General features: G+C 39.3%; 4 protein-coding genes and 1 long non-coding RNA gene across 7 annotated transcripts; 3 read left to right on the top strand and 2 right to left on the bottom strand.

Annotated features, from left to right (window-relative positions):
- The first annotated feature begins 6,223 nt into the window (after positions 1 to 6,223).
- LOC117389000 (trace amine-associated receptor 8b-like) lies at positions 6,224 to 7,272 on the top strand. The gene is made up of 2 exons (XM_033986551.1): positions 6,224 to 6,387; positions 6,459 to 7,272. Exons 1-2 carry the CDS (start codon positions 6,224 to 6,226, stop codon positions 7,270 to 7,272), a joined length of 978 nt encoding a protein of 325 aa, XP_033842442.1.
- An 18,217-nt stretch (positions 7,273 to 25,489) lies between these two features.
- Positions 25,490 to 78,791, top strand: LOC117389237 (glutaminase kidney isoform, mitochondrial-like). 3 transcript variants are annotated; one of them, XM_033986882.2, is made up of 18 exons: positions 25,499 to 25,908; positions 38,295 to 38,391; positions 39,264 to 39,385; positions 41,749 to 41,878; positions 45,388 to 45,467; positions 46,724 to 46,887; positions 49,755 to 49,813; positions 56,043 to 56,075; positions 56,758 to 56,816; positions 58,760 to 58,826; positions 59,321 to 59,371; positions 59,686 to 59,862; positions 61,026 to 61,157; positions 61,906 to 61,998; positions 73,028 to 73,089; positions 73,546 to 73,622; positions 74,245 to 74,308; positions 75,611 to 78,791. In XM_033986882.2, the coding sequence occupies exons 1-18, from the start codon at positions 25,604 to 25,606 to the stop codon at positions 75,756 to 75,758; spliced, it is 1,920 nt and encodes a 639-aa protein (XP_033842773.1). In that variant the 5' UTR covers positions 25,499 to 25,603; the 3' UTR covers positions 75,759 to 78,791. The 3 variants fall into 3 exon arrangements, with proteins under 3 accessions (XP_033842774.1, XP_033842773.1, XP_033842775.1); XM_033986883.2 differs by lacking the exons at positions 73,028 to 73,089; positions 73,546 to 73,622; positions 74,245 to 74,308; positions 75,611 to 78,791 and adding an exon at positions 64,024 to 70,220 and having other exon boundaries at positions 25,490 to 25,908; XM_033986884.2 differs by lacking the exons at positions 73,028 to 73,089; positions 73,546 to 73,622; positions 74,245 to 74,308; positions 75,611 to 78,791 and adding an exon at positions 64,027 to 70,220 and having other exon boundaries at positions 25,509 to 25,908.
- Positions 78,792 to 88,059: 9,268 nt separating this feature from the next.
- On the top strand, positions 88,060 to 91,249 carry LOC129457281 (scavenger receptor cysteine-rich type 1 protein M130-like). The gene is made up of 5 exons (XM_055230410.1): positions 88,060 to 88,077; positions 88,182 to 88,314; positions 90,652 to 90,930; positions 91,025 to 91,152; positions 91,217 to 91,249. Exons 1-5 carry the CDS (start codon positions 88,060 to 88,062, stop codon positions 91,247 to 91,249), a joined length of 591 nt encoding a protein of 196 aa, XP_055086385.1.
- A 13,142-nt stretch (positions 91,250 to 104,391) lies between these two features.
- Positions 104,392 to 140,879, bottom strand: LOC117388999 (signal transducer and activator of transcription 1-alpha/beta-like). The gene is made up of 21 exons (XM_055230409.1): positions 140,570 to 140,879; positions 138,400 to 138,544; positions 137,946 to 138,041; positions 124,714 to 124,791; positions 123,501 to 123,652; positions 122,848 to 122,988; positions 120,948 to 121,040; positions 119,583 to 119,642; positions 117,580 to 117,609; positions 116,874 to 116,961; positions 113,626 to 113,667; positions 113,464 to 113,547; positions 112,437 to 112,535; positions 110,820 to 110,955; positions 110,647 to 110,687; positions 110,118 to 110,197; positions 107,998 to 108,137; positions 107,307 to 107,480; positions 107,007 to 107,061; positions 105,713 to 105,797; positions 104,392 to 104,538 (listed from the first exon to the last, which is right to left on the bottom strand). Exons 1-21 carry the CDS (start codon positions 140,695 to 140,697, stop codon positions 104,392 to 104,394), a joined length of 2,094 nt encoding a protein of 697 aa, XP_055086384.1. The 5' UTR covers positions 140,698 to 140,879.
- Positions 123,974 to 124,778, bottom strand: LOC129457285 (uncharacterized). Its single transcript, XR_008649172.1, has 3 exons — positions 124,714 to 124,778; positions 124,475 to 124,541; positions 123,974 to 124,005 (listed from the first exon to the last, which is right to left on the bottom strand). It is a non-coding gene; the product is annotated as an uncharacterized LOC129457285 (long non-coding RNA).
- Positions 140,880 to 144,179: the final 3,300 nt, after the last annotated feature.

The raw sequence follows: 144,179 nt of genomic DNA, 5'->3' as shown, positions 1-144,179 counted from the left end.
AGAGATGCTCAGTTGGGTTCAGTCACAGAGTCGTCCTGAAGCCACTCCTTCGTTATCTTAGCTGGTTAGGGTCATTGTCCTGTTGGAGGGTGAAGGTCCTGAGCACTATGGAGGAGGTTTTCATCCAGGATACCCCTGTATTTGGTCGCATTCATCTTTCCTTCAAAAACAACCAGTCGTCCTGTCCCTGCAGCTGAAAAACACTCCCACAGCCTGATGCTGCCACCACCAGGTAAACTCCATGTTCTTTCATGTGTCTTACACCGAGGAGAGGCTTCCCTCCGGCCGCTCTGCCATAAAGCCCCGACTGGTGGAGGGCTGCAGTGATGGTTGACTTTCTAGAACTTTCTCCCATCTCCCGACTGCATCTCTGGAGCTCAGCCACAGTGATCTTTGGGTTCTTCTTTACTTCTCTCGCCAAGGCTCTTCTCCCCTGATTGCTCAGTTTGGACGTCCAGCTCTACGGAGGCTTCTGCTCGTCCCAAACATCTTCCATTTAAGGTTTATGGAGGCCACTGTGCTCTTAGGAGCCTTAAGTGCAGCAGAAATGTTTTGTAACCTCGTCACAGTTGTGTCTCTGAGCTCTTCTTCTGTTCCTTTGACCTCATGATTTTCATTTGCTCTGACACTGTGAGCTGTGAGGTCTTATCTAGACGGGTGTGTGGCCTTCAGAATCAAGTCCGATCAGTTTAATCAAACACAGCTGGACTCCAAAAGGTGTAGAACCATCTCAAGGATGATCAGAAGAACCCAACCCCCACCCGAGTTAAATATATGAGGGTCACAGCAGAGGGTCTGAATACTTATGGCCCTGGGATATTTCACTTTTTCTTTTTGAATAAATCTGCAAAAATCTCAAGTTTGTGTTTCTCTGTCAATATGGGGTGGAATATAACAAAGAGTGAAAAATTTAAAGGGGTCTGAATACTTTCTGTAAACACTGTAGATCAGCATGTACGGAGCTTACACACTTCTATTTAAAATCCATTGATACTTTTTAGGGTTCTGGGTCTATCTCTACTGAGGAGCTCTTGCAGGAGGTTTTCCCTGACGCTCTGCACCCTACCTTACCTCCTGCTTCTCTGTCACCTATTGACCAAATATTCCCAACCCCGACCAGTCTCGATTAGGGACGGGACGTATACGATAATATCATTAATTGTGATAAAAAGGGTCTGCTATTGATCTTCGTGGTATTTTTTAATAATTATGATCATCACACACGATTATAATCACCTTTACGACACCAGACTGCCTCATGTTTCCAGTTTCAATACAATGTTTTGATGTTAGTTCTGGTGTTTGTCCACATGGGGGCGCTCTGTCACAGCAGTGAAACTTCTAGTTTCTGTGTCTGTTCTGATTTGTGGATGGTTCTTGACCTCCGATCTGCAGAGTCTGAAGGAAAAAGATACGGCTCAGAGGACAATCACAAGTAACGTACACGCACATTTACAACACAACTATCCTACGTTTGACAAACTTGATCCAAAAATATCCAAGTAACACACCACGAGAAATAAACTAGTGAATGTAGTTTGTGTTAGTTTGGATTTGTATGGATCTGTGTTTGTGTCTTTGCTATCACTAGGTTAGCATTAGCAGAACAGCATTTTGCACAGCTGAGTGCACAGATTATTCACAGGTTTTACAACAATCATGAATGAATCTGAACCTATAACCTCCAAGGACCTGGTGTCACATGTGAGGACGTTAAACTGCCTCAGTTTAATATTTATTGTGATAATATTGTTGATCGTGATGATCTTGGTTGCAACCTGTTATTATTAATTTGTTTATGTTCTATTCTACAACTCTACAGCAAGGTGCATATTCTTCTGCATCACCCACACAAACAATCTACACATCAAATGAAAGCTGTCGCGCTCGTCTTTCTGAATATGCAAACCATTTTCACCTGTAATCACCACAGAGCTGACAGGAAAGACGTTTTTACAAAAAAGCCAAAAATTTGGATTTGGACTTCACTTAACGTGAGGGCTCTGGTTCTGTCAAACATCAACATATTCACACAAAGTTGGTCTCATTTGTTCCGTAAAGGTCCAGAGAATATAATCCAGTCAAGAAATTATGTCCACAAAGGAAGTTAGATCCTCCATGTCCAATTTGCTGCAAGAAAGTACTCCAAATATGAAATCTGCTCCGTCACTTCTTTGTCTTTCTTTTGTCGATTTCAGCCATAATAAACTTCTGACAGCGCCAACTTTGTTCCCCGGTGCTAAACACACGTGTCAGCTTGTGATTGACACCAGTGTTGGCCAATAAGGTGGGGGTTGTGGGTTACTGAGGCCCCAGACAGTGAATCAGTGCTACAGATGACTGAAAGTTTACGCCCCACTCTTCCCCTTGTAGAATCAACCAATTACATCACACACATTTAGTGATGTTTTCCCCTTACAGCCAATGAGCAGCGGAACACAACGATGTATCACATGCCATGGTTTTCCGTAAACAGATAGAGTTTGACAAGTGCTAAACAAACGCCGTGTCCCAATTCATCAAATGCACTGTTTGAAGTACCGTTCAAAGTACCCAGACGAAAATGTGTACTCCTCAGTGTACTCTCTTGCCGAAATAGAATAGCCCTTGTCGCGCCAGAAGTGACGCAAGCGCCCTTCGACGAACACTTTAAACGGTGCATTTAACCCTTTAAGGACTGAGCACACTATGGACCAGTATAACTCGCCTAGACTTTTATTCTTTTTTTAGCCATAAAAATCATGTTAAAAGAAGTATCAGTATTTACTGCATTTTTCCACACAACTTCTTCTATTTTACACATCCATCTGTATTTTTTCTTTTATGCATCGAATAAATGACTGGGAAAATCCCCGCAGCCCCCGCGCTCTCATTCATCACCAGGGACAACAGAGGCAGATTACTGTAATGACGGTAAAATATTTAAATAGCTCCATGTCTCCGCTTTGAGAGCACGGTTGCTGAGTTACGCTGTTGGAAAGTCCACAACCCGCTCTATCAGCGACGATAGGATCCAACTCTATAGGTTTAAGACACTTTGATGAAGTGGGACACGGCCGAAGCCGAGTGGATGCAGAAATCTGTACATAATGGCAAATTCTACGCACTGTTGTTTTGCGTTTTAAACATGACGAAACAGACAAACCAAAGGGAGGACGTGATCGAGGACACTGTGGATGTTTGTACAAGTTAAACTAGAGGCATCTCTGACCTGGAGCGGTTCATGGCAAAGAGTCAAGATCCCACAGTGGACTCAGGAGTAAAGGACCTTATTTTTGATGGATTGGATGCTGTTCTCAGTCAGTAAGCTTGTTTTTTTCTGCTATTGACTTAATTGTAGGTAAAACATATTGTGTCTAATTGTTAGTATCGATGCAGACACAAACCTTGCTCGCTCCTGCTGCTTCCTTCTTTACTTTTTTTTCAATCATTTTACCACTTCCAGTGCTGGAACATTTGTTTAGTTATGATTTTCTTTTAAGTAAACCAAGACTTTTAAACCATTTTTACATTTTTAAACTAAATTTCTCACGAGCCAGCGATATGTCCTGGAGAAGAAACCAATGGAATTATTTCTGTGAACGCTGTCGGAACTATAAACAACAAATGAATGAGCTACAAGCTGGATATTTGTTTTAGAATGTGAAAAAGGACTTCACCGAATGCTCCCTGTGACTTCCAGCAGCCCACAGTTCCTTTCAGAGAAGAGGGTGAAAAAACTGCTCCTTTCTACTTAAACCTGAGGGGCTGTGTAGGTCTGGGACAGGTCTGATCCAGAGCAAAAGACAAAGTTCAAATCTGTCAACTGGACAAATCATTGTAGGAGTGAACTTAAACTTGATACAGTGTCTTTTCCAAAACTTTGTAAAGACAAGAATGCCAAGCCAACGCAACAAGTGATAAGAGACAATGTTAATACAGTTACATCACCCAAAACACAGCTGACAAACACAATTTTACCACTGTCACAGACTCATGTGGATGTTAATAAACAAACAGAAAATGGATTTTTGGCACAAAACAAGAGCAATGAAGTTTAACTGTGTCTCAAATAAAATGTCCCTGAGCTGTGGGGTGCCCCAGGGGTCAATCCTGGGACCCCTGTTGTTCAGTCTCTACATGCTGCTGTTAGGACAGTTAATACACAACAATAATGTGTCCAACACAACTCTGCAGACGAGTCAGATCTATGTCTCACTGCAGCAGGTGAATATGGACCAGTGGATTCACTGCATCAACAGATCAGTGTGTGGAGGAAAAACAACTTTCATCCATCCATCCATCCATTTTCTTCCTCTTATCTGGGGCCGGGTCGCGGGGGCAGCAGTCCAAGCAGGGACTCCCAGACTTCCCTCACCCCAGACACGTCCTCCAGCTCCTCCGGTGGGACCCCAAGGCGTTCCCAGGCCAGAGAGACATAGTCCCTCCAGCGTGTCCTGGGTCTTCCCTGGGGCCTCCTCCCGGTGGGACATGCCCAGAACACCTCCCTAGGGAGGCGTCCAGGAGGCATCCTGAGCAGATGCCCGAGCCACCTCAGCTGGTTCCTCTCAACGTGTAGGAGCAGCGGCTCTACTCCGAGCTCCTCCCGTGTGACCGAGCTCCTCACCCTATCCCTAAGGGTGCGCCCGGCCACTCTGCGGAGGAAGCCCATTTCAGCCGCTTGTATCCGCGATCTTGTCCTTTCGGTCATTACCCAGAGCTCATGACCATAGGTGAGGGTAGGAACGTAGATTGACCGGTAAATCGATTTAGACCGATACAGCGACCGCATCACTGCAGATGCTGCACCGATCCGCCTGTCAATCTCACGCTCCATCCTTCATTCACTTGTGAACAAAGTGAAAACAACTTTCTCCAGATAAACTCAGACAAAACTCAAGTCATCATCTTTGGCCGCATAAACATAGAGAAAGTGTCAGCATCACCTCCAGTCTCTCTCTCTAAAACCTTCAAATCAGGACAGAAATCTAGAGATAATAATGGACTCAGACTTGAACTTTAACAGACACATCAAATCAATAACATCTGCAGATTTTTACCATCGAAAAACATGTAAAAAATCAAAGTTAAACTGTCAAAACCAGACTGAGAGAGACTTATCCTGCATTTGTGTCCAGTAGATTAGACGACTGTAACGTCCTGATCACTGGACTCTCCAAACGAGCCACAGAACAGAACATCCAGAACATCCAGAACATCCAGAACATCCAGAACATCCAGAACACTGCTGCTCGGGTCGAACCAGGAAGTACTTCACACATGTGTCCTGTGGCTCCTGTGGCTCCTGTGGCTCCTGTGGCTCCTGTGGCTCAGAGACTTTAAAGCAGCTCAGTGTGAACAACATCTCCCACATGAGCCACATGAACCATCTCACATGAGGAGGACTTCAGGGACTGGCCTCCTGATGTAGACCTGGTTTAGTCCTGGTTTAGTCCCCGGTTTAGTTCAGTTTAAACCTTCTCTCTTCCTGTAGATGTGACTCAGGCCTCAACTTTGACGATGTTTAAATCCAGACTCAGTTCTGTTTATCTGTGCATCTGACTGAAAGGTTTTTATTCTGCCTCTATTATTCTGTTTTAATTTAAATTTTATGATGATTACTTGTGATTATTTATGTTTTGATTTGTGTGATTTTAATATCCTTCTTATTCTGAAAAGCACTTGGAATTACCTTGTGTACAAATTGTGTGATACAAATAAACGTGCGTTGCTTCTGTGCACATAGTGCACATTCGGACCATGTGCTCTGACACATTTGTGTTCAGCTGTGTGAATTAGACTTGATTTGTCTATTGTTTAAAAGGTGTTTTATTCTGCAGTTTGTGTTATTATAGGTAAAAATCTAAGATGTGCCACATTAGCGTCTCATCTGTGCACGGGTGAGGCTCCTGTGGAGAGTTATGGACTTTGTTTATTATATCTGGCAGAATATAGTTCAGACAGAGATAACTGTTCAGCCCAATAGGCACAGAAGCTACAAGTGTCATTGCTATGACAGAGCGCCCCCTTGTGGACAAACACCAGAACTAACATCTAAACATTGTATTGAAACTGCAAACATGAGACAGTCTGGTGCAAACTTCAGAGAGGCCCAGTGGACACACACAGGAAATAGTGATGTAAAAGGGAGGGTTTGTTAAGGATGAACCCAAAGACTACATAAATATGACACATCCGTGAATTAGAGAGCAGACGTCTTATGAATCAACCTGCATCTGCAACTATGGAAACAACAGAACTGTGCTTTCCAGAACTTCACAACATCTCCTGCAGAAAGCCCCAGCCTGCTCCATCAGACGCTCTACTGTCCTACAACCTGCTCTCTCTAATATCTCTGCTCACAGTGATAATGAATCTGCTGGTCATCATCTCCATCGCACACTTCAGGCAAAGCATTGCTTATTATTTGAAAATTGTCACTTAAGTTGGTCTGTAATTTGAAAATGTTCTCTTTTCAGGCAGCTTCACAGTCCTACCAACCTGCTGATCCTCTCTCTGGCTGTGTCAGATTTCGTTGTTGGTCTTTTACCGATTCCAGTTCAAATCCTACTCACAGAAACCTGTTGGCTCATGGGAAGTTTACTCTGTGCTTTGTATAATTTAACAATCTTTACCATAACAGCATCTGCAATTGGCTCTATTGTGCTCATTTCAATAGATCGCTATTTAGCCATTTGTGATCCATTACATTATAATACCAAAGTGACAGTAAACCGGGTTAGGTTCTGTGTTTGTGCCTGTTGGCTCTGTGCTCTCATCTACTGTAGTCTAATTTTAAAGGACTTTCTCAATGATCCTGATGCGCACAGTTCATGTTATGGAGAGTGTGTGGTGGTTCTAAACCATGTTACTGGAAATGTTGATTTTGTGTTTACCTTTGTCAGTCCTATCACTGTCATTGTGGTTCTGTATGTGAGGATTTTTATGGTGGTCGTCTCTCAAGCTCGTTCAGTGCAGTCTAAAGTAGTGACTTTGCAGCAAACTGTGACTATGTCAGCTAGAAAATCCGAGCTTAAAGCAGCTAGGACACTTGGAATAGTTATTTTAGTTTTCATAGTGTGCCTATGTCCCTATTACATCCCATCCTTCACTGGGGAGGATATTGTAGACAGCAGCCTTGCTACACGTCTTGCTGTTTGGGTATGGTTCTTTAACTCCTGTGTAAACCCCTTTGTCTATGCATTATTTTATCCCTGGTTTAGAAAATGTATAAAACTAATTGTAACACTGAAAATAGTGCAGTCCCATTCTTCTCATGCAAATGTTCTTTGAGGGCACATTAAATTGAGTATTTATTTTGTGTAAAGTGTGTTGAATGTGCACATTTGAGAAATCACAATCCAGTATTTTGTATTCATGTCTTTTAATAAAACATTTCAAAAACTAATAGAGGGAGATTCTCTGGAGAATGAGAATGTTACCGGGGCAGATTTTTATGCTCTATTTTTATCAGCTCTGTCCCTGTTTTAGGATCTGTGTGAGGATTTTTATGGGGTGTGTCAGGGTCATTCTGTGCAGTCTAAACATGTGTGATTTTGCAGCACACTTCAATAAAAATAAAAGCAGCCTTTAAATGTTATTGCGCTGTTTCTATTTAATCTTGGTTCATGTAGTTCTTCACACAGAGGAAAGATTCACATTATCTGTTGTTTTGTGGATACTGTGTGATAACTCCTGTCTAAATCCCTTGTCTTTGTTTTTCCTGTCCCATCTTTAGGAATTATATGATAATCATTGATACGATCAAAATACTGTACTCCATTCTATAAATTCTACAACTGAATTTGATGTAATTTTTGAACTTTGCATTTGTTTGAACATAAACAAATGTTACTTGTCCTGTTTTTCATGTTATTTCAATTTATTGCTTCAACATAACATTCATGGTCGATGTTCTAATATTTTTATGTCATTATCAGAAAATACCCCAAAATCATAGCAAAATAAATTAAAACTAAAATAAATCGATTAATTAATTCATTAAAAATAAATAAATAACAAATCTACAAAATAGGTTTATGATAATTACACACATTCAGTACAGCCCCAGATGTAAGACAGAAGAATCACAGTCTAATCAGAACCGCAATGACACGGAGCCTCAAATTATATTTAACCCCTTAGAATTCTGCGTCATTTTGGTGAAATTGCCTTTGTTCTGACGTCTCCAAATTAAAATGATCACCATTATTGAACCCTTAGAATTAAATACACACGTTTGTGTCTTTGTAAAGGAAATACCCTATAGTTTTACCCACAGGCATCAGAATCACTGTAAGTTTGTCTGCTAAACATGTATACACTTGAACACACTGGAACACACATAAAAATAATCTTTCTCATCCTCAGCCAAATTTTTTGTTGAAATGAAGGTGTAGAAAGCTGCAGTAGGAGCTGGGGACAAAAATACACTATCTGCACACCCAGCTGCTCTATTACTGTACATTTATATATCATATCAAAACATATTTGTATATAAAATACAGTCAAAACAAGTGGTATGGGTCAAAATAAATATATATTTACAAACCACACACTGCAAACAGTGAACAAACACACACACTTCAAAATGTACACAAACACACACTGGAAACTGAAAACTCTGTTCATGATTATGGCTGGTCTTCTGTGTCATTATATCAGTCTCTTTGTTGCTGGAAGCTCAGGGGGATATTGGAGGTTAAACTTTTCAATAGAATTTTGGCGTGTCACTTCTTGCACTTCATCCTTCCTTGTGTGTCTTGTCACTGCTCGGGATGATGTGCACAAGACGATAACACTTCTCCCTGATTCCTTTTTCCTGTTGTTCTGACTCCTGCAGCTCCAACACAAGAGTTTCTCTAAAGGCCTTTTGGTGCATAAGGATTTTACCCTTTGAGCTACAGTGTCCTTTATAGAGAATAAAGGTTTTCACGATGGCAATGTCCACAAAATGGTAAAAAAAATGTCTTGTACCATTTCTTTGTGTTGTGTAAAACCTGGTAATAGCCGATGAGCACATCTGGTAGGTCAACGCCACCATGTGCCTAAAGAAAAACACAAACACATTAGTAACAAAAAAGTACAAAATTAAGAGGGGGTGAAGTAATATTATATCATATACATGTCCATAATCATCACACAAAAACAGTAAACGAGGTGTGTGTTCAGTGTAAACCCAGGACTCTTACCACTTTGTAAGGACTTGATGGCAATTCCCAATTCCTCAAGAGTTATTGGAGCTTCAAGCCTATTATGCGATTCCTCACTGAGTTGGGTTTTATTTAAATGGGAAAAAATGAATAAACAAATAAAAATCCTTAAAACTGTCAGACATTTTTTGCCATTGTGTGTAAAACTTTACAACAAAACAAAACGTAACATTGTACATTTACAATATTTTGGGGATAAATCTTCTTTCTGAGTTAGTTCAATATTATCGTTTATCGTCTATATTTACCTCGGCGATATATCGCACTTCTATCGTGACAGGCCTATACTTGTGACAACGACAATAAATCCTTGAATTGTTCTTGTTATTTTGAGTTGACTTTACTTATCTGAAGTGAAGTGTGAGTTTGTAGAAGCATTTTTGAGTGTATGATGTAAACTTCACCTGAGGATAAGTGCTCTCTGAAGGATCACTGTCGTCAATGGAAGATGTTTTGTTGTTAGCGGATGACTAATCTCAGCGGGACAAGTTCATCAAGAGGTGTGAAGAAAACAATAGCTTCAGTGTAAACAGGTGTGTTCACTCATGTTTAGCAAACTTCTTTAAATGATTTGAACACTTTCATCCTGGCACTTCACATCTTGCAGCTTCATTTAATGTCTACACTATTTGACTTTTCAGACTATAGTTTCTCACAGTCCTTGTCAAGTCAAAAGTCAATGACAAGCAAGTACAAGTTTAGTCCCGAGTCAGTGGACCACAAGTCCCAATATCCAAATGTGTTTTTTATCGTGATATTTTGCAGAGGCTAACAAAAGTGTGGATATGCTACATGTTTCTTATTAAATGTTTTGATAAGACCTTAGTGTGAAAACTGTCATAATCCAAAGACGTTATTTAGTCTGAACTGAAATGGAGCAAAGTATCATGGTCTATGTAGTTCCCTCTGTTTTTATCAGTGACTGCAACAGAACAAAGCATTTAAACAAAGGAGCTTGTAATCAAATTCTGGATATCACTGCAAGACGATTGACTGTCACAGTATTTCACTTACTGTCACATCTCAAGCAACACAGAGAAGTGAGAGAGAATAGTGACTCAAGTCTGACTCAAGTCAAGGCCACAACTTGCAAATCCCCACCTTCGGTTTCCTTATACCTTGACACAGTACGCTCCCCAGTCACTTGAATTTTCAGAGCAGCAGAAGCATAAACCGAGGTGGAGGAGTCTGCAACACGACCGCCTCCTTTCACACTCCAGTTTACTCCTTCATCCTAAAACTAAAACATTTAACTTATTTGAAAGCCTCTTAGTGTCAGTCACTTGTCCAAATTGGAGAAACCAAAAAGCAGTTTTATTCATAATAATCTACCGACCCCCTGAGTTTTTGATTAACTTCATATCAAGTCTAGAGTTAGCATGGGAAAGGATTGTAATAGTTGGAGATTTTAACATACACGTTGAAAATAGCAGTGACTGTCTTGGCAGTGCCTTTACTGCACCACTAGATCACATCATTTTACCCACAATGTGAATAAACGCAGTCACAATCACACCCTGGAGTTTGTTCTAACATATGAGAGACATCAATGACCTAAATGTCCTCCCTCAAAACCCCACAATTACCTTTCAGTTTATCCTTTAAAATGATCCTGCTCCACAGAATAAACAATAATGAAAAGAACAATATCTGAAAAATCTATTTTAAAATCTAATCTATTTAAAAAATAAAATAACATAAAACAATAGAGCCAATATTTAGGGACATGATCAGTTTGTTTGTGTTTGACAGATCTGTGCACTCCATGAAAACCGCTCTTGATACTGTAGCTCCCTTAAAGCAGAAGGTCGTTAGGCCCAGACCTCCAGCCCCATGGCACTGTCACTCATGCAAAAGGCCACAAAATTAGGCCATGGCTCCACTCCCACACTGAGCAAACTCTAAAGGCGTGGAAAACCTGCCTGTTGACTTACAGTGGGTACGGAAAGTATTCACACCCCCTTAAATTTTTCACTCTGTTATATGGCAGCCATTTGCTAAAATCATTTCAGTTCATTCATTTTCCTCAGTAATGTACACAGAGCACCCCATATTGACAGAGAAACACTTCAAAAAGCATTCAGACACTCATTATTTAGTAGAAGCATCGTTTGAGCTAATACAGCCATGAGTCTTTTTGGGAATGGTGTAACAAGTTCTTCACATCCGGATTTGGGGATGTTCTGCCATTCCTCCTTGCAGATCCTCTCCAGTTCTGAGAGGTTGGATGCTGAACATTGGTGGACAGCCATTTTCAGGCCTCTCCAGAGATGCTCAGTTGGGTTCAGTCACAGAGTCGTCCTGAAGCCACTCCTTCGTTATCTTAGCTGGTTAGGGTCATTGTCCTGTTGGAGGGTGAAGGTCCTGAGCACTATGGAGGAGGTTTTCATCCAGGATACCCCTGTATTTGGTCGCATTCATCTTTCCTTCAAAAGCAACCAGTCGTCCTGTCCCTGCAGCTGAAAAACACTCCCACAGCCTGATGCTGCCACCACCAGGTAAACTCCATGTTCTTTCATGTGTCTTACACCGAGGAGAGGCTTCCCTCCGGCCGCTCTGGCATAAAGCCCCGACTGGTGGAGGGCTGCAGTGATGGTTGACTTTCTAGAACTTTCTCCCATCTCCCGACTGCATCTCTGGAGCTCAGCCACAGTGATCTTTGGGTTCTTCTTTACTTCTCTCGCCAAGGCTCTTCTCCCCTGATTGCTCAGTTTGGACGTCCAGCTCTACGGAGGCTTCTGCTCGTCCCAAACATCTTCCATTTAAGGTTTATGGAGGCCACTGTGCTCTTAGGAGCCTTAAGTGCAGCAGAAATGTTTTGTAACCTCGTCACAGTTGTGTCTCTGAGCTCTTCTTCTGTTCCTTTGACCTCATGATTCTCATTTGCTCTGACACTGTGAGCTGTGAGGTCTTATCTAGACGGGTGTGTGGCCTTCAGAATCAAGTCCGATCAGTTTAATCAAACACAGCTGGACTCCAAAAGGTGTAGAACCATCTCAAGGATGATCAGAAGAACCCAACCCCCACCCGAGTTAAATATATGAGGGTCACAGCAGAGGGTCTGAATACTTATGGCCCTGGGATATTTCACTTTTTCTTTTTGAATAAATCTGCAAAAATCTCAAGTTTGTGTTTCTCTGTCAATATGGGGTGGAATATAACAAAGAGTGAAAAATTTAAAGGGGTCTGAATACTTTCTGTAAACACTGTAGATCAGCATGTACGGAGCTTACACACTTCTATTTAAAATCCATTGATACTTTTTAGGGTTCTGGGTCTATCTCTACTGAGGAGCTCTTGCAGGAGGTTTTCCCTGACGCTCTGCACCCTACCTTACCTCCTGCTTCTCTGTCACCTATTGACCAAATATTCCCAACCCCGACCAGTCTCGATTAGGGACGGGACGTATACGATAATATCATTAATTGTGATAAAAAGGGTCTGCTATTGATCTTCGTGGTATTTTTTAATAATTATGATCATCACACACGATTATAATCACCTTTACGACACCAGACTGCCTCATGTTTCCAGTTTCAATACAATGTTTTGATGTTAGTTCTGGTGTTTGTCCACATGGGGGCGCTCTGTCACAGCAGTGAAACTTCTAGTTTCTGTGTCTGTTCTGATTTGTGGATGGTTCTTGACCTCCGATCTGCAGAGTCTGAAGGAAAAAGATACGGCTCAGAGGACAATCACAAGTAACGTACACGCACATTTACAACACAACTATCCTACGTTTGACAAACTTGATCCAAAAATATCCAAGTAACACACCACGAGAAATAAACTAGTGAATGTAGTTTGTGTTAGTTTGGATTTGTATGGATCTGTGTTTGTGTCTTTGCTATCACTAGGTTAGCATTAGCAGAACAGCATTTTGCACAGCTGAGTGCACAGATTATTCACAGGTTTTACAACAATCATGAATGAATCTGAACCTATAACCTCCAAGGACCTGGTGTCACATGTGAGGACGTTAAACTGCCTCAGTTTAATATTTATTGTGATAATATTGTTGATCGTGATGATCTTGGTTGCAACCTGTTATTATTAATTTGTTTATGTTCTATTCTACAACTCTACAGCAAGGTGCATATTCTTCTGCATCACCCACACAAACAATCTACACATCAAATGAAAGCTGTCGCGCTCGTCTTTCTGAATATGCAAACCATTTTCACCTGTAATCACCACAGAGCTGACAGGAAAGACGTTTTTACAAAAAAGCCAAAAATTTGGATTTGGACTTCACTTAACGTGAGGGCTCTGGTTCTGTCAAACATCAACATATTCACACAAAGTTGGTCTCATTTGTTCCGTAAAGGTCCAGAGAATATAATCCAGTCAAGAAATTATGTTCACAAAATAAGATCCTCCATGTCCAATTTGCTGCAAGAAAGTACTCCAAATATGAAATCTGCTCCGTCACTTCTTTGTATTTCTTTTGTCAATTTCAGGCATAATAAACTTCTGACAGCACCAACTTTGTTCCCCAGTGCTAAACACACGTGTCAGCTTGTGATTGACACCAGTGTTGGCCAATAAGGTGGGGGTTGTGGGTTACTGAGGCCCCAGACAGTGAATCAGTGCTACAGATGACTGAAAGTTTACGCCCCACTCTTCCCCTTGTAGAATCAACCAATTACATCACACACATTTAGTGATGTTTTCCCCTTACAGCCAATGAGCAGCGGAACACAACGATGTATCACATGCCATGGTTTTCCGTAAACAGATAGAGTTTGACAAGTGCTAAACAAACGCCGTGTCCCAATTCATCAAATGCACTGTTTGAAGTACCGTTCAAAGTACCCAGACGAAAATGTGTACTCCTCAGTGTACTCTCTTGCCGAAATAGAATAGCCCTTGTCGCGCCAGAAGTGACGCAAGCGCCCTTCGACGAACACTTTAAACGGTGCATTTAACCCTTTAAGGACTGAGCACACTATGGACCAGTATAACTAGCCTAGACTTTTATTCTTTTTTTAGACATAAAAATCATGTTAAAAGAAGTATCAGAATTTACTGCATTTTTCCACACAACTTCTTCTATTTTACACATCCATCTGTATTTTTTCTTTTATGCATCAAATAAATGAGTGTGAAAATCCCCACAGCCCCGCGCTCTCATTCATCACCAGGGACAACAGAGGCAGATTACTGTAATGACGGTAAAATATTTAAATAGCTCCATGTCTCCGCTTTGAGAGCACGGTTGCTGAGTTACGCTGTTGGAAAGTCCACAACCCGCTCTATCAGCGACGATAGGATCCAACTCTATAGGTTTAAGGCACTTTGATGAAGTGGGACACGGCCGAAGCCGAGTGGATGCAGAAATCTGTACATAATGGCAAATTCTACGCACTGTTGTTTTGCGTTTTAAACATGACGAAACAGACAAACCAAAGGGAGGACGTGATCGAGGACACTGTGGATGTTTGTACAAGTTAAACTAGAGGCATCTCTGACCTGGAGCGGTTCATGGCAAAGAGTCAAGATCCCACAGTGGACTCAGGAGTAAAGGACCTTATTTTTGATGGATTGGATGCTGTTCTCAGTCAGTAAGCTTGTTTTTTTCTGCTATTGACTTAATTGTAGGTAAAACATATTGTGTCTAATTGTTAGTATCGATGCAGACACAAACCTTGCTCGCTCCTGCTGCTTCCTTCTTTACTTTTTTTTCAATCATTTTACCACTTCCAGTGCTGGAACATTTGTTTAGTTATGATTTTCTTTTAAGTAAACCAAGACTTTTAAACCATTTTTACATTTTTAAACTAAATTTCTCACGAGCAAGCGATATGTCCTGGAGAAGAAACCAATGGAATTATTTCTGTGAACGCTGTCGGAACTATAAACAACAAATGAATGAGCTACAAGCTGGATATTTGTTTTAGAATGTGAAAAAGGACTTCACCGAATGCTCCCTGTGACTTCCAGCAGCCCACAGTTCCTTTCAGAGAAGAGGGTGAAAAAACTGCTCCTTTCTACTTAAACCTGAGGGGCTGTGTAGGTCTGGGACAGGTCTGATCCAGAGCAAAAGACAAAGTTCAAATCTGTCAACTGGACAAATCATTGTAGGAGTGAACTTAAACTTGATACAGTGTCTTTTCCAAAACTTTGTAAAGACAAGAATGCCAAGCCAACGCAACAAGTGATAAGAGACAATGTTAATACAGTTACATCACCCAAAACACAGCTTACAAACAGAATTTTACCACTGTCACAGACTCATGTGGATGTTAATAAACAAACAGAAAATGGATTTTTGGCACAAAACAAGAGCAATGAAGTTTAACTGTGTCTCAAATAAAATGTCCCTGAGCTGTGGGGTGCCCCAGGGGTCAATCCTGGGACCCCTGTTGTTCAGTCTCTACATGCTGCTGTTAGGACAGTTAATACACAACAATAATGTGTCACACACAACTCTGCAGATGAGTCAGATCTATGTCTCACTGCAGCAGGTGAATATGGACCAGTGGATTCACTGCATCAACAGATCAGTGTGTGGAGGAAAAACAACTTTCATCCATCCATCCATCCATTTTCTTCCTCTTATCTGGGGCCGGGTCGCGGGGGCAGCAGTCCAAGCAGGGACTCCCAGACTTCCCTCACCCCAGACACGTCCTCCAGCTCCTCCGGTGGGACCCCAAGGTGTTCCCAGGCCAGAGAGACATAGTCCCTCCAGCGTGTCCTGGGTCTTCCCTGGGGCCTCCTCCCGGTGGGACATGCCCAGAACACCTCCCTAGGGAGGCGTCCAGGAGGCATCCTGAGCAGATGCCCGAGCCACCTCAGCTGGTTCCTCTCAACGTGTAGGAGCAGCGGCTCTACTCCGAGCTCCTCCCGTGTGACCGAGCTCCTCACCCTATCCCTAAGGGTGCGCCCGGCCACTCTGCGGAGGAAGCCCATTTCAGCCGCTTGTATCCGCGATCTTGTCCTTTCGGTCATTACCCAGAGCTCATGACCATAGGTGAGGGTAGGAACGTAGATTGACCGGGAAATCGATTTAGACCGATACAGCGACCGCATCACTGCAGATGCTGCACCGATCCGCCTGTCAATCTCACGCTCCATCCTTCATTCACTTGTGAACAAAGTGAAAACAACTTTCTCCAGATAAACTCAGACAAAACTCAAGTCATCATCTTTGGCCGCATAAACATAGAGAAAGTGTCAGCATCACCTCCAGTCTCTCTCTCTAAAACCTTCAAATCAGGACAGAAATCTAGAGATAATAATGGACTCAGACTTGAACTTTAACAGACACATCAAATCAATAACATCTGCAGATTTTTACCATCGAAAAACATGTAAAAAATCAAAGTTAAACTGTCAAAACCAGACTCAGAGACTTATCCTGCATTTGTGTCCAGTAGATTAGACGACTGTAACGTCCTGATCACTGGACTCTCCAAACGAGCCACAGAACAGAACATCCAGAACATCCAGAACATCCAGAACATCCAGAACACTGCTGCTCGGGTCGAACCAGGAAGTACTTCACACATGTGTCCTGTGGCTCCTGTGGCTCCTGTGGCTCCTGTGGCTCCTGTGGCTCCTGTGGCTCAGAGACTTTAAAGCAGCTCAGTGTGAACAAGTCTCTCCATGGACCAGCACCAAAGAACATCTCCCACATGAGCCACATGAACCATCTCACATGAGGAGGACTTCAGGGACCGGCCTCCTGATGTAGACCTGGTTTAGTCCTGGTTTAGTCCCCGGTTTAGTTCAGTTTAAACCTTCTCTCTTCCTGTAGATGTGACTCAGGCCTCAACTTTGACGATGTTTAAATCCAGACTCAGTTCTGTTTATCTGTGCATCTGACTGAAAGGTTTTTATTCTGCCTCTATTATTCTGTTTTAATTTAAATTTTATGATGATTACTTGTGATTATTTATGTTTTGATTTGTGTGATTTTAATATCCTTCTTATTCTGAAAAGCACTTGGAATTACCTTGTGTACAAATTGTGTGATACAAATAAACGTGCGTTGCTTCTGTGCACATAGTGCACATTCGGACCATGTGCTCTGACACATTTGTGTTCAGCTGTATGAAGTAGACTTAATTTGTCTATTGTTTAAAAGGTGTTTTATTCTGCAGTTTGTGTTATTATAGGTAAAAATCTAAGATGTGCCACTTTAGCGTCTCATCTGTGCACGGGAGAGGCTCCTGTGGAGAGTTATGGACTTTGTTTATTATATCTGGCAGAATATAGTTCAGACAGAGATAACTGTTCAGCCCAATAGGCACAGAAGCTACAAGTGTCATTGCTATGACAGAGCGCCCCCTTGTGGACAAACACCAGAACTAACATCTAAACACTATTGAAACTGCAAACATGAGACAGTCTGGTGCTGTAACGTGAATATAATCGTGTGAGATGATCAGGATTATTTTAAAAAAAAAATGCAACAAATGATTAATTGACCTTTTTTTTATCACGATTTGTGAAATTATAACCTAACCTATAAGTTATTAGGTTAGGTATCAATAGTAGTAGTAGTAGTCTTTATAAAAGAGAAATTGGTTGTGCACAATGCTGTACTAAAGCCAGAACAGGCACAGTTTGCAGCTTTGGCTGTGTTTAAAGATAAATATTGATTGAAATTAAAGGATTTTTACATTAATGATATCATTTGCTTTTTATTTGGCTTTTTCAGATCCACATTTTTGCCTAATGTAAATAAAGATTTTCAGTCGTGTTTTATATTGTAGTGTTCTGGTGTAAGGAAACATGCCAGTTTTCTTCTGGTTATTTATTTTCTGAACACAAGAGCAACTGTCGGCCGTAACCCACGTGACAACCAGAACAAAACAACAGCAGACTCAACTCACTAGAGCCAAAACAGATCAGTAACTAATAGACAAATACAACTTTCACATCAACTTGTCACCATTGTGTCTCAAACAAACTGATTCTGACAACACACAAACAGCCCACAAGAACAACACAAGGTCAACTCTGAGCTAGACACAAAATATCAGCACATTACAATATTGACAATTGATATAATTAGTTTCAAACTGTTCACTCCAAAAATATTTTTATCATGCAGTAGGATATGTGCGATACTTCTTACAGCCACTAGAGGGCAGAAGAGGAATAATTTATCCTATTGTAGATTAGAAATGGAAACTTCCCTTCATCGATTACAGATGGAGTTTCTTTCACTCAGCCCTTTGTTTCATAAAGTGATGAATTTAAATCCTGTGGCTGTTCAGTCTGTGGAAACGACTGAAAATCTCACTGCTCTGTTGAACATTGACACAGAAACTTTTAATTCAACACCTTATGTTTGTTGTTTTGCTTCCGAAAAATACAAATACATTTCAAGAACATGTAAAACAGAATACTTTGGTGCCACAGATGCATTTTACTAATGTGGAGATAAACATTTATAATCACACCTGCTCCTGTTTTTAATGCACTTATATAGTTATTTGTTTTGTTTGTTTTAGTTTGTATTGCTCTCACTGGGCTCTCCCTGTATAAATAAAGATAAATACATATTCTGATAACTATACATCTATATTACATGTGATATTGTGCACAAATCTCCCCCAACTTTGGTGTCTTTTTTGGATAAATGTGTCACTTTAAAGGTTTAATAACTTTCCTAGTGAACAGTCTGTCACAGGTTTGTTTCTATAGAGATGAAATAGTTTGTCTTGGAACATTCCTCAGGATAAAACTTATACGTATCCATAGTGACAAAGAAGTGACGACACCAGGCCAAGTCACAGTCCAGATCTGTGAAGTGGTGCTCATTTACTGTAAGAATAGTAAATTATCACATTTTTATATAGAGCTTTTCCTCCTTCAGAGCACGTTACATAAAAAAAATAAAATAAAAAACACTCACCCATTCACACCCACGTTCTTTTGTGTAGTGGGGTTGTCTGCTTTCCCTTGCTGACTTTGAAAGCACCCCGTGGGCTCCACCCTTGACCCCGCCCTTCTAGTTAGGAACTATTTAAGCCACCTGTTCCCAAAAGGCTCCCTCTGCTGCTGCTGGGCCTTGACTTGGGTTGATTGTCGTAGGTAGTGATGGTAAAACCGAAACCTCATGAAACACTGAACCACTGTGAGACAACTGCACTGAAAATGACACACTGCTTCAATCATTTGACACAGAAGAGCGACACCTGCTGGATTTGTCTGTACTGCATTTGTGTGGATGTGACTTAAAGTGTTTGTGAACCTCACCCCTTCCTCTGATCCCCACTCCCCTTTTCTGTGACTTTTATCTGGATGAATTTTATCACTTCCATCTTATTTTTATTCTCTTATAAATTATTCTCCTGTTTATTATGAAATTGTTTTACATTATTTTGTGTCACCTTGTGTTTAAATTAAGTTGCTTTTTCCATTTTGGCGCATTGGTGTATTTTTTTTTTTAAATGTACCAATAAAATGGCGACTTTCTAATTAAAAATGTACTTTTCAAACTGGTGTCTTTGTGTCTTATATGTTTGTATTAGTTTTACTCAAGAGTTTGCAGCTGCAGAGGCTTTTTAAACTGGAAACATTGGAGAATAAAATGATGTGATTAAGCAGCTGGGATAGTGATTGTGACACTGTAGATTTCTGAAATTGGAACATTTTTGTAAAAGGTGTCGGGGATGTGAGCGGGGAAAGGTGAAATAAGGTATTTATAAAGTTTTATAGATTTTCTCTTGAGCACAAATCAAACACTTGACTTTATTGGGGCTCATCCTGTGCATGTGGCTGTGCTCTCTTTGGTGTCATTAGCTGTCCCTCTGTATCTGTTCTGTCTCACTCACACTCTCTATGAACCGCTCAAACTCACTTCCCTAAAACTATGACTGTGTATTATATAGGCCCAGGTGTGTGTTGATGTGTGTGTGGTGGTGTGTATCTTGTGTTATATAATATGTCTGTGTATAAATGTATCTGTTCTAGGTGTAATCTGTTCTTACCTGTTGTTTTTTACCTGCTTTAATATAAACTTTCCCTTATTGAATAACTAGTACAGTGTTAGAAATGTGTCGACAAAACCTCCTCCTCTCAAAACCCACAGGAGGATTCAGACTCTTTTAAAGCTCTGACACAATTATAAGCCCCATCAAAATTCCCACAAAGCAGCTTGAAACCGGAGCTCGACACGTATCTGACACTTCTGACGTAACGAGGCCTCGGTTTGACTGGTCATGTGATTTTTGTCGTGGTGAAGCGCGTCTGGAAACGATGCTCAGTGACACTTCTGCTTCAGAGGGTCAGGACAGTGTCGGGCTGAGAGGCTTAGATTGTAAGTTAATGTAATTTATTTTCATTAGTCCTGCTCTGTTGGTCTGGGGGAGTCCATCTGGGGCTGGTTTGACCCCTCCTGGGCTTTAAAGGGTGGTACGTTGCCTTTTGAACAGACTGTTGTTTTTCAGGCTAAACCTGCTGCTGTTTTGCACATATTGTTTTGGACACTGTTGTGCTTCTGGTTTTGTTTTACATTGATTTTGTTTTGTAGTTATCAGTAGGTTTGACCCAACTGGAGTCTAATTGTTTTGTTTCAGACGCTGGGTGCCCTCTGGTGGTGGGGCTGGACACACGGGTGAGGTGTGTGAGGTAGTGCACTGGGATGACGAGTTTAGTTTCATACACTCTTCATTCTGCTGTGTCCTGAGGTGAGTCTGTGGTATCTGGGCACAGTCTGCTCACCTCAGGGGGCTTAGCTTATTTTGGTTTTGCTCATTTTAAACTGCTTTAGTTTTACTCCTCGGTCTATTTTACGTAGAAATTCAACTGTTGGCTTGTTTTTTGCCATAAAATAAAAATGTTCTACCTTTTTAACTTGATGATTTTCCTAAATTTAGTTTAACTTTTTGTTTTAGCCATATTAGAATTTGAATTAGAATTTTTAAAACATTTTGAATAAAATCATTTGAATCGTTCTTCACGTCTCATTTTTTAATTCAAGATCCGACCTGTGTCACACTGTCAATGTGATGGTGACCCTTGGGCCTTAAACCCCTCCCCCAAAAACATGCCCCCGGGCGACTGTGCCACGAGGGATTTAGCAGCAATAATCTTTAAACTCTAAACTGAAGGGTAGATTTCATGAGATTGAGAAACATTTACAGTGAAAATTAAAAATGCAAATAAGGAAACGATTATTAGCTCCTAAACATAATGTTTTTAGTGTGAGGTGTGTCTGCCACCTGCTCGGCTCAGGGAGGTCTTTTCTTTTATTCCTTTGCTCTACGTTGTGGGGTTCATCTTATCCTCCATAGAAACAAGCCAGTACTACACCAGGTCAAGTTACAGGTCAGATCTTTGGAGGGGCAGGTCCGCTCACATCAGTGCGTGTTTTAAAAGGTATAATTAAACTTAAATACAAGATAGATAATGCCATAGTGTGGAACATTCCATTTTGTAAGTGTAGACAGATTCAAACACATGACAGATCTGTGTCACTGCAGCAGGTGAATATGGACCAGTGTGTGGAGGAAAAACAACTTCCTCCAGATAAACTCAGACAAGACTCAAGTCATCATCTTTGTCCACAGAAACATAGAGAAAGTGTCAGTCACCTCCAGTTTCTCTCTCTCCAAAACCTTCAAATCAGGAGAGAAATCTAGAGGTAATAATGGACTCAGACTTGAACTTTAACAGACACATCAAAACAATAACATCTGCAGCTTTTTAAGATCTAAACCAGGAAGTACTTCACACATGTGTCCTGTGGCTCCTGTGGCTCCTGTGGCTCAGGTCTGTGGCTCCTGTGGCTCCTGTGGCTCCTGTGGCTCAGGTCTGTGGCTCCTGTGGCTCAGAGACTTTAAAGCAGCTCTGTGTGAACAAGTCTCTCCATGGACCAGCACCAAAGAACATCTCCCACATGTTAGAGCCACATGAACCATCTCACAGGAGGAGGACTTCAGGGACCGGCCTCCTGATGTAGACCTGGTTTAGTCCTGGTTTAGTCCTGGTTCAGTCCCTGGTTTAGTTCAGTTTAAACCTTCTCTCTTCCTGTAGATGTGACTCAGGCCTCGACTTTGACTCTGTTTAAATCCAGACTCAGTTCTGTTTCTCTGCTGTGACTCAAAGGGGTTTATTCTGCACTTTTCTCTTTTAATGTTAATTTCATGATAAAACCCTTTTGTTCAGACTGACATGTTCTTTATAATCCACACCTGCCCTGTCCTTTTTCAATGTTTTTTATCTGAATGCTTTTAACTGTATGTTCATAAATGTTGATTTTAACTGTCTGTATATGTATATATTGTATTGTAAGGTGACCTTGAGTGACCAGAAAGGTGCCCTATAAATAAAATGTATTATTATTATTAATTATTTGTGATAATTCATGTTTTGATTTGATATGATTTTAATGTCTTTTTTATTCTGTAAAGCACTTGGAATTACCTTGTGCTGTATAAATAAATTTGCCTTGCCAAAATTTATTACAGGGCACCGTGGAAAACAACACATATTTATAAGTAACTGTGCTTAGATAAATCAGAATCAGAATCCTTTTCCTTTTATTGCCATCGTTTGTGAACACAGTTCACAAACTAGGAACTTACTTTGGTGATAAAGTGCAACATAAAACACTGAATAAATACAAATAAGGGCATGCACGAAGTTAAAAAAGATATGCTTAAAAAAAACAAACAAAACTTAAAGGTAGAAAATATATACAACAGCAGCATCAGTGTAAACACGACTTATTAAAGTGACCGGTGTTATAAAGTGTCCAGTTTAGTGCAGATATTATAAAGTGTCATGAGACAAACAGCAGAGGGGAACAAACTGTTCTTATGGCGAGAGGTTCTGGTCCCAATGGACCGTAGCCTCCTGCCAGAGGGAAGTGGCTCAAATAGTCCATGTCCAGGGTGTGTCAGCTGCTATAGTTTATTTTATTTATTTATTTAACCTTTATTTTACCAGGCAAAACATTAAGAACAAATTCTTATACGGCCTGCTCCCCCCGAGTCCTGGAGACAGGTCCTGTAGAGATGGAAGGAGCAGCCAATCACCTTCTCAGCAGAGGCACAATGTGCTGCAGTCTCTGTCCCTGGCCCCAGTGAACCACACAGTGATGGAGGAGGTGAGGATGGACTCAATGATGGAAGTGTAAAACTGCACCATCATCTGGACCGGCAGCTTGCGTTTCCTCAGCTGCCGCAGGTGGAACATCCTGTGCTGGGCTAAAACAAAAGCAACAGAAATTAATAAACTAAGGAGGGAAAAAAACACGTGTACCTGGCCACCTGATTCTCCCTGAAAGACGGACGTGCTCTGCTTATATACACCTTCAAACCAGAAGCTCCTCCCTCAGGTAAACACCATGTACTTCACAGGTGCTGTAGGTACAACTTTAGCAGGACCTCAGACTACACTGTGGACGTGTGAGGGCCTAAACCCCTTTAACTCAAAAAGTGTTTAAATTAAAACTATAAATACTTAAACGTTTAAGTACAGCCGAGCAGTGGGACTACGAGGGACAGATGCACGAGAATTTATGAAGTTTAGAGAGAGAGGCTACACGAAACATGGACTTTAGTTTGGACAGTTTTGTGAATGGACAGGAGCAGTGGGTATTGACCACCTGTCACCAAAGACGAGGGCGCACGTAAACACGCCACGAAGTTCAATGTATCGTGAAAGTGAAGCAGTGCCGAGCTGCACTCAGACGGCAGCACTAAAAGAAGTGATTTAGGAATTTGGATTTGAATTTTTATGTATGAAGAGTAACAGATTAGGACTTTACCTGGGCATGGAGGACAGAGCTGCACGGGGACGGGGAGCAGCGAGAAAGTGACATAATCCACCAGCCCACACCTCGGGAAACCAGGTAAGCACCTGCAGCACAGGCCCCACCAGCCGTCACACCACACACTGACACAAACACACAAAGACACTGAAACAAACAAAAACATCTCAACCCAGTTCTCCCCTCCACAGGCCCACGACCACACCCAAGGCCACGCCCCCTCTGTGTCTGGACCATGTGGAGACTCAGGTAAGAGCAGATGGATGTATTAAACTAAAATATCTTTAAAGTAACAGGTGTGTGGTGATTAAATTAAAGGTAAACTAACTGAAAAAACTAAACAAAGCCGGGATAGAAAATTAGAAAATTACTGAAAATAACCAAATTTGTGCATTAAAAAAAAGATTGTGATATTAAAAGGGACAAATTTGCACTTTATCACAGGAGGTAACAGTATTAGAACATGATTTAAAGCTCACAAGTCAATTTTGTGTAATATAGGACCTTTAAGTCTTATCTTCTGTAAAAAAATAAATACAAATAAACACATTAGATCTGCCTCAGTCCAAACGTCGAAGATCGTTTTTCAAATAAAACTCTGTCAGTGCATAACCTCTATTAAAAGTGTTTTTATTGCTCAAAAACACGTTGAAAAACAGGCAGGCCTCTTCTCCACAGATCTAACCTGTAACTCGGCACCACCTGCTTGTCTCTATCTGGAAAAGGCTTTACTGCTCTAGTGTGGAACATTCCAGCAGGTGACAGGGCCTTTCCTGGAAAAGTTCACCTTGGGATAAAATTCTACAGAATGAACCCACTCCTTTTATGGAACAAAACATAAACAATGCAATAAACTTCTATTACAACCTCCCATATAAAAGACAGAATACACACCTGTACTGTTTGGAAAGAGCATTTTATTACCGGAAATGTATGCAATACTTTGACACTGTGGTGTTATCAGAATACAAAGAAGCAGCACCTTCTTCATACTAAAACGACAACAACTAGAACGTGTCATATTTTTGCTCAGACAGAGAAATCTTATTATTATTATTATTATTATTATTATTATTATTATTATTATTATTATTATTATTATTATCATTATTATCACTGATTTATTTTCTTATTAATTCTTAATTTATTTTTTCATCTGATTTGGTGCTATAAAATAAAAATAAATAGATTGTCCCCCAGGTAAATGAAATTTGAGACTCCTGCTTTAAAACATGCTATTTTCCTTATAATCTGGGTATTTATCGCTTGTTTACAATTACAATTACAATTACTAAATCCAACATAAATTTATGAGTAATCATTTACAAACCTCTAATTATCTGATGCAATGATTTCAGTCACATTCCAAACAGTGCGTTGTTTCGTCTGACTTCCGGGTAAACGGAAAATTTCTGTTACGTTTCCACTTTTGATTGACGTACATTCCAGCCAATAGCTACTCCGAGGCGGGCATAAATTATCTACAAACCCGGAAGTGCCTTTGCGTCAGCCAATGGGAGCGGGGCGGGGCGTGGCCATGGGCTGGTATTTATTTTTGGACACCGGTGCGTGTGAGTCATCGCCCCTGAGAGAGTCTCCCAGTCTTTCCTCTCCTTTTTCACTCGCTTTTGGACACACGGAAACCACATTTTCCCTCTGATTTTTCGACAGGATTGAGATGTTACATTATAGGTTTTCGGGAGTACTAAAGGAGTTGTCAAACGCCAGCTTGAAGCGACCCCTACCTGCTCAGAAGTCGTGGTTATCTGCGCGGTCCTGCTGCTTCGGCGTGGGTCCCTCCTCCTCCGCGGATGCCAGCGCCGTGAAGAGCCCCTATGCCGCTTCTTCTGCCGCTGTCCACCGCCAGCCTTTGCGCACAGCCTCTCCCGGTGCCGCATCCCCTTTCCGCACGTACTGCACAAAAACAGAGGGCGCGGTAGTTGTGGACGAGCAGCCAAAGAAAGATGGCAACGAAACAGACAAGTAAGTGACATAAAACCGCAGAAAACGACCTGGGGTGGATGTGTTTGCCACGTGTTTGCCCCACACACGAATCAACATGCAAATAACAAGCGTTTTAGTTGGATTACAGCAAATTGTAACAAAAAAACCCTGAATATTCTGACGTGAAATTGCTCAACGGTTAGCTGCGTACGTCACGACAGCGTAATACGTCACCAGACCACGTGCGCGCTTTCCTACGCACACACGTTTCAGTTTATGTTTTGTAAAAAAATCACAGCAGCAGTAGTTTCCTCTCAGGGCTGAACGTGAGGATTTATTTAATCAGCAGAAAGTTAGAAAATCAACAATGAAACTGAAACAAGCAGATGGAGAAGTGTCCCATAGCGCCCCCTGTCCTCAGACCCTCCTCCTACCTGGGCTAAACCTGGACTAAACCTGGACTAAACCTGGACTAATCCGGGACTAAACCTGGGCTAAACCCACAGCGCCCCCTGTCCTCAGACCCTCCTCCTACCTGGACTAAACCTGGACTAAACCTGGACTAAACCTGGACTAAACCTGGACTAATCCGGGACTAAACCTGGGCTAAACCCACAGCGCCCCCTGTCCTCAGACCCTCCTCCTACCTGGACTAAACCTGGACTAAACCTGGACTAAACCTGGACTAAACCTGGACTAAACCTGGACTAAACCTGGACTAAACCTGGACTAAACCGGGACTAAACCTGGACTAAACCGGGACTAAACCTGGGCTAAACCCACAGCGCCCCCTGTCCTCAGACCCTCCTCCTACCTGGACTAAACCTGGACTAAACCTGGACTAAACCTGGACTAAACCTGGGCTAAACCTGGGCTAAACCTGGGCTAAACCCACAGCACTCCCTGTCCTCAGACCCTCCTCCTACAGGAAAAACCAAACCTGGACCAAACCTGGACCAAACCTGGACCAAACCTGGACCAAACCTGGACCAAACCTGGACCAAACCTGGACCAAACCTAGAGCGACCCCTGTCCTTAGACCCTCCTCCTGCAGGAAAAACTCAAACACGCAGTGGGAAAAAGAGAAACCTCAAGGAGAGTCACAGTGAAGGAGAGATCCGCTAAACCTGGGCTAAACCTGGGCTAAACCTGGGCTAAACCTGGGCTAAACCTGGGCTAAACCTGGGCTAAACCTGGGCTAAACCTGGGCTAAACCCAGAGCGACCCCTGTCCTTAGACCCTCCTCCTGCAGGAAAATCTAAAAAAAATAAATAAAAATCAACCAGCGTGTGTGGGGTTTGATTTACACATTTTTGACCTTGAGCAGATGAGATTTGTTCAGTTGTTCATTTGTTCAGTTGTTCCAGGCTGTAACCTCCCACTTCCCTCTTTGGGCCACAGCACTGGTTTGTTACACCTGCAAAATAAAATCTCATGAAATCTTGGTAACTAAACACAATTTCTCTCTATTCCATAATGGACACAGTTTATTTCTGCATCGTTCTCTTGCAGTTTGGTTCAGATAACATCATGCTGCCCATTTGCTTTGAGATAATAATGGAATTTGGATAACGTCCTGCAGTGTATTTACAACATCTATATTATAAGTGCACATTTCATTTTTATTTATTTTTGAGCACATGCATCAACTTCATACACTTTTATTTAAGCTCGAAACGGAGTGAGAAGAAGAAACGTATAAAATCCCACCCCCGTCTTCCATTAGAACATAAATTAAATGTTATGTTTAAGGTCAGGTTTCACTTAAATTATTGTGCCGTTGTCTATTTTTACTACATTTGAATTATTGTGTAGAAATCTGGGGTAATACTTATAAATCTAATATAAAATCTGTTTTTCTACTCCAAAAGAAGGTCATTAGAATAGTTCACCACGCAGACTCACAACAAATCCTGTTTTTGTCAAGTTAAAATTGTGTGATGTTGTTGATTTGAGCCGTGATGATCTTTAAAGCAGATAATCAAACTCAGTCTTGTTTACAGATGTTATTCAGAGAGTCTATATCATCTTAGAAAAACAGGTTTATTAAAAGAAATGAAGACTAGAACCAGTAAAAATGGTCTTTGTGTTTGAGGGGTCAGTGTGTGGAACAACCCTGATGATGAATTAAAAAGCTCCTACACAATAGAAACATTTAAAAAGAGGTTTAAAATGTGACTTTTTGAAAAATACAGGACTCCAGAATGATCCATATGATCTGTGGTGGTTTGTAGTTTTTTTTCTTTTGTTACATATTGAGTCATTTGTTGTGGATCTGATGCTGCTTTTCTTGGAGTCCCTGTGCGTTTTTACTTATAACGCCTAACCCTATGTAATCATTTTAACTTGAGCCTAAACCCTTTCTGTGATGGAGATGGTGTACAACCTTTATACAAGTTGAACAATGTTTGATTACACGTTAACTGAAACCCATGATTATGAATTAAAAAAACAAACGCATGAATATTCTCTTCATAAAGATTTATATACATTTTTATTCAGCATTATTTAACATATTTACAAATCATTTTAAATAAGTAGGCTCCACCTGAACTCTCCAAACTGCAGTATTGGGATGGGACCATGTCAAATAAAAGCCCCACGCTGATCATTATGTGGAAACAATTTGATGGTGGTTCAGTTCAAATTTGATTCATTGCACAGTTCAGTTTGAAAAGCAGCACACGGCGATCTTAAAAGCCTGAAAACGTTATATTACACGACGTCTTTTGACCTTTCGTGTCCAGTCCTGGTGAAAAAATAAGTTTACTTTTTGTTTTGCCCCAGTTTTGGTTGGTCTGCAGGACAGCAGTGTCATTGAACCACTGAATAACTTAACCCAACGACTTCAGTGCAGTCAACAGGTAAAATGTCCACGTCCCTCCGCCCTAGAGCTGCTCAGGTGTTTAAGACATGGGCATAAATGTGAAATACGATGGTGGGCAACATTTCAATTCTGTTTTATTTGTATAGCATATTTAAATATAACTTAACAAAAAATGCAGATAACATAATACATAGGCAGAGAACAAAAACAAAAAAGAATTAAATACCAAGTAGAAGAGATGCTCCTTCTGTCTCTCCAAACTGCCTGAAATGATCCATGTACAGCTGTAATTTTACTAAAACTCTCGTTCTACTAAAGACGTGTGTGAATTAAAAGTGTTCAAAATGATGAGGATCTGACTTTATGCTATTCATTAATTTCATCTTTATTCTGGAGTTGTTGCCCATTTTTAAACAGACAAGTAACAATAAACGTATAAAACATCATTTTCATAAGTGAAGAGACACATTTAACTGCAGTTTTAAGAGAGATTGCACACTCTCCCTGCAGCTGTGGTCAGTCTCTATAATGAAACTGGTCAGTTAAAACATCATTGACCAGTTAATCCACTAAACAAAGTCAGACTACAGCCCTGATGATAATTATAATAAATAATAATAATTTTAGGGTCTCGAGCAGTAAGAAAGCTCCACATGGACCAAATACATAGTCATGGCTGTGTTCCACTTGAGAAGTTCTTGGTCACGTTGTGCCGATGGATTAGTCGACTAAAAAGGGGGCGTGGCAAAAGCTCTTGGAGGTTTTCAGTATCTGAGCTGACCATGTATCTGACAAGAACGCAGCTGCACAGGTGAATGCAAAACATCAATTTAAACAGAAAAGTACTTGGAAAGTTCTGCTGCTGTGCAAATAAATCCTAATAAAATAATCAGTCAACACATTTTGATCAACTGAGACACCACTGACCAATTATTGATTAAATGACTAAAGAAATACAGCCCAGTAGCAGTAATAGTAGATAGATTTATTTAACAAAACAAACTATGGTCCTGTTGCTGCTGCTAGGTCATGACAAATATGTGCAGATGTTTTCCAAACCAGTTTCACAGGTCGTGTCCTCCGTGCTCCAGGCTGTGGTCTCCTACAGATTTGCATCCTGCACGTCTGTTTCTCGTGACTCGTCTCGTTTTGCTGCTGGTTGTGGCACGTCTACAGTTTTACATTCTAAAAAGGTGGACATTTGGCATAAGACTGATCCGTGCTGTGTCCATTTTGAAATCCATTATTTTATGTTTGGCCTTTTCCTGTAAACGTTTGTCTGTAATGAAGATGTATGTCAGAAAATTGCATGTTCATTTCTAGTTATATTACTCAGGTCAAACTTTTTTTTTTTTTTACAATGTATGATCATGCATTGTGTTGTGCGTCCTGATTGGCTGTTGTTTAGTTAATGTTGTGTTATGGACCTGTTCATGTGTAAACTCTGAACTGAGTCCTACACTGAAATGTATTTGCAACTTAAAAAATGTAAATGAGTTCAGTTAAAGAATGTTCATGAGTCTGCACAAAAATGCAAACTGGGGGTGGAGTTAACCAATCACAGTGAAGTTTGATCTTTGGGTGGCTTTAGTTGCCTCTTAAGGTGCATGTTTCAGTCCTAGTTTTAATCTCTCCCTCGTGTCGTCTGCTTCTGTTCTGATTCTTGTGTTGGTTCAGTGTTGATCATTATTAAAATGTATACAGACTGGGAAGAAATGTTTGGAACCGGATCTCATTTTTTAAAAAGAACCAGTCGTTCATTCTAGGAAACTGTCAGTTCTAGTGAACCAGTCGGCTCTTTTGAACAAACTAATACAAGAATCCCATTTCAGATCATGTCTGAGCAGATCTCAACTACAGGGCTTTGATTCTTCAAAAACTGTAGCCTTTGTGATTTGTGTCCATTCAAATTGTAATTTTGATTTGATCATGATTAATCTCGCAGCTCTTCTGGCTACATGCCATCGTGACCTCTAGTTTTCAGCGTATTCCCAACCCTTAAGTGTTTATATCCAGCTGTAGTATTTGCACTGATATTTCTGGCCGTGATGGGTCTTGATTCTTTTGGCGCTGTGCCGTTGGAGCCTGTCTAAGAAGTTGGATCATTTACAAAAGGGGCGTGTGAGGCGGATTAAGGATAAAAATAAACATGTGGCTGTTGCCGTCGAGGAAACCTTAGACTGCATGTGAGCGAGGGGTGTGTGTTACAAAGACTGTATAAAGTGTGACGTCGCCCACAGCGTTGGGCTCCTCCATGGTAGAGCAGTTATAGCGGCCCAGGTCCACATTTGGAATTCCAACCTCGAGTATCATAGCAACCAAAGAGCCAATCAGGAGCGAGGCTGTTGAAGGCAACGCCTCTTCCCGGACGCGCCACTGGTTTATCAGTGTTTATATGCAGTCAGTATTAACGCAGTTGAACCTACTGGAGACGAGTGCGTTAACCAGTTTTCAGTGGACAACTGAACTGGACACGAGCTGGAAGAAATCTGTAGTCCAGCTTTCACATATCGAAAGTTTTACCTTTTACATGAAAATCCAATTGTCCTTTGAATAAGTCGCCTTTTACCAGCAGATTCAGATTTATCCATTTATCGTACAGTATATGAACGATATATTTTGGGCCTCAATACTTTTCTTTGCAGTGGTGGGAGGATTTTTATCATTTTGATGTAATAAGGTCAGATTTGGGCTGTAGAGGGTAACTTTTATTGTTAATTATTTGTCATTATTATCATTTATTTGTTGCAGCTTATACTTTTTAGTGACATGTTATATCCTGCTTTGTATTAGAGGCATAAAATATTTTCATTATCGTTTATCACAATATTTCTCTGTACAGTATATCCTGATTCAAAAATTGCTAATTGATTTGTGCCTTGCCAAGTCCATAACCCTATCGATCCATCAATATTTGAGCCCTTGAAGTGTCCCAGTAAACCGCAAAGACAATTATAGTTCTAACCTCCACAAACATGTGAAATGCTCGGGGCTCTTCAGGACAGAGGGTCATGTTTCAGTCTTCTCTTGAACATTACTGCTCCTCCACATGTTAAATGTGTGTTTTGAGCCGTGCATCGTCACATGTTTAATGTTTTATATGAATATGCAGTCAGAATTGTGTTTTTATTGAAAGATAAATGACACCTTACTTTTCCCAGTTTTTTTTTTTTTATTAGGGATGGGACGATAAACAATTAGTTTATCATGACATTTTATATAATCGTGGGAATCGCCAACAAAGATTATGGCCGTTGAATCACCAGAATGTGCAGAAAAAGCTGCTGGTTCTTATCCATAATGTTCTCCACTAGGTCAGTGTACAGTTGTGTAACAGTTGTTTAAACATGTAACTTATTCATAACATTCAAATGATGATGATTAATATCCATAAGTCAGTAAATTTAGTAATTATTGTGATATAATTATTGAAATTTTAGTGTCAGGATTATAATGGCCAAAATATCGTCCCATGTCTAGAGATGGGACGATATTAAAATTTAGACTCACGGTTCTTGTGACCAGTAAAAGTACACTGATGGCTTAATAATTGTTTAGCTTTATTAGCTGCTAGCCCACTTAGCTGCAGAAATCCACTTCAGTCTGGAGCTTTGTAAATCCCGTAAAGGCTCAGACTTTCTTCTACATTTGATACTACAATCCCAGTGCACAACAATAATTCAGTCTCTGAAACTCCTGTACATTTTGTTCATTACATGACTCCTTTAGTTTCTATGGGAATTCTCCTCCGTGACCACTGGCAGTATGGCGTTTGGCGGTGCATGCTGGGATTGCGTGATGATGCTTATCCTTAATATTGAATATATCCTAGCATAAGTCGCCCTGCTGTTTGCTCTGTATCCTGGTGACTCTAAATGCTTTGTGCTTGTTGTGTTCACTTCACTGAGCCCCAATCTACAGGTAAATGGACCAGGAGGCTGAGTACATATAACAGTAGAGTTTTCGGTGGAGGCAATGCTGTCCGCTCCAGTAAAGCCCAGTCCATTTAACTCATCAGTCGTTGAACAAAAATAATGTGAAGGCTCAGTCCAGTGACTGTATGGGACATGCTAATTAGCCATCTGCTCTGTCAAGATGCAGAATGGTTTGTTCCAGGCAGCTAAGGTTCAGGAGAATTGTGTCACTATCCAGAAGTATTGTGTAATTCTTAAGTAATTAAAACTAAATGGGAAAACGTGTGAATGAAACCAAACCAAACACAACTTCACAACTTGTTTCTGACGAGGAAACATTATTACATCAATCTTTTCTAGGGATCTCTTAGTTTAGTCCTGACTAAATTGTGTTTAGAAAAAAACACCATGATTTAACCATTATTCACGATTCTTGACCCCATGACCAAACCACTGTGCAATCCTTCATTCTTTTATTCCGTTATCTAACCTGTTGCAGTATTCTTTATGAAATCAAACTTTCTGAGAGTTGAGGTGACGTAAATGCCCAGAGAAAAAGCACTTTGCATTGAAATTGGGAAAGTAATGACATCAAACTTATCAAATTACTTATTTTTGCTTCTTAGGATTGTCAAGATTATTCTTTTGTAGCTCATTTGATTTATATTACAGCCTGAATAATCACAATTATTGATTTAACTGAAGAATCTTGACATCCCGGGTCTTTTCCCCCAGTCTCAGTTGCAGCGTGTGTTGACTTGACCCAGTTAGCTCCTGAAGGACAGTTTAAGTGGCAGATGCCGGGCCAAGAAAAAGGCCTCACTATTAACCCACGCCTGAAGGACGGCACTTTGGACAGGCCGGCTTTGTTTGCACACGTTGGGAACCGCTTGCTTTGCCTGTATTTGTCAAGTGTTTTCTTCAGGGAAGGGACCTGATGTACCAGAAGGAAAAAGCCAAAGAAGAGAGGTGGGAGAAAGAGAGGAAAAGGAGGGAGAGAAAGAAGACAGAGAGAAGGGGAAGAGGTGCAGCCTGGATTTAGAAACACTGATGTGGCCAGAGTGCTGCTGTACAGATATGAGAGAGTGAGATATACACACACACAGGAGAGGGAGAGACACACACACACATGAGAGGGAGAGACACACACACACATGAGAGGGAGAGACACACACACACATGAGAGGGAGAGACACACACACACATGAGAGGGAGAGGGTGAGACACACACACACATGAGAGGGAGAGGGTGAGACACACACACACATGAGAGGGAGAGGGTGAGACACACACACACATGAGAGGGAGAGGGTGAGACACACACACAGGAGAGGGAGAGACCCACACACACACACACACGAGAGGGAGAGGGAGAGTGAGAGACCCACACACACACACACACGAGAGGGAGAGGGAGAGTGAGAGACCCACACACACACACACACGAGAGGGAGAGGGAGAGTGAGAGACCCACACACACACACACACGAGAGGGAGAGGGAGAGTGAGAGACCCACACACACACACGAGAGGGAGAGACCCCCACACACGCACACGAGAGGGAGAGACCCACGCGAGGGTGAGACACACGCACACGAGAGGGAGAGGGAGAGACCCCCACACACACACGAGAGGGAGAGACCCACGCGAGGGTGAGACACACACACACGCACACGAGAGGGAGAGGGAGAGACCCCCACACACACACACGAGAGGGAGAGGGAGAGACCCACACACACGAGAGGGTGAGACACGCACACACGCACACGAGAGGAAGAGGGAGAGACCCCCACACACACGCACACGAGAGGGAGAGGGAGAGACCCACACACACGAGAGGGTGAGACACGCACACGCGAGGGTGAGACACGCACACACGCACACGCGAGGGTGAGACACAGGCGAGGGTGAGACACACGCACACGCGAGGGTGAGACACACACACGAGAGGGAGAGGGAGAGACCCACACACACGAGAGGGTGAGACACGCACACGCGAGGGTGAGACACGCACACGCGAGGGTGAGACACACGCACACGCGAGGGTGAGACACACACACGAGAGGGAGAGGGTGAGACCCACACACACAGACACCCCAGAGGGAGAGGGAGAAGGTGAGACACACACACACACACACACACGAGAGGGAGAGGGTGAGACTCACTCACACACGAGAGGGAGAGGGTGAGATGAGTTGCTCCAATGAGTTGCTTTGGATGTCCAAGGGAAAGTGAGAGACGCGAGGGAGAGTGGGAGAGTGAGACGCATGCGAGGGAGAGTGAGGGAGTCGAGACAGTGGGAGTGAGAGAAGTGAGAGTCTCGCGGGGGAGGGGAGAGTGAGAGACGTGGTGAAGTCCTCAAAATTTGTAAAGCAGGTCAAAATTTTTATATAGGACTGAATAAGGAAAAAATATGAACCAACAAACTGATCCAAGAATCACATTTCAGGACACGCAATTAGCAAATCACAAAAATCGTAATTTTCTGTATAAATTGATTGCAGTTACAGCTTTATTTTGATATACATTTTATTATTTACCACGTACAATAAGATTAAAAGTACATTTCTATGATAAAATGCCTTGGGTCACACACATAACTGTCATACCGCTCATGTGAACTCTGTGCTCTGTTATTTTAATTAATCCAAATATCTATAGAGGGTGGGACAAGTGCAAGAGCCGGAGAATCCCAGGAATTCTGCCACCAACATCCTTCCAAAATCTAGCTTCGGTCTGTCCATGTTGCACTACCATAAAATCAAAGCTGTTTAAAGGCCCATATGTCATTTTCTGATCTGTTGGAATGTTTCCTCATCAAAATGTACCTGGATTTTTGTTTCATGTTTAACACAAAGACCTTCAGAGTTCTTCTCTCAAACTGAAAACACTCGTGTCACACTCATGTCATCATGTGGTGATACAGGAAGTGCTCCACTGTGTTTTTAAACTCCACACACCTTCACTAGAATCATTTGGATCATTTCAGTCCTGGATTGTGTAGTTGCTGTTGTCTCGTGTCTTTTATGCTTGAATCCTAATTTAGTGCCAGACAGTATACCAATAAAGTCTTGGTTAATCCTGGTATTCATTCTGCTTCCTATTGTATGGTGCAGTTTTGAAGACGGTTGGACATTCTAAAGGTAAAATACGTTGGGTTAGTTGCCATAGCAATTGACAATCCAAAACAACTTTCATCACTCTTAAGTCCACTCAGATCATGTGTGTTTGTATTATGTATTCATCTCATGAGGCAGCTTGAATCAAGTTAATATAAGTGACATGTCTCCTGCCTCTGTCTGCGCACGTGACCCCCGGGTCTGTCTGCGCCTGCGAGCCTTCCTTTTGTGTGTTTTCTCTCACCAGAGCGAAGAGTCGTCACTGTATATTTAGCCACAGGTGAAAGCACAGGTGAGCGTGTGCGTGTGTATTCACAGGGGTCTGTCCCATGACGCGTGTTGTCATAGAAATAAGTTTGGTGATCAGTTGATGTTTTTTAACCTTGTATCCTAATTTATAACTTCTGCAGTCACAAATACGCCAGATCAAAACAATTATACAGTTGCCAGGTGTCCATTACAGCTGTGCCATGTCCTGGTTTAGTCCTGGTTTAGTCCTGGTTCAGTCCTGGTTTCATTCTTGTACAGGATTAGATCTGGTATGTGGCTATTCCCAGTTCCTTTGGCTGTATTACATGACCACAGTTACCCTGAAACAGATGATTATACACGTGCCAAACTTTCAGTACAGTTGTGTATAGTCTGTGGTGATTTAGTCCTGGCTAAGACCTGGTTTAGTTCTGATTTAGTTCTAGTTTCCTCTTTCTAATCAACCAAGAGGACTGCTGTTGGTGAGGTAGATCTAGTACCTGTTTCCTTTGGCTGTATAAAATTACCACAATCCCACTGAATCAAACCATTATACAAGTGCCAGGCATTAATTACAGTTGTGTTATGTTGTGGTATAGTCCTGGTTTAGTCCTGCTTCAGTCCTGGTTTCATTCTTGTACAGGATTAGATCTGGTATGCAGCTATTCCCGGTTCCTTTGGCTGTATTACATTACCACAGTTACCCTGAATCGAACCATTGTACAGGTGCCAAACATTCAGTTCAGTTGTGATATGTCGTGCTATAGTCCTGGCTGAAACCTGGTTTAGTTCTGCTTTAGTCCTGGTTACATTCTTGTATAGTTTCCCTGGTGAATTGGATCTGGTATGCGGTTATTCCTGGCTCCTTTTGGCTGTATCAAGTTAGACAATTACACTCAAAAGCATTATACAGGTGCCAGGTATTAATTGCAGTTGTAAAATCCAATCCGTTTAATCCCCGAGTTCCACACACAGACCGCGGCACATGACCTCTGCTTTATTCTCAAACTAAATATTTCCTCTGTGTGTTACTATATCCCTCGCTAATACGATAAGACCTCACCACTGTGTCCAGATAATCTTTATTTACACTGGCACAGCAGGTGGCAAACACTTCACTATGCGGGGGTCATAGGTCGGCCCTGTACTCCAGTCTAGTCTTTGGTGCTTAAAGACACACTCTGTAACCTGGAGATGTTGTTCATTTACCTGGAGTGTTCTACAAAATTTCATTAAACTTACTAGAATGTTTCGGCAATAAAAAAACGAATGAAATGAAACGTACTGTGTTTTCTGATCAGGATGCAAAACCAGCTTTTCTACATTGCTTTGTTTATGTTTCTCAGCATGGCATTACACTTATATCATACATTTATTAGTTTTATTACGGAGAAAGACTTTGTGCAGATCTGTGAAAAGGCAAAGTTGGAGAAGTTTGTGGAACATTCGTGAGAAAACGGCTTTAGGTGATGGACCCTGCACCTTTAACCTTCTAGAGAAATTATTGCAACCAACACCTTTGCAGTTACTTAACATTTTCACACACATCAGCAACGACATGGCCTAAAAATCGCAGTGTGACTCTGAAGTGCTGTACGTTTGCAATTTGTTTTCTCCCCGACAAAACCCACAATGTCGATGAAACGTTCTGCACCGACAAAGACGCCTACGAAGGTTTGAACTTTGAGAGAGTTTAAACGAGAGAGAAATGTGAGAAAATGTTAACGCCTGTGTGAGAAAAGTGTATAAAGTGTGTGGTGAGGGGTTTTACAGACAAAAACATAGAATAATTGTAAAAATAAAGCTGATACTTTGCGGATTTCGTCTGTTGTGGGTTATTTTTAGAACATGACCCTTGAGATAAACCAGGGACCAGTGTATATAAGTAAAATAAATATAGATGATAAACAATGGCACTGAAACCAAACCATGAGACAGAAATGTTCAGTTCTGTCCAGCTGTTAGATATAAATGACATAATGAGCCATAGAACTTCATAATTCAACTCTCAAAAGTGCTAATCTCGTCGTAGTACAGACAAAATAACAAAAATTACAATTATAACAAAATTCCTCCATAAATATTAATGCCTAAAAAATGATTGTTCCACCTGTCGTGCATTTAGTGGATAATTTCTACACCATGGCAGGCCTAGTGCTCTCTCAAGTGGCATCGCCTGAACTTTGAACACAAACCGACTATCCAAACATAAGTGCCAAATCTAATCGCTCGTGAGAGAAGTTGCACTTATTTTTCCAAAGCTGTTCAGCCCCACTTCATTCTGTGAAATAATCGATGTGTTGTTTTGTTTCTCAGGAGAAGAAACCCGGGCATTCTCCCCAGTCTGGAGGACCTGCTCTTCTACACAGTCGCTGAAGGTCAAGAGACGATTCCTGCACACAAGTTCCTAACAGTAAGACATAAACTTAAGAGACAGCCACCTGTAATTTTGTGGCCGCCTGCACACTCACTTTAAAATGATCACTAAACCTGGAACTAAGCTTGCACTTGAGGAGGACTAAACCAGGACTAGGACTGGACCAAACCAAGTCTACGTCAGGACGACACCAGGATCAAACCAGGACAAAACCCGGGCCCTCGTGACTTGGCTGATCTGTTTGTGTCTGGCCTGACCTGCTACTTGCTGGTGCATCAGTGTTTATTAGGAATGTCTTCAAAAGTGTTTTAGGTTAAATTTGTGCATCTCTATGGTAACAGTTGAAACACGTCTGTCAGTCCTCACCAGATGTGCAGCTGTTTGTTTCTTCTATGATTATATAATCTTTTTCTAATTTTTATTTGTGGGTTTCACCTTCTAGTTATACAACACATTTTGAGGACTTTTCCCCATTCAAAATATATGTTTAGTTTTAAATTGCTAATTGCTGTGGCAACAGTTTCACATAATGTTTCCTGCTAGGGGAGTCAAAAAAATCCCATAAATAGGAGACACCTTTTTCTGTCTAGTTTTAGATCTTTATTTATTTCAGATCTAGTATAAGACCACATGCTCATACATATGAAACTATTATAAAAATAACATTGTAACGTGTTCATGGGTTTCAGCTCCATGTTATGTGCTGAATTTTGAGGACTTTCCATTTAAAAGATATAATTTATTTTAAATTGTGAATCTGGTAATGGTTCTAATGTTTTATTCTGGATCCATGGGTCCAGAATTTTCCTTAGCAGTTTGAACAGTTATTATTGTGACAGCACTGTTTGCTACTATATTTTCTTTAAGATGATATATTTGAGTTAATGTTGTGTTTTATTTGACTTTAGGCCCTTAAAACCACAGGCCTGCGCACAGGTGACCCGCGGCTGAAGGAATGTATGGAGATGCTCAAAGAAACACTAAAGGAAACTGCAGACGGAGTTACACTGGACAGACAACAGTTCAAAAAGTACGTCTTATGAACAATATGAGCTACGCTGTATGTTATAGTTACACTGTAACTTTTCAACTTGGAGCATCCACCACCTTCTCGTCTGTGTGGAATTGTTCTTACTTTCCTTGGAATGTTCCACAATATGCATTAAACATCTATCTTGCATGTGTATGTACAGTGGTCCCTGGTTTATCGCGGGGGTCACTTTCTAAAAATAACCCGCAACAGGCAAAATCTGCAAAGTATCAGCTTTATTTTTACAATTATTCTGTTTTTGTCTGTAAAACCCCTCACCACACACTTTATACACTTTTCTCACACAGGCATTAACATTTTCTCACATTTCTCTTATTTAATTCATTAATAGTGACTCGGGTGTATTTCACAGTTCCTCTGACCGCGCCCCTTCTTCCTGGCGTCGATCCAACATTTATGTAAATATGGTGTACAGTCCCTTAGCCAATCAGGACGCACAACACAATGGTCTACAGTCCAACAGCCAATCAGGACGCACAACACAATGGTCTACAGTCCAACAGCCAATCAGGACGCACAACACAATGGTCTACAGTCCAACAGCCAATCAGGACGCACGACACAATGGTCTACAGTCCAACAGCCAATCAGGACGCACGACACAATGGTCTACAGTCCCTTAGCCAATCAGGACGCACGACACAATGGTCTACAGTCCAACAGCCAATCAGGACGCACGACACAATGCACGTTCATACAATGTAAAAAAGAAGCACAAAATTACACTAAAAACATCCACAAAACGGTGAAACCACGAAAGGTAAACTGTGATATAGCGAGGGACAACTGTAAAGTGTTTTTTTTATCATCCATGAACCAGGGAGAGAGGCTGGTGTGCTGTTAGCATGCTAGTTGTTTTTTGTAGCTTTACCATGTCGACTGTTAAGTTTATAATAGTTATAGTTTTTCACATTTTTGAGGCTGTTAAAATCAGATGCATTTTGTATTTTTTGTAAATGAATTGCAGTTGGTGTGTTTTGCCCGACGTCCTTTCTCTTATTTGTTTGTGTTTATTATGTGGAGCAGTGATGCAAAACACATTTCCTCTTGTAGGACAATAAAGATAACATTGAACTTTGAACTTTTTCCAATAACTCCTTTTGAGTTATTGTAATTAGCAATAATGTAGGTCACTTTCATTTTTGTTACTAGAGTTTAATTATGTCGTGTGAAAAGCAGTAATATTAATGCAAAGAGGAAGTATTCTTTTTAGCACAAATATTGGAACTGAAAACTTGCACATTTGCTGAAACTAAACATTTTTTATTATTGGGAAATGCTTTGTTTACTAACAAAGTTTGTATGGCTGTATAGAACGCTATTCTTATACTAAAGGCTGTATGGATCATTTAAAGATATATTATGCAACTTGGCCTAGTATCATCCACAGTGTGGCATTAAACCTATCTCCATGGAGACACATTATGCCACTAGGCCAAGTTACAGGTCAGATCTGAGTAGAGGCTGGCTTAGTCACAATAAGAATACAGTTGTCCCTCACTATATCGCAGTTCACCTTTCACGGTCACGTTGTTTATTTCACATGTATGAACGTGCATTGTGTCGTGCGTCCTGATTGGCTGTTGGACTGTAGACCATTGTGTCGTGCGTCCTGATTGGCTGTTGGACTGTAGACCATTGTGTCGTGCGTCCTGATTGGCTGTTGGACTGTAGACCATTGTGTCGTGCGTCCTGATTGGCTGTTGGACTGTAGACCATTGTGTCGTGCGTCCTGATTGGCTGTTGGACTGTAGACCATTGTCCATCAGTCTCCTCCGTGCCGTGTCTCCTGTCCAGTACAGAATGTGTTCAGACAAATTTACATAAACGTTGGATCTCAGTGTGACTCTGAAGTGCTGTACGTTTGCAATTTGTTTTCTCCCCGACAAAACCCACAATGTCGATGAAACGTTCTGCACCGACAAAGACGCCTACGAAGGTTTGAACTTTGAGAGAGTTTAAACGAGAGAGAAATGTGAGAAAATGTTAACGCCTGTGTGAGAAAAGTGTATAAAGTGTGTGGTGAGGGGTTTTACAGACAAAAACAGAGAGAATAATGTAAAAAATAAAGATGATACTTCACGGATTTCATCTATCGTGGGTTATTTTTAGAACGTGACCCCCGCGAGAATCAGACAGGACATAGCGGGCCTTTTTTTTTATTCTTTTATTTATTTTTTTATTTTTTTTTGGACCCTAAGAGCTGCTTTTACAGAATGTCTTTACTGGGGAAAAACTTGATTGCGTTATTACTTTTTAAAATTTGTTTGTCGAAGTGTAGCTTTAGAAATAAATCTGTGGAATTAAAACTAAACACGGACTTTTCCTTGTTAAATTTCCAGATGCGTCCAGAGCAACATAGTTCTTCTGACTCAGGCTTTCAGGAAGAAGTTTGTGATCCCGGATTTCCAGTCTTTCACGACTCACATCGACGAGCTGTACGAGAGCGCGGGAAAGCTCACCGGAGGACAGGTGAGTGCGGTGGGTTAAGGGTAATACAGGAATTAGAAATATGGTAAATACCTTGAGTACATGGACACTTGAGTAGTCAGTTAAAGAGGAGGTTTTATGTTATAACGTTCATCAACACATCTCTGAAGAGGTTTTAGATGTCAGCCATGCAGGTTTGAATAATCTAACTGTAAGGAGGGTTCAAGTGGGGCTTTAGAAAGATCTCTAGAAGTACGAGGCTCCGCCCACAACCCTACATCACCCATGCTCCACCCGACAATCCTCCATAAATATACAAAACATGATACAAAACTGTGCACTATGACGTGACAAACCTGATGTGATGTGCAGGAGTTTCATTAGTGGGATGCAGCTGATTGTGTTGTGACAGTGCTCTGAAGGGGGAGGGGCTTAGCACGGAGAGCAAAGGGAATATATTAAACATGTTAATATGTTGTTTTGGGCGAATATAGTATTTTAAAACAAGAAATGGAAACATGGTGGTCTAAATATGTTATGTGTTACAGTTAATACCCCACAGAGGTAAATACCTCCTCTTTAATACCCCACAGAGGTAAATACCTCCTCTTTAATACCCCACAGAAGTAAATACCTCCTCTTTAATACCCCACAGAAGTAAATACCTCCTCTTTAATACCCCACAGAAGTAAATACCTCCTCTTTAATACCCCACAGAAGTAAATACCTCCTCTTTAATACCCCACAGAAGTAAATACCTCCTCTTTAATACCCCACAGAAGTAAATACCTCCTCTTTAATACCCCACAGAAGTAAATACCTCCTCTTTAATACCCCACAGAAGTAAATACCTCCTCTTTAATACCCCACAGATGCAAATACCTCCTCTTTAATACCCCACAGAGGTAAATACCTCCTCTTTAATACCCCACAGAAGTAAATACCTCCTCTTTAATACCCCACAGAAGTAAATACCTCCTCTTTAATACCCCACAGAAGTAAATACCTCCTCTTTGTTATTTTTTTTTTGGTCGTATCAGATTTTAACTGTAGAGGTTTGAAAAAGATTAAAGATTTCCCCAATGGTGCAAAGAAAAAAATGAAGTTTACATCAAAATCTGCAGATCCATCTGTGATTTATGAATATGTTGATGTTGGGGCGACGGTGGCTCAGTTGGTAGAGCGCCCTGAATGTGGAAAAGCCCTATTTAAAAATACATGTCAAAATATAGAGACTTTTAGAAGCAGCACTGTTTGAAAGGTTTTTTGTTTCAAGGCACACAGTTGTGACACATTTTTCTTGTAAAAACACTGAACTCTGACCTGGAGGATCCTAGTTCATGGCAGATTTCAGTTCTGTCCAGCTGTTACGTGTGTTTGTGTTTATAAAGCTACATTTGACAGCTACAGGACTGAGTGGCTGTTTGGTCACACCTCAGTTCGATTCTGTATAGATTTGCCCCATCACTCACGTTCGTTCTGTCGAGGTCGCTCACATGACGACAGCAGAGGTTACGGCTGCGCTCTTTGTTTCCTTCACACATAAGAGTCAAATTCTCTACGCAGCAGAGAATCAGGAGATGTGGGTCACGTTGTTTAACTGTGAACTTTGTCTCCATAAAATTAAACATTTTGGTACACTTTTGGCATTTAAATAATCATTTTTGACCACATTTTCATAAACAATAGACATTATTTATAAATACTCTAACTAGAAGCCTTCAGTCTCCATATTTTGACCTTTTTATTTGGTTAAAATGTTTTCTGGAAATCTAAATGCACAACAGAAATAATTGTTTGACTGGTTCACTCCTAAAATATACTTGCAGTAGGTGAGATGACCGAGGAAACGTCTAAGTTGCTTTTTTATGCCAGTTCCACATGGATAGGCCCAGTATTTACAAAAATGATTAAATGTTAACCTGGATCGTTAAGGCCCTTGTAAGACATGGGCCATTCTGTTTAGCTCTGGGTATGACAGCAAGGTTTTTATTCTACACTCTTCTCTTTTAAAGTCAGTTTTATGATGATTTATTTGCATTTTGATTTTTAATGTCTTTTTTTATCCTGTACTAAAAACTTTGAATTTCTTTGTGTGTTATGCCTTCTGTCCTGCCCTCCTCTAGGTATGTTTTAGAACAAGTAATAGTAAAAGTTTTTAGTTTAGCATAGAGACTGTTTTACTGAGATTTGTGGTTGCTTAGCTGCTAGCACACCACATTTGGTCCAGTTTGGTCTGGTGGAGGTTTTCCTCATCTTTGCAGTTTGCACGTTCACAAGAACAAAGAAAAGTGTGTGAGAAACTGGCACCATTTCCTGACAGAAATGCCACAATCCTCAATTATGCTGAACTGCACAATTTAACAAAACCCCTGAAAGCAAAACATGCAGATATGTAATATGTGAATAAAAAATCTACTTCCATTCAGTTTATTTATAAATCAGTAGAAAGCCCATTGCATTGTTGTAAAAAATCTGCAGCATTTCAGAGCTAGCTGGCTAGCATGGCGATCTCAGAGCGGGGTTGCCATGGATACAGGAGAAATGTATCAAATCACACAATGGCCAGTATCCCTCAACTTCCATCCTTTTGAACTGCACTTCTAAGATGGTGAAAATCCCCAAATATGAAGTAGGAGCAGCCAACCGCGGCCATGGCAACCACCAAATCACATGGTCGTCAACTTATTTATTCATTCATCCATTCATTTGTTTTGTTTTGGATGCAGTGGCTTTATACACTTCACCAAACAGAAGTACAAACTCCTCTCTCCAATGCAAAACTATTGTCTGGCTGTGCACATAAACACTTTTTTAAGACAATTGATCAGTGGGCAGAGCATCCGTGGAAAGACATACATTATGCATCACTAAAGTCTTAAAATAACTTAAGGCAATGGTAACTCAAAGGCGCAGTGTCCATGTGACCTCAAAGGAGAGACAGGAAGTGGAAAAGTCAGCCATGTAATTGTTGTGGATTTGAAATTTGAGCTCATTTAAACGTCACTGCTGTAAACGAATACTTTGTTTTGTCCACTGTCTTTTCCAGCTCTGGAGAAGTGGAATGTGGAGAGAAGTGGAATGTGCAGAGGAAATGGTATAAAATAATGGACTAAAATAGAGTTGTTGCTACAATTAGGTTTGTCAAAAGTATGGAAAACCAGATGTTTCAAAACTAGGTAGGTAACAGGTATCGATACTAAAAGTCACATTCAAGAAAGTTTTCGTTCTGAACACGGTCTGAGATGTGGTTAACTGGAGATCCAATCAGAGAAACGTGTTATGTTTAGCAGGCGAGTGTTGAAACATGAACCAAACTAAATGTCATCGGCGTGTGAGCTGATACTGTGGAGTAGTGCCACGCCCTCTCACGGGCCGCCTGCTGGTTCTTACACAACGCACAAAGCAGTAGGGTTCTGTTCAGTGTCCAAGTACATTGTGAACAACACCAGAAGCATTTATGTTTGAACTGTAAGAGTTTTCTATAAAAACACACGGTATTTAGAAGATTATCTAAAATAATCACACCTTCAAATCTATGTCTCTTTCAGGTGGCAGACTACATTCCTCAGCTGGCCAAGTTCAGCCCCGACCTGTGGGGCGTGTCCCTGTGCACCGTGGATGGACAGAGGTAAGAGAGGAGGACGCACAGGGAGACAGAGAGGGAATGTTGTAACTGTCAGATTGTATTGTCCCTGTCAAATAAATATATAAATAAAAATAAAAATAAATAGGACAGGAAGAGGGAGTGAGACTGGGAGAGATACAGACGGAGAGGGACACAGATAGACGGGGACAGAGGGAGAGGTCTTGCACTGAGCTGATTAAAGTGTCAGATATGTGGAGAATGTTACTTTACAACACTAAAGCTTTACAGGAGCACGCTGAATTATTATTTACTTTGGAAATGTGAAATTTATGAAAAATAACCTTCATTTATTGTGTGGTTCAGGAAAATACTACACTTTTAGTTTAGTTTTTTAAATGTCTTTTACATGACAGCAGCAGGTGTGTATTGTAATCCTACTGAGCTCTTCATGTAGAAAAGTACAAAGTAAACGTCACATGACCTGATAAAGTTGTCGACAGCCCAGCCCTCCTTTTAAAAAGTACAGTAGTTATTACAGTGACCAATGTAAACCTGTGCAGGCACAACCTGTTCAGAGGTGGATATCTTTATTATTAGTCACTTTGTGCAATAGGAAATCATAAAGATAACACAAGTATTGTAGTACACACTGTACTGTTGACAACTTAGAACAGGTGTGAGTTGGTTTATAGACATGATTCAAGTTTTTTAGATTTGTGGAAAGTTCATAGTTGCACTTTGAATCCATAGCTGATCAATATGGATGTTTTAAGTGATACATTTTGATAACAGAAATCATGATTATTAATGTAAGTATTTCTATTTTAATTACAAAATTTAAATATATATATACTGAAACATAGACAGCAGGACTGGACCAGGACCAGGTCTAATCTGGACCAAACAAGGACTTCACTATCTATTGTCTGTTTTGAACTCTGTGTGTCTAAGAGGCAGAGATAAGGCTTATCCACACAGACAGCAGTCACAACAGTGTCTCAAATAACACAATAACAGCGCTAAACCGGGGCTAAACCGGGGCTAAACCGGGGCTAAACCGGGGCTAAACCGGGGCTAAACCGGGGCTAAACCGGGGCTAAACCGGGGCTAAACCGGGGCTCGGCTGTTGCTTTGAACCATTTTGACTGTCTGGGTTAAGATGGTTTTCTTATCTCTACCTCATACACATAGTGGAAGGACTAAACCTGGACTAAACTAAAACTATGCTAAGACTTTAAAATGAGAGTAAAAGGGCACTAAACCTGGACTAAACCAGGACTTATCTGTTCCTCTTTCAGACACACAGTTGGAGACACCAAGGTCCCGTTCTGTCTTCAGTCTTGTGTCAAACCCCTCAAATACGCTGTTGCCGTTCATGACCACGGCACTGAGTATGTGCACAGCTTCATCGGGAAAGAGCCCAGCGGACTGAGATTCAACAAACTCTTTCTCAATGAAGAAGGTGGGTTTTAGAGTGAACACGAGCACAACACAAGCATGAAAACTACAGAGGCTTTAGAATCTACACATTTCACGGTTGGATATTAGTTATTACAGTTTTAAAAACATGTTTTATCATTTATAATACCAACAAATGCATATGAATGATTTGTTAAGATTTTGATCCATTGTTGTTCCCAGATGCAATGTTAAAATCAAATATAGCTTTGTAATGTTGATCTACTCTTGAGCCTCACATGAGCCTCACATTTGGGTTTGCTTGCATCATTGATGAAATCCAGCAGGTTTAAACCTAAAAGAACTCTCTCTGGTGTGAATGGTCACGACCTAAACCCCAGCACCTGCAGCCCATCATGGATCAGAGCTAGTGCAGCCTCTGCAGCTCAGGGAACACATTCTGTACTGTACAGGAGACACGGCACAGAGGAGACTGATGGACAATGGTCTACAGTCCAACAGCCAATCAGGACGCACGACACAATGGTCTACAGTCCAACAGCCAATCAGGACGCACGACACAATGGTCTACAGTCCAACAGCCAATCAGGACGCACGACACAGCCCCAAAACGTCCTCACTGATTGCTTAGTATAATGTTTTTGGTGTGGAAACATTGTGAAGCTCTGAGTTTGAAGTTCCTGGTCCTGACTCAAAGCCTGTGTCAAACTGAATGACTCAGAGGATTTGAGTCATGTTGTGTTGTCCTTGAAAACCCCACTTTTTTTTTTTTTTTTCAGTCTGGGACGTTTACACCCACCCTCCTTCCCACTGGAGTTGTCTAAACCATTGTAAACTATTGACTAAGTACATATGACACAACGTGTAGTGATGTGAGGGCTGCGCTCACATGTTCTGGTCAGGATGGAGGTCACATGCCAAACGACTGAGTCATTATTCAAATCCCACACTGTCGTTTCCTTTGCTGGTACAATAGAGGGTTGTTTGAAGTCCATGATAAGAATGTTAATTATATCTTTCACTGATTTAATGACAGCTTCTTTTTTTCATTTTTTAATAAGCTGCAAGTTTAGACAGTCTAGACGGTTGTTAATGTTCTATATTATTCAGTTATTCAAAATATGACGTAGACAAAATAAACAGATTTATAAATAGTATAAGTAATTGATGGGCTGTCTACCTTGTAACATTCACATTTTTATTTGCTGTCACTTTCTTAACACCATACTTTACACAGTTTGTCTGAAATGCAGTAGTTGTAGTATGTCCTGGTTTAGGCCTGGTTTGAACTTGGTCATGTCCTCATTTTGTGCAGCTCCTGTGTGTTGTGCTTCATCTGCTGTGGTCAGTGTTGTGGAATTTCTAATAGTAAAAAAACCTTAAAGATATAAAATCAACAGAGAAGTTGTCTTGAATCAAAAAGTCTGACGATTGTGCACAATTAGTTCAATAAACCAGAGCGTTGTTGTCCCGCCCTCTGCTGATAAATGTAAAAGTGACTGGAGGCCTCTGGACACACGAACAAGAGATGCACCCAAACATCATAAGACGATATTATGAAGATCCATAACAATACAAATAAAGATTTATGCTAAAGAAACACATAACATCATATCATATATCATCATATCTATCAAGGCTTTTGGACCTTGGTTAGCCATGTTTTAGGACATAACCAGGTCCAACCCAGAACTGTTTTAGCCCTGGTTATGCCCTGGTTATGTCCTGTTTTAGTCCTGGTTATGTCCTGTTTTAGTCCTGTTTTAGTCCAGGTTATGTCCTGGTTATGTCCTGGTTATATCCTGTTTTAGTCCTGGTTATGTCCTGTTTTAGCCCTGGTTATATCCTGTTTTAGTCCTGGTTATGTCCTGTTTTAGTCCTGGTTATGTCCTGTTTTAGCCCTGGTTATATCCTGTTTTAGTCCTGGTTATGTCCTGTTTTAGTCCTGGTTATGTCCTGTTTTAGTCCTGGTTATGTCCTGTTTTAGTCCTGGTTATGTCCTGTTTTAGTCCTGGTTATGTCCTGTTTTAGCCCTGGTTATGTCCTGTTTTAGTCCTGGTTATGTCCTGTTTTAGCCCTGGTTATGTCCTGTTTTAGCCCTGGTTATGTCCTGTTTTAGTCCTGGTTATGTCCTGTTTTAGTCCTGTTTTAGCCCTGGTTATGTCCTGTTTTAGTCCTGGTTATGTCCTGTTTTAGTCCTGGTTATGTCCTGTTTTAGCCCTGGTTATGTCCTGTTTTAGTCCTGGTTATGTCCTGTTTTAGCCCTGGTTATGTCCTGTTTTAGCCCTGGTTATGTCCTGTTTTAGTCCTGGTTATGTCCTGTTTTAGTCCTGTTTTAGCCCTGGTTATGTCCTGGTTATGTCCTGGTTATGTCCTGTTTTAGCCCTGGTTATGTCCTGTTTTAGCCCTGGTTATGTCCTGTTTTAGCCCTGGTTATGTCCTGTTTTAGCCCTGGTTATGTCCTGTTTTAGCCCTGGTTATGACCTGTTTTAGTCCTGGTTATGTCCTGGTGCTGTTCCTTGTTGACTATTAGCTGCTGCTTCTTTTGTTTTTTTACTGTCACTTGAGCTATTTTAAGTCTGGTGTTAATGTTTGAACTGTAGTAGTGGCGACTGTAGAAGTCGTAGTCGTATCAGTAGTAGTGGCCATAAACTGTTGTGATTTTGGGCGTTACAAAAATAAAATAAAATGAATTAAATAGTCATCTTGGTAGTGTTTAGTTATACAGCACTTTTTAAAAACAAACAAATGAAACACCAACAGATTAAAGTACAGCAGAGTGCTTATACTAATCAAAATATACTACCAGTTTTATCGGTATTGTGTTTACTTTAGTTTTATCTATTTATTCATCTAATATTTCAACATGTGATCTGACCTTTAATGGATAAACTCTTGTGTTTGTTTTAGATAAGCCTCACAACCCAATGGTGAATGCTGGAGCGATTGTTTGCACCTCTCTGATAAAGGTAAATACTCTGTTTTCACTCATGTGTTTGCAATGTGAAAATTCATGATATTATCTAAAGGTAAAAGTGTTGCAAAGTCGAGCATTCTTAACATAAACTAAGTGCCATGTTCTCAGAAATTGTGTATTAATAAGTAAATTGTGCAGTTTTTACACAATTTAACGTCTACGCCAATCACTCAACCATAACGTGTGAATAAGCCGTTATCTCCATTGGTGTAGTCTTTGGTTAGACCTGGTTTAGGCCTGTGTTGGATCTGGTTTAGTCCTGGTTTACACCTGGTTTAGTTCTGGTTTAGTCCATTTGCTGTTTGTGGTTGACTGTTATACGCAGGTGGTCATAATTTTATGGCTGATCTTTACATGTTATAATTTAAAATGTAGAACGCCCTCATTGTTGTCGCAGTGTTTGAAATTATTCTTGGTTATTGTTGACACAAGTTTGGTATCTTATTTTTTTAAGACTTGGTGGTGGTTACTACGGCTTTATAATCCTATGTGGAACACGCACACACACGCGCTCTCTCTCTCTCACACACACAGCTGATGTCTTATGGGGACATTATAAAGTTATAATCTGTGACATAAGCTGCACATTTTAAATCACAATATTCATCTAAAATGACTTAATAAAAGAAACAAGTCCGCTGACGTCGGTGTTGAAAGCTGCGGCGCTCCCAGTGGGAGCTGACGCCGCCTTAAACAGCATCACAGCAAAGAGATGTGTAGCTGTTGGCGCCCCCTATGGACAGCTGCTACACAAGCAAGCAGCAGATTATTTTCTATTGTATCAAAATGACTATGCGATGCTGTAGGGATGGGGCGATATTAAAATTTAGACTCACAATTATTGTGACCAAAATAATCACGATCAACGATACTACACAATAATTATTAAACCGAGGCAGTTTAACGTCCTCATATGTGACACCAGGTCCTTGGAGATTAAATCCAAACTAACACAAACTACATCCAATAGTTTATTTCTCATGGTCCGTTACTTGGATATTTTTGGCTGAAGTTTGTCAAACGATGCAGGATAGTTGTGTCGTAAATGTGCGCCTAAGTCGCTCATGTGAGTTGCTGATGTAAGCTACTTGCATTTGTCCTCGGAGCCGTATCTTTTCTCCTTCAGACTCTGCAGGTCGGTGGCTCATCTTGTTTTTCAAATCCATGATACATCCACACATCAGACTCCACCTTCTTGAGTAGAGGATATAAATGTGTGGAGTCACTGTGATCCAGATCCACGAGCCACGACTGTGACTAACGGTGAAGGACCGTCCACAAATCAGAACAGATAACAAGTGTCACTGCCATGATAGAGCGCCCCCTTGTGGACAAACACCAGAATTTACATCTAAACATGAGGCCGTCTGGTGCCGTAAAGGCGATTATAATTGTGGCCTTTTTTTAAATATATGTGATGATCGATTAATTATGGACCTTTTTTATCGCGATTAACAATATTATCGTATATCGTCCCATCCCTACAATACTGCAGAATCCTATGTGTATCATCGATTAAGAAAATAAAATTGAAGAATGAAGTAAATGTAGAGCAGTGGGCGTGTGCCAGTGAAAATGGGTATGGGTAATATGAAGGCTGCTCACAGATGCACAAATCACTCCAAAAACAACTTTGAGTAAATGAGAAGAGGAAACAATTAAAACATGGTTAAAAGATCCAAAAAGTCAGTTTTGCAGAATAGGTCTGCTTTAACTTGTATAACCTGGCACTGTGGATTTTACTGGGGCGGAAAATCAAAATTAAAAGTTGACCAAGGGGTTGTTGCTAAATGTTGAGTTTTTAAGTACAGTGCACTTTTATTTTGGATGAATTGGACGATATCAAACGCTGGATCGATTTGGGGTGTTGTATTTACTCTGGAGCAATGGGCTTTAAAGTGATTTTACTTCATGTTTACCCACTGTCTTTGTCAATGTATCTCAATTTGCATGTCACAATATACAAAGTTAATTACATACAACATCCAGTTATTGTTAGTACTTTTCTTCAAAGTAATAAAATACAAAATATTACCAGCTGTTCTCTTACATTAGCCTGTCTGACTTTTGTTTGTATATTGTAAGTGAACATAGAAGTTATTTTGCTGTTTGATGTTGCTTGCCTACACGTCTTGTGGTCGAACTCAGTCCTATAAGAATGCCCTTAAAGCATGGTTTCATATTGTGGAGTATTGATAGGCTCTGATTGTGCCCTTTGAACTTTGACCCCTGCACTCACTGAAGGTCATTGATGTTCTATCAATGCTGGAAGTGTTCATTTTTGGATCATGTGTTTTTGAGTCCAGAGGAGAGTTGTGTTTACAAAGGAATGGCTCTGATTTCAAAATGACCCTCGTGGTTTTGGAGAGGGGGCTTGGCGTTCCTGCTGCTTCATTTTGAAATTTTGGATCTTGGAAAAGTGGCTGTGAACCTCCACTTTTGGGTTCATAGGTCACAGATCTGTGGACTGCATGTCGTCATTCAAGAAAAGCATTCCCTTGTTTAAACTTGTACAGCATTTTCACTCACACCCAGACCAGTCCTGCATACTTACATAAGGAGTAACTCTCCCATTCATCATCATTATGACTGTGGCCTACAGTAAACTGTCCCCAGCTCATACGTCTATTCAAAATACTGGTTAATCTTTAATAAACACACAGACTCGTGTGTCAGATTAATGAATAATCAGGTTACAAAGGCATTTAATGTAGGTCTGGTTAAAGAATGACCACGATTTAGCTCAGATGCTCATGCTTATTGTCTTGTCCTTTAATTACATTTCGTGGCCCTCAAACAGTAAAACTGTCACATTCATTCCACAGTATTTTTACTACAGTATCTTAAATTTACACTGTAGTTCATATTTAGTGATGCACTCTGAGAAACTCCCAGCTTCAGTCCAGAGTGTATGGAGGAAAATCCACCCAGACACAGGGAGAAGATGCAAACTCCACTTTTTATTTCAAGGAAACGGCCTGTAATTAAAAATATGCATGAGAAAAAAAAATATTTGAAATTACTAGACACTAGATATTGTGTTGTTCCTGTATAGATCCAAACCATTCTACAACTAGGAAAGGTCAAATGTCAAACCCTGCCCTGTTTATGTGGCTTCTTTAAACATTGATACCAATAGGCTTCGTGCACAGTAGCACGCTCGCTAGCTCACTGTCTCAAAGCTAACAGTCACTTTTATTAAAATTGTAAAGCATAAACAACCTTTGAAAATTCAAATTAATTAAAATAAAGACTACCCAGGTATTTTTATAAGGCAAATACTTCAGTTTGTGGCGGTGTTTTAATATTTATTAAGCCTCAAAGTCTGCATTAGCGTTAGCTTTGAGACACAAACATCTCTTTCTAAACACAGAAGTGTCCGGTGAAATATTTTATTTGTGTAGTTTTTAACATGTTCTCGGTGATATCCACTCAGTTTCCTGTCCACTGGTTGATGTTTAATTACTGTATTTTCTGGACTATAAGTGTCACTTTGTTCAGTTTGTTGTTGGTGTGACTTCTCCTCAGATGTGACTTTTATGTGAAATGATTCAAATCTATAAAGTCACATGTTGGTTCTTGTCACAGTGACAGTCGTGCGAGGGGCTCTAGACTTGGACCAGTATCTACTCCTCCTGAACCACTCAACATTTAAAATATCAACATTACACTCATTTAAAAGACAAAGACAAACACTGAACAAAAATGAGCCTAAAACAAAATCGTATTCTGCTGAGTCTGAGTCACACAGAAGAGGAAGAGACGCCGAGGATGAAGAGTTCAGTGGATTTATTGATTTGGAGTGAGATCCAGAGTAAACTTGTTGTTTTTTCTGCTTTATTTATGTGATTAACTGTTAATATCTTACGTTAACAAACCAGACACGTGTTCAGTTCTGTCTGTGCTTCATGGAGCTGAATAAATATAAATGTGTTACGTTAGCGTGATGTACTGATATTCAGATAAAATGTCTGCTCTTGGTGTCAGATTTTGTAAAATACATTTCCCCCAAAAATGTGACTTATATACGTTTTAGTTTTTTTCTTAATTATTATGTACTTTTTGGCTGGTGCGACTTATAGTCCAGAAAATATGTATTAATTTTAGTGTGACTCAGCAAAACCCACATAGAGATGAAATTGGACAGGAAGTAGTGATGCTGAGAGTGAGGTCGCTGAGTGCTGTTGTGCACAGAACCTATTTCAGTATCAATTAGACATCTGGGTATACATTTGACAGTCTATTTTACTACTGTACGCAAGGAAGTTTCATGTTTTGTGGTCATAATTGTAGATAGTTTAAAGACATTCCCTCCATCTCCACTGTCTGTTCACATCCATCTATTCACCTGCTATTTGTGTCTTATACCTGTTCAGTCTTTGGTCCAGTTGCGTTGTTCAAACACGTCAAGCTATGGGGACATTTTTCGTTTGAGCCACTCTACGCCCCAAACTGTTGTTACATGGTGCTTGAAGGCTACATGTTTTTGTATGTTGCATTTTTTTCCAGACTTAGGAACAGTGGAAATTATGACTGCTGCAACAGGTCAAATGACGTTGGTAATTTTTTCTTCCTTTTCCATATCTATCTCCTCGCACTCTTTTCCCCCCCAAACCTGCCTCCCCCAAACCCCTCTCCTCTTCTCTCGTCTCTGCTCCAGTCCACACCACACACCGTAGACAGCCATTTAGTCTCCTTTTAACCTTTCCATCACTACATAAATGCTCAGATGCGTCTAGGATAGTCCATTAATAAGTACTACATGTTACTTGGTAGGTGTATCCCATAGACTGTATAAAGACGCGAGCGTGACGTCACCGCAGCGTTCGAGTTTCATATTTGGAGTATCATAGCAACCAAAGAGCCAATCCGGAGCGAGGCTGTTGAAGGTAACGCCCCTTTCCCGCTCGCACCGCTGGTTTGACACGGAGCGGGCGCTTAGAGACAGCTTTGATTGACAGTGTTGCTAACGCTAGTGGGGGGGGGATCTAGGGGAAAGAAGGCGCCTGATTTAATGTTCATATCTTTTATTTTCAGACAAAATGGCAGAATAAAAACTCCAGGATCATGTAGAGGGTTAATATGAACATTTAAGACTAAAATGACGAGTCTGACAGCAGCAGAGACAGAGAGAGGACACAGTTTTACAATAGAACGTGAATTGGAGCCAGAGTCGATACTCGCTCACACTCACGTCCTGTTTAAACGCGGTGCTAGCAGGTGGGCTATATTGATATACAGTCTATGGAGTACACACAGTTAGCCTGAGGACAAACCGGTGCACTCTGTAACTTTTCTGGTGGGGGGTTCACCACCTGCTTGTCTCCATGGAGATGTTATTGCTTTGCCTGGAATATTCCACAGTATTACTTGTCTATCTCCATGGTGACTTATCTCAAAGAGCACAAGCATGCCCCACCAACAGGCCAAGTTACAGGTCAGATCTGTGAAGAGGCAAGCCTGCTCATATTTAGAATGTTTTTCAGGGTGTTTTATTGCAAAAAAACAACGCCTTTTAGTAATTCAATAAATGCATGACAGATGAGCTTAATACCATACTGTGGAATATTCCAGACAAAGCAATATCTCTGTTGGGACAAGCAGGTGTTGAATCCTTCCCCAGAAAAAAAATTACTCAGTGCAGCTTTAATATCCATAAGTAGTAATAATTGTGTTAGAATTTCATGCATCACTACTGTCACCAAATCAAAGTAGATTTAATATAAAACATTGACATTCCAAGCAAATATTTAACTTTTCTCTGTTTTCTCTTTGCACCTAAAGCACACAGGTCGCACACAGGTCGCACACAGGTCGCACACAGGTCGCACACGGGTCGCACACGGGTCGCACACGGGTCGCACACGGGTCGCACACGGGTCGCACACGGGTCGCACACAGCGTCAGTATAGACACAACACAAATCCTCCTTTATACCAAACATGTACACAGATTTGTATGTTCAAAACACAAAGTTCATGACACTAATTTGTCGCTACATCGTCTAACTCCCTAAACCTTCCTCTGAACCTTTTGAAAGTCAATTATTCAGTCACTTGTGTCCTCAAAAATCACTTGATTATCAAACTCTATACAATTCACATTTTCTTTTTCTGTAGACTTATTTTGGCAGCGATAGCATTTTCATTTGTGAGTCTTTTGTACTTTTACATGTTGCTTTTGAAAATCTAACCGTGAGTTTTTGTTTCTTTGTTTCTTAGCAGGGAGCCGGCACAGCAGAGAAATTCGACTATGTAAGTAATATTTATTTATTTGCTTAGTGTGTTTTTAGTACCCTTTGGTAAAATAGTTTCCTTCTAAATTTTGAACATTGAATTGAGTAATCCCAGGTTATTCTTAAAAGTAGAGCTGTTTAGATCTTAACCCTGTGCCAGATATTTACCATCTAAAATACATGAAAAAACAGAGCAATTGTTCATTTTTAATGGTTTGCAGTGGTTCAAAATCGTTCCTCACTTTCCTTATGCAGTCTGAGCATCCTAATTATTCACCATGAGTTTATAAGCACGTTACACAACTCTGAGACCACAGAGTTTTGGCTTTGAAATCAACAATGAGGAGCATGTGGAGAATAAAATGTTTTTTGTTTATGCAGGAGAGCTATTTTGAACTCAAGATCTGCTTATACACTATATTTGTACCGGGGGAAAGACAAATTTTGCTCAAATACGTGGGGAAAAATGGGTACAGGGCCTTAATGTGTGGACTATATGAACCATTTCACACTCTGAGGACTTGATTTTAATGTCTTTTTTTTAATTCTGTAAAGCACTTTGAATTACTTTGTGTACAAATAAATCTGCCTTGCCTTTTACCTGCAAAATAGTGCACAGTATTTACACTAACGTACACGGATAGTGATCGACACGTTCTGTTGTCTATAATCCCCATTAATTTTCCCACTTTTTCTTCCAGGTCATGAACTTCCTTAAGCAGATGGCTGGGAACGAATATGTCGGCTTCAGCAATGCTACGTAAGTTTGAAAGGCTAAAGAGTTTTAAAAGTACCTCTGAAACTCTAAGGAGGTGGTACAGTTCTTCCATAAGACTCACCCAAACCCAAAGATAAACATATTTGAACAGTTATTTATTCACTGTAGGTAAATTAAAATGATTATGCCAAGCCCTGATTGGACATTTTCGCCCAGCCTTACTAAATGTCACCGTTTACAGTCGTCCGTCTTGTGCTTTCTGTGGATCTGTTCACACACGGACACTGAAGTCAAACCTTCTGTAAATAGAGTTGGGCCTGTGCAGTTTGGATTCACATAAACAAAACGTTTGATTTGTCCTGATGGAAGATAGGACTGGGACTTGACACGTTTTCTTCTTCCCACTCTTTTTCGAGCTTGTATTATAAGATGCTTTAGGTCACATTTTCACCGAGGGCCACATCAGCAAAATGGCTGCTCTCAAAGGGCCAGGTGTAAAATAAATGTAAATACTTTAACTTGTTAATTAACTGTTTCTGTGTTTATTGCTTATTCAAGTTACAAATATTGCATATGCATTTGCCTAGATGTAAAAATTGTCTGTAACTGCATATCTCCTGATGAAATGACATTTTAAGACCATCATACTTTTTAATTTACCCTGTCGAGGGCCACACTGAGGGGGAGGGGCCTTGAGTTTGACACGTGCTTTAGGTGTACCTGTCCTCGAAATAAAATGATGAATGAAAATAGTTATTATAAAGTAGTTTAATATTCAGGACAGTATTTTTTAACTAGAGCTGTAGTCAACTGAAAACATGTCTGCCCGACTTGTTGACTAAAAAAGGGGGCGTGGCAAAAGCTCTCAAAACTAAAACGTCGCTCTGTTCACACAAAACAACTATTTATATAGAACAACATGGTAGGAAACAATGTATTAAACTTGTGAGTATTGAATAAATCTGCATTTCTTTAAATATAAATACCAGAGTAGAGTAAATCTGTCAGGTTGTGCACCTTGAGCATACTGTACATAGTATGACAGGACCAGGCTATTTTGAGTAAAGCTGTTTGTAACTTTAGGACCAGGGTTGTTTGACTGGAGACCTTTGCTTCATTTCACATTGATTTGTTTAGTAAATTGCATTAATTTTATATTTGGTCCTAATATGTATCAATGTGAAGAGATTTGAATTTGGTTAAATAGAAATGATTATTTTTCCACAATGTTTAATATATATTTATATAAAACTGCAAACGTGCACAGGACCGTCCATTGGGAAAACAAAGAGCATTTTAGGAACGGCTTAAGACCTGTTTTATGCTTTGTCCCATATTAGTCCTGGTATGTTGTAAATGCCTGTTTAGACCTAGTTTAGCCTTTATGTCTCAGTTCATTCCAAAAACACTGGTCCCTGGTTTATCGCGGGGGTTACATTCTAAAAATAACCTGCAATAGGCAAAATCCACAAAGTATCAAAGTATCAGCTTTATTTTTTGCTTTCTCTGTTTCTGTGGGCCAAAGAATGATGTCTGAGTTTAAAACAAATATTAGTCATTCAAATGCTTTAAGTCACCTGCATGATTCCACGGAAATGCAAAGTTAAAACCTTCAGAGCATCCGTCTAAATCTGTTTTATGCCTTACTGTGGAATATTATAATCAAGGGAACAACATTTCCATTGAAACAAGCAGGTGGAGCCTGTCGTTCAGGTCAAATAAGAATCCGTTTTGTGAAAAATGTTTTTTTTGTCAGTGCAATGAAACACGCTTTGATTTTAAGTTACATATTGCAGCTTTAAAGATGTTGATAAAGGCAGACCTACTACATAAAGTCAACTGAATAGTCTGACTGCAGGGGGCGGGGTCAGGAGGCGGGGTCAGGAGGCGGGGTCAGGAGGCGGGGTCAGGAGACGGGCAGGGGGCGGGGGCAGGAGACGGGAGTTTCCTGTCTCGTCTCATCATTGCTGTGTTTGTGTTGACAGATTCCAGTCGGAGCGTGAGTCAGGGGACAGGAACTTTGCCATCGGCTACTATCTGAAAGAGAAGAAGGTTTGTGGCCTCAGATGAGTCACCCAGCTACTTTTTTGTGTTAATGTGTAGACGAGTGTCAAGATTACACAACTTTTATTATTTTGTGAGTTTTATAAACACATATTGACCCATCACCAAAAAATAAAAAGGTGAAGGAATTGTGCATAAGACAAACTTAACTTCAAATATTAAATAATACTCAAATCAAATAAAATAGAGGATTTGAATAACTAAATATGGAACCTATTCATAATAAAATAAATGGCTATAGTGTTGTACTTTGTTATAAGTGAAAACAACAATGTTCTAGAAGAAATGCACATTTCTGCACATTCCCTTGATGTAATGTCGATTATCTTTGTTGGCGATTCTCACGATTATATAAAATGTCCCACAAAGGATTATTGTCGACCCCTTTTCTTCAACGATAAATGATATTGTTGTTTATTGTCCCACCCCTGATTACTCCTGACTTTGCCCTTGTGTTTTGTTCTTACTGTTTCTCATGGCAGTGTTTCCCCGACGGCACGGACATGACTTCAGTGCTGGACTTCTACTTTCAAGTGAGTCCATGAATGTTTTATGTGTTTTAACGGTGTCCAGCTTTAGACGTGGCCTCCATTTTGAACATTTATAATCCCCGAGTAATCCCTCAATGCACTTTGGTGTTTAATTAAAGGGTTTAGTCGTTTTCTGCAGGTACAAATGCCCTTTACACATGGTCAAGTCTTATTTTAGGTTGTTTTAAAGCTACATTTTTAACAGTGACGTGTAAGAATTCAACAGGGACAGCTCGGCCAATCTAACTACAGATGGTAGCTTTAAGGTAAAATATAAGTAACCGTAAAAATGTTTGAACCCTGTCTTCTCTCTGTAGCTGTGCTCTATTGAGGTGACGTGTGAGAGTGCCAGTGTCATGGCGGCGACTCTGGCAAACGGCGGGATCTGTCCCATCACCGGAGAGCGCGTGCTGAGCCCAGAGGCCGTGAGGAACACTCTGAGCCTCATGCACTCCTGCGGAATGTATGACTTCTCCGGACAGTTCGCCTTCCACGTGAGTCCTTCAGTCTGAAGTTAAAGACGTTTCCAAATTTAGGGCTGAAACGAATCATTGAGTAAACAAAGTCATTACTTTACTGCCTCAATGATTCATTTAATATTCATAATTGAATATAACTGTGAATCTGAAGCGCCTGCAGCTCACAGAAAAATCGCGGCGCCGTTGTGCATTTGGTGCTGTGCAGAAACAACAACAAACAGTGGAGAGAGCTGTGTATTTTAGATTCGCGAGTGAGTCTACACAGACTGGACCTCTGTGCTCATGTGCAGTTAAGAATCAAACGTGTTATTACAAGCAGACACTCTATTAATGTGACACAAAACTGAAAAAGGATAAAATCACCTCTTTGATGGCGTGAAAGTGCCACTCGGGAGCAAGTGAAACATAAAATGCAACCTACAACTCTCAAAATTTGCACGCAACTTTCCAAAAAAGCCCAGTGTTGCTTGGCCGCAGTGTTAAACTGGCCGTGCCCAGAGACTAAAGGGCAGAGAGCTGGAGGGGTGTGGTCTTTGAAGAGCCCTGTGATTGGTCTAACGGCATAAACACCGCCCTCGTAAGCTGAACCAGGTGTGAGAGTGTGACGTCCACTGGAGGCAGCACACTTTTGCTGACCTCTGTGGTATGTGTCCTACTTTTTTAGCAGACATAAACATTGAAGAATACGTTGTATACATAACCAGTAGATGATTTGTGTTCACTGCGGCAGCGCTGTGGAGACGATGTAAACAGGACAGAGCAAACCTTTAGCTTTAGCATTTCCAGACACAGCTTTTTACATTCTAAATAGATTCAATGCAAAATGAATTACAGGACAAGATCACTGTATCAGCATTATATCACCAAGGCTCTTTAAAAATTATAATTTACAAAATGGAAAAACAATTGTGTAGAATATTTTCAGTAGACGGACACCTGAGCCACTGTCGCCCACTACAGTGATATAATGAAGTGAAATAATAATAGTGTTGTCTAAAGGTTTGAGTTTGACCCATTGTGTAATTGGTTGTAAAGTAAGAAATACCTTTGTACACAAACCACAGCTTTATCTCTCACCTTAACTGAAGAGTTTATTATTGATAGTGCACTGTTTGTTTCCTTTTTCAACTTTGCCTCTGCAGATGGTCAGATTGTGTAAATGTTTTCCTGTGCCGTAGGTGGGACTGCCGGCCAAATCCGGGGTGGCGGGGGGCATCCTCCTGGTGGTGCCCAACGTCATGGGCATCATGTGCTGGTCTCCGCCTCTGGACAAACTGGGCAACTCGGTCAGAGGGATCCAGTTCTGTACGGTACGTTATTCAAAAATACACACAACCTGCAGCTTTTGTACAACTGCACTTTGAAAACACTTTTGTCCTCTCCCAGAAAAGCTGCAATGTCTGCGTGCCTTTACTGAGATAAAAGTAGATGGTAGAAAGGAGCGGCATTTTCACCATACTAACATTTCAGTTTCAATACTAATGAATAGACTTGAAACTCTATTTTAAACCCAGATGATAAGTTTAAAAGCTCTTTTTTTTTTAAACACTATTGTCATGTTTAAATCTAAATAGTATTTGATTCTGCCATGTGGTCACTACTTCTGATTTTAAAAAAACCCAAACAAAAAACATTATCGATACTTGCTCAAATGAGTATATAGTTTGATAATAGTTTTAATTATCTGATTAACCTATTTTTGAATTAGCTGAAGAGTGATGTGTTTTTATTTTTAATGCATGTTACGGCCTGGTCGAGTGTGTGTTATGTCTGCACAAACTTCTCTTCTAAACCTGCACTTTATATGTTTTTATTGTGTGTATGTGTGTTAGAAATGTTGGTTTTATGTTCAGTTAAAATAATGCACATTTCATGTAAACTGAATTCCATTTGTTCTGCTGTACACATTTTGTGTGTGCATTTGTTTGTCTGTTTTACACAAAATGGAATGATGAAGTTTGAATGTTGTGTGTGATGCTTTGGTAGTGACATATTTAAATAAACTCTTAAATAGTATCAGACTTATGTTTGAAAAACACTTGTTTATTATTTATCCAGGATCTGGTCGACCTGTTTAACTTCCACAATTATGACAACCTGAGGCACTTTGCAAAGAAGTACGACCCACGCCGCGAAGGAGGGGACCAGCGGGTAAGGACCTACGCCTTAGAACATCTGTGTGTCTCATCTGTCCATCTCATCTGTCTCATCTGTCCGTTTCAAAAGTCCATCTCATCTGTTTCATCTCATATGTCTGTCTCATCTGTCTGTTTCAAATGTTCGTCTCATCCGTCTCATCTCGTCTGTCTTGTCTGTCTCATCCGTCTCATCTGTCTCATCTCGTCTGTCTTGTCTGTCTCATCCGTCTCATCCGTCTCATCTGTCCATAAGTTCCATTGCATTAACATCTCACTATAAAGGTGCTTGGACTAACAATCCGCTTGATGCTCCTTTGGCCATTTAGCGAAAGCAACTAATACTTTTGACTAATATTTCTTTATCCATAGGTTTCAGAAAGATGGAAAATTAGGGCTGTTTCCATAGCAACTAGCAATTCAAACCTGCCTTTTCAGTGGTCAAATGTCCTCAAAATGGCAGCAACATCAAGAAACTGAAACCTATGAGAATATTCTTCTTGTACTTAGAATTTGAGAAGAAAGTTTCCATCTCTGGAAGAAAATGGCTTTTTAACATGTCTAAAGTAGGACTAATCCAGGACCAGGTCTAAAACTAGGTCTAAATCCAGACAAAACAGTGTTAAGTGTTGTGCAAAATGTCGTCCCCAGATCAGAGAAGCCGCTCTCCCTGACCAGAAGCAGGTCAAGGGGAAAAGCGTGTCTCCATTTTGGATTCTATGGAGCTTTTCAAATAGTATCTTTGAAACCAAAATGCATCTTTGTTAATAGTAAGTTTCCATATAGTCGTGGACATAGTGTTAATACAGTGTGTCTATTGTGGTGTGAGTTTTATTGTTACTGAAAATACAAACCTGAGAACACAGACGGGCCATTTATCTGCTCTTTTAAGTATGCTTTAAACTAACACGCTTTTCACACTTTTAACAACTTCACGTGCAGTTTGAGCTCCTCCTGCGCTGACAGAGACCGCTCCGTTGGCATGTTGCATGTTTTGCTCTGGATGTTTTGTGATGGCAGTGAAATATTTCGTAGTACAATCGGTACTCGGTGAAAAACAGTTTCCTAATATGTTGTAGCTGTTGTTCAGTTAACACTAATATTACTAACATTATATGATAAAGCTTAGTCCAGTGGTTCTCAGAAAAATGTGCTTAATAATAACACAGTATTACATCATCACGTGGTAAGAAGTCCTCAAAATGGCGTCTCTAAACAGAAAGCTGAAATCTGAACAGACGACTAAGAGACTGAAAGTTTGTCTTCAGTCTTGGAGTTTATTACGTAATAAGTACGTTTCATCCAAACCCTGTAGAATAATCAGCCATTTGTTTTTGAAAGAGCAATCCAGCGCTGACACCAGTTTGAGTGTTTTGTATTTCATAATAAAATAATAGTTTAATAGTAACAGAATAATAATAATTAAATATTAAGAAAAGAGTACGTAGAGTATGTACCAGGCAAAAGTTTACACACTCCTCTCACTGAGTGTTTACTTTCTACATTTTACATTTAAACACAAGAGTCAAACATGATGCAAATTATGTAACAAAGAATAGAAAGTTAAATAACTCTACTGAATAGTTTTTGGTTTTTTTCAAACTCCTGAAAGTGCCACTCTTTGCTCTTTGCTGCACACACTCGGCCTTCTCTCATTGAGCTTCATGAAGTAACGTGAAAACCTGGTGTCTGAAGCAGTAAAGCAAAATCTAAAATAAGTGTAGATTTATTTTGAGTAAGTGTTTTTGTTCACTCCATACGTGTCATTCATAGTTTTGATGCCTTCAGTGAGAATCTGTAATGTAAATATTCATAGAGATAAAGAAGAAACACAGACGACCTCATCATCTTAAGGTGCTTATCTTCCTCCCGAAACCAAAATGTGAACCAAACCCTAATCCACAAAAAAACCTGCACCCGCACCATAGTTTGAGAACCACTGGCCTCTTCTTTACCGACTTTAGCTGTACTTGTAGCATCAGCCTCCCCCTGTCCCTCTCCAAACCTATACTAATTTGTCATTGGTGTTTAATTAAATCAGCAGCAAACACGTCGGCCCATGGATTACGAGAGTCTGCAGCAGGAGCTCGCGCTTAAAGCCCCACTGTGGAAAAAAGTGTGTCCCACGGAAACCAACCAGGACAGCTCCACCACTGTAGTGTATAGGATGGACAATACAGCCAGCGAGGTCAACTAAACACCAGCCTTTATTTATTATGTACAAGAGTATTTATTGTGGCATACGGGGTACTGTGTGGGCCATGGGACGTTACACTGCAAACATCAAATATTGGTATTACTTCAAATTACTTTGATTCAACGAAATGGAAGATGATTTAACAAATTACTCTTAAATCAGAAAAGAATTTAGTTTTGACTTGGTAAAATGAATTACTTTTTGGGCCTATATGACTTATTTGATTTGTTGTTGTTGTTTTTGTATTTGAAGTTAATTTGTCTGCTAGTGAAGTCAAGAGATGAGAGAAAAACTAATATTTGATAAATATATTTTAAAATAAGTATTCAAATTTGAGAAAAATGTAATAAGTCGAGCCTAAAAAGTAAAATAATCAAAAAACAAAAACAACTCAAATTATGATTCTGAGTTCAAGTAATTTAATCCAATATCACATATTTGATTGTATTTTCTTAATGTATAGCGCTTTTGTAAAACTTTTCAAAGAAAACACAGTCCCTGATGATAAAAATACTTACTACTACTACTACTACTGCTACTGCTACTTCTCACTATACCAACTGACACTGAGGCTCCAATTTGAATGACATGGAGAGCGATTGAGTGATTGCTCTTCGGAGAAAAAAAAAGGAGTTTACTCGTGCTCCACATGTTTTTCTCGATCATAAATGCTGGAATTGTCTGAAACTTTAACCAGAACGTTCCTCAGAGGATACATTTAAGATTGTTAGTTCGAATGACATTTTCTGCACAAGATTCAAGCGCCTTTCTACAAACGAGACATGATTGATACTTTGCAGCGACGTCACGCTGGGGGTGTACTGCATGCATGTCTGTGGTGGAATGTTCAGCAGTTACCATGGTGACACGATGCTCGATGCATTCACAAACACAGCCAGAATGTTGTTAGGTCTTAAGTATGAAAACTTAAGAAATGAAATGCAAAATCGACTGAAGCGCCTGTGCTGATCAGGGGCGTGAGTTACACAGCAGTGCCTCCAGTTAGCGTCACAGGGAGTCTTGATGACATCAGCTGCGAAGTATCAATGGCCTGATTCGTATGTACTGCTTTAAACTTACTGCAGCCCTGGTTTATGTAGAGATTTTGGACTTGCACCTTGGATATTTGATTCACTCGTGGCCTTGGTTCAGGAGCTGGACTGTGTTTTTTTGTTGAGGTTGTAGATGATTTTGTTGTTGAAAAATGCCAAAGATGAATTCACAGGCCTAGTGTAAGCCAGGCACAGGTGACGCTGCAAAAAAGTGTTTTCAAATTACTATTGACCTTATTGGGGAAGTGGGCGCCGCCGTCGTGGTTCAGGTTGTATTGTTTTACGTGGAGCGGCTCGTCTTATACAGAGACGTTTTAAAGCCCAGAGAATCGCTGCACTGTCCATTTGAACTGAACATTTTACACAAATCAACCTACTTTATTTTATATCTCGGCAGCGAAACAGCGAAAATTCTCCAACTTCTCTCAGATTTCCCTTTGAAATGAATATGACTCCTGCTTCGGAAGAGCCGCCACCAAAGAATCGTGGTTTGGTGGCATTTAAAGGCAAAGTGGTGGAATAAGGTCAATAAACTATATCAAACTATATGAACCTCACAGAACGACGCACCAAAGAAAACCTCAGGTCGAATGTGATTGGCTGTGAGGTCAGTAGCTCACAGCTGATTGGACAGTTTTTATTTGTGATGGTTGTAGATGATGTCATAGAGGCAGGTCTTTGTTTTTTATTGATTATAGATCGTCACAGTGTGTCTGATAAGGGCTCTGTGTGTGGAGGTTGGACATGTTTGATTTAACTGTTAAGGTTTTGAAAGGAAAGAGTTTTTCTTGTTGTACCAAAGGGAGGTGTAGAAATAGGTTTTTAAATTGTAGGTGGAGCAGCATGAAATGTTTTATATCTTATGGGAAAAGTGTGTGTTTGTGCCAAAGTGCTCCGTGTCGTTATATGTGAAATTGAGCTGAGGTTCAGTCTCTGTCCAAACTTATTTGGCCATGTTTGGGTTAAAGCTGACATTATTCTCTATAAGAAAGTGAGTTTTGGCATTTGACCCAGAGACAGAGGGCACCCTTCACCTGGGTCGTGGTGTGATTGTACAGGAGTACCTAGTTGGAGGATCATCTATCACCTTGTTTTAGAGCATAGAGGAAATGTTACTGCATTTACTTTAGAGTTGTGTTGTTCATTGCTCATACTAATGTTAAAGACTTCTGCATAAGGCCTAATCTGAGACCTAGATATCATCTTAACCGATACCTGATCCACCTGTTCTCTTGGTATCGGCACTGATATCCAATGCTAGGATCGGTATCGGCGCATATTTGTGGACAGCGTCTTGGCCGGTGGTGGTGAACTTGTGTCTGCTTGATTGTTTTTTAGGTCTTTACGTGAAAAAGTAGGTCACAAAAAGTTTTAAATCAACTAGATTTGTCAATTAGCACGTAGCATTTTGACAAGTCTCAAATAGGTCAATAGTATCAAAATCAGTAGTCAATGGATATTTAAAGGTGCAGTACGTAACTTTTATTCAGTTGCATGTATTGCTAAATACGGTGAATAACACACATGCTGGGGGCGTTTGATCCTCCAGGGACGTTTCCTCGTGTGACGTGATGTTTAACTGTAAGGATCAACTGGCAAGTGTCAGATCAAAAGTAGTTATAATGACTTATGAATTAAAGATTTGATTGTCAAACTGGCCAAATATAATTATATATGTACTAAAAATGATAACAACTATAAATAATACTGAGGTGAAAATTGATTTATAGTCATTTTTTCATCCTTTATTTCGACTCACATCAGAGTCTTTGAGAGTCCCATTCAGACCGACTTAGCCGTATATATGTATATTTCTGTAGTTTTATCTTGTATTATATCTTTGTAAAGGTATAAGGTTTGTCTTTTAAAGGTGATGGATTTAATTGCTCAAGGCAGATCAGGTTAAACTCCAATATTCCAGCAGTGTTTCTTCTTCCATTGTTCAGTGTTTATGTTTGCGCTGTAAAATTGTGAATGCAGTAAATAATGTACAAAAGCTTCTATTATGAGTATTTCTCATTATAAATAAAGTTTTTTTTAATGGAGAGCCCACTTCAGCTCTAGAGTTATGGGATAGTCCCACAGTGAAAGTCTGAGATGTTAAACCACGATTAGCTGTTTGTTTTTAAGATTCTAAACTTTGTCATAAGAAAACATAATTTTGCTGGATTATCAAATACTACAGTATATAGTAAATATACTGTATATATACAGTATATAGGACTGACTTAAAGGATCTGTACTCTTTTCTGATCCATGTTCTAATGTTTCCTCATCACAAACATTTACATGTTTAACACAAACCTGCATCAACACAATCAAACTATGGTTTGTTAAATTTACAATCTGGACAGATCAGCTGTACATTAATGTGATTAATGATTAAATCAATGAAAATATGGATTTTTTACACCACGATTCAAATCATGTAACATTCTTTTACTGTATATATTTGCATAACAAGAGAAGGTTCTATTCTGTCGACTGGACAAAGCGTTTTAGGATGAACACGTTTGTCTGCTCGTCCAAGTCTCTTCAGTTTTGGTCAGATTACTGCTGGACACTGCCTTATCTCCGTCTGAAGGGGGCGCTAACTACACTGAAACTAACACACCTGTTTGTTTACAGTTTGTTAGCACTTTTCACTTTTATCCCCACAGCAGTAGCAGTGGAGGCTCCTGCAGGAGACTAAGCTTAAAGAGAGAACTGAACTGTCACCTGATCAAATGTGTTTGTGTTTAAATGCCACATATTTTCAGTTTAGAGGAAACTTCTACAGGCAAATCCACGGCCGTGCCATGGGCTCACCCGTCTCTATTAAGGCTAATTTATACATGGAACAGTTTGAACAGGAGGCCTTGGTGTCGAAATGTGGATGACAACTGGACCAAAGTCTAAAGTCAAGATCTGGAGCCTTTTACTGCACATATTAATGCTGTGGATCCAAACATCAAGTTCACACGAGAAGAAGACACGGAGAACAAACTGGCCTTTTTAGATTGTGCAGTAACAGGAGAGGACCAGTGTCTCCAGGTAGAAGTTTACAAGGAACACATGCACACTGACCAAAACCTGCTGTTTGACTCACACCATCCACAAACTGAGTTACACTGCAACACAGAGGGAAAAGTGGAGCCCACAAACACAGAGGGAAAAGTGAAGGAGGAGATTGAGATTCCTGTCTTTTTCAAACCCGCAAACACTGACAAAAACTGATTCAACCAAAGGACAAAAACCCAAGCCACAAAAAACAATACTGTAGTGAGAACAGCTCAGGACACAGTCTGCTGTTCATCTACATAAGAGAATAAACAGAGAGAGAACAGCTCAGGACACAGTCTGCTGTTCATCTACATAAGAGAATAAACAGAGAGAACAGCTCAGGACACAGTCTGCTGTTCATCTACATAAGAGAATAAACAGAGAGAGAGCAGCTCAGGACACAGTCTGCTGTTCATCTACATAAGAGAATAAACAGAGAGAGAGCAGCTCAGGACACAGTCTGCTGTTCATCTACATAAGAGAATAAACAGAGAGAGAACAGCTCAGGACACAGTCTGCTGTTCATCTACATAAGAGAATAAACAGAGAGAGAACAGCTCAGGACACAGTCTGATGTTCTTCTCCATCTCAAACACACTGACCACAACTTTGAAGAGAGTGAGGGTCAGATCTAAGCCACAGAAAAGAAATGGACTGAGAGTTAAAGAGGCCATTTTTCTTAGGGTAGACCGTCCATCTTTGAACAGGAATGGGAGGCTTAGATGTCATTTATTTCCTATTAGCCAGTATGCTATTAGCCAGTATGCTATTAGCCAGTATGCTATTAGCCAGTATGCTAATAGGTGTGAGAGGACCCATAAGGGGCCTGAATAATTATGCAAAATATGACTCGGGCACAGTTCACACTCGGTGTAGTTTAACAGACAGAGCCAACAAACTGTATCCAGATACGTTAGCTTCAGTGTCGTTAGCGCCCCCTTCAGACAGATATAAGGCAGTGTCCAGCAGCAATCTGACCAGAACTGAAGAAGAGATTTGGACGAGCAGAGAAACGTCTTCACTCAAAATCTATTCTGTCAATGGTCAAAAGTTTTAATCTTTTGCGATGGATCAGACCTGGACGACTGACGGACACACATCTGTAAACATGTACACGCTCCATGTTTTTGGTTCACCTTCTTGCATGCATTTGTATAATTTTACAATGTCTATTCTTGTTAATTGTTTTGTTTTTATGTTTTTTCCCCCATATCATTTTATTTGTAACTTAATTGTGGGTTTAGATTGATTGTAAAGGTGCCACTTTACAATAAGGACTTTAATACACATTATATATTAAATTAAAATTAAAATCATACCAACAATTTGAAAAAAAGTCAAATAAAAACAAGCAAATTTAATACCAGATGCTAAAGAATCTCTAAGTTCATTTACTTAAAGAGCCGTATTGCAAAGTGGTGCCCAACTGATCCAAATCACTTTTATTAATGATCTTGGAAACGCCATGAACTTTTTTGTACATCTTGAAAACATTATACTAGGGTGTCAAAAGCACAGAAAATTAGGAATGAATCTGTACTAAAACTAATACTGAGACTCGATATTCATTTGAGCAAATATCGATACTGCAAAACAAAAAGAGCTTTCCTGAATGAAAACGAATGATTTTACTCATAAAAATTAGATTACATTTCTAAAAAAGGAGCGTTTTTCTATTCATCGTGGCATCATAATCAGTATCAAGTACTGAGTGGATTCCCTGGTTTGGAAATTTTTTAGTATTGTAGTACTCTATAGTACCAGTATTCAGAGTAAAAAAGCCATGTGTTTCCAACCTCATTAATCCTGTTTCCATTTTGATTGTACATTCACCGTTGTGTATAAAGTCTCATCTGCTCAAAGATTTCATATTCAGATGTGAAGGCTGGTTTATTTTTGCCTTGTCACGTGTAAAGAGTAAATAAAGTTGCATTATCCATTATATGTTTGATCTACACGTGTTATTGTCGTATGTCGGACGTGGACGACTGAATCTGTGTGACGTTACTAAAACATTTACTGTAGGGCAGGGTAGCAGACGGGAGTAAAGCCCTACTCTGAAATATGGAGAGACTGTCCATCTGTACAACAATCTGGACTCTGAAACTTGAAGCTTCAGGAATTATAACCCATTCCCACAGGAGAAGTCTGATTTATTTTTATTCTTACAGCAGAACCCAATGAGAGCACCTGGACTCTCTTTCTCTTGGGTGCCCTGTCAAAAAATGTGACATAAGCAAAAAACAAAACAAATAAATCTACAGGTTCATATAAACATTACAGAAGCCCAGATCAGATCCCAACCAAACCCTGCGTCTACGACCTCTGCAAAAAATGAGAAACCTCTTACATTTGGACAAAAACACTGAGTTGTTATTCAAAGTAAAAAGCCCCTCCTCAAACCTGACTCTTATTTACCCCAGAGAACAACCTCCTCTTGCTCGATTCTGTGAAAATGTTGTTCCTTTGGCAATAATGTTCCGCAGTATGGCAGAAAACCTGTTTATCGCCCTGGAGAATGTTCTGAAGTATGGATTTAAAGAGACAGAATTATGCCACTTTATCTGTTTATAACGTTTCCTCAACAAAAATATACGGAAGAGTTGTGTTTTGTTTCATTCTCACACGTTTAACGCACAAACCTCTGCACATTTAGGCTGAGTTCTTCTCTCAAACAGAAAACGCTCGACTGAACTAAAGGTAAAAGGAGCTGTTGACTTGAAAACTACCACTCGATGACATCACAAAGTGGAACAGAGCGTTTTGAGGTTTGAGTAACACTTTATTATGACTCTACATCTCCAAACGTGTGTGAATGAAACAAAACACAACTCCAGGTCGACGTAACAACATTATAACATGACTTAAAGCTCACAAGAGTCCATTCTGTGTAAGATCAGACCTTTTAACTTCCTGTTTCCATGGTGATGTGCCACGGTTAAGAAGTTACACACTGTAATTTGAAAAGCACAAGCCACTCGTCACGTCGGTTTCCCCGTTTATGCGACAGACGACTGATTTACAGCAGCGTTATCTGAAGCCGGAGGCAGATTCCAGTGAAGCTGCATTTTCTATTGATCAAAGTGACAGGCCCTGAAGACGAGTTCTCAGAAGTTTGCACGAGATGTTTACAGAAAAACACTGACCTGCAGATATGTGCTGCAAAGTATAGGTTTTCTTAGAAGCACTGTTCTGAAAATGAAGGCGTTTTCAAGGAGCGGGTGATAGAATTTACACGTCAGTTCACAAATAAAGTGAGTTTTTGTGCGTCTAATCATGACAGTTTGGCAGCGTAGTACTTGTAGCAAATATAATCATAGTATTTAAAGAAAAAATGGCAAAAATGTTGAAATTGACACCCCCTCAGTCCAAAACACTGCGTCAGTTTACACGAGACGCACTTTTCCGAAGGTTTTTTCCATTAATTTAAGAAAAAAAAGAGCATTGTCATCCGTTTTTCTTAGTAAAATGATTTATATTGTGTAAATTATATGAGATTTGATGATATTTACAGTGTGGTTGCTCGGTAACAATTATAAAATTAGGCCTACCATTATGTCAGAGATGCCGTCCACGTCCAACCAGGGAGTACAATCATGCACTTCTGAGGGTAAACTAGGCATGATTGTGTAGTTTTAAAATGCAGTTTTCAGTTAGTTTTGGTGAAATCTGTAGTGTGCCTGTCTTTTGCACTTGTTGTAGTTGTAGAATAGATTTAAATAACTGTAGTTTAGGGTCATATATTTTTTCAGGCCCAATATTTCTCCATGTACTTTTTCTCTGCTCTAGTTTTGTTAAAATTAGTTGTAGTACCATTCCTTTATGATGGTTTTTAAGTTGTCAACGGTCCAATAATTCGCTCACATGACACATTATAGATACTGTCCTGGTTTAAGCTTATTGAATAAATGAATTTCAGTTTTATCGTTTATTTTGTTCCACCTTGTGATGTCATCGTGTGGTGATCAGTGTGTTTTTAAACTCCACCTTCACCTGAATCATTTGGATCATTTCAGTCCTGGAGTTGTCGCTTATCTCGACCGAACTGAAGGTAAAAGGAGCTGGAGCATGAACGTTATAACACGGCTTGAAGCTTAAAGTTTTGTGTAATATCGGACACGTATAACACATTTTGAACTTCGATATATCGCTGCAGTAAATATAAACAATAATACTGAACTCATTTATGCCACAAAAAACCCAAGAGCAGATTTAAACCACAAAAACTATTATAAATCTACAATATTGTTAAAAAAAAACATGATCAGCAGTAAATAAACAGATGAATGAAAAACTTTAGTACTTTATTATATATTTACTTTTAAAGTGATGAATTCAAAAACATTGTTCCAGCTTTCATTTATTGAACGATTATCGATTATCGTGACACACCTGGGCGCACCACGTCTGACTGTGAACGGGGTCGCGAGTCCACAGATCTGACCTGTAACACGGCCAGATAAGTTTAATGCAACTCTACGCAAAGCGATCACATCTCCATGGAAACGAGCCACAAAAGTTACATAGCATCCCTTTAATGTGCACCCCAAGCTCCTCTGTACCTCCGGCTGTACGCACACCACAGTTTGAGAAGCAGGGGGCTAAATGGTGACCGTCGGGTGAGTAAACGTGCTGCTTGTGGTGCTCTGCTGTGTACGACTGTTCATAATGTGTTTTCTGTCGTGTCATCGTTCCATCTTCCATCGCCGTATTACTTTACTGTGTTTTATAGTTTGTGTTTTGTTTGTCTTTAGGTGAAGTCGGTGATAAACCTGCTGTTTGCAGCTTATACAGGAGATGTCTCTGCTCTCCGGAGGTAAAATGCATAACCACCACTGGGTTCTTTAATACAGTATTTATACAATAGTATTTTTCTGTCCGTCTGGTGCTGACATCTAGTGGATGAAGTGGAGGTAGCACCTTCTGTTGACTCCAGTGCTTTGTCAGCAGGACTGCATTATATGTATTATTTTTAATGGAAAAAAAAAAAGTTTTACAAAGGCAAAAAGACTTTAGGTTCTATGAGCAAATTAAACAAAAATAAAAATGTACCCTGTTCAAACGTACAATGTAATATTTATGAATGTTTCTTTTAATGGTTTAATAATGATACAGAACATGTGTTTGTACTGAATTTGACCCATTTAAATCAGACTTCAGGCGTGCACATGTCTAATACATCCAAAAACTGTCATTCAAAAGACTCATTCAAATGACGTGTTTCGTGTCTTAATCTTGTCTTGTGTCTCTGGTGGGACCTGGGCGTGTGCAGGTTCGCCTTGTCTTCGATGGACATGGAGCAGAGAGACTATGACTCCAGGACGGCTCTGCACGTGGCAGCAGCAGAAGGTGAAAACACTAAAAACACTCAGTGTTTGTCTAGTTGTATGTTTTTAGATGAGCTCTGATACTGCATCATATGTACATCACATACACTGGCCAAAAAAAAGGTCACACTCTAATATTTGGTTGTTCCTTTAGCTTTAATTACGTCACATTCTCTGTGACTTTGTTTCGATTTGGCTTCTACGACGTCACAGATTTATTTCCATCCAGTGTTGCATTAATTTTTCACCTGTTGCATTGATGATGGTCGAGTCTGACGCTGCACAAAGCTTCTCCAGCACAAAGATTCTCACTGGGGTTAAGGTCTGGACTCTGTGGTGGACGATCCATGTGTGAAAATGACGTCTCTGCTCCTGATCCACTCTGTCACAATTTGAGCCTGATGAATCCTGGTCATTGTCATCTTGGAATATGCCCGTGACATCAGGGAAGAACAAATCCACTGATGGAATAACCTGGTCATTCAGTTTATTCAGGCGTCTCATTCTTTGAGCACAGACTGTTGCTGAACCTAGACCTGACTCGTACCTACAGGCTCGGGCCTATTTGTTAAATCCAGGTGGTGACTTTTTTTTTGGCCGGGCGGTGTATATGGTATAAATGATAATTACTGCTCCCCCTGCAGGACATGTGGAGGTGGTGGGTTTCCTACTTGATGCTTGTAAAGTGAACCCTGTCCCCAGAGACAGGTAAGTCTGAGGCTGAAATCCTGCTGTTTGGATGGTTCAATATTTAAATTGAGTTTTATATTTATCTGGTCTATATTTATATATAATAAATTTTAACATTTCTTATAACTCAACATGAAGAGTTGAATTTAAAGGAAGGGTATGTAGTTTTAAAAAGGTACAAGTTTATCCTCCAGATAGACACATAAAAGTGGATCTCATTCTCAGTTTCTGGACAGGCCTCATGTTCAGAACCTCCAGATTCAGTCCCTGAGCTGCAGAGGCTGCACTAGCACTGATCCATGATGGGCTGCAGGTGCTGGGGTTTAGGTCGTGAGGATTCACACCAGAGAGAGTTCTTTTAGGTTTAAACCAACTGAATTTCAGCGCTGAAACTGACAACACAAATGAGAGACTCATGTGAGCCTCATTCTGCTTCTGATTCCCTCTTGGGACGTGTGGTGGAATTTCTAATAATAAAAACCTTAAATAAAATATAAAATCAACAGAGAAGTTGTCTCGAATCAAAAAGTCCGATTTATTGAGTCATTTGTGCACAATGGTCAAAGAGCCGTTGTCCCTGAGTCGCCCTCAGCTCAAATGAACATACACAGAGTATTTATACATCACAATAATCAGACCAGTTTAATCTAAGTGACTCCAGGACACACGGCCTCGTAGACAAACAGACCAGAGATACACCTGTGTGTAACAACAGATCACCAACATGAGGTCCAAGAGATACACAACATCAACACACATAAGGATTTAGGGCACACAATGACATAACAACCAAAACACACAATGAAAATGTCCAATGTGTGTGTAATTAAGACTTAATCAGCAGTAGATTTATTAAAAGTCAAATCCATGTTTGATTTGAACATGTCTACGTTGTATCTGGACACACATAGATCACGTTTATGAAATTTAAAGGTCCTTTATGACACAAAATGGATTCTTTGGCCATGTTAAAATGTTCCCTCCTCAAAAACAGACCTGGAGTCGTGTTTTCACTCACACATGTTTGAGAAACACTTTATTATTAGTCTGTTTACATCTCCAAAGCTCAAAATGCAACGTTCCACCTCGTGATGACAGAAGAACTCAGCCTAAATCTGCAGAGTTTGTGACTTAAACATGTGAGAATGAAACAAAACACAACTCCAGGTCTGTGTGTGACGAGGAAACGACATTAGAACAGATGAGAAAACAGCGTAACATGGGCCCTTTAAAATCAAAATGTTACTCTCCCTTTAAGTTAAACACAAAAGAATCTCTTTGTAAAACCATTTGTTCATGAGCGTTTTACTTTTGACTCAGATGGGGAAACACTCCGCTGGATGAAGCGATTCACTTCGGCCACAAAGCAGTGATCGAATTACTGCAGCAGTTTCAGGATAAGCACAGTACGCCCCCCTGTGGTCGTGACCCGCATCGTGAAGAGAAGAGCCTGGACAGCCTCTACTAGAGCAATGCACACGTCCTTTATATTTATATCAAGCAACAGTAGTTTTATTCACACCCAGCAGCAGCGATGGGACTGAGGTTTGATCAAACGTCTGTGATTTCACCGCACAAAATGAACGTCTACAATTTGAGTTGAAAGTGCATTTAAGAAGTTTAGATTATTTTTATTTTAAGCTTTTATTGTGTAGATTTATGTAAGATATTACTGCATAGTTTCTGTATTTTTATGTATTTATTTCGTAGTATAGTTCACACTGGTCCCTGGTTTATCTCGAGGGTCACGATCTAAAAATAACCAGCAAAAATTGTGAAGTGTCAGCTTTATTTTTTACATTATTCTCTCTGTTTTTGTCTGTAAAACCCCTCACCACACACTTTATACACTTTTCTCACACAGGCGTTAACATTTTCTCACATTTCTCTCTCGTTTAAACTCTCTCAAAGTTCAAACCTTCGTCGGCGTCTTTGTCAGTGCAGAACGTTTCATCGACATTGTGGGTTTTGTCGGGTTTTGCCAATCAGGACACAGCTTCATCTGACCGAAGTGCTCCACATAAAAGTAAAAAACAAATATAGATATAATACGATATATAGAAAAAGAACAATAAAACACCAACATATCCTGGACGAGCTCGTGTTAAATACCAGGGAGGAGAGGTGGGTTTTCAGTCTAGTCTTAAACTGTGTTAAAGACTGAGAGGATCTGACAGGCAGAGGGCGCTCTTCCATAGTCTGGGCGCTGAACAGAAAAGGCTCTGGGTGGAGTATAGCGCCGCAGTAACAAAACCCAAAATGTAATAGTCTAGGTCTAACGAGGAGTTAAATCTGAACTTGTTTTTCTTTTTTAAATGATGATTTCTCGTTCGAATACAAGTCGTTTTAACTCTGTAGACGTTGATTTTTTGCTGTGCAGTTGCGGTGGCTGCTTGGGTCCCTGTTCCAGTCATACAGTGTGATGTTGATGTTTGATTGTAAAAACATATTCTAATATATTTAGTGTTATCAGGTTTTGGATGGCAGCCGTTCACAAAGTGCAACAGTGGCTCAAACCAAGTCGAATACGGTCAATAAGTTGCTTTCATACCGTTTGAAAACATTCACGGGTCCAGAAGGATGAACAGTTGGGGCCGCTGCTACTGACTGATTAATGCTGGAGTGTCTGGTCGGGAGGGACGGACTGCCGTGATCGCTCATTCAAAGTTATCTCTCTTTGAGTATTTTAGCGATCTTTCCCAGGCCCAAACCCTCTTTATTGTTAACTGTAAGATTCTGTACGAGGCTCCGCCCACAAGCCTACGTCACCCATTCTCCCACGTGACATTTCTCCATAAATGTACAAAAACATGACCAAACAACACACTACAACTCGACAAACCCGGTGCGATGTGCAGTCGTTTCAGTTCCATTCTTTGGTTCATCAGATTTTAGAAATAATTTGCTGTGAATCTTCTCAAATATTTTCGTAAAGTCCGACAATCTTTGCACTTGTGCGTAGTAAGGGCTATACCACGCCAACCGCGCAGAACGACTTCAGTCAACCAGGGTCACAACAGCAAATTAACAAGCTGTGATTTGCCTTTCAATTTGGCATTTAAGGGTTTAAGCCAGATGCCCTTCCTGACAACACTTCTTTTATTCATTTATTGAGACTTGGAGCGAGCACAGAGTATACTGGCTCATGATTTCTGAATGAATCTCAAGCCGTACAAGTATTAGAGGTTGAGATGACGACTTTGACTCTTAAGTCCACTTTGCACATTATGATGAAACCACAAACTAAAACAGGACATTTATTGCACTAAAAAAAGTAGTTTGGGCCACTTTTGCTTGTTGTGAACACAGCCTAAAATGTGCACGATGTGACTATTCTGCTCGAGGGTCCGCCACCTGCTCGTTTCCCTGGAGATGTTCTGCCTTTGCCTGAAATGTCCCACAGTATGGCATTAAACTTGTCTACCTCCATAAAGAGAAATAAACAAGTGATGCTACCCGGCCTAGTGAGATCACATCAAAGTAAAAAATGTTGAGCATCTATAATTAAATAAACGGGGAAAAAGCTTTTGGACTTGTATAAACATGAAATCCTGTATTAAAAGTCCATTTTGACGAGCAGGTGCCCCAAACAGACACGTTCTGTAGTGCATATTTAGTAGTGGACCACATTTCACTAAATATACTCATCGTTCACTCACTATTGTATTTCAAAGTAGTGAGTTTTGTTTGTACTTAAGCTGATTGTGTCACTGCTCTGAGACTTGATGCTGCAGTTCAAATAAATGTGTCTATAAGGCCTTATTAATATTAATATAAACTGGCCTATTATATTTTCCTATCTGTTTGTCCCTGTCTGTCGCAGGCTCCTCAGCAGGATTCAAAGGACTGTGTAATCTCAATGTATTTTTCTGTGGCTCACGCAATAGACACGGTATTTATTTCAAAATATTTAAATGTGAGGTTGTGTTGTTTTGAGTGTTGATGATTTTAACCACAATTTTGGAACTGGTTTGACTTGGGACCCGGATTTTGCTGTTAAATAAATCAGCTATACACGATTGTTACCACTTTACACATTCACTCCAAACCATAGACTGTATTTATAAATAAAATAACCCACGAGCCGTCGGATTATGCAAGATTATGTGATATAAGTATCAAACTTTAGTTATAAGAGTACCACTCCAGTCAGTCAAGGTTTGCACTAAAATGGCTGCTCCGGTTTCCTCGTCCACTACAACAAGGTACAATAGGCTCTAACAGAAATGAACCATGAACTATTTCTGAATGTCTAACTTCCTTTAAAACCTTTGTGGGTCCCAGGTCACCGGTTAAGAATCCTGATGGAGAACAATGTTGTTGATGTTCGTAGATTATGATATTGATGTAATATTGCGAGCAGGCGGGTCATCTGCTCTCAGCCAGCAACATCCATCTCCTCAAAAAGCTCTACGAGTGTGTGAAAACTTGTAATGTTTTAAATATGTAAGTTTTTGTTTTTACAGTGTAGAAAACGCTATACCAAAATGACATTATAGCCTACAAAATGAATGTACAGTAACATGATTCTAGTTTAAAGTGCTGTGTTATCAGATGTCTCTATTTCAAATATATTGTAAAATAAAATAAAAAATTAAGATCAATATTTTGGCTTTTCTATATGTTTTCCTTAACCTAAAGTATTTTAAAGAAGACCTTTTTGTGCTTGTTAAAATCACAATATTCACCTGGCAGGCCTAAGTGAACTGTGAGGGTCTGTTAGGAACGTCTGGTGGATCCTTCTGTCAGGGAAATCTCTGGTAAGACTCTCTCTTCTCTCACGCGCCCTCTGTCTTCTCACAGAAGTAGTGGAGGGTGTTCCAACTAAAGTTTAGTGTTTAAGTTTCCCCTCTTTGTTTTTTTTGTTGTTAATATTTATGAGCGAGGCAGCCCTCTTCAAACAAGACAACTCACCACAACGTCAAGTAGATCAGCTCTGAACCTCCCCGGGCGAAGGGGCCCTCCCCCGGGCGAAGGGGCCCTCCCCCGGGCGAAGGGGCCCTGCCCGGGTGACCAGCCGCTGGATCACGGTCGCAGAAAAAGAACCGGACAAAAAGCTTAGTTTGTGGAGCCAAAGTTGTGTGATTTCTAATGGTAAAAACTTACAAAGATATAAAATCAACAGAGAAGTTTCTTGAATCTTGTTTATTGAATCATTTGTGCACAATCGTCAAAGAGTTGTTGTCTCATCGTGTCGTCCTCAGCTGACGAGTGAACACACACACAGTGGATTTATACCATCAAAACAATCAGACCAGTTTAGTCTAGTCAGAGTGGAGACTGTGAGACGCACAACACACACACAACATCACAACAGATGGTATTATGAAGGTCAGGTCACAGAGATCTAGAACAAAACAAAGATTTTAGGGTAAAAAAGCCATGACACCTATTTGATATTTTGTCCCAAATTCTTAAAGATTTAAGTAGCTCCAATAGTTTCTCTGTGGAGTGAAGTCTGCAGCTGTCCAACCATCAAACCCTCAGGTCAGTGTGGTGCACGATGCTTTTAGCACAAACATTAACTTTGCTAAACTGGAAACAAAAAAAACACCTCCATCTCATTTGATCTTAATGAAAGACGTCATGAAACATCTACAGTTACAAAAAATAAAGTACTAACTCAAGGGAAATTTGAAAATATTTTAAATGTGTAAAGAGCTGAACAGATATTATTGGACAAATCCTCTTGTTGTTGTCTTGTTTTTATTTCATTTTATTTTTTATAACCTGTGCTATATTTTATAATCTATATCTATGCTTGATTTGTGTAAAAAGGCAGTAAAGAGAGTGTGAAATATGAGAGCGTGATCCTGGCTGATAGTGAGTTTCCTTCACTCTGATAAAATGGGCCTTTGTGGTTCAATGCTCGGAACATCAGCTCTGAGCTGCACACGCTTCAAAACATGTCAGATCTCAAACTGATCTCAACTGTGGACCATGTGCTCTAAAATGTTAAATGGCCCCTGTTTTCATATTTATGACCAACTGAAGAAGACGACATCACCGCTGCACATAATGCTCCTCATGAACGAGCGGACTAACCTTAACCCTAACGAGCAGACTTCAGAGCACACGGAGCACACGGCCCTCGTGCTACAGTCACACCACAAAAATATTATATTGTTAAACCATTGGCCAATGGGCCGGATTTGGCCCGCGGGCCGCCTATTGATGACCCCTGTCATATCAGCTCTGTCTGAATAGACACAGGCCAACTGTGTTAGCAAACCTACAGTCCTATTGTACAGTACAGGAGTACTCTGACTCCTGTGATAGTCCTGGACTGGGCCTGGACTGGGCCTGGACTGGGCCTGGTCTGGTCCTGGTCTGGGCCTGGACTGGGCCTGGACTGGGCCTGGACTGGGCCTGGACTGGGCCTGGACTGGGCTTGGACTGGGCCTGGACTGGGCCTGGACTGGGCCTGGACTGGGCCTGGACTGGTCCTGGTCTGGTCCTGGTCTGGTCCTGGTCTGGTCCTGGTCTGGGCCTGGTCTGGTCTTGGTCTGGTCCTGGTCTAGTCCTGGTCTGGTCCTGGTCTAGTCCTGGTCTTGTCCTGGTCTAGTCCTGGTGTAGTCCTGGTCTGGTCCTGGTCTAGTCCTGGTCTAGTCCTGGTCTGGTCCTGGTCTGGTCCTGGTCTGGTCCTGGTCTAGTCCTGGTCTGGTCCTGGTCTGGTCCTGGTCGGGTCCTGGTCTAGTCCTGGTCTGGTCCTGGTCTGGTCTGGTCCTGGTCTGGTCCTGGTCTAGTCCTGGTCTGGTCCTGGTCTGGTCCTGGTCTGGTCCTGGTCTGGTCCTGGTCTGGTCCTGCTCTGGTTATTTTATGATTTGTTATAATGTTGTTCTTTTCTCAAACTGAAAACTCTCTGTTCCACTTTGTAATGTCATTATGTGGTAAAACAGGAAGTGCTCCACTGTGTTTTTAAACTCTAAAATGCTCACTAAAATGCATACTCTTTGAAGTACTCTTTGAAGTACTCTTTGAAGTACTCTTTGAAGTACTCTTTGAAGTACTCTTTGAAGTACCTGGCCACAAACGTGTACTCCTCAGTGTAGCTGCCATCTTGCTGAAATGGGACAGGCCGACACCACGGACCGCACTTCCTCCGCTGTCTGTGCGTGTTATATTTAATTATTTATTATTCAATAAAAGAAGAGTCAAGGTTATTTCTGTTTTGATTGAATGAAGTAAGGAATTAATGTTTCCCTTTGAATATCAATAGGCAAACATAAGGTTCAAGGTGAATTTTTCCCAATTGTAGCCACTTCATAACTTTAACAAAACAAACCTTGTTAAAACGTAATAACAGAGACAAAGGAAACAATATAATTTTTACATTCATAGTCTATAAACCAGAAAACACTGATTAGTTATAATCAGTGGGATATTGCAGTTTAACGATTCTGTATTTGGGCCAGGTTTAATTTGCTCTGTGGCTAAACCACTTTAATACCAGTAGAGGGCGCTGTTTACCTTCTAGGCCATGTGCCAGTTCATATAATATTATTATTATTATTAATCATCAAACACACTGTACAGATCTTTATTCAGATTAAACAGTTTCATGTCGCACTGTTGTACATGACGTAAACCAGTACGAACATTTAGACCTGTATTGCACAGTGGACTCCATTTTCTTCTCTTTTTTGCGTAGTCGCGGTGCATGATGGGATATAGCAGTGCGTGAAGTCGAAACGCGGGAAACACAGGAAACACAGGGCACATCACGTAACTGCCCTTCGACGCACACTGTGAACGGTGCATCTAAGGGCATTTTGGCAAAGAAACACGGCCCACACACCTTCAGCTGATTCATTTGGATCATTTCAGACCTGGATTTTCTAGTCGACTGAACTAAAGGTAAAAGGAACTGTTAACTTGAGAAGTACCACTTGATGACATCACAAGGTGGAACAGAGCATTTTGAGCTTTGGAGATGTCGACAGTCTAATAAAGTGTTAATCAAATATCTGTGATTGAAAAAAAAAAAAACAACACAACTCCAGGTCTGTTTTTGATCAGGAAACAACATCCTAACACGACTTACAGCTCACATGAATCCATTTTGTGTAATATAGGACCTTTAATCAACAAATGGTCCAAACGCAGAGACCGTGGGGGACATCTGGACACAGACACACTGGACATCGCTCCTCACTGGTTTAGTTTAGTCACAGTTTTAAAAAGTGAACATTCAAGCACATATTTGAATTATAAAACACATCAGATTATGGCGATGTTATTTAAGTTTTACCAAGAAAAGCCACAAACGATGAACAGATAAGAATGTGTTTAAAACAGGAAACTCTGAAAGACACGTCTCAGTCCTGGTTTAGACCTGGTTTAGTCCTGGTTTAGACCTGGTTCAGTCCTGGTTCGGTCCTGGTTCAGTCCTGGTTCAGTCCTGGTTCAGTCCTGGTTCAGTCCTGGTTCAGTCCTGGTTATGGCTCTGGGAGCACTGGTCTTGCTCTGGTTCGTCTACACTTTGGGTAAGTGAGACTTGTTTGTCTTTAATTGATTTATTTTATAAAATATAAAAAAGTCATGAACAGAGTCATAAAGTGAAACAAACGAGATATGAATGAAACATACAAAACATGAAACTTAATATAAAACAGGGGTCCCCAACCTTTTTTGCACGACGGACCGGAATAATGTAGTTTGTATCTTCACAGACCGTCTACATGTGGCAGATAAATATGGAAAAAATAAGTTGTGCATAAAAAATACAACTGACCGCTGCATCAGTGTGAGCTCTGTGCTTGTTTCTTCTTTCCTTCTTGTTCACGTTTGTTTCTTTCATAAAACTCTAAATCTTATCTTTTAATCCAGGTGCTTATTCTCCATGTGCCAAAGCAGTTTTAAAGGTTTCATTGCCTCGTTCACTTTTCCTCCTCATGTTCCACAGAGCGGACTCTGTGTGAGACTCACCTGTGGAGACAAACACATATTTAAGTAGGACTCCAGGTGTTGTCTGTTAAATTTATCTTTCTTTTTCTTGGAGGTCGTAGTCTCCTCTTCTGGCTCTTTGTCCTTTTCTCCTTTGTTAAAAAGCTCCACATAGACTTTTGTGTTTGTCTCATTTTCACTCTCTTGTGGCTCTACTTTTGTGCGTCGTGTCTGATGTGTTACACCTGATACTTCATCACGGAGACAAGAGCAGATCCAGCAAAGATATAATAAACCTGCCTCCATAAATGAACTCCTTTCACTGCTTTGTTCCATATTCTTGGTTCTGAATCTGTTTGAACACTTGTGTTCCTTTTAGGCTGTAGTAACTTGTTCTTATATCAAAGAGTCTTTGAATGTTACAGGTGATACATGGCACTTTGCTTTATACATGACTTTAGGAAACTTAAATCAACAATATCATGACCTTAGTGTAACTTTGACAAATACTGGGTTAGACGAGTCTCTATAAAGAGTGTGATGTTTTCATGTGATACTTTTACTTGAGTATTTCTTTGCTCTGGTCTCTGTACTTTTACTTAAGTAACTAGATGGAGTACTTGTTCCACCTCTGTTTATTTGTCAAAGTGTCTTTTGGCTCCACACTGGAGCTACGTCAGTCTGAGGGGAACTGGCTCGTGTGTGTCTGAAACTCTGTCTCAGCACTTGTCAAAATAAATGTACATTTATTGAATAAAAAGTGTTTCTAAACTCAAACACAGATCAGACGGGGCCATAGTGAGCTTCATGTTTCCATCACACTCATGAAACCAGCCTGTGGCTTTAATGAGCCCAACAGCCGCCATTTTGTGTGAAGCTCTGTGTCATGTGACCAACAGCCGCCATTTTGTGTGAAGCTCTGTGTCATGTGATCAACAGCCGCCATTTTGTGTGAAGCTCTGTGTCATGTGACCAACAGCCGCCATTTTGTGTGAAGCTCTGTGTCATGTGATCAACAGCCGCCATTTTGTGTGAAGCTCTGTGTCATGTGACCAACAGCCGCCATTTTGTGTGAAGCTCTGTGTCATGTGATCAACAGCCGCCATTTTGTGACATGACTTTTGTGTGTGCAGGGCTCCTGGCAGAAGACAACAGCTCAGGTAAAGACACACACACACACCAGGATAACCACTCTGCCACAGTAACACAGGGAGAACATGCACACTCCACTCAGATCAGGAGTCTAACCCACAACCTCCTGGTGAGAGGGAGGACACAGGATAACCACTCTGCCACAGTGTCTGTGTAATCCCTCAGTCGTCCAGGTGGGATCCAGGGGAAAAGAAAAAATCAACTCTGTCACTGGACAAAAGTTTTGGCTCCAAGACACTTCTTCAGGTGTGGTCAGATTGTTTCTTCAGGTGTGGTCAGATTGTTTCTTCAGGTGTGGTCAGATTGTTTCTTCAGGTGTGGTCAGATTGTTTCTTCAGTTGTGGTCAGATTGTTTCTTCAGGTGTGGTCAGATTGTTTCTTCAGTTGTGGTCAGATTGTGTCTTCAGGTTTGGTCAGATTGTTTCTTCAGGTGTGGTCAGATTGTTTCTTCAGTTGTGGTCAGATTGTTTCTTCAGGCGTGGTCAGATTGTGTCTTCAGTTGTGGTCAGATTGTTTCTTCAGGTGTGGTCAGATTGTTTCTTCAGTTGTGGTCAGATTGTTTCTTCAGGTGTGGTCAGATTGTTTCTTCAGGTGTGGTCAGATTGTTTCTTCAGTTGTGGTCAGATTGTTTCTTCAGGTGTGGTCAGATTGTTTCTTCAGTTGTGGTCAGATTGTTTCTTCAGTTGTGGTCAGATTGTGTCTTCAGGTTTGGTCAGATTGTTTCTTCAGGTGTGGTCAGATTGTTTCTTCAGTTGTGGTCAGATTGTTTCTTCAGGCGTGGTCAGATTGTGTCTTCAGTTGTGGTCAGATTGTTTCTTCAGGTGTGGTCAGATTGTTTCTTCAGGTGTGGTCAGATTGTTTCTTCAGTTGAGGTCAGATTGTTTCTTCAGGTGTGGTCAGATTGTGTCTTCAGTTGTGGTCAGATTGTTTCTTCAGGTGTGGTCAGATTGTTTCTTCAGTTGTGGTCAGATTGTTTCTTCAGTTGTGGTCAGATTCTTTCTTCAGGTGTGGTCAGATTGTTTCTTCAGTTGTGGTCAGATTGTTTCTACAGGTGTGGTCATATTTTTTCTTCAGTTGTGGTCAGATTGTTTCTTCAGGTGTGGTCAGATTGTTTCTTCAGGTGTGGTCAGATTGTTTCTTAAGTAAAGGTCAGATTGTTTCTTCAGTTGTGGTCAGATTGTTTCTTCAGGTGTGGTCAGATTGTTTCTTAAGTAAAGGTCAGATTGTTTCTTCAGTTGTGGTCATATTTTTTCTTCAGTTGTGGTCAGATTGTTTCTTCAGTTGGGGTCAGATTGTTTCTTCAGTTGTGGTCAGATTGTTTCTTCAGGTGTGGTCATATTTTTTCTTCAGTTGTGGTCAGATTGTTTCTTCAGTTGGGGTCAGATTGTTTCTTCAGTTGTGGTCAGATTGTTTCTTCAGGTGTGGTCATATTTTTTCTTCAGTTGTGGTCAGATTGTTTCTTCAGGTGTGGTCAGATTGTTTCTTCAGGTGTGGTCAGATTGTTTCTTAAGTAAAGGTCAGATTGTTTCTTCAGTTGTGGTCAGATTGTTTCTTCAGGTGTGGTCAGATTGTTTCTTAAGTAAAGGTCAGATTGTTTCTTCAGGTGTGGTCATATTTTTTCTTCAGTTGTGGTCAGATTGTTTCTTCAGTTGGGGTCAGATTGTTTCTTCAGGTGTGGTCAGATTGTTTCTTTAGGTGTGGTCAGATTGTTTCTTCAGGTGTGGTCAGATTGTTTCTTCAGTTGTGGTCAGATTGTTTCTTCAGGTGTGGTCAGATTGTTTCTTCAGTTGTGGTCAGATTGTTTCTTCAGGTGTGGTCAGATTGTGTCTTCAGTTGTGGTCAGATTGTTTCTTCAGTTGTGGTCAGATTGTTTCTTCAGGTGTGGTCAGATTGTTTCTTCAGTTGTGGTCAGATTGTTTCTTCAGGTTTGATCAGATTGTTTCTTCAGTTGTGGTCAGATTGTGTCTTCAGGTGTGGTCAGATTGTTTCTTCAGGTGTGGTCAGATTGTTTCTTAAGTAAAGGTCAGATTGTTTCTTCAGTTGTGGTCAGATTGTTTCTTCAGGTGTGGTCAGATTGTTTCTTTAGGTGTGGTCAGATTGTTTCTTTAGGTGTGGTCAGATTGTTTTTTTAGGTGTGGTCAGATTGTTTCTTCAGTTGTGGTCAGATTGTTTCTTCAGGTGTGGTCAGATTGTTTCTTCAGTTGTGGTCAGTTGCTTGTGGACACTGCCTTATATGTGTCTGGAGGGAGGAGCTAACTACTGTTTTGGTGTAGTTAGCTCCTCCCCCAGAGCTGTCCAAAGTATTTTCCATGATGAGACAAAAAGAATATGTATTAATGAGTCGAGGGTCAAACCTGATGACAGTTTGTACTATAGACTGTATATATAAATGGAAACAGCTAACATGCTAGCCGCCGCGTTCATAACAGGAAGTGATCATGGGCGCACTGCTGCCACTCTACATGATCCTGGGGTTTTTATTTCACTATTGTGTCTGTAAATCTAAATATGAACATTAATAACAGACAAATCAGGTCCTTCTGTAACAACCGGTTTGATTGAAAATGTTGTTAAGCGCCTGCTCCCTGCTACTCAGTGCTGAGGCCGAGAAGGAGCGTTACCTTCAACAGCCTCGCTCTGGATTGGCTCTGTGGTTGCTATGATGCTCAAGGTCAGAATTTCAAATGTGGAACTCTGCTCCAAATTGGCCCCTACAACTGCTCGAGCCTCGATGAGCTTCATTTGACTGGAGCTATCGATGGTTCATGAACAAGTGTCTTTTTACGGTCGGAACCGGCTCTGATTTTGTAAAAGAACTAAATCTTTTTATTTCTAATTTGTAAGCATTTTTTTACTGAGGCTGAACTGACACAAGAAGCAGAACAGAAGCAGAGCGACACGAGTGAGAGACTGATTTGGCATCATAATAACAGCAACGGACTTTTTATTATTATTAATATTGTAGTGAAATGTTTTATTTAGATTATATTTCAAAAGTGTAAAATAAACTCTCTCCCACTCTCAGTTTGAACCATTTTAAACACATCTGAGCCTTTGGTCTCTTTTCTCTGTGATTAGTTTGTAGATAAAGTGACTTTTCACTTTGACTGTCATATAAATAAATAGTAGAAGAGCCAGTATTTTGAACGGCTCTTTGAAGTGAACAGATCTAAAAGATTCGGATCCCATAAAAGAGCCGAAAGTTCCATCACTGACTGGAGCCAAACGATGTGGGTGACGTCACAGTCACTTAGTCTGTTTCTTTATACAGTCTCTGGTTTCTCTGCAAACAAATATATGATTACATTTAAAAATGAGGAAATAGACAGGACTGGCCTCTTTCCATCTCCTGACAGTCTTTTCACTGCAAAACTGAATCAAAACAGATTATTATTAAAATCTCAGAGCCCCCTTGGGCCTAATTAGAGCTCATGGAGGGCCAAGTTTGGCTCGTGGGCCCCACTTTTCCACCTCTGCTCTAAAACTTTTGTCCAATCGACAGAAGTGAAAATTTATTTTACCCTGCCCCAGTAACAAAACGAAGAAATACTCAGGTAAAGGGGCGGGGCCTCACTGCTCAGGTAAAGGGGCGGGGCCTCACTGCTCAGGTGAAGGGGCGGGACTCACTCTGTCTGTTGTCTGTTCAGATCTCAGGCTGGTGGGAGGAGCCAGTCGATGTGCTGGGACTGTGGAGGTGAGACACAGAGGAGAGTGGAGACGGATGAGGCCCTATGAACTCTATAGATCCAGTAGACACATTGGATTCTGGCTCCTGGAGCACACAGCTGCTGTGTGCAGAGACCTGGACTGTGGCTCTGCTGTTTATGGAGAAAGGAGAGATGGTTTTCCACAGAGTCCAGTGTGGTGGGTCTCATCTGACTGTGTGAAGAAGAATAAGTCTGCAGTGAGAGAATGTGTCGATGGTTCATCCTCTTCCTCTTCCTCTCCCTCTTCCTCTTCCTGGGGTCTGGAGGTGAATTGTTCAGGTAAAAATCTGATCTCACATTTTTATGTTCCTCAGATGTTTTTTTTCTCGTCTTATTCTTATTTATTTCTTTGTAAAGGGACAGCACATATTAATGAACATTTAAAAATGTAAATATGTAAAGATTAAAGCCAAAGTGGAACATTTCCATCTTCAGTCCCTCGACAGGTTGATGTAAAATAGTCGACAAGAAAAGAACAGCAACAATCACACAAAAGCAAATGCAACACACAACACACACTATACACACAACACACACACTATACACACAACACACACACTATACACACAACACACTATACACACAACACACTATACACACAACACACACACTATACACACAACACACACACTATACACACAACACACTCTTATACACACAACACACTATACACACAACACACTATACACACAACACACACACTATACACACAACACACTATACACACAACACACACACTATACACACAACACACACACTATACACACAACACACACTTATTTATTTATTTTATTTATTTCATTTATTTTATTTATTTATTTATAGCGGACAATGCATGTTGCCAGAATTAGCCAAAAGGCTAGTTTTCATCTGTTGTCCGTCGCCATGATGTACAGACGGCTCCTTATAAAAACATGGTTAAAAAGTAGAAAAGCATTAAGTCTGAAGAAGTGAATCATAGCGAAGAAAAATAATTAAAACACACAGGTTATTAAGAACAGCACGCAATTAATAACAGTAAAAGATTATGTTAAAAAAGCACAAGAAAATAAACAAAGGGCCAATAAAAAGATTTGTTGAAGCAGAATTACAGAGACGCACATGCAAAGGACAAACACTAGATGGCAGCAGCAGGAGTTTGGTGTTGGGTCTGATTTGTTCACGTTTACATTGAGACTTAAAGGAGCTGTGTGTGGAGCTCTCCCTGATAGTTGTACAGATGCTGTTCCACCTTTAGAAGCTCTGACACAACAGACTGAGTGTCTTTCTGAATGTGATCAGTCTCCTCTTCAGGCTCCTCTGGTTTGATCTTAGTCTCACAAAGTCATTGAGCTGCGGAGGGCGAGTCCATGTAAGATTTTATAAACAAAGCATGAATCTTTGAATCTAATCAGATTCTCCCAACTTAAAATATTATATTTAGATAAGATGCTGCAGTGATGGATGTGGCGTGTTTTTTTGTCTAGAGCTTTGTGTGTCTGTTTCTACAGTGATTGTAGTGTCTGAGTGTGGTGTGGTTTTTGTGTGTCTGTTTCTACAGTGATTGTAGTTTTTGTCTGAGTGTGGTGTGGTTTTTGTGTGTCTGTTTCTACAGTGATTGTAGTGTCTGAGTGTGGTGTGGTTTTTGTGTGTCTGTTTCTACAGTGATTGTAGTTTTTGTCTGAGTGTGGTGTGGTTTTTGTGTGTCTGTTTCTACAGTGATTGTAGTTTTTGTCTGAGTGTGGTTGTCCTGGGACAAGCTCGTCAGGCTTAATTCGGGTGTGAGAGAATCATGGAGTGCATGTAAATATTGGCTGCTCGGGTGGACATAGAATTTCGGATGAATCTGAAATGTGATAAATTGAATTTGACCCTTTTGATGGTTACTACACTATACACACAATACACACAATACACACAATACACACACACACACACACGATACACACAACACACAGTATGCACAGCACACACTACACACAATACACACAACACACACACACACAATACACACAACACACACTATTCACACAACGCACAATATACACAACACACAATACACACAACACACTCACTATACACACAACACACACACTACGCACAACACACACAACACACTCACTATACACACACAACACACATACACAATACACACAACACTACACACTCACTATACACACAATACATTCACTATGCACACAAAACACACACTACACACACACACACACACACTAAAACACACAACAAACACACTATACACACACAACACATGTGTGTCTCCAATTGGCTCAGAGCACACACACACAAACACACAGATGCACACAAACACACAAAAACTAAACCAGAACGAAACCAGGTCTAAAAAAAGGACTAAACCAGGACTAAAGACGAGGACATCTATCATATGTGTCTTTCATGAACGCTGAATCTGTCCTATTGGCTCAGAGTGGTGATGTCACAGCCCTGTGTGTGTCCTATTGGCTCAGAGCGGTGATGTCACACATGTGTGTGTCCTATTGGCTCAGAGCAGTGATGTCACAGCCCTGTGTGTGTCCTATTGGCTCAGAGCGGTGATGTCACAGCCCTGTGTGTGTCCTATTGGCTCAGAGTGATGATGTCACACATGTGTGTCCACAGACTCGGTGCGTCTGGTCTCGGGGCCCAGTCTGTGCTCAGGATCAGTGCAGATCTGGGACCAGTCCTGGACCTGGGTCTGTGAAGGGGCCTTGGACCAGCAGGGGGCAGAGGTGCTGTGCAGGGAGCTGGGCTGTGGGGCTCCTTCTCTCCTCCAGGGGGCGCTCTCTCCTCTGAAGCAGACGTTCCACTGTGAGGGCCATGAGTCTGCTCTGATGGACTGTCCCCGCTCCGGCTCAGAGACCTGCTCCTCTGGAGCCGCTGTCAACCTCACCTGCTCAGGTAAAGGGGCGGGGCCTCACTGCTCAGGTAAAGGGGCGGGGCTTCACTGTTCAGGTAAAGGGGCGGGGCTTCACTCTGTCTCTTGTCTGTTCAGAGCCGCTCAGGCTGGTGGGAGGGGCCAGTCGCTGTGCTGGGACTGTGGAGATGAAACACAGAGGAGAGTGGAGATGGATGGTGCACTATGGACTCCCTGGACTCTGGTTCCTGGGGGACATATCTGCTGTGTGCAGAGACCTGGACTGTGGCTCTGCTGTTTATGGAGAAGACAGATATAATATTCCAAAAGGTCCAGGGTGGAGAGTCTCACCTGTCTGTGTGAAGAAGGATAAGTCTGCAGTGAGAGAATGTGTCGATGCTTCATCCTCTCCCTCTTCCTTTTCCTTGGGTCTGGAGGTGAATTGTTCAGGTAAAGTCTGATCTCACATTTTTATGTTCCTCAGATGTTTTTTTCTCGTCTTATTCTTATTTATTTCTTTGTAAAGGGACAGCACATATTAATGAACATTTAAAAATGTAAATATGTAAAGATTAAAGCCAAAGTGGAACATTTCCATCTTCAGTCCCTCGACAGGTTGATGTAAAATAGTCGACAAGAAAAGAACAGCAACAATCACACAAAAGCAAATGCAACACACAACACACACACTATACACACAACACACTCTTATACACACAACACACACAACACACACACTATACACACAACACACACACTATACACACAACACACTATACACACAACACACTCATTGTACACACAACACACACACTATACACACAACACACTCACTATACACACACCACACACACTATACACACAACACACACACTATACACACAACACACACACTATACACACAACACACTATACACACAACACACACACTATACACACAACACACACACTATACACACAACACACTATACACACAACACACTCACTATACACACAACACACACACTATACACACAACACACTCACTATACACACACACACCCCATACACACTATACACACAACACACACACTATACACACAACACACACACTATACACACAACACACTCACTATACACACACCACACACACTATACACACAACACACACTCACTATACACACAACACACACAACACACTCATTATTCACACAACACACACACACTACATGCACAACACACACACTATACACACAACACACACTCACTATACACACAACACACACAACACACTCATTATTCACACAACACACACACACTACATGCACAACACACACTATACACACAACACACACACTATACACACAACACATGTGTGTCTCCAATTGGCTCAGAGCACACACAAACACACAACACTCAGACGCACACAAACACACAAAAACTAAACCAGAACGAAACCAGGACTAAAGAGGACGACATCTCTCAGATGTGTCTTTCATGAATGTTGAATGTGTCCTATTGGCTCAGATCGGTGATGTCACACATGTGTGTGTCCTATTGGCTCAGAGCGGTGATGTCACACATGTGTGTGTCCTATTGGCTCAGAGCGGTGATGTCACAGCCCTGTGTGCGTCCTATTGGCTCAGAGCGGTGATGTCACAGCCCTGTGTGTGTCCTATTGGCTCAGATCGGTGATGTCACACATGTGTGTGTCCTATTGGCTCAGAGCGGTGATGTCACAGCCCTGTGTGTGTCCTATTGGCTCAGAGCAGTGATGTCACAGCCCTGTGTGTGTTCTATTGGCTCAGAGTGATGATGTCACACATGTGTGTGTCCTATTGGCTCAGAGCGGTGATGTCACACATGTGTGTCCACAGACTCGGTGCGTCTGGTCTCGGGGCCCAGTCTGTGCTCAGGATCAGTGCAGATCTGGGACCAGTCCTGGACCTGGGTCTGTGAAGGGGCCTTGGACCAGCAGGGGGCAGAGGTGCTGTGCAGGGAGCTGGGCTGTGGGGCTCCTTCTCTCCTCCAGGGGGCGCTCTCTCCTCTGAAGCAGACGTTCCACTGTGAGGGCCATGAGTCTGCTCTGATGGACTGTCCCCGCTCCGGCTCAGAGACCTGCTCCTCTGGAGCCGCTGTCAACCTCACCTGCTCAGGTAAAGGGGCGGGGCCTCACTGCACAGGTAAAGGGGTGGGGCCTCACTGCTTAGGTAAAGGGGTGGGGCCTCACTGCTCAGGTAAAGGGGCGGGGCCTCACTGCTCAAGTAAAGGGGCGGGGCTTCGCTGCACAGGTAACGGGGCGGGGCTCACTCTGTCTCTTGTCTGTTCAGAGCCGCTCAGGCTGGTGGGAGGAGCCAGTCGCTGTGCTGGGACTGTGGAGCTGAGACACAGAGGAGAGTGGAGACGGGTGGAGCCCCATGAATTCTCTGGACCCTGGTTCCTGGACCACACAGCTGCTGTGTGCAGAGACCTGGACTGTGGCTCTGCTGTTTATGGAGAAAAGAGAGATGATTTTCCAAAAGGTCCAGTTTGGAGTGTCTCGCCTGACTGTGTGAAGAGGTTTGCAGTGAGAGAATGTGTCTATGATTCATCCTCCTCTTCCTCAGGTGTGGAGGTGGTTTGTTCAGGTAAAAGATGTTTTTCTTTTTTTGTCAGGCGTAAAATCTGTATCACACACACTCCTCTGTATCACACACACTTCTCTGTATCACACACACTCCTCTCAGACTGAACTGTCCAATCATCTCTCTCCACAGACTGAACTGTCCAATCATCTCTCTCCACAGACTGAACTGTCCAATCATCTCTCTCCACAGACTGAACTGTCCAATCATCTCTCTCCACAGACTTACTGAATCGTCCGGTCATCTCTCTGTCTGTGTCTGACGGGGTTTCCGAGCCCCGGCCACAGGGGGTCCGGGTGCTGCTGGGGTCAAAGTTCAGTGTCAAATGCTCTGTGGAGCCACAGTACCCGGGAGGCTCCTTCCAGCTCCTCTCTCCCACTGCGCCCCTCGGTCAGAACCACACCCTGCCCGCTGTCAATCACTCCGCACACTTCCTGTTCTCTGACACTGGCCCCGCCCACAAAGGAAACTACACCTGTGTTTACCACCTGCATGTGTTCAACCACAGCTTCTCCTCTCAGAGCCCCAGCCTCCAGCTCTCTCTGGGAGGTACGTCCAGCAACAGCCTCATGTGAGGGTCAGGGGTCACACAGGGTCATGTGAGGGTCACACAGGGTCATGTGAGGGTCACACAGGGTCATGTGAGGGTCACACAGGGTCATGTGAGGGTCAGGGGTCACACAGGGTCATGTGAGGGTCACACAGGGTCATGTGAGGGTCACACAGGGTCATGTGAGGGTCAGGGGTCACAAAGGGTCATGTGAGGGTCACACAGGGTCACGTGAGGGTCACACAGAATCATGCGAGGGTCACACAGGATCATGTGTGGGTCAGGAGTCACACAGGGTCGTGTGAGGGTCACACAGGGTCATGTGAGGGTCAGGAGTCACACAGGGTCGTGTGAGGGTCACACAGGGTCACGTGAGGGTTACACAGAATCATGCGAGGGTCACACAGGATCATGTGTGGGTCAGGAGTCACACAGGGTCGTGTGAGGGTCACACAGGGTCATGTGAGGGTCACACAGGGTGGTCTTGGTCTTGGTCCTGCTCTTGGTCTGGACTGATCTTGGTCTTTTGTGTTGCAGCTCCAGACTCAGACCTGATCATCAGAGTCCTGCTCATTCTACTGTTGAAGCTCCTCTACATTTTTCCAATGTTCTACTACTACTGCAAGGTACTGGACCTTTAGACCTGGTTTAGACCTGGTTTAGACCTGGTTTAGTCCTGGTTTAGACCTGGTTTAGACCTGGTTTAGACCTGGTTTAGACCTGGTTTAGTCCTGTTTAGACCTGGTTTAGTTCTGGTTTAGTCCTGGTTTAGACCTGGTTTAGTCCTGGTTTACGGTCTGTTTTAAGACCTTGGTTTAATTTCTGGTTTAGTCTTTGTTTTGTGACCTGTGGATTTGCTGTTTCCTGTTGTCACAGGTGCGGGCCAGAGGGGGCGCTAGAGAGACGACCTTGTAGGACCTGGACTTAGACCGGTTCAGATCCATGTGAGACCAGGACTTAGACCGGTTCAGATCCAAGCGAGACCAGGACTTAGACCAGTTCAGATGTGAGCTCCTGGATGCTCAGGACATTTGTGTAAATACAGAGTGACTTTAAAGTGTCCGACAGGTTTGGACGATTCTCTCATTTCATCTGGAGGATAAAACATGTTTAAATATAAATTATACTTTTACACAAAACAAGAAGCAGTTTGTCTAGAAAACATGAAAAAAAAATGAAAATGAGAGAAGTAGAGTTTTATTTAGAGAGTCCCACACTGATGACATCACACTGATGGCATCACACTGATGACATCACACTGATGACATCACACTGATGACATCACACTGATGATGTCACACTGAGAATCCTGTGCAAAGGTCTGGCACAATTTACACATGATTTTAACACTTTTCACACAATTCCAAAAAAAAAAAAAAAGGTTTTTAAAATATTTGTATTTGTCAAATATTAATCTCTGTGACATTAGAGGAGTATTGGACCAGTGTACCACATGGTTGCTGGGTAACAGTTATTCTCAAGTGTGATGTCATCATTTACAATTAGGAAATTAAACTTTAAATCTAAAGTCTTAACCTGTCGTAAGCATTTTAATCATGTGACTGCTTCTGTTATGTTTAGTTACACTCTAGGGTTAGTTACACTCTAGGGTTAGTTACACTCTAGGGTTAGTTACACTTTAGGGTTAGTTACACTCTAGGGTTAGTTACACTCAGGGTTACTTACACTCTAGGGTTAGTTACACTCTGTTACTTACACTTTTTATAACCAATCGTTAGTATTTGTACTTTGTCGTGTATAGTGTAGTTTAGCTGATGTTTAATAAACTGTTTTAATTTAGATTTTCAAAATAAATGTAAGAAATTAGCTGTAAAACACACAAATAAATCATTAAAATTTTGCATTTGAACTTCTGTGTGTGTGTCATACTTTGCTTCAGCAGCAGGGGGCATAAATGTATTATAAATGCTAGACAGATTATCGCCATGGGAAGCAGGATAGCATTAGCCAACAGTGTTTCAGTTTAGTCACAAGCTAGCTAGCATTAGCCAACAGTTTTCAGTTAGTCACTCTCATAGGGTGACCAGACATCTCTATTTACCTGGGACAGTCCCAGTTTATGCTCTTTTCACAGTTTTATTATTATCAAACGTTCCAACCCGGCTGTGTCCCCGTTTGTGATTTTGAAAATCTGGTCACTTTACACTCTCATCTTTTTTTGGAAATTAAACTCCTAAACAGGATCATGAACGCAAGGCAAGTTTATTTGTATAGAACAATTCATACACAAAGTAATTCAAAGTATTTTACAGAATAAGGATATTAAAATCACACAAATCAAAACATAAATAATCACAAATAATCATAATAAAATTAACATTAAAACAGAAGAGTGCAGAATAAAATCCTTTCAGTCAGATGCACAGAGCCTGGATTTAAACATTGTCAAAGTAGAGGCCTGTCTCACATCTTCACGAAGACCAGGTTTTAGCTGCATAAAACTTAAACGCTGATTCCCCATGTTTAGTCCTAACTCTGGGCACCAGCAGGAGGCCGGTCCCTGAAGTCCTCAGAGTGTGAGATGGTTCATGGCACTAACATGTTGGAGATGTACTTTGGTGCTGGTCCATGGAGAGATTTATACACAAGCAGAGCTGCTTTAAAGTCTATTCTTTGAGCTACAGGAAGCCAGGTTCTCGTCAGGACCCGAGCTGCAGTGTTCTGGATGTACTGTTCTGTCTTAAGACTTGTTTGGTAAGGCCAGTGAGCAGGTCATTACAGTCGTCTAATCTACTGGACACAAATGCAGGATAAGTCTCTCTAAGTCTGGCTTTGACAGTTTACCTTTGATTTGCAATGATGTTTTTTAGGTGGTAAAAACCTGCAGATGTTACTGATTTGATGTGGCTGTTAAAGTTCAAGTCTGAATCCACTGGTCCATATTCACCTGCTGCAGTGAGACATAGATCTGACTCGTCTGCACAGTTGTGTTGGACACATTATTGTTGTGTATTAACTTTCCTAACAGCAGCATGTAGAGACTGAACAACAGGGGTCCCAGGATTGACCCCTGGGGCACCCCACAGCTCAGGGACATTTTATCTGAGACACATTTTCCAATTTCATCAAAGTACTTCCTCTTTTCTAGATAGGACTTGAACCAGTTTAGTGCAGTACCACAGATGCCCTCCCAGTCCTCTAGTCTCTGTAAGAGAATCCCATGATCCACAGTGTCAAAGGAAACACTGAGACTTTGCATCAGTGTTCAGGCGGATGTCATTTGTCACATTGATAAGAGCAGTCTCAGTCTGTGGTGGGTCTAAAACCTGAAAACTTGTTCATTTGGAGAAAGTTAACACGCAACAACTTTTTCAAGGACTTGGACTAAAAATGGCAGACTTGAGATTGGTCAGTAATTGTTCAATATCGTGGCATCAAGACTGCTCTTCTTTAGGAGAGACTTGATAACCGCAGTTTTCAAAGCTCTTGGGAATGTTCCAGATTGAAGTGACATATTAACTATGCAAGTGAGTGGTTACAGCAAACTGTTGAGCACAGACTTTAGAAATTTTGTGAGTAACACATGGAGGCAGCATGTAGATGAACTCAGACTGGTGACAATTTCTGGGACAGTTTTGTCAGTTACAGGTGCAAAGTGAGTCAGCTCTAAGTGTCTAGGTGGCTGGTTGTTATTTGCGTTGTGGAATTTATGGCATTTTTAATGCCCTGAACCTTGTCATTGAAGAATATTGCAAACTCATTGCACTTAGATGTGGAAATTTGCTCTAACGGCAGTGGAGCTGGAGGGTTTGTTAATCTGTTTACCGTTGCAAACAGGACATGAGAGTTGTTACTACAACTTCCAATAATATCAGAAAAAAAACTTTGCCTTGTTCTACATAAACTGTGGTTGTACATTTGAATCTTTTCTCTGTAAATCTCATAATGAACCTGGAGCTTTAACTTGCTCCATTCCCGCTCGGCCCTCCTCCCTTTTCTGTGCCCTGACCGAGTCATCATTCCTCCATGGAGCTTTCTGCTTATCTTTAATCATTTTAACCTTCATCGGGGCAATGGTGTCCAGAACATTTAAAACACTCGAAGTCACAGAGTTCAACAAATCATCAACATTAGAACATGAGGCATTTTCAAAGTGAATCATTTCCATGAACAGTGCACCTGTTTTACAATTTGTGTCTCCTTTGAACAACTGCAGGAGCAGCCGCTGGTCTGGGAATAACAGACAGGTCAAAGAAGACACAGAAATGTTCAGACAGAGCAACATCCACCACATTGACATTTGAAATATTTACTCCTTTTGTGATGAGCAGGTCCAGAGTGTGTCCTCTGTTGTGGCTCGCTGACATGCTGAGTCAGACCAAAGGTTTCAAGGACAGAACTGAGCTCTTTAGCATTTAACACATTATCCACATGTACATTAAAATCACCTGTAATGACTAAACCATCACAGTCTGTGCACACGACTGAAAGCATCTCAGTCATATACAAACCTCCCCAGCACTGCCTGAGTTTTATTGATGATTTTACTAAGTAGAGTATGGAGGGGGATTGTTTTAGCTCCATTTTGAATGAAACATACTCAAAAGATGAAAACACCCCAAATGACAATCTGTGAGTAACTAAATTATCTCTAAAAAATGCGCACACACCTCCACCCTTTTTGTTTACTCGTGTTTCAGATTCAAATTTGAAGTTGGGTGGAGTTGATTCCACTAGAATTGCATTACCTGTGTTTTTGTCAAGCCATGTTTCCGTTAAAAACAAAGTCAAGACTAAAAGAAGAAATAAAATCATTAATTAAAAAGGACTTGTTACATAAAGATCTGACATTGAGCACAGCAAGTTTCAGATTAGTTTCAGTAGGACTGGATGTTATCGTCTTACAGGGAATGTGAACTAAATGTCTCTGATTGGACAGTCTAACTGTCCTTCTGTTAATCAGTCTACGTGGTGTAACTGTAGATATAGCTCCATCACAGGGCCTCAGCATGATATTATCTTTATCATGGCTGTGTGCCCTGAGACAGCAGAGGCCCCGTGTGTCCTGAGACAGCAGAGGCCCCGTGTGTCCTGAGACAGCAGAGGCCCTGTGTGTCCTCGCTCTTGTTGATAACAGCTCTGGGGGAAGGCAGGGAAGGGCGAGGAGGGGGGAGTTTGGGTGAGGGACCAGGTGAGGGCCGAGGAGGCGGAGCAGGGGGGAGTTTGGGTGAGGGACCAGGTGAGGGCCGAGGAGGCAGAGCAGGGGGGAGTTTGGGTGAGGGACCAGGTGAGGGCCGAGGAGGCAGAGCAGGGGGGAGTTTGGGTGAAAGACGATGGGGGATAGTAGCAAAGGGGACCCAGGGCTGGTCTGTGGGCAGGGGAGGTGATGTGGGTGCTGCTGCGACTGAAACCTCTGCTGGGGCTGTCACAGACAGGTTCAAGGCCTGTGATGTGGGCCCTGAGGGAAGTGACGCTGGAGATGCATCCTTCACTTTTGAAGGTGGTGGTGATGCTGATTTGTTCTCTTGGGGAGGTGGTGGTGCTGCTGAATCTCTAGCAGGAGAGACCTCGGGAAAAGAAGGCGCCTGATTTGTCTGTTATTAATGTTCATATCTTGATTTACAGACACAATGGGGAAATAATAAATAAATAATACTAGGATAATGTAGAGCAGGTTAATACAAACATGTAAGACCAAAGTAACGAGTCTGACAGCAGCAGTTACAGAGAGGACACAGTTTTTACACAGAAAGTGAATTGAAGTCGATGGAGCTGGAAGCGCCCATGATCACTTCCTCTTGGAATGTGGCAGCTAGCAGGTTAGCTATTTCCATTTACATATACAGTCTAAGCTAGCAGGTTAGCTCTGTCCATTTACATATACAGTCTATTGTAGCAGCTGCTGTGGAATTTCTACAAGCAAAAGAACGAATGAATAAAATCAACTGAAGTCGTCTTGAATCAAAGAGTCTGATTTATTAAAGCCAAAGAGCCACCTGTCTGTGAGCTGTGTCAGTGTCAGGACATACAGCATATTTATACCACACAGATCACATTAACAACAAAACCAATTTAGAGCCGATAAAGGAGCAACAAGGTCTAAACACTTCTCGGGACATAGATGAACACACAGTACTGGATCAGAGGTCAAATGGATAAAATATAATTGAACTAAGAGTTAAGAAACTGGGACAAAGAGGTCTGCAAACCAGTAGGCAAGGCAAGTTTATTTGTATAGCCCAGTTCATACTCAAAGTAATTCAAAGTATTTTACAAAGTAAGAATGACATTAAAATCACAAAACAACACATCAAAACATAATCAAAAATAAATCTAACATTAAAAGATAAGAGGGAAAATAAAACCAGTCGCATTCACAGATAAACAGAACCTGAGCCTGGATTTAAACATTGTCAAAGTCGAGGCCTGTCTCACATCTTCAGGAAGAATGTTCCAGGTTTTAACTGCACAAAACTCCAACACTGATTCAACAGGTTTAGTCCTGGTTTAGTTATGACTCTTGGACCAGCAGGAGGCCAGGACTAAACTGAGACTGTTGTTTTTGTTGTCTCAGGGAGCTGATTGGACGAGAATGGAGAATGACTGTTGCCTTATTACATCTGTAAGACTCTGATTTACTCTGCTCTTTCAGTCTTTAAGTAAAACATCAAAAACCAAGTTGTTTCCCACTCAATAAAATGTTGACTCACTTAAGGAAACACTTTGGATGTAAGGACTTTTCTGTGTGTGCCATTGGTAAATAACCATTAATTTGCCCCATTGTCACATACATCCTATAATCAATGATTCAGAGGGGTATACACACTATAAAAGACCTATTTATACTTTTCACACATTTCAACAAGAGCAGAGTTCATATAAATTTGGATGTTCAAGGATTTTTTTTTTCTTTCAAATATTAGGTTAGAAGTTTTTAAAGAGGCCATTGTCTTACTTTCCAAATCAGCCTCCTGACTCTGCATCAGATACACTATTTCTGTCTGATTTTTATTTTTATTTTTTTAAAGCTTTGATTATTCATAATATTGTGTGAGCTATGGACTGTACCACCACACTACATCTCTTACAAGATGTGTGTCTGAAGGACTTGGGCATAACCATTACGGATATTTACTGGACAAAAGTTCAAGAGAATGAGCACTGCTCCTCTGTATTTGACTCAATCTTCTTCAGTTTAAAGTGTTGTATAAGAAGGGGCCCCAGAGGGTGTGTTACATTTACAGGGGAGTCACACTCCTCAGCCTTTTTGATAAGGTCAGTTCCAGGGACTGGAGAGGAGAATCCGACCGATAGTCAAACCTCAGATCCAGGAGGAGCAGTGTGGTTTTCGTCCCAGTCGTGGTACACTGGACCATACTCTCCGTCCTCGAGGGTTCATGGGAGTTTGCCCAACCAGTCCACATGTATTTTGTGGATCTGGAGAAGGCATTCGACCGTGTCCCTCGTGGTGTCCTTTAGGGGGTGCTCTGGGAGTATGGGGTCCGGGGCCCTTTGCTAAGGGCTGTCCGGTCCCTGTATGACCGGAGCAGGAGCTGTGTTCATTGTCGGCAGTAAGTCAGACCTGTTCCCGGTGCATGTTGGACTCAGGGCTGCCCTTTGTCACCGGTTCTGTTCATTATATTTATGGACAGAATTTCTAGGCGCAGCCAGGGGCCGGAGGGGGCCTGGTTCAGGAACCACAGGATTTCATCTCTGCTGTTTGCAGATGATGTTGTCCTGATGCTTCATCGAGCCAGGACCTGCAGCACTGGGGCGGTTTGAAGCCAAGTGTGAAGTGGTTGGGATGAGAATCAGCTCCTCCAAATCCGAGGCCATGGTTCTCGACCGGAAAAAGGTGGTTTGCTCTCTCCGGGTGGGTGGTGAGTCTCTGCCCCAAGTGGAGGATTTCAAGTATCTCGGGGTCTTGTTCACGAGTGAGGAAAGGATGGAGCAGGAGATTGACAGTTGGATCGGTGCAGCGTCTGCAGTGATGTGGTCACTGTATCAGTCTGTTGTGGTAAATCCAGAGCTTTGCCTTTCAACAAAGCTTCCTTCTTTACCGGTCAATCTATGTTTCTGCCCTCACCTATGGTCATGAGCTCTGGGTAATGACCGAAAGGGCAGGATTGCAGATACAAGCAGCCCAAATGGGTTTCCTCCATAGGGTGATTGGGCACACCCTTAGGGATAGGGTGAGGAGCTCAGTTGCACAGGAGGAGCTCGGAGTAGAGACGCTGCTCCTCCACATTGAGGAGCCAGCTGAGGTGACTCAGGCATCTGCTCAGGATGCCTCCTGGACGCCTCCCTAGGGAGGTGTTCGGGGCATGTCCCACCGGGAGGCCCTGGGGAAGACCCAGGACACGCTGGAGGGACTATGTCTCTCAGCTGGAGAAGCTGGAGGATGTGTCTGGGGTGAGGGAAGTCTCGGAGTCCCTACTTAGACTGCTGCCCCTGCGACTCGGCCCCGGATAAGAGGAAGACAATGGATGTACTTTTCAGAGTACTTGTCTTGCAGCATACTTCTGTTTTTACTTGAGTAATATTTTATTGAAGTAACAGTACTCTCAAGTGACAAAAGCTTTACGTCGAGAATATGAACTGATTTGAACATTTGTGTTTCTTGCAGCTTCTTCAAATATGATTTAGTTTATGAATATGAATTTATCCTTAGAAAATACCAAGTTTTGTTCATTATTTTATTTATTTTTTGTTATTCCAATTACATTTATTTTAAATTATAAATCAGATGTAATGTCCATGACAGTTACTCTTTCAGTTAGTCTTGAGTAGTACTTTCCCCAAATACTTTATTTCAGTACAATTTTTGGCTCATCTACCCATCTTTGACAATAGGTAAAATCCTCCAGTTAAGGTAGTCCTGACCAAGCCTCGCTCATGATCTGGAAATGGGTCCTGGGCGCTGTACTGTGGTCACTCACTGGTCCTGACAGGTTACCCAGAGACATTGAGAGATGGGTCAAATGCAGAGACAAATTTGTCCCTCCAGGTATATCCAGGTTAACATGGTTTGAACAAGTACAGAGGAGGAATAGTGAATATGTGGGTAGAGGACCATGGGCTTTGGACAGTTTTTATACATCACAACATTGTGAATTAGGTTTTAAACACATAATGTATTCTTGATTTTTATTTTTGATTCACACCACGCTACGTTTAAGCCACGTCAATTCATCAAGTACAGGTAACATGGACAATCCTACATCAGAAATATAAAAACAAACACACAAAACAGGAAGAAGCAAAGGCGATATTACTACTCTATAGACTTTTCAGTGTTTAAAAAAACAAAACAAAATAAAATGTATGCAGAAGGTTTATGGCAATCACAATAACGTGGCAATTATTGATACTTTGCAGTGACGTCACACTGGGAGTGTTCTTCATGTAGGCCATGTCTATGGCAGAATGTTCAGCAGTTACTATGGTGACATAACGCACACATAAGCTAACATTGCCAAAAAAGTTTTAAGACGGTCTCAAAGCTCAAGAAAAAATACTAAATGAGTTTAAACAACATGAGCCTGTGATCAATAAATGTTTGATTTTTAACAAAAGGTAAGAGTTACTGACTGAAAACTGTTGGCTAATGTTAGCTAGCTTGTGACTGATTTTATGTGAGAGGTAGATCTACTTGTTTAGCAGCACAGAATCAGCTGTTGTAGTTCCATCTAAGTTAATACTTTATGGTTAGATTGTGTTAAAACAAAGATCAGATTAAAGTCTAACTTCAGACAGAGCAGTGCCACAGTTAGCATCACACCTCCAGGGAATGTTGATGACATCAGCTGCAAAGTATCAATGGCACCTTTGAATCAGATCCAGTCACCGTTATCCTATTATGGTGTGTTCCAGGCAACTGGGAACTGGGAGACTTCCCACGTCTGACTTTTCAAAATGCCATGAATTGGTCATTTCCCCCGGGGAGAGATCGAAGACGCCCACTTTAATAATAATAATAATAATAATAATAATAATAATAATAATAATACATTTGATTTGAAAGCACCGTTTGGGACACTCAAGGACACTGTACAAGACAAAGTTAAAAACACATATTTACAGATAAAACAGCGATACAAAACTGGATGAAGGTGAGAGTGACTGATTATGTGGTGTAGGATTGTGTGAACAGGTGGGTTTTGAGTCTGGATTTGAAAAGTGGAAGAGAGTCAATGTTGCGGAGGTCAGGAGGGAGAGAGTTCCAGAGCTGATGAGACGAGCAGAGGGGACAGAGAGCTGGAGAGAGGAAGAGGAGGGAGTGGGAATGGAGATGTGGAGGAGGTCAGAGATGTGAGGTGGGGCCAGGTTATGGAGAGCTTTGAAGGTGGTGAGGAGGACGAGGAGGAGGATTTTGAAGTGGATTCTCTGTTTTATGTGAAGCCAGTGTAGTTCTTGGAGGATGGGGGTGATGTGGTGGAGAGATGGGGTCCTAGTGATGATGTGGAGTTTTGGAGAAGCTGCAGTTTCTGGAGGGATTTGTTGGAGAGACCACAGAGGAGGGAGTTACAGTCGTCAGTCTGGGAGGTGACAAGACTGTGAACAAGTATGGAGGTGTGAGGAGTGAGAGAGGGACGGAGATGAGAGATATTGTGGAGGTGAAAGTTGCAGAGCGGGTGATGTTATTGATGTGGGAGTGGACAGAAAGTGTGCTGTCGAGGATGACACCCAGACTTTTGACCTGAGGGGAAGGAAGGACAGTGGAATCATGGATGGAGATGGAGAAGCTGTTGGATTTGGAGATAGTAGAGGGGGCGCCTACTAGGAGGACTTCGGTTTTAGAAATGTTTAGATACGAGTTCAACTGTGACGTATTACAGCAAAGTTAATCATCACAAACAGTGGATTTGAGTGGATAACCACCACATAAACGATGTAACTGATACATGTTAATACAGTCCACAGTCTGTGGCAGGAATCAACATGTCATTGTAAAAGTGCACATTTGAGAGATCAGTGAAATCTTCAAATAACTTGGACTGCGGCATCTACACAGGAGAAATCAAAAACACTTCTATAAGTATCTTCATATATATAAAAAAAACCCTAATATCTGAAGTATTTACAATTTAAACACTATAATAAAACCATGACCACATAATGGTCATTTGAAAATATCCTGTTTAAATGATATTAGTAAAAATTATAAGTTAAAACTGTGATTTTCAAACCATGAGAAGGATATTTAATGTAATTATGTAAACACCAACATGCAGTCAACCTGCTCTTTCCAAATGTACCTAAAACATATCAGACTCTTTCTTCTAGGTTTGTCATCGATAAAATACAGACACACAGTAGCCCGATTTTAAAGCTTTGTAGCAAACAAAAAAAAAAATAAATAAATAAATAATAAATAAAATAAACAAATAAAACAAATAAAATAAAAGCACGTCTTTCATTTTGTCTGTCTCTATTGCACTGAAAAACATAAAACATGCTGTTTTATGCTTACTGTACGTGAGCTTGCATCTCCACAAACCTGACACTAATTTAGCCTGGAGGAGGCTCCACCTGATGGTTTCCATGGAAATGTTGTTCATTTGGCTACAATTATCCACAGTGTAGCATAAAACAGATCTATCACCGTGGAGAATGTTTACAACATTGGACTTTGTACTGATGTGTGCCACCTCTAGAAAGTTCCATACTGTAGCTTTACTCTGAGGGTTTAGTTGTGAGTGTTTGACCCACCTGAGGAGAAGGTGGGACGTCTGTGAAGTCTGGACTCAGGTCCATCTCTATGTCGATGGGGGAAGACGATGAAGGGGTGGGGCAGCTGCAGCAACATGGAATATATCAATAATTGCAATACTTATACTGCATCGATATTCATATTATTCTGTTTAAAATACATTGACTACATACACTCAAAGATGGATGAACTATTTGTACAGCAATTATTTGTATTAATAGTATCAGAAACCAGAAACATTTTTTGTTACAGACATAGAGCAGAGCAATAACCCTTAAAGCAGACCTATTCTGCAAAATGGACTTTTGAGAACGTTTAATCATGTTATACGTACAAATGCACAACTCTTTTGTTTCTAAATATTTGTCTTTTATTTTTTCAGAGCATTTAGAACGACCCTTACGACATTAATCTGAGCAAATCCAGCACCGAGGAACGAGGCTCATTGTCCAGTGGGACTTTGAGTCACATGGGTCAAATTGTTACTGTCAACATTTTAATTCCAGAGACGCCCCGAGCGTAAACGCATTAAAGGAATAAGTGTTTTTCAAAGACAGGGGGCAGTATCTCCACAGACCTGACTAGTCCTGATTTCTTCCCGCGGGGCGATCTTAAAGAAAAGGTGTTTTTGAATAAACCTCAGACAATATGTGTCATAAAACGTGATATCGTGGATCAAATAAGAGACATAAGCCCAGAAATGATTTAAATGTGACGTAAAGTGAGTTGGATCAGGCTGTTCAGGGCAAAAATGAAAATGACCGACACTTAAAAAACATTATTTTTAAAAAAGTGAACAATTCTAACCCTATATATCGCCAAAAATCTGGGAAGGTTCAGTTTATCTACTGCTGAAATTTGGTGAGTTTCACTTAAGAATTATAGGAGCGACTGAAGATTTAAAAGTGTCAGTGACTTTTGGGCCTCTCTGTAGTTGTTCTCAACATTTACTCCCCCAAGTTGTTTTTGGAGTGATTCATGTTTGAGCAATCTTCAATCACTTATTTTCAAGACGTCATTTTGCCGATCAATCCCAGTTTTCACCTCCACACGCCCACTGCTCTCCATTTACTACTGAATCAGCGATTAAGAATGAATATATGAATATATATCTCAATGTACTCATTGTTTTAGATGAATATTGTGATTTTAAATGAGTTACATAATGATCCACAGGTGTCATAGATTATACTATCGAGCAAACACAAGCACAACAGGTCTTCTTTAAATAATCATGAATTGGCTTAAAGCCAATGTAAACTAATGTATATTTGTTCAGAAAACAGTACTTACTCTACTTCACAAACACGAATCCTTTTTAAATAAGGTATCACTGGTTTCTTACTTTCTGTAAAATAAAACACATAAGGAAGCGTAAGGATCTGAGCAGGTTTGGTGAGTTAGACCATCTCCAAAAATGGTTCCAGTCAGTATTTTTACAAGAGCAGAAAACACCTGACAAAACCAGGACAAGGAAATCAAGACTAAACTAGGACTTTTTAGGACATTCCAGGCAAAGCAATAACATCTCTATGGAGACAAGTAGGTAGCAGAGTGCCCCTTTAAAGTAACAAACACATAAACAGTCAGTACCGCTTGGACTCGAGTAGTAGCGTTTGAAAGCGTCGTCCTTGGGTTGGTCCGGGTACAGGTAGATCAGGGGGTTGTTGGAGTTCCTCTTGGTTCTGTACGTTTTTATGATGTCGGGCAGAGACTCCTTGGCCAGCTCGTCTATGGTGAACGGGTCAATGGCGTGGATAGTGACCCCTACAGGACAAAATGATATGAGGAAATTTGACTTTCACATATCAATCATTCACTTAGTGGTAATCGCTCGTAATTGGTTATTTTAGCTATTAGTTAGTGTTTATAAAACACTTTTTCTTTCTTTCTTTCCATGCATTTGAGAAAAATATGTCTTGCTCCAGTAGAGATATAGTATAAGGTCAAAATATGTCCACTGTGAACTGTCTGGATCTAATCAGAAAGCACGTTAGTCCGATAATCAGTGAGTGTGTGTTAGCATGCCAATTGTTAGCTTTACTGTCAGAGTTGTGAAAAATGCTGATAAACTCCCCACAGTGAATAATTAGGATGCTCTGGATGTATACTGTCAGTGAGGAGTCATTTTGAACCACTGCAAACTGTTTAAAATGAACTAGATCTGTTTTACCCCAAGAGTTTGAAATCAGGTACAGCACCTATAATATGTGACCCCGACTCTTTTCATCAGTGGGGACGACTAATCTGATTATTTGGACTATGTGTTAAGTGTGTAAAGTACCATTTTTAGTGTGTTCACTCCAGCTGAAGGTGATAGCGCCCTCTCTGTTGCTCTCGCTGAAGCGCAGCAGGAAGTTCCCACTCAGTTTTTTCTTTAAAAGTTCTCGAGCGTTATCCTTGCTCACAAATCCCATGATGCACCTGGAAACGGACATAAACACGATTAAACTGAAGAGCCTGGTGAGATTCAATAAAATAAGAAGGGGTGACGTGGGTTTGTGTGCGATTGTCATGTGTGTGTATGTGCTTTATGAGTGTGTGTAGTTGAATGATTGTTGTGAGTCTGTCGTCTTATGTAAGAGCGTATATATTTCTACACTGTTTTATATGTATTTACTGTATTGTCATTTTTACTCTTGTTTTTGGGTGGACAGTATCTGCTCAAAGGACGACGGATGAAAAATAGACTTTGGCTAATTCTGGCATATTTACAGAAGTGTCGATTAATGTGCACTGTCCTTGAAATAAATAAATAAATAAATAAATAAAAAGGGTGTTTAAAAAATAACATTTACATTTCCATAAAACCAAATAAACCCATAAATCAAATTCACTTTATACATTTATTACACCCTAAACCCTAAAAACAAACACCAAATATACTTAAAACCCATAAACCTTTAAAACGCCCCACATGCCCCTTGGTCCTGCCCAGGAACCTTTTTAAGGAGCTCGTTTCCCCGGGGACGTCTTTGACACAGGACACAGGAGGTAAGTTAAACATTCTTAAAACACTATTCACTAGTGACGGGCAGATGAGCCTCGTGAAGCGGCACATTCCTCAAACTGTATGGACACTGTGCCGTACAGTGTCGCTGTGTCGCTCTATACTGACACCTGTTGGATCTTAAACATCACTGCAGGGAACTGCAATGATGTACACCTAGTATACAAGTACACAAGTATGACCAGTTCACACTTGTGTACTTGTATACTGACTGAAGTTATTCCATTTCCTCTGGTATTATTTTATATCTTATGTGAAAATTAAAGTGTGAATGTAATTTACACATTTAAATGTCATTGACTCGGAGTTTTTTGTATTCAAAAAAAGTTGTTCCAATGTTTTGGCATTGAGCTTTTGAAAATCCACGATCACAGGGCAAAGGTGAAGCTCACGGGACACAGGTGAAGCTCACGGGACACAGGTGAAGCTCACGGGACACAGGTGAAGCTCACGGGACACAGGTGATCCTGAGGTCTGGACAGTGATTATGGTTTAGGGGACACATCATTGTGTTTTATTTAAAAACAAGACTCCATTCTCTCCTGACACTCTCCTAAATCTCCAGACCGTCTCCAGACCGTCTCCAGACCGTCCCCAGACCGTCCCCAGACCGTCCCCAGACCGTCCCCAGACCGTCCCCAGACCGTCCCCAGACCGTCCCCAGACCGTCTCCAGACTCTCCATCAAACACCCACATTTTGAGTGGAGCCTGAGAGGTTTATATCACTGTCAAAACTCGTGGCAAAACCACTTCCTGAATCAGTCACGTGGTACAGTCGGGCAGCGAGGCTTTGGACGTCATTATTTTCAGCTCCTCCCCTTAATGAAGCAAACCTCCATACTTGTATCGTGGAAACGCCCCCTCCCCCACTCGGCACACGCTTCGAAGCCTCGATACAGAACATCACATCACTACTATTCACTAAAAACACTAAATGACACAACACTCAAACACTTTAAACATTCCTAAATAAGCGTCACACTAATGCTGCACATCCAATTTAATTATTAGCAGTTAAATTTGTCTTCTTTTCCCTCCAGGACACGCAGCTTCAATTAAAAATGCCCCTGTGCCTCCAGATCTAAAACTGGGTAAAAGCAGACAAGTTAAATAAACATTTGAAAATCCTTTTGTGCAATTGTCTTTTTTAAAGTGCAGATAATGTTCAAAGTGCTGTGTGCTTTTAAAGAACACGTGCAGTTTAAAGTGAATATAGTGAAAGGTGCTGTTACTTTGGGAACAAATGGACTGTTTGTTACAGTGACATCTAAAACCTCCACAGGACTTTTTTTTAAATGGGGAAACAATTTTATAACACGGTAGAAGGCAAAAAGAAAATCAGTTTTGCATAAAACCTGATCTATAAATAAACACGATTCGATGAAGCTCTTACCCATCTCGCCAAAGATTCTTCAGGCGCTTCTCGATTAAATCCAGAATCCCACTGATCCAAATCCAAGGGCCTTCTTTCTGCTGTAAAAACAAAATAAAACTAATAAAGCAAATGCAGACATTCATTTGTGTTAAAACTAATGAAACACGGGTAAAACTGGGATTTTTTTTACTTGGATCTCATCAAAATATTATAAATTGACATACAATGTGTGTGAAAAACAAAATACAAAAGCTTAAAGATGCACTATGTAACTTTTCTGGTAGAGAGTGGGCCATGCTTGTGTCCTTGGATATATTATTGCTTAGTCTGGAATGTTCCACACTATGGCATTAAACAGTCTTGCACTTGAAAAGCATACATTCTTCCTGAGAGCGGAGTCGACTCCAAACCCGGCTCGTCTCCGTGGAGACAGTGACTTACTGTGAAACATTCAATAGGCAAAGCAACACAATCCCCATGGAGACAAGCAGGTAGCCCACCCTCCACCAGAAAAAGTTACACAGTGCACTTTTAATTAATCACTTACATTAGAAAACTTGGACCAGGACACAAGCTCCTCTTGGTTATCTGTAAAAAAATATACAAGACATTATTTAGTATCATGTCATGTTGTTTTCTTCATTATTTTTAAGGACTAATTCAAGTAAAGTTATTATAAAAACATTTTAAATTCTGGACATAAAATTGTGAAAGACTGACCGACGATTTTGAGTTTCAGTTCATTAAGTTGGTCCTCATTGAGTTCTCTGTCTCCAGCTGAAATGAACTGCCAGCTCAGAGCCTGGGACAGCTGGTCCCAGGACAGAGGAGGAGGGTCCAAGAACAGGGACAGAGTCTAGAGGAGAGGGGATAATAATATTACTCACCACAATAATATACATTTACTACATATTTACTACATTAGGGCATTGCCTGGTAAGTCCAGACTGAAATCTTCTGTATAAGATTTACAGACTGTCAATACTTCCTCAGTCCTCGTCAGATCTGTACGTGCATTTCTTATTCATGTTAAAATATATATATAATTCAGCCTTCTCTTGTTGTGGATCCTGCACTTACAATAATGAACAGCCTTAAATGAACTGTATGTGACCCAGTGGTGGGTCGTCAGGGCCAGTAAGGCCTTCTCTGTGCCTAAACATGCTCAGAAAAGTGAATTTATTTTCATAAATATGTAAACAAAAATATCCTCTGTCTCCTCATGTCATATTATATCCACTTTGTTGAGTGTCTTCCAATGTTGTTTATTGTGGTGGAGTTTTTATCCAATTATATTTCAGCTGCTTGTGTTGTCAGGCAGATTTCATTTTCCTGGGGCCTTAAACAGAGCAGGCCCCGCCCACTATACGTAGACACAGACACAGTCAGGTTTAACAGCCAATCAGATCTCGATTCTGCACATCAGGACAAGCTAGAAGGTCCTACGGGACGTGTACGTGTCCTGTGATTGGATAATAAGCTCTGCTACAGCGTGAAAGGCGGCAGTTTGCAGACTGTCAGACTAAACCCAAAGATCCAACAGCTCTTGCACATTGTTCTGTTGTTGTACGGATGGACACTTAAAGCTACAGTGTGTTTAAAAACGTCTGGAGACACTGGAGTGGACCTGCAGCTCAGCGGCGCGCAGGGAGACGGAGCTCCACTGTGGAAAAGTGACTTTATAATGTTAATAATAAGATGGAGCATTGAAGTCACCTCAGTTAAAACTGCACTAAAGTTTGTTCAGTCTCAGCTGTGTCTTGTCTTGTTGTGTCTTATATGAAACGGCGACATTGTGCAGTTTATTGGACAGACTTGTTCACATAGTGTCATTTTGGAGGCATTTTGTTTGGCATCTTTAAATCACATTTTTATTTTTGACAGTATGTGTGAACTTAGCTTCCTTCTCTTAATTGTGAATGCAGTGCTGCTGATTGGTTTAAATGCTCCTGAAATTAAGTGTTGCTTGACGAGTCTGAGGTGATGTTGTAATGTGTAAGACGTCACTGAAGGGTCAAGGGTCAAATGCACGGCCCGACACTGATGTAACCTGGTTAAACCCAGGAGTTTCTGATTACAAACAGCTGCAGGGGCGGAGTTTGAAATGTCGATACCTGTTAGACCAATCACACTGTTCCTCACATGTCCAGACTCCGCCCCCCCCCCGCTCTCAGTTCAGCAGCTCTATTAGAAATGTGGTTGTGGGAGGAGTTTAGGTGTTTAGTCGCACTTTAAGGTGTAGTTATTATAAAATGGTACCTATGTTTTCATTGACGAAACGTGGGCTCAAAATAATAAGCAGAATAATAAAAAGCTTAAAGTGGTAGTTGTACTCACCATGTCCTGAGGGGGGCAGAGGTTGGACCACAGCACAGAGGCCCAGGCACTGGGGCCCTGACTGGTGGTGGACACGACCACCAGAGGCAGAGAGCTGGTCTGGAACGAGACAAACAAAACAATCATTTTCACACATTTCAAATACCATGTGCAAATTATGGAATTTTAATTGAGATTCAGTCATTTCTAATCATCAAGGATCTTTGAGCTCTAGAGCCAATCCTCCGTCAGGAAAAACATGTGGTTTGGACCAAGATATTTAACTATATTATGTGTTCAGTTCCAATAATCACAAGATGAAGAGTTTATGTTCAGAAAATTGAGACTAAGTAGATTTGAAGCAGATTTTTAAGTAGCATGCATGCATTATTATTATTATTATTATTATTATTATTATTATTATTATTATCTCCTTTTACAGCATCACTGGCCCTTGAGGAGCAAGGCATGTCATGTTTTTTTTTTTTTTTGACAAATAAACAACCTTGATTTTCAGATTTTTTTTTCTCTTTTTCCTTTGAAAAATAAAAAAATAAATTTCCATCAATACGAGAAAAGCAGCTGATGTCATTCCCTGTGGGTGTGTTGCTAACTGTGGGCACTGCTCTGTCTGAAGCTCTGTTACACTTTAATCTGAGCTTTGTTTTAACACAATCAGACCTTAAAAAACTGAGCTGAAACTACAACAGGTAAGATGGTTTGTGCTGTTAAACAAGTCTCACATAAAATTACAGTCACAAGCTAGCTAGCATTAGCATTAGCCAACAGTTTTTCAGTCACTCTCACATTTTTGTTAAAAATCAAACCCCTAAATAGAGTCATAAACGCTTGTATTGATCACAGGCTCCTGACAATGTGTTGTCAAAATCAATTTAGTATTTTCTCTTGAGTTTTCAGACAATCTTAACACTGTTTTGCAGTGTTTGCTGATATGTGCTTTGTGTTACCATGGTAACTGCTGAACATTTGGTCATAAACATACAGGCATTGGAGCGCTGAGTGTTTTGTAAATGTGACCGGGGCTCACCTCCGCCTTACACTTCAGACCTGCGATCTGTAGATCAGTGCTGAATTTAATAATGTGCAGTTCCTCAGTCACTCTGATGGAGCACTGCTCAAAGAACAAAGTCATTTTAGTTTAATAGTTCCTCCTTCCTGTAGATAATCCAAACGTCCTATGGCTCCTTACCTCATTCGACCTTTTCCGTTTTGATTTCATTTCTGCAATTGACTAAAAAAAAAAACACACACACAAAAAACATGTAGACTTGACATTACAGAAAAAAAAGAGGAATAACTTAAAGCTGCAATATGTAACTTTTTGGTGGAGGGTCTGCCAGATACTTGTCTCCATTGATATGTTATTGCTGTGGAATGTTCCTCAGTATGGCATTAAATTTACCTTGCACTTATTTAATTACAGGGGTTATTGTTTGGTTAATTTCTTGAAAATCATGCAGTTTTAATGTGACCGGGGTCGCCTCTCCACAGATCTGACCTAGTGGTCTTAATGGAAGATTCATGGCAAAGCAATTACATCTCCATGGAGACTAGCAGGAGGCGGACCACCAGAAAAGTTACAAAGTACACCTTTAAAGAAGCATTTTTCCCCACATGTTCAGTTCTTAACACATGATCCATGTGTCGACCAGTTTATAAATAATAGCCACATTTACAGCAGTTTAATCCACTCCTGATCAACATTTTAAGACCAGCTGAACAACTGCAACAATTTACATTTTGCACTTTTGGATCTTAAGAAGGTTCTGAGCAGTGCATCAAAATGCAAAAAGAAGAAATTGGACTGAGACAAGAAAAAATTAAGTAAGAAATGTGTTGGCAAAAGAAGATTAGACGATTAAATCTATCAACTGGACAAATGGTTGTAAGAGTGAAGACTACACTGATGGTGTCACCATCCCTTACACTGCGGGGGTGTCTGAAAAACTTCAGAGAATTTTTAGGCAGTATGAGGTTCCTGTCTTTTTCAAACCCACAAACACTTTAAGACACAAACTGGTTCATCCAAAGGACAAAACCCTGAGACACAAAGTGATGTGTCTCCTCCATTCAGTGAAGAGTGAGCGTCACACTGGAGAAACTAAACACTCCACAAGAGAATGAACCAACACGAGAGAGAACAGCTCAGGACACAGTCTGCTGTTCATCTACATAAGAGAATAAACAGAGAGAACAGCTCAGGACACAGTCTGCTGTTCATCTACATAAGAGAATAAACAGAGAGAGCAGCTCAGGACACAGTCTGCTGTTCATCTACATAAGAGAATAAACAGAGAGAACAGCTCAGGACACAGTCTGCTGTTCATCTACATAAGAGAATAAACAGAGAGAGCAGCTCAGGACACAGTCTGCTGTTCATCTACATAAGAGAATAAACAGAGAGAACAGCTCAGGACACAGTCTGCTGTTCATCTACATAAGAGAATAAACAGAGAGAACAGCTCAGGACACAGTCTGCTGTTCATCTACATAAGAGAATAAACAGAGAGAGCAGCTCAGGACACAGTCTGCTGTTCATCTACATAAGAGAATAAACAGAGAGAACAGCTCAGGACACAGTCTGCTGTTCATCTACATAAGAGAATAAACAGAGAGAACAGCTCAGGACACAGTCTGCTGTTCATCTACATAAGAGAATAAACAGAGAGAACAGCTCAGGACACAGTCTGCTGTTCATCTACATAAGAGAATAAACAGAGAGAACAGCTCAGGACACAGTCTGCTGTTCATCTACAAAAGAGAATAAACAGAGAGAACAGCTCAGGACACAGTCTGCTGTTCATGTCCATCTCAAACACACTGACCACAACTTTGAAGAGAGGGAGGGTCAGATCTGAGCCAGTTAGGAAAGAGAATCCTTCCTTTAGCAGGAATGGAGGCCTGAGACATAAACTCTCCCCCATCTACAACTCCATCCTCAGATCCAAAACAAAGAGAACAATAGCAGGATTGTTAAGGGTTGAATAGAGGAGTTTCAGCTGAAACTGGAGACAGTAGCTGTTTAGCTCCTCCTTCAGACAGATATAAGGCCGTGTCCAGCAGGAATCTGAACAGAACTGAAGAAGCGGCTTGGATGAGCAGCAAAATGTCTTCACTCCTACAACGATTTGTCCAGTTGACAGATTTAAACTTCATGTTTTGCTCTGGATCAGACCTGGACGACTGAGGGTTTACAAAGAAATGTACTGCAAACAATCATTAAACTGAAACAGTCTGTTCATCAGGTGATCAAATGTTTAATACCACAGCCTTTTAAAGCCCAAATCTTCACAAAAATGTGGATTCAGTGTGATTTTCTGTCAGGTCTCCACACTGTCACGACCTCAAAAAAAGCTTTCTTTCTTTGAACGTGGTCGGATTGTAGAGCTGCATCAGCCTCTCACAGCACACCCTCGCCGCTGAGGTTGGACGCAGTAAGACTTCAAGACACGGGACGATCCTCGGCCCAAATTAAGCTCGTCACTGGTGCCAACTGCAGTCCCATAACCATTAGACGACATCTACGAGAGAAGGGTTTAAAGAATAAAACACGTCTTCAAAGAGCTCGTCTCCTTCAACGGCACAAAACCGCCGTTTGGAGTTTGCACGAGAGGACGAAACATGGGGGACATTGAGGGTGGAAGAAAGTTTTATTTTCTGATGAGAAAAAAATGAACCTTGACAGTCCTGATGTCTTCCGTTACTGACACGACAAGGAGATCCCACCTGAGATGTTTCCTCACGGCACACAGGGGGCACCATCATGATATGGAGGCTTTTTGCTTCAATGGAAGAATGGAGCTTCAGGTTGTGCAGAGGTGTCAAACAGCAGCTGGCTGTGGAGATGTTTCAGGGGCGTCCCTCATGACTGAAGACCATCGTCTCTGTGGTAATGACTGGGTTTTTCAACAGCCCAACGCTGCAGTTCACAACGCCGCCTGACAAAGGACTTCTTCCAGAGAAATAACATCACTCTTTTGGACCATCCTGCATGTTCCACTCATCTAAATCCAACTGAGAACCTTCTTAAGATCCAACAGTGCAAAATGTGAATTCTTGCAGTTGTTCAGCTGGTCTTATAATATTGATCAGGAGTATACAGCGTTTTCTGTGGATCTGCAGCTATCCATAGGAGGGGCCGACCTATTACTTGTTTTAGATGAACATTGTGATGTAAAATGTGCAAATTCTAACATAATGACCCACGGGTGTCATAGATTATAACTCCAGAGCAGACTCAAGTATGTCTTCTTAAAGTCACAGCTGCCCTGGGACTGAATAACAGATACCAAATGTTTGAGCCTCTCTAACCACCACCAATCACTCACATTCCACATTCACAGAGGCAAGATGGAGCAAGTGTCTTGCCTAAGGACACAATAACAGCAGGCACTAGTCATAGCTGGAATCAAACCTTCAACCATTCATGAATCGTACCATGTCCCACTCTGCCACAAGACCTCCACTTTCTTTGCTGACGTTCATGACTTTGGTGTTTTTAGAGGTGAACTGAAACTGACGGAACCTTGAATCAGAAAAATACATAAACATTTATATATTTATGTCGATTACAATTGGCTGAAGTGAACTGGAAACACTTCATAATAACTACACTTTAATTACTCTTAATATAGCATGAACACAATAATAATAATGATAAATATTGAACAAATAGTTTATTATTCACCTAAACCTAAGCCTGACCCAAACTAATTAAAGATGAGATGATTTTTAAATCAGGAAACAGAACTGGTTCACTTTAAACAGTCCAAAATGATTCCTCACAGACCTTATGCATTCAGAGCATCCTAATCATTCACCTCGATGAGTTTATAAGCACTTTTTGCACCTTTCAGAGGTCAATGTGGAGTTTTGCTAACATGCTAAGGTGCACCTCCTGATTATGGGACAATAACATGCTTCCTAATTGGATGCAGCACATAACAGCCTTATTTTAACCTCAAAGCTGCTCATACAATAGATCTGTAGTGGACAAAGGCAAAAGGAAAAAATCAGGCACAGGGACTTTAATTAATTCCCTTTACTGAACTTATTTTCATCATAATTTCTGTTCATGCTTTATTAAGAAGGAGTAAGGTGTAGTTATGATAAAGGGGTGCTGGTTATTTTAAATTCCACTTACCCTTGAATAGTCTTGATTTCCTCCACACCCCTTAATTGAAAAATACAAGTTTATATGACTGTGTGTAAGAGTGTGTTAAAACCATAGACTGTATAAATATAAATGGACGTAGCTAACCTGCTAGCAGCTGAACTCCAAACAGGAAGTGAGCCTGCGCTCCAATTCACTTTACAGATAAAAACTGTGTCCTCTCTCTGTCCCTGCGTCTGTCAGTCTCATTCTGGTCTTAAATGTTCGTATTAACCCTCTACATGATCCTGGGGTTCATTTTTTTTTTTTTTTTTTTTTTTTTAGTTATTTAGTTTATTTTTTAATATTGTTAATGATTTTTTTTTTATTTGTATTATTTTATTTATTTTTTAGGTTATTTTTTATTTATTTATTCTTTTTTAGCTATTTTGAGTTTTTTTTTTCATTTTGTTTATTTTTTGTTATTTAATTAGTTTTTTTTGTTATTTTGAGAGTTTTTTTTTGTTATTTTTATTATATTTCTTTTAGTTATTTTGAGTTATTTTGAGTTTATTTTTTATTTTTTTTAATTTATTTATTTTTGTTATTTTGAGTTGTTTTTATTTTGTTATTTTTAGATCATTTTTTGTTTTTTTTAAACTGTGTCCTCTCTCTGTCTCTGCTGCTTCAGACTCATTCTGGTCTTAAATGTTCGTATTAACCCTCTACATGATCCTGGGGTTTTTATTTCACTATTGTGTCTGTAAATCAAGATCTGAACATTAATAACAGACAAATCAGGTCCTTCTTTCCCCGATGCTCCTGCTAGCGTTAGTGGAGTGGGGTTGTCTGTTTTCCCCTGCTGCTCTTGAAAGCACCCCTGTGGGCTCCACCCTCGACCCTGCCCTCCGACTGAGAGACTATTTAAGCCACTTGCTCCCAAAATGACAGTCTCTCTGCTGCTGTGCCTTGACCTTTTTGGTTGATTTTAAGTCCTGCTCTGTTTGTCTGGGGAGTCCAGCCCAGGGCAGATCTGCTATAGAGGGCTGCTGCTTTAATTCCTGCTCGTCGTTAAAGGGTGGCTCAACCTGCTGTTGTTTTGCATCTGTTTTGTGTTTGTTTTGCTTTATTCTATTTTGCGCTTGTTTTGCCTTAGTTGGTTTTGCTGTTTTTCTTTTCTCTTATGAGCAGGTTTTGACCAATACAATGAACCTTTTTGTTCAGTTTGAGCGACGCGACGCTGGGTGCCCCCTGGTGGCGGGGTGAGGCATGTTGGTGAGGTTCCTCCACCTTTGCATGTGACGTAGTGCACCTTTCATTTGTTGTGCGTCTGCTGTGTGTGTGTGGCAACACCCCTGGACACACCCCCTGATAGTCTGCTCACCACAGGGGCCCAGCTACATTATTTAGATTTTTTTTGGGGGGTTATTTTAAACTGCTTAGACCTATTTTAGCTAGTAATTCAACTTTTAGCTTTTTTATTTTTATTTTTTTTGGTAATAAAATTCAACTTTAACTGAAGCTTTTGTTAAAATAAATATACTTTTTAAAAATGTAGTTGTCTTTATTTTAGCGACATAAATAGCTTTTCCATTTCAGCTTTAAAACTCTTTTTAAATACATTTTAATAGTTTTTCACGTCTGTCCTCTTTTAACTCAGGACCTTACCTGTGTGTCTTTAAACTGTAAATTTGATCGTGACCCCTGGGCCTTAAACGCCCCAAACGTGCCCTCGGTGGATGATCACCACGTTAGCAACAGGTTTGATTGACAGCGTTGCTAAGAGCGCGCTTCCTGCTAAACCAGCGGTGCGGGCGGGAAGAGGCGTTACCTACAACAGCCTCGCTCCTGATTGGCTCTTTGGTTGCTATGACACTCGTGGTCAGAATTCTAAATATGGACCTCTGCTCCAGATTAGCTGCTATAACTGCTAGCGTCGATGAGCTTCATCTGGAGCTGAAGCTGTGGTGACGTCTCACTCCCTCAGTCACGTCTTTATACAGTCTGTGGTTTAAATGTGAGAAAATATTTAGCATGTAGTTAATTTGACTTACTCATCAAACTCTGCTTTGATCAAACAGCCGTGCTGTAGAATTGGCAGGTTTACCAAAAACCTAAAACAAGAAATCACACATTTAATGCTACAATTTGCTAAAAACAAAACAGACGTCATTATTTCCTTTCACCCGGACTGTGGCACATTGGCTGTGGTTACACACTCAAAATATGATTATGAAGAGATTTGGGAGGTTATAAAATGATTAAAATCATGTCATTTGTGGCGATGGTCGTTCTGAACGCTCACGTCAGATCTTGAGGTTTGGACGTCATTTAAAGGGCCCACATTACACTATTTTATGATCTATGTTCAAATGTTTCCTCATCAAAAAAACAGACCTGGAGTTGTGTTTTGTTTCATTCATGTTTGACACACAAATCCTAAGTTCTTCTCTCAAACAGAAAACACTCTGTTCCATCTTGTGATGTCATCATGTGGTGATACAGGAAGTGCTCCACTGTGTTTTTAAACTCCACACACCTTCATTTATAGAATCATCTGGATCATTTCAGTCCTGGAGTTGTCACTTATCTCGACTGAACTAAAGGTAAAAGGAGCTGTTCACTTGAAAAGTACCACTTGATGACATCACAAGGTGGAACAGAGCGTTTTGATCTTTGTAGATGTGACAGACTAATAATAAAGTGTGACTCAAACATGTGAATGAAACAAAACACAGATCCAGGTCTGTTTTTGAGGAGGTCGCTTCATTCTAACGCGGCTTAAACGCTCACAAGAGTCCGTTTTGTGTAGGACCTTTAAATAATCTTAAAGGTCCTAAATGAGATTATAATCATATGTTGGTGCGCCTAAAACAAACACCACACTCAAGTACTCATTTTGTCAGCTTTGAAATTCATACAGTGAAAATGCTAAATGATTAAAGTGCATTGTTTCAAACAGTTTTCATAAATGAAGAGCAGTGGACGGCGTCCATAGGCCTGTCACAATAATCACTAGATCAACTCATCCGTCCATACATGAAACAATGGGCACATTTGTGTTGTAATACAATAAGATTTGAGCTGTAGAGGGGAACTTTTATGGCTAAATATGACTTTATTCTGATATTTATTTGCTGCAGCTCAGGCATTTTAATGATATTATTTAAAAATGTATTTACTGAGATTCTCCAGCTTTGTGTCAGAATACAATAGTTTCAATATTATCGTTTATCGTGGTATTTCTCTGTAGAAAATATATGATGCTTCAAAATGTGTTATCATGAGAGGCCCAGTGAGCGAAAACACTGAAGAAAAGACTAAGATAACACAAGTCAAACTGATACTAACAAGATATTTAGTCGTTTTACTCATTTACTAATCACAAATATTGAAAACTTCCTGGACTTGTGGTTTACCTGAGTTTCACATTGAACTGCACATTGGTCCTGAGCACCAGAGGTCTGTGGGTCTGGTTGTACATCACAGGCTGTTTCTCCACCACCAGTGCACTGCAGATTCAACAAATATCTGATCATTGAGATCATTTTAAATGATTAAAGAGGAGGTATTACACTTCTATGGGGCGTGAACTGCTACGCAAAACATATTTACATCACCACGTTGCCTTTTATCGTTTTGAAAACGCTAAATTTGCCAAAAAACACATTTTAACAGAGTAAAAGTCAAAAGTAAAGACGTTTGTCTGCTTGTCCAAGTCTCTTCTTCAGTTGTGGTCAGATTCCTGCTGGACACTGCCTTATATCTGTCTGAAGGGGGCGCTAACGACACTGAAACTGAAACTTACAGTTTCTGTGATCAGGCCAAAATTTAACAGTTAATAACTTTCACTTTTGTTTTTGACTCTCCGAGTCCCTTTGCTCTCTGTGCTAAGTCCCTCCCCCTTCAGGGCTCGATCTCAATGAAATCAGCTCCATCCCACTAATGAAGCTACTGCACATCACACCAGGTTTGTGAAGTTATAGTGTATCATTTTGTATCATGTTTTTGTATTTAGTGGTCCCTGGTTTATCTCGGGGGTTATGTTCTAAAAATAACCCACGATAGATGAAATCCGTGAAGTATCGTCTTTATTTTTTACATTATTCTCTCTGTTTTTGTCTGTAAAACCCCTCACCACACACTTTATACACTTTTCTCACACAGGCGTTAACATTTTCTCACATTTCTCTCTCGTTTAAACTCTCTCAAAGTTCAAACCTTCGTCGGCGTCTTTGTCGGTGCAGAACGTTTCATCGACATTGTGGGTTTTGTCGGGGAGAAAACAAATTGCAAACGTACAGCACTTCAGAGTCACACTGAGATCCAACGTTTATGTAAATTTGTCTGAACACATTCTGTACTGGACAGGAGACACGGCACGGAGGAGACTGATGGACAATGGTCTACAGTCCAACAGCCAATCAGGACGCACGACACAATGGTCTACAGTCCAACAGCCAATCAGGACGCACGACACAATGGTCTACAGTCCAACAGCCAATCAGGACGCACGACACAATGGTCTACAGTCCAACAGCCAATCAGGACGCACGACACAATGGTCTACAGTCCAACAGCCAATCAGGACGCACGACACAATGGTCTACAGTCCAACAGCCAATCAGGACGCACGACACAATGCACGTTCATACACTGTAAAAAAAACATGTAAAATTACACCAAAAAAATCTGCGAGACGGCGAAAGGTGAACCGCGATACAGCGAGGGACAACTATATTTATAAAAATGGCCGTGTGGGGTCAAGGATGACGTAGGGTTGTGGGTGGAGCTTTGGACAGGATCTTACAGCTAACCGTGAGGAGGGTTTGAGTAAGGCCTGAGAGAGATCACTAAATTACTGAAACATGGACCGATGACATTTAAAACCTTTTCACACATGGTTTTATGAGAGAACAACATTATAACACGGTAGAAAGCCCCAAAAGTAGATACCTCCTCTTTAACTTCATGTACAGATTCCCCCCAAAAGACTGAAATCAGGACAAACATTCACAAATCAAGACTTGCACTGTGTAACTTTTCTAATGGAGGGTCAATCACCTGCTCGTCTCCATGGAGATGTTATTGTTCCTCACATATTTCATTCCATGTTGAAGGAGGTGATAGCTACTTGTCTACATGGACATAGATTAGCTTAATGACACATTGTGGAACATTTCAGGCAAAACGTATCCCTGTTCTATCTCTTTGTAGACAAGACAAGTAGGTGCTCGACCCTCCAGTAGAAAAGTGACATAGTGAGCCTTTAAGTGATGCTTTTGGCCCAGTACAGCTGTGTGTAGTGTTCCATTGTACTTGTCCATGAGCTCGGTGAGCAGGGCCTCGGTGGAACAGTTGATTTGTTGTAACTTGGGGCTGATCTGAGGCCTGCTCTGCTCCTCCAGTTTCTTCAACTGTTGGACGATCTGCAGAAGAGTCTGTGCCACACCACTGAACCTGAGACAACAAAAGACATTTGTGTGAAAGACGTTTACTTTTCTCACGTATTCAGTATAAAACTATAACTTAAATCATCTACAACACTTTAAAAATAGAAACAGGTTCACTGGCGGAAAAACTGCAGAACTGGTTAACACTTTATGACCCAATCTGACCATAATGACCTGAGCAGAGCTTGTGCTGCTAAACAAACACCTCTCACATAAAAGTGCAGTCACACCAGCTCGCACAGCCCGAGGTTTTTGAGGAACTCTCTTCTTTTTTGTTGAAAATCAAACATCTAAACGAGACAAAGAATGTTTTTATTGATCACAAGCTCCTGCTGAAATTAAATATGTTGTTTAAATGCATTCTTGAGCATTAAAACATTTTTGGCCAGCGTTTGCTAATATGTGCACCGTGTCACCGTAGAAACTGCTGAACATTCCTCCATAGACATACAGGGAGAGCACCCCCCAGCGTGTCGACAAACCATGATGGAAAACACATAGTACACTGAAGACTTGTACCATTTCTCCAGACGCTCCAGACCGGTGCAGACTGGACTTCCCACGCAGGACATTTTCTGTTTGTGTTTCCATCGAGGAAGATCCACAGAAACCAACGTTTGAACAATCAGAGCGGCAAGATTCACCGACTTCACGATCTGCGAAACCACCTCCTGGAAACAAATGAGCAAAAACGATCAGAATATTTACAAACTATATCATTTTATTTATGTACAAGACAAAGAACGTCCAGATCTGTGGAGAGGCGAGCGTGCTTACAATACAAAGGCATTTTTTTCAACGTTTAAGATATAAAAGTCAATGGAAGGTGGATTAGTTTAATGCCATACTGCGGAACATTACAAGCAAAGCAATAATATCTCCATGGAGACGAGCAGACTGTGTACCCTCGAAAAGAAAAAGTTACATGGTGCATATGTTTTCCCCACCTCTTTTCTTTTTCTGATGCTGTTGGGTTGATTTAAAAACTTCTCTTGACTTGTCACGAGTCCATTCTGGTTTTGAACTGAAAAAATTAAAATAAATAAATAAAATAAATAAATAAAATGAATGTATTGGACTGTAAAAAATGCTTCTTTTAAAAGGGCATATATTATGATATTTTCTGATCTATGTTATATTTTTTTCAGGCTTCATTCACACATGTTTAACACACAAACTGAAAACACTCCACCTTGTGATGTCATCATGTGGTGATACAGGAAGTGTTTTTAAACTCCTCACACCTTCATTTCTAGAATCATTCGGATCATGTCAGGAATCCCGGAATAGCCACTTATCTGGACTAAAGGTAATAGGAGCTGTTGAGATGAAAACTATCACTCGATGACATCACAAGGTGGAACAGAGCGTTTTGAGCTTTGCAGATGTGGACAGACAAAACACAACTCCAGGTGCGTTTGTGATGAGGAAATGACACTATGCGTGGCTTAAAGCTCCAGTCACTTTGTGTGATTCAGATCCTTTGTTTTTACCTTCACTTTTCCATTCTTTGTACATCGATTCCACCTTTTCCACTGCTTTGATTTCATCTTCAATTTCCTGAATCAAAATAAAATATTACACAACTGACAGGACCAAGCAGTGCCTAAACACAAAACTGCATGCTCTTTAAAATGATAATAAGAGACTCCACTAAACACCGCCACAAACTCATGTGGTTTTAATTAATTTGAATTGACAGGTTGTTTATTGTATGATTTGATTCTTGTACCTGGGTCTGGTTCCTCAGTTGGATCACTTTGTTGTCCAGGTCTGTTTGAGTTTCTTCAGTCACAGTCGGGCTGCACTGCTAAAAAAATCAAATAAAATATAAATAAATTGTGCATAGAAAAATGAATTAGATCCAAATTCTAGTGGATTTTGTGAAGAGGTTTTCCAGGAAAAAGTCGTGATAATAGTTTATTTATTTTCTATAAGTGCGTCTGATAAGTTTATTTATTTTCTATAAGTGCGTCTGATAATAGTTTATTTATTTTCTATAAGTGCGTCTGATAATAGTTTATTTATTTTCTATAAGTGCGTCTGATAATAGTTTATTTATTTTCTATAAGTGCGTCTGATAATAGTTTATTTATTTTCTATAAGTGCGTCTGATAATAGTTTATTTATTTTCTATAAGTGCGTCTGATAATAGTTTATTTATTTTCTATAAGTGCGTCTGATAATAGTTTATTTATTTTCTATAAGTGCGTCTGATAATAGTTTGTTTATTTTATATAAGTGCGTCTGATAATAGTTTGTTTATTTTATATAAGTGCGTCTGATAATAGTTTATTTTATATAAGTGCGTCTGATAATAGTTTATTTATTTTATATAAGTGCGTCTGATAATAGTTTGTTTATTTTATATAAGTGCGTCTGATAATAGTTTATTTTCTATAAGTGCGTCTGATAATAGTTTATTTATTTTCTATAAGTGCGTCTGATAATAGTTTATTTATTTTCTATAAGTGCGTCTGATAATAGTTTATTTATTTTCTATAAGTGCGTCTGATAATAGTTTATTTATTTTCTATAAGTGCGTCTGATAATAGTTTATTTATTTTCTATAAGTGCGTCTGATAATAGTTTGTTTATTTTATATAAGTGCGTCTGATAATAGTTTGTTATTTTATATAAGTGCGTCTGATAATAGTTTATTTTATATAAGTGCGTCTGATAATAGTTTATTTATTTTATATAAGTGCGTCTGATAATAGTTTGTTTATTTTATATAAGTGCGTCTGATAATAGTTTATTTTCTATAAGTGCGTCTGATAATAGTTTATTTATTTTCTATAAGTGCGTCTGATAATAGTTTATTTATTTTCTATAAGTGCGTCTGATAATAGTTTATTTTCTATAAGTGCGTCTGATAATAGTTTATTTATTTTCTATAAGTGCGTCTGATAATAGTTTGTTTATTTTATATAAGTGCGTCTGATAATAGTTTATTTTATATAAGTGCGTCTGATAATAGTTTATTTATTTTATATAAGTGCGTCTGATAATAGTTTGTTTATTTTATATAAGTGCGTCTGATAATAGTTTATTTTATATAAGTGCGTCTGATAATAGTTTATTTATTTTATATAAGTGCGTCTGATAATAGTTTGTTTATTTTATATAAGTGCGTCTGATAATAGTTTATTTTCTATAAGTGCATCTGATAATAGTTTATTTATTTTATATAAGTGCGTCTGGTAATAGTTTATTTATTTTATATAAGTGCGTCTGATAATAGTTTGTTTATTTTATATAAGTGCGTCTGATAATAGTTTGTTTATTTTATATAAGTGCGTCTGATAATAGTTTATTTTCTATAAGTGCGTCTGATAATAGTTTATTTATTTTCTATAAGTGCGTCTGATAATAGTTTGTTTATTTTATATAAGTGCGTCTGATAATAGTTTATTTTCTATAAGTGCGCCTGATAATAGTTTATTTTCTATAAGTGCGTCTGATAATAGTTTATTTATTTTATATAAGTGCGTCTGATAATAGTTTATTTTATATAAGTGCGTCTGATAATAGTTTATTTTATATAAGTGCGTCTGATAATAGTTTGTTTATTTTATATAAGTGCGTCTGATAATAGTTTGTTTATTTTATATAAGTGCGTCTGATAATAGTTTATTTTCTATAAGTGCGTCTGATTAGTTTATTTATTTTCTATAAGTGCGTCTGATAAGTTTATTTATTTTCTATAAGTGCGTCTGATAATAGTTTATTTTATATAAGTGCGTCTGATAATAGTTTATTTATTTTCTATAAGTGCGTCTGATAATAGTTTATTTATTTTCTATAAGTGCGTCTGATAATAGTTTATTTATTTTATATAAGTGCGTCTGATAATAGTTTGTTTATTTTATATAAGTGCGTCTGATAATAGTTTATTTTATATAAGTGCGTCTGATAATAGTTTATTTTATATAAGTGCGTCTGATAATAGTTTATTTATTTTATATAAGTGCGTCTGATAATAGTTTGTTTATTTTATATAAGTGCGTCTGATAATAGTTTATTTTATATAAGTGCGTCTGATAATAGTTTATTTTATATAAGTGCGTCTGATAATAGTTTATTTATTTTATATAAGTGCGTCTGATAATAGTTTATTTATTTTATATAAGTGCGTCTGATAATAGTTTGTTTATTTTATATAAGTGCGTCTGATAATAGTTTGTTTATTTTATATAAGTGCGTCTGATAATAGTTTATTTATTTTCTATAAGTGCGTCTGATAATAGTTTATTTATTTTATATAAGTGCGTCTGATAATAGTTTATTTTCTATAAGTGCGTCTGATAATAGTTTATTTATTTTCTATAAGTGCGTCTGATAATAGTTTATTTATTTTCTATAAGTGCGTCTGATAATAGTTTATTTTCTATAAGTGCGTCTGATAATAGTTTATTTATTTTCTATAAGTGCGTCTGATAATAGTTTATTTTCTATAAGTGCGTCTGATAATAGTTTATTTATTTTCTATAAGTGCGTCTGATAATAGTTTATTTATTTTCTATAAGTGCGTCTGATAATAGTTTATTTTCTATAAGTGCGTCTGATAATAGTTTATTTATTTTCTATAAGTGCGTCTGATAATAGTTTATTTTCTATAAGTGCGTCTGATAATAGTTTATTTATTTTCTATAAGTGCGTCTGATAATAGTTTATTTTCTATAAGTGCGTCTGATAAATTAGTTGATTTATTTTCTATAAGTGCGTCTGGATAATAGTTATTATTTTTCTATAAGTGCGTCCTGATAATAGGTCTATTTATTTTTCTATAAGTGCGTCTGATAATAGTTTATTTATTTTATATAGTGCGTCTGATAATAGTCTATTTATTTTCTATAAGTGCGTCTGATAATAGTTTATTTTATTTCTAAAGTGCGTCTGATAATAGTTTATTTATTTTATATAAGTGCGTCTGCATAATAGTTTAGTGTTATATAAGGGCGTCTGAATAGTAATATATAAGTTGCGCTGCTATAGTTTATTTGTATATATAAGTGCGGTCTGATTAATAGTTTATTTATTTTATATAAGTGCGTCTGATAATAGTTTTATTTATTTTATATAAGTGCGTCTGATAATCGTTTATTTTATTTTATATAAGTGCGTCTGATAATAGTTTATGTCGATAAGTGCGTCTGATACTAGTATTTATTTTCTATAAGTGCGTCGAATAATAGTTTATTTAGTTTATATAAGTGCGTCTGATAATAGTTTATTTATTTTCTATAAGTGCGTCTGATAATAGTTTATTTATTTTATATAAGTGCGTCTGATAATAGTTTATTTATTTTCTATAAGTGCGTCTGATAATAGTTTATTTATTTTCTATAAGTGCGTCTGATAATAGTTTATTTATTTTCTATAAGGTGCGTCTGATAATAGTTTATTTATTTTCTATAAGTGCGTCTGATAATAGTTTATTTATTTCTATAAGTGCGTCTGATAATAGTTTATTTTCTATAAGTGCGTCTGATAATAGTTTATTTATTTTCTATAAGTGCGTCTGATAATAGTTTATTTATTTTATATAAGTGCGTCTGATAATAGTTTATTTATTTTATATAAGTGCGTCTGATAATAGTTTATTTATTTTATATAAGTGCGTCTGATAATAGTTTGTTTATTTTATATAAGTGCGTCTGATAATAGTTTGTTTATTTTATATAAGTGCGTCTGATAATAGTTTATTTATTTTCTATAAGTGCATCTGATAATAGTTTATTTATTTTCTATAAGTGCGTCTGATAATAGTTTGTTTATTTTATATAAGTGCGTCTGATAATAGTTTATTTATTTTCTATAAGTGCGTCTGATAATAGTTTATTATTTATATAAGTGGCGTCTGATAATAGTTTATTTATTTTATATAAGTGCGTCTGATAATAGTTTATTTATTTTCTATAAGTGCGTCTGATAATAGTTTATTTATTTTCTATAAGTGCGTCTGATAATAGTTTATTTATTTTATATAAGTGCGTCTGATAATAGTTTATTTTCTATAAGTGCGTCTGATAATAGTTTATTTATTTTCTATAAGTGCGTCTGATAATAGTTTATTTATTTTATATAAGTGCGTCTGATAATAGTTTGATTTATTTTCTATAAGTGCGTCTGATAGATAGTTTATTTATTTTATATAAGTGCGTCTGATAATAGTTTGTTTATTTTCTATAAGTGCGTCTGATAATAGTTTATTTATTTTATATAAGTGCGTCTGATAATAGTTTATTTATTTTCTATAAGTGCGTCTGATAATAGTTTATTTATTTTCTATAAGTGCGTCTGATAATAGTTTATTTATTTTCTATAAGTGCGTCTGATAATAGTTTATTTTATATAAGTGCGTCTGATAATAGTTTATTTTATATAAGTGCGTCTGATAATAGTTTATTTATTTTATATAAGTGCGTCTGATAATAGTTTATTTATTTTATATAAGTGCGTCTGATAATAGTTTATTTATTTTATATAAGTGCGTCTGATAATAGTTTATTTATTTTATATAAGTGCGTCTGATAATAGTTTGTTTATTTTATATAAGTGCGTCTGATAATAGTTTATTTATTTTCTATAAGTGCGTCTGATAATAGTTTATTTATTTTCTATAAGTGCGTCTGATAATAGTTTATTTATTTTCTATAAGTGCGTCTGATAATAGTTTATTTATTTTATATAAGTGCGTCTGATAATAGTTTATTTATTTTCTATAAGTGCGTCTGATAATAGTTTATTTATTTTCTATAAGTGCGTCTGATAATAGTTTATTTATTTTCTATAAGTGCGTCTGATAATAGTTTATTTATTTTCTATAAGTGCGTCTGATAATAGTTTATTTATTTTATATAAGTGCGTCTGATAATAGTTTATTTATTTTCTATAAGTGCGTCTGATAATAGTTTATTTTCTATAAGTGCGTCTGATAATAGTTTATTTATTTTCTATAAGTGCGTCTGATAATAGTTTATTTTATATAAGTGCGTCTGATAATAGTTTATTTATTTTATATAAGTGCGTCTGATAATAGTTTATTTATTTTATATAAGTGCGTCTGATAATAGTTTATTTATTTTCTATAAGTGCGTCTGATAATAGTTTATTTATTTTCTATAAGTGCGTCTGATAATAGTTTATTTATTTTATATAAGTGCGTCTGATAATAGTTTATTTATTTCTATAAGTGCGTCTGATAATAGTTTATTTATTTTATATAAGTGCGTCTGATAATAGTTTATTTATTTTCTATAAGTGCGTCTGATAATAGTTTATTTATTTTCTATAAGTGCGTCTGATAATAGTTTATTTATTTTATATAAGCTGCGTCTGATAATAGTTATTATTTTCTATAAGTGCGTCTGATAATAGTTTATTTATTTTCTATAAGTGCGTCTGATAATAGTTTATTTATTTTCTATAAGTGCGTCTGATAATAGTTATTTATTTTCTATAAGTGCGTCTGATAATAGTTTATTTATTTTCTATAAGTGCGTCTGATAATAGTTTATTTATTTTCTATAAGTGCGTCTGATAATAGTTATTTATTTTCTATAAGTGCGTCTGATAATAGTTTATTTATTTTATATAAAGTGCGTCTGATAATAGTTTAGTTATTTTATATAAGTGCGTCTGATAATAGTTTATTATTTTCTATAAGTGCGTCTGATATAGTTTATTTATTTTCTATAAGTGCGTCTGATAATAGTTATTTAGTTTTCTATAAGTGCGTCTGATAATAGTTTATTTATTTTCTATAAGTGCGTCTGATAATAGTTTTATTTGTATATAAGTGCGTCTGATAATAGTTTATTTTATATAAGTGCGTCTGATAATAGTTTTATTTATTTTATATAAGTGCGTCTGATAATAGTTTATTTATTTTATATAAGTGCGTCTGATAATAGTTATTTATTTATATAAGTGCGTCTGATAATAGTTTATTTATTTTATATAAGTGCGTCTGATAATAGTTTGTTATTTTATATAAGTGCGTCTGATAATAGTTTATTTATTTCTATAGTGCGTCTGATATAGTTTATTATTTCTATAAGTGCGTCTGATAATAGTTTATTTATTTCTATAAGTGCGTCTGATAATAGTTTATTTATTTTATAAGTGCGTCTGATAATAGTTTATTTATTTTCTATAAGTGCGTCTGATAATAGTTTATTTATTTTCTATAAGTGCGTCTGATAATAGTTTATTTATTTTATATAAGTGCGTCTGATAATAGTTATTTATTTTCTATAAGTGCGTTGATAATAGTTTATTTTATTTCTTATAAGTGCGTCTGATAATAGTTTATTTATTTTCTATAAAGTGCGTCTGATAATAGTTTATTTATTTTCTATAAGTGCGTTGATAATAGTTATTTATTTCTATAAGTGCGTCTGATAATAGTTTATTTTATTTTCTATAAGTGCGTCTGATAATAGTTTATTATTTTCTATAAGGCGTCTGATAATAGTTATTTATTTTTCTATAAGTGCGTCTGATAATAGTTTATTTATTTTTCTATAAGTGCGTATCTGATAATAGTTTATTTATTTTCTATAAGTGCGTCTGATAATAGTTTATTTATTTTCTATAGTGCGTCTGATAATAGTTTATTTATTTTTACTATAAGTGCGTTGATAATAGTTTATTATTTTATATAAGTGCGTCTGATATAGTTTATTTATTTTTCTACTAAGTGCGTCTGATAATAGTTTATTTATTTTCTATAAGTGCGTCTGATAATAGTTTATTTATTTTCTATAAGTGCGTCTGATAATAGTTTATTTATTTTATATAAGTGCGTCTGATAATAGTTTATTTTCTATAAGTGCGTCTGATAATAGTTTATTTATTTTCTATAAGTGCGTCTGATAATAGTTTATTTTCTATAAGTGCGTCTGATAATAGTTTATTTATTTTCTATAAGTGCGTCTGATAATAGTTTATTTTATATAAGTGCGTCTGATAATAGTTTATTTATTTTATATAAGTGCGTCTGATAATAGTTTGTTTATTTTATATAAGTGCGTCTGATAATAGTTTGTTTATTTTATATAAGTGCGTCTGATAATAGTTTATTTATTTTCTATAAGTGCATCTGATAATAGTTTATTTATTTTATATAAGTGCGTCTGATAATAGTTTATTTATTTTCTATAAGTGCGTCTGATAATAGTTTATTTATTTTCTATAAGTGCGTCTGATAATAGTTTATTTATTTTCTATAAGTGCGTCTGATAATAGTTTATTTATTTTCTTATAAGTGCGTCTGATAATAGTTTATTTATTTTCTATAAGTGCGTCTGATAATAGTTTTATTTATTTTCTATAAGTTGCGTCTGATAATAGTTTATTTATTTTCTATAAGTGCGTCTGATAATAGTTTATTTATTTTATATAAGTTGCGTCTGATAATAGTTTTATTTATTTTCTATAAGTGCGTCTGATAATAGTTTATTTTTCTATAAGTGCGTCTGATTAATAGTTTATTTATTTTCTATAAGTGCGTCTGATAATAGTTTATTTATTTTTCTTATAAGTGCGTCTGATAATAGTTTATTTAGTTTCTATTAAGTGCGGTCTGATAATAGTTTATTTTATATAGTGCGTCTGATAATAGTTTTATTTATTTTATATAAGTGCGTCTGATAATAGTTTATTTATTTTATATAAGTGCGTCTGATAATAGTTTATTTATTTTACTATAAGTGCGTCTGATAATAGTTTTATTTATTTTCTATAAGTGCGTCTGATAATAGTTTATTTATTTTCTATAAGTGCGTCTGATAATAGTTTATTTATTTTATATAAGTGCGTCTGATAATAGTTTATTTATTTTCTATAAGTGCGTCTGATAATAGTTTATTTATTTTCTATAAGTGCGTCTGATAATAGTTTATTTATTTCTATAAGTGCGTCTGATAATAGTTTATTTATTTTCTATAAGTGCGTCTGATAATAGTTTATTTATTTTCTATAAGTGCGTCTGATAATAGTTTATTTATTTTATATAAGTGCGTCTGATAATAGTTTATTTTCTATAAGTGCGTCTGATAATAGTTTATTTATTTTCTATAAGTGCGTCTGATAATAGTTTATTTATTTTCTATAAGTGCGTCTGATAATAGTTTATTTTCTATAAGTGTGTCTGATAATAGTTTATTTATTTTCTATAAGTGCGTCTGATAATAGTTTATTTATTTTATATAAGTGCGTCTGATAATAGTTTATTTTCTATAAGTGCGTCTGTATAATAGTTTATTTATTTTATATAGTGCGTCTGATAATAGTTTATTTATTTTCTATAAGTGCGTCTGATAATAGTTTATTTTCTATAAGTGTGTCTGATAATAGTTATTTATTTTCTATAAGTGCCGTCTGATCATAGTTTCTTTATATAAGTTGCGTCCTGATAATAGTTATTTATTTTATATATAGTGCGTCTGATAATAGTTGTGTTTATTTTATATAAGTGCGTCTGATAATAGTTTTGTTTATTTTATATAAGTGCGTCTGATACATAGGTTTCTTTATTTTTCTATAAGTGCATCTGATAATAGTTTATTTATTTATATAAGTTGCGTCTGATAATAGTTTATTTATTTTCTATAAGTTGTCGTCTGATAATAGTTTATTTATTTTTTTCCTATAAGTGCGTCTGATAATAGTTTATTTTATTTTCTATATAAGTGCGGGTCTGAGTAAGAGTTTGATATTATTTTTCCTATAAAGTGCGTCTGATAATAGTTTATTTTCTATAAGTGTGTCTGATAATAGTTTATTTATTTTCTATAAGTGCGTCTGATAATAGTTTATTTATTTTATATAAGTGCGTCTGATAATAGTTTATTTTCTATAAGTGCGTCTGATAATAGTTTATTTATTTTATATAAGTGCGTCTGATAATAGTTTATTTATTTTCTATAAGTGCGTCTGATAATAGTTTATTTTCTATAAGTGTGTCTGATAATAGTTTATTTATTTTCTATAAGTGCGTCTGATAATAGTTTATTTTATATAAGTGCGTCTGATAATAGTTTATTTATTTTATATAAGTGCGTCTGATAATAGTTTGTTTATTTTATATAAGTGCGTCTGATAATAGTTTGTTTATTTTATATAAGTGCGTCTGATAATAGTTTATTTATTTTCTATAAGTGCATCTGATAATAGTTTATTTATTTTATATAAGTGCGTCTGATAATAGTTTATTTATTTTCTATAAGTGCGTCTGATAATAGTTTATTTATTTTCTATAAGTGCGTCTGATAATAGTTTATTTATTTTCTATAAGTGCGTCTGATAATAGTTTATTTATTTTCTATAAGTGCGTCTGATAATAGTTTATTTATTTTATATAAGTGCGTCTGATAATAGTTTATTTATTTTCTATAAGTGCGTCTGATAATAGTTTGTTTATTTTCTATAAGTGCGTCTGATAATAGTTTATTTATTTTCTATAAGTGCGTCTGATAATAGTTTATTTATTTTCTATAAGTGCGTCTGATAATAGTTTATTTATTTTCTATAAGTGCGTCTGATAATAGTTTATTTATTTTCTATAAGTGCGTCTGATAATAGTTTATTTATTTTCTATAAGTGCGTCTGATAATAGTTTATTTATTTTATATAAGTGCGTCTGATAATAGTTTATTTTATATAAGTGCGTCTGATAATAGTTTATTTATTTTATATAAGTGCGTCTGATAATAGTTTATTTATTTTCTATAAGTGCGTCTGATAATAGTTTATTTATTTTCTATAAGTGCGTCTGATAATAGTTTATTTATTTTCTATAAGTGCGTCTGATAATAGTTTATTTATTTTCTATAAGTGCGTCTGATAATAGTTTATTTATTTTATATAAGTGCGTCTGATAATAGTTTATTTATTTTCTATAAGTGCGTCTGATAATAGTTTATTTATTTTATATAAGTGCGTCTGATAATAGTTTATTTATTTTCTATAAGTGCGTCTGATAATAGTTTATTTATTTTCTATAAGTGCGTCTGATAATAGTTTATTTATTTTCTATAAGTGCGTCTGATAATAGTTTATTTATTTTATATAAGTGCGTCTGATAATAGTTTATTTTCTATAAGTGCGTCTGATAATAGTTTATTTATTTTCTATAAGTGCGTCTGATAATAGTTTATTTTCTATAAGTGCGTCTGATAATAGTTTGTTTATTTTCTATAAGTGCGTCTGATAATAGTTTATTTATTTTCTATAAGTGCGTCTGATAATAGTTTGTTTATTTTCTATAAGTGCGTCTGATAATAGTTTATTTATTTTATATAAGTGCGTCTGATAATAGTTTATTTATTTTCTATAAGTGCGTCTGATAATAGTTTGTTTATTTTCTATAAGTGCGTCTGATAATAGTTTATTTATTTTCTATAAGTGCGTCTGATAATAGTTTATTTTCTATAAGTGCGTCTGATAATAGTTTATTTTCTATAAGTGCGTCTGATAATAGTTTATTTATTTTCTATAAGTGCGTCTGATAATAGTTTATTTATTTTCTATAAGTGCGTCTGATAATAGTTTATTTATTTTATATAAGTGCGTCTGATAATAGTTTATTTTCTATAAGTGCGTCTGATAATAGTTTATTTATTTTCTATAAGTGCGTCTGATAATAGTTTATTTATTTTCTATAAGTGCGTCTGATAATAGTTTATTTATTTTCTATAAGTGCGTCTGATAATAGTTTATTTATTTTCTATAAGTGCGTCTGATAATAGTTTATTTATTTTCTATAAGTGCGTCTGATAATAGTTTATTTATTTTATATAAGTGCGTCTGATAATAGTTTATTTATTTTCTATAAGTGCGTCTGATAATAGTTTATTTATTTTATATAAGTGCGTCTGATAATAGTTTATTTATTTTCTATAAGTGCGTCTGATAATAGTTTATTTATTTTCTATAAGTGCGTCTGATAATAGTTTATTTATTTTCTATAAGTGCGTCTGATAATAGTTTATTTATTTTATATAAGTGCGTCTGATAATAGTTTATTTTCTATAAGTGCGTCTGATAATAGTTTATTTATTTTCTATAAGTGCGTCCGATAATAGTTTATTTTCTATAAGTGCGTCTGATAATAGTTTGTTTATTTTCTATAAGTGCGTCTGATAATAGTTTATTTATTTTATATAAGTGCGTCTGATAATAGTCTATTTATTTTCTATAAGTGCGTCTGATAATAGTTTATTTATTTTCTATAAGTGCGTCTGATAATACTTTATTTATTTTCTATAAGTGCGTCTGATAATAGTTTATTTATTTTCTATAAGTGCGTCTGATAATAGTTTATTTATTTTATATAAGTGCGTCTGATAATAGTTTATTTATTTTATATAAGTGCGTCTGATAATAGTTTATTTATTTTATATAAGTGCGTCTGATAATAGTCTATTTTCTAAAAAGTCTTTTCTAATCGTGTCATTTTGATCGAGTTTACATAATGTTACTTCCTGGTTGGACACGGCGAGCAGATACGACACACGGAGAGTTACATCACAGACGAGCGCCAAAACACACACCTCGCTCGTAAATCGTCTCTGCGTTTTGGATGAAGTGACGACAAACACGACACACGTCTCACTCAATGTTTGATGTTTTGTGTTTATAAAATGTAAAAATACAGAATAAATCAGAGATATGAAGAAAGATGAAGAAAAGAAGATAAAGAAAAGAAAAAGAAAGATAAACAACTAAAAAAGAAGAACAAGGAGAAGAAAACAGATATGAAGAAAGAAACATAAAAGAAGAAAAGGAAACGAAGAAAAAGAAAAGAAAGATAAAGAAAAGAAGATAAAGAAAAGAAGAAAAAGAAAGATAAATAAAATCTCGCCTGACGCTGCCCCACTAAAGACGTATGTACAGCCTCGCTCTCGACAAGCAGAGTGTGAAGGTCTGTGTCCAGGGGTGACTGCAGTGTTCCTATAAGAAAGTCCATTTTCTCTCAATCTGCATTCTCTTTTAAATCCATCAAAGAATGGAACGGGCTTCCACAAAATCTTAAGAACATAGCAGATTATCACAGTTTTTCAGGGGCTGTTAAAAACTGTCTTCACCATCAGTCCTGTCCACACTGACTATACCAGACGGGTATTTGTCCATCAGATGTTTCCCTCGTGTGTATCATCTGACAGCGACTACACTGTATTTATTCTGATATTTGTTGCACTTTAATAACTTGTAGTTTGCACTATGTATTAAATTGTGCACACTTGTACATTGTCTTTTCTATTGCACTTTTTATATGTGAATTGTTTTGTTTTTAATGTTTGTGACACAGGACGACAGATGGAAATGAGCATTTTGCTAAATCTGGTGCAGCCATCTTTTTAATGCATCTGCATTCTGTCCTTTAAATAAATAAATAAAATAAAAATATGATAAATAAAAGAAGAAAAAGATAAATAAACAAAGAAGAAGAATGAGGAGGAGAAGAAAACATTAGTTATGAAGATAAATAAAAGATAATTATTTAATTAAGAATAAATACAAGTACAAAAGAAGAAAAGAATTAATTGATGTGTAAATTAAATGATTTTTAAAATATTTATAGAAAAAAATGTAGCATTTATGTATAAAAGTATTATTTTATAAGTAAATTACATTATGTATAAAATATTATTTTATAAGAATATTATATTATGAATAAAAAGATTATTTTATAAATATTTTATATTGTATAGAAAAGTATTATTTTATAAATATATTATGTATAAAAGTATTATTTTATATACACACAGAAAACATCAGAAATATGAATATGGGATTATGTAGAAGAAAGAAAATTTCTGAATGAATGATTTTATACATTTATATTTTGATTAATTACCGCATTTATTGTTTTATTTAATGTTTCTTCATTTCCACTTGTGTTTATTCATAATGAAGTCATTTTTGTACATAAACTCAAGTGTAAAGTCTCACTTTGCTGATTTCACATGAATCCAGGACGAGTTTTTCTCCTCGTAAACATTCAGACAATCTGGACGCCATGTCCAGAGGAGAGCGCTCGAACTGCACCTGCACAAACACGACATTTACACACAAAACACGACATTTACACACAAAACACGACATTTACACACAAAACACGACATGTGTGTGTGTGTGTTATGTGTGTGGCTGATGTAATATTGTGTGAATATTTTCATTGGGATAAATAAATGTGGAGTTTATTGTGTAACTTTTCTGATGCTTGAACCTGTGGAGATTGTAATTGTTTTGCCTTGAATGTTCCTTAAATTTGTCCTTCATCCTTCTCCATAGAGTCAAGAAATAAACAATCAATCACTAAGATGCTCCACACACACACACACACACACACACACACACACACACACACACACAGGAAAAGTCCCATAATCCCCCTTTAAGTTACCAACAGGTGGTCCTGGAGCAGAGAGAAGTCGGGCCCTGTTAAAGTTCGGCTGTTGTACAGAGATTCTTTGACGAGTTCGTCCAGTTTCAGAAGCAGAGTGTGAAAGTGCGTCCTGGCTGTGGCTTCATCTGCAGCGGCCAACTCCCTAAAGAAAAGCACAATTATGTCACACTCGTTTAGTCCATTCATCGCTCAATCGAGTCTTACTCCACCAAAATCTGTGTTAGTCGAATCATTATTTTATTTAGATGATGAAAAACGACAAGTGAGTGAGTGAGTGAGCTGAACATTTTTTTTTTTTTTGGTGTTTATATGTAAAAAGTCAGATTAAACTCATGACTCACAACATTAATCGGTCTTTATGTCAATATATTGTTTTATTTTTCTGTTTTTGCATGAACTCCGCCTGCAGGTGTAGTCTTGTGAGTGCAGTTTAGGTCAGACACATAGATGGATAATATTCTGCAGAGCTTTAACAGGACGTGCTCTAGTACGATCTGTAATGGACTGCAGTATTTTGAGTATTTGATCGTCTTTTCAGTGCAGATGAAATAAAAATGAATCATTACTTTTATGATCATTGAAATTTCAAAGTAAAACCATTATTGGTGAGAGGATATATGGGTCTCATTTGAAATATTTGCAAACTAGGCTTTAACATTTACTAAAATAACATGGACCTGAGGTTTATTCATTTGGGAGTAGCATAAACTCAAATCCTCAGTAGAGTTTTGGTTAGTCCAGCACACTCTGGTTTACCCCCCTCAGCCTACAGTCTATTTACCTGGAGCACGTGACTCAGTAAGTCTATAAAATGACAGCTGATCTTTTTAATTTAGAGGCAGAGGTGGGTCGAGTAGACAAAAATGTACTCACGTCACAGGAACATTACTACAAAATATGATTACTCAAGCAGAAGTAAAAGTACTGGTCCAGGAAATGACTCAAGTAAGAAAAAAAAAACTACTACTACACAAGTAAGAATAACTTAACCTCCTGAGACCAGAGCTTTGGGCTGATTGGACCTGATCAGTGTAAAAACAATTATTATTATTATCTTTTTACATTATGACAAAAATAACAATAATAATAATAATAATAATAATAATGTCTTACACTTGTAAAGCTCTTCACAGTCGTGTCAAAGCCTCTACACTAGACTCATTATTCATTCATTTCACTTGGTGATGGTAAGATACTACTGTAGCCACAGCTGCCCTGGGGCAGACTGACAGAAGCGAGGCTGTCAATCTGCGCCATCGGCCCCTCCGACCTCCACCATCATTCACACACACACCACTTTCATACTAGGCAATGTGGGTGAAGTGTCTTGCCTAAGGACACAACGACAGAACTTGGTCTGAGCGGGACTCGATCCTCCGACCTTCAGGTTGGGACCAACACTCAACCACTGAGCCACTGTCGCCCCTGAGCCACAGTCGCCCCTGAGCCACCGTCGCCCCTGAGCCACCGTCGCCCCTGAGCCACCGTCGCCCCTGAGCCACCGTCGCCCCTGAGTCCACCTACAGCCCACCCCATACAATCAGTCAGACTCCAACTACTAACACGGCCAAGACCAAAGAACTGACACAAACTAAGTCACATGTGTGAGTATGTCCAAACTATGGCCCTGGGGCCACATCAGACCCTTTTTTATTGGCCCTCAGGCCTCGTGTTGAACCGGCCCAATGGATCATAAACAGAACTTTTAAATTAAAATTAAACATTAAACTATTTCTACCACTATAACCTCAAACATCACAGTGTGACACAGACCTAAAATAAACATGTGTCAGGTGTTATTAACACACAGGGCTCAGACTGTGTGTAAAGCACCACACTGCACACCGTCTGGCCCTCAGCTTTAATATGATTTTGGCCCTCGATAAAAAAAGTTTGGGCCCCTCTGTCATATCTGAAGGAGTAAGAAACACAAATGTTGACATCAGTTCATATTGTTACTTGTAGATTTACTCACCGTGAGAAGAGGAGCCACAACTTTTACTCGAGTACTGTTACTTCAATAAACACATATACTCAAGTAGGCCTAGTGGTCAAAGTAACTACATTAAAGCTCTACTGCTCTCCTCTGCTTAGGCTCCACTTTAATCAGACCTGTACAAACCGCGCATGCGCAGAACAGGGACAGTATGGCACAGGCGGCACTCACCAGTCCTGAGCCTCCACCCAGTCACTCAGGCAGCGGCGCACCTCCAGGGGGAATCTGTGCATGTACAGGTGGCGCACACGGATCTGTAAACACTGCTCCAACTTCAGCACCTTCTGCCACTGCGCCATGGCCCCTCTGCCCCGATCCAGTGCGCAGTTTGGAGACTTCTGCCCAAAATCCTGTTCCTTCCTTTCGCTTTTTGAGTCTCTGTCAACACAACGGCTGCAAAACCCGTTTAAAAATCCCAAAACACCTTTGAATCGACGCAATAAACCTGGATAATGGCTCTCAGACGCGTGGCACCGGTGTCCTGCCCCGCGCACTGACGCCTCTGTTTATATAAGGCGTGTGCGTGAGGCGCGTGGGGCTGAGGGGGCGGGGTTTACAGGGAGTACACGCCCACAGCTAACCACGTGATTCTCTGGAAAAGCTTGAAACTCTTGCGAAAGGAAGATGTTACAGTGTCTGTGTCTTTTCTTTGTCTTTTGTCATAAAAAATGTTCCACAAAAAGTACAGATACAGGAATACTTCAAAGTAAAAGTATCCAAAAATCTACTCAAGTAAAAGTATCAAAGTGCTCGTGTAAAATGGACTTAAAGAGTAAAAAGATCTAAAAGAGATCTAATAAAGCTTCTAATGTGGTGATTTAGAGACAGATTTGTGCTGTTTAATGCAGATTTTGTTTTTATTGATATATTTTTGTTTAAATTCTGAAGATGTTAAAAATAAACCTCAGCCTTTTCAGCAGGTCTCACACAAAAACAAATACTTTTCCTTTTCCGTCCAAAGTGGAGGAGAAAGTACAGGGTGAATTCAGGTGGGACGATTAATCATTTGAGTATTTTTACATGTGAAACAGGCAGACATCAGTCGTGTTCTTAAACCGTGACCTCTGACCCTGTGACAGTCAGTTTAAGGTCAAATAAGTCACGTTTACACACGTGTATGTAAGAGACAGTGGCGTGTTGTACTGTGGCCTTGAATGAAAAAGCTACAAACCTGAATTTACGCACACACTTGTTTCTCCTGGATTATATTTGATGCTTGTGGACGAGTTTATACATGAATTTATATTAACAAAGATACATGTCAAACTTCTGTCATTCAGGTAAAGTGGGACGCCCATCTTCAGGTAAAGTGGTGTTTTTGAATACACTTTGGCCTAAATCCTACTGAATTTATATTATGTGGGTAAGATAATGTAAGGAATGTATATTTAAAGTCAGAGAAAAGCAAAAATAAAAAATAAAAAAACGCTCAATGAATCAGGTCCATATAGTGGAGCCAATAGAAACAGTTTCAGCTCAGAGACATGTGAGCTCCTCTTTGTCCTGAGCCACTGTGGCTCTGTAAACACCAGCACTGCTGTGTTTAGTGTAAAATAATGTTCACTCACTGCTCATATAGATTCGTCACAATAACATGGATTTTAAACCAAAACATGAGTAAATACATTCACTCCATGCAGTCAGTGGGAAATCCCATTGTTTCTTACTCTGTGCACTGAAGTGTCTGGTGTATAATCAATGTGCAGGGGAGAGGAGACTTACACTGAGCACACGCCCAAACCAAAACCACGTGATTCTCTGGAAAATACTAAATGTCGTCAAGTCAAGTCGGTTACACTGACAGTTTCCTGTCTACAAAACACAGGCCTAGACTCTACAGGAAACAGAGGACAAAGTGCAGTGTGGCTCCACTGCTCTACTGTAAACACTTTACACTTTAGAGTCAGTGCTGCCTGGGCAAACCTGAAAGATCAGATTAGAGAATAAAATCCTAAATCCTAATTTTCATCTTTTTTCATTATTCTAGACTCTAGATCAGTGGTGGAAAAAGGTAACAAGTACAACAAGTAAAGTACTGTACTTAAGTAGAATTCTGATGTATCTGTACTTTACTTAAGTCCATTTTACAGTGAATACTTTTTACTTTTACTTCACTACATTTGAGAGCAGTATCTGTACTTTCTACTTTTCCACTATATTTTTGAACAGGACTGAAAAGTAAAAAGTACTTTTCATATGATTTGAGGGGTTATTTTTACCATGTTTGTGATAACATCCTGACTAAAGTCCCCGACTTCAAACTTCAGCTTTGAGAAAAACAAAAATAAATACACAAGATTCAAGAGAAAAATAAAGAAACTGGTGTGTATTGAAACTGTTGACCAAAATCTGTATCATTTTTGACTCATGGACTGGGAGGGCATCTGTGGTACTGCACTAAACTGGTTCAAGTCCTATCTAGAAAACAGAAAGTACTTTGTTGAAATTGGAAAATGTGTCTCAGATAAAATGTCCCTGACCTGTGGGGTGCCCCAGGGGTCAATCCTGGGACCCCTGTTGTTCAGTCTCTACATGCTGCTGTTAGGACAGTTAATACACAACAATAATGTGTCACACACAACTCTGCAGACGAGTCAGATCTATGTCTCACTGCAGCAGGTGAATATGGACCAGTGGATTCACTGCATCAACAGATCAGTGTGTGGAGGAAAAACAACTTTGTCCAGATAAACTCAGACAAGACTCAAGTCATCATCTTTGTCCACAGAAACATAGAGAAAGTGTCAGTGTCACCTCCAGTCTCTGTCTCTAAAACCTTCAACTCAGGACAGAAATCTAGAGGTAATAATGGACTCAGACTTGAACTTTAACAGACACATCAAATCAGTAACATCTGCAGCTTTTTACATCTAAAAACATGTCAAAAATCAAAGTTAAACTGTCAAAACCAGACTTAGAGAGACTTATCCTGCATTTGTGTCCAGTAGATTAGACGACTGTAATGTCCTGATCACTGGACTCTCCAAACGAGAGACAGAACAGAACATCCAGAACATCCAGAACATCCAGAACATCCAGAACATCCAGAACATCCAGAACATCCAGAACACTGCTGCTCGGGTCAGGACTAGAACCAGGAAGTACTTCACACACGTGTCCTGTGGCTCCTGTGGCTCCTGTGGCTCCTGTGGCTCCTGTGGCTCCTGTGGCTCCTGTGGCTCCTGTGGCTCCTGTGGCTCCTGTGGCTCCTGTGGCTCCTGTGGCTCAGAGACTTTAAAGCAGCTCAGTGTGAACAAGTCTCTCCATGGACCAGCACCAAAGAACATCTCCCACATGAGCCACAAGAACCATCTCACATGAGGAGGACTTCAGGGACCGGCCTCCTGATGTAGACCTGGTTCAGTCCTGGTTTAGTCCTGGTTTAGTCCTGGTTTAGTCCTGGTTTAGTCCTGGTTTAGTTCAGTTTAAACCTTCTCTCTTCCTGTAGATGTGACTCAGGCCTCGACTTTGACTCTGTTTAAATCCAGACTCAGTTCTGTTTCTCTGCTGTGACTCAAAGGGGTTTATTCTGTACTTTTCTCCTTTAATGTTAATTTTATGATTATTTGTGATTATGTTTCTTTTGATTTGTTTGTATTGTGATTTTAAAGTCTTTTTTATTCTGTAAAACAATTACTTTGTGTACAGATTATGCCACAGAAATAAACTCGCCTTTACCAACATCACTACATTTAACAATTTAACAAATGAACAACACTTCTGTAAAGTACTTTTACTTTTTACTTTTAAAGTACATTTTTCAGCAGAAACTGAAATACTT

The sequence above is a fragment of the Periophthalmus magnuspinnatus genome, chromosome 21, assembly GCF_009829125.3.
Source record: "Periophthalmus magnuspinnatus isolate fPerMag1 chromosome 21, fPerMag1.2.pri, whole genome shotgun sequence".
NCBI lineage: Eukaryota > Metazoa > Chordata > Actinopteri > Gobiiformes > Gobiidae > Periophthalmus > Periophthalmus magnuspinnatus.
Note: the sequence above shows the minus strand (reverse complement) of the source record. Positions and strands in the feature narration are given on the sequence as shown.

What these genes read in the sequence shown, in the direction of transcription:
- LOC117389000 (XM_033986551.1), top strand. Translation starts at nt 6,224, where the DNA reads ATGGAAACAACAGAACTGTGCTTTCCAGAACTTCACAACATCTCCTGC. An exon ending in ATCTCCATCGCACACTTCAG is followed by an intron (nt 6,388 to 6,458) that starts GCAAAGCATTGC and finishes TTCTCTTTTCAG; the next exon opens with GCAGCTTCACAGTCCTACCA.
- LOC117389237 (XM_033986882.2), top strand. Translation starts at nt 25,604, where the DNA reads ATGTTACATTATAGGTTTTCGGGAGTACTAAAGGAGTTGTCAAACGCC. An exon ending in CCGGACAGTTCGCCTTCCAC is followed by an intron (nt 59,863 to 61,025) that starts GTGAGTCCTTCA and finishes CCTGTGCCGTAG; the next exon opens with GTGGGACTGCCGGCCAAATC. An exon ending in GCGAAGGAGGGGACCAGCGG is followed by an intron (nt 61,999 to 73,027) that starts GTAAGGACCTAC and finishes GTTTGTCTTTAG; the next exon opens with GTGAAGTCGGTGATAAACCT.
- LOC129457281 (XM_055230410.1), top strand. An exon ending in TCTGGAGGTGAATTGTTCAG is followed by an intron (nt 88,315 to 90,651) that starts GTAAAAATCTGA and finishes GTGTGTCCACAG; the next exon opens with ACTCGGTGCGTCTGGTCTCG. An exon ending in TCCTGGGGGACATATCTGCT is followed by an intron (nt 91,153 to 91,216) that starts GTGTGCAGAGAC and finishes ATATTCCAAAAG; the next exon opens with GTCCAGGGTGGAGAGTCTCA.
- LOC117388999 (XM_055230409.1), bottom strand. Translation starts at nt 140,697, where the DNA reads ATGGCGCAGTGGCAGAAGGTGCTGAAGTTGGAGCAGTGTTTACAGATC. An exon ending in GTCTGAAGTGTAAGGCGGAG is followed by an intron (nt 112,536 to 113,463) that starts GTGAGCCCCGGT and finishes GTCTCGTTCCAG; the next exon opens with ACCAGCTCTCTGCCTCTGGT. An exon ending in ACTGAAACTCAAAATCGTCG is followed by an intron (nt 110,688 to 110,819) that starts GTCAGTCTTTCA and finishes ATTTTTTTACAG; the next exon opens with ATAACCAAGAGGAGCTTGTG.